This window comes from Pan paniscus, chromosome 6 (assembly GCF_029289425.2).
Source record: "Pan paniscus chromosome 6, NHGRI_mPanPan1-v2.0_pri, whole genome shotgun sequence".
Lineage (NCBI taxonomy): Eukaryota > Metazoa > Chordata > Mammalia > Primates > Hominidae > Pan > Pan paniscus.
The window spans coordinates 114,463,728-114,607,906 of NC_073255.2; the positions used below are offsets into that span (position 1 = coordinate 114,463,728).

The following is a 144,179-nucleotide window of genomic DNA, read 5'->3' on the forward strand; positions in this document are numbered from 1 at the left end:
GCCAGCAAGCTGTCCCAAACTCTCTCCTTACTTACTTCTGGTGCTTCCCATGTCTTCTCTGGTGAATTCTCTCCTCGATGATCTGTTTGGAGTATCTGCTTACTATTCTGGTTCCTCTCCATGGAGGGCGCATGTACTCCTTGCCTCTAATCAGCCTCTTTGATCCCTCTCCCCTCCCATTGTCTATTGTGCTCACTCTGTTATGTTTTTTTTAGTTTATATTTTTGCATACCTGTTTAGAGACCAATTTATTTACCTGTTTATATTTGTATGTTTTTATTTACCTGTTGAGTGATTTTGATAGTTTGGGGCTTTGTGTGTTTTGGGGCAGTTGGATTTGGTGGTGTCACTCCACATGTCATCATCTTCCAGGACGCCCTCTGAGGTCTGCCCCAGATTTGACCCATCTTACATGAACACACTATGTATGACCAGTATAAAATTTGTATTCATTATGTTCCCACCAATGAGAATCTACTGTACATAATTATGTATTGTTAAAATTAAGAAAATATGGAATAGAAGTAGATTGATTTTCCTGGAAGAGTTGTCCAGGAAAGCTTGAAATTTTGCTTTCTTTTTCTTTAATGATAATAAGCACAAGAAGCAAATAAGTAATAAATAAGTATAATTAAGCAATATCAAACACTCTTTTAAAATGGGTCTTTGCAGCATCCACATAATTGATGAGTTGAATTGTGAAGCTTTGGTAGGCTTCACAATTCCAAAAAGTTTCCATTTTGTTCTGTATAATTCAATACCTTTGTTCAATCTTTCCTCAATGTAAAATGTTACCTTAAAAGATATAAAAAAGGATCGTAGAGTAGCCTGGGGTTTGGGGAATGTAGAAGCAAAATGAAAGAGCAGCTGAGCTTTTTCCATTGGTGAGGACAGAAGTGTGTTCAGGCTGCTTGTGTGTCTCCAACTTCAGGGATTTTGTAATATCACCCTCTTTTCTATTCAGTGCTTCTCCAGTTCTCCCTCCATCCAAGACACTGCTGCAGAAGTTAATAAATGAGTGGACAACAAAAAATGAAGTGCAAGTATTTATCAGACATTACCGAATACATACATTATTGAAATAAAAAGCATGAGAAATTATATTAGCAAATGAATTTGCAGTTTAGGGACCTCTAATTAAGAGTACAATACATTTGGATTCTCTCTCTTTTAAAACTTATTCTCCATGTATTCCTAAATATGACCCATCTTCCCTGACAGCTAAATGTATTGCTGATGTCTTATTAAAGGCAACTCTATAGCTTCTTCTTCCCTATAGCTCAGGTAGACAGCCTGAGGTTTGAAGTTCTGCATAGAGCCAGCATAGCTGTTAGTGGCAAAATGACCCCCAGAATAAACAAAGAAACATGACCAGTTACCCTCAGAAGGGATTACTTGTCTCACTTGTAAACCAAGTATCAGGAGAAGTAAGCCAGTAAGTGTGAAGTCAACCTCACCAGGGAGTATGGCATGGAATCTTTTCCATAACTTAGGCTAGACATTCTGCTATGTTATGCCTGTTGATGTTTCCTTATCTTTATGAGAAAAGGAAACATGCCAGCCTTCTAGTAAAGGCCTTTGGATTAAATTCTCTGAAGGAAACTGGCCTCACCTAATAAACTCACCAGAACATAAAAGGACATGGAAAAAAAAATAAAACTAATGTGCTAATCAGTTCAATAAATGCTTGAAGCTGGCCTTAAATCAAATAAAAGACAGGAAAAGATGCCTTATTTCAGAGCTTTGAGACACAGAATGATGAGAAAAATTTCTCTTGTATTTGAATCACTGAGGGGAAAACAGTAGTCGATTCAGGAGAAGTCAAGAAATATCAGTGCAGTTTCTAAACAGTAGTAGTATTTTCCTTTCTATCTTCTGCCAAAGTTGATGGAAGCTCTCATATGGCAAGGGGCTTGGTACCTTTGCCTTCTTTCTTATTAGCTGCATGATCAATGTGAAGCCTGACTCCTGAGTATTGGCAATTCTCCCCGCTATTCCTCCAGTTCACTGTATCCAGCCCTGGAAAAATTAGAAAGTAGGTGAAGGTTTTCTTTTTCAAACACCTATTAGCCTCAAATTCTGTTTGACCATCTGATCAGTGGAAAAGCCATGTAGATCATAAAATCACTTAATACCACTGTGCTAGTCATGTAATGCATGCACCTGTCTAGAAATGTGGCATTTTCAAAGGAAGCAAGGAAAACTTACATAAATACAGACATTTCAAAAGGTGAAATTCTAGCCACAGTGAGCTCTGCATGGAATACAAATGCTTTGGGGTCAGTGCCAGTCTTGACATCTGTGATGGTTAATTTTATTTCAATTCACCTGAGTCACAGGGTGCCAGGCATTTGGCTAAACATCATTTCCAGGTATGTCTATGAGGGTGTTTCTGGACATTTGAATTGCTGGATTCAGTAAAGCAGACTGCCCTCCCCAATATGAGTAGGCATCATCAATCCACTGAGGGCCTGAATAAAACAAAAAGCAAAGGAAGGGAAAAATTTTCTCTTGTCCACCTGCTTGAGCTGGATCATCAGTCTTCTCCTGCCTTTGGACTAGGATTTATACCATCAACTTCTCTGGTTTTCAAGCCTTCAGATTCAGGCTGGAACTTTAACATTGACTCTCCTACTTCTCAGGCTTTCTGATTCAGGCTAAACCACACCACCAGCTTTCATGGGTTTCCAACTGTAGACAGCAGATTGTAGAACATCACCTTCATAATTGCATGACTGCATGAGCCAATTCTTTATAATAATGAATAGAATCTTCTTCTTTTTCTTCTTCTTCTCTCTCTCTATATTTAAATTATATTAATTTATATAATATTAAATATATAATTTATATATTTAAATAGATAAATTTGTATAAATATGTACATATAAAATATCTATATGTATATATTATATATAAATATATTCATATATACTTGTTTATATAAATATATTATTTTATATAAAATATGTACTTGTTTATTATATATAAATATATACTTGTTTATATAAATATATATGGAATTCATGTTAATTTTGTTAGATATGATCATTTTATTGTCTATATATGGAAGAATATCCTGATTTTGTTGGTGATGCATACTCAGTCATTGAAAGGTTGTACTTGTTCCCAGGTCTGCCATAACAAATCACTACAAACTTGGTGGCTTAAAATAACAGAAATTTATTATCTCAAAGTTCCAGAAACCAGAATTTTGACTGAAGTGATGTTGGCAGGACTGTGCTCCCTCTGATGGCTCTAGGGGAGAATCTATCTTTGCTTTTTCCAGCTTGTGTTAGCGCCTGGCATTCCTTGGCTTGCGGCTGCCAAGGAACTTGCATGTCAAATCTCCCTCTGGCTTTCTCTTACAAGGATGCTTATCCTTGGATTTAGGGCCCACTGGGATAAGGGCCCACCAGGATGATCTCCTCATCTAAAGATTCTTAAGTTAATTACATTTGCAAAGACCCCTTTTCCAAATAAGGTAACATTCCATCTTTTAACATATAAGGTAATATTGATAGGTTCTGAAGATTAGGGCATGGCTATATGTTTTTGGAACCACCATTCTATCTACTAAAGGGATGACATATAAGAAGATCTAAAATTTACTTTTACGTGACTCAATAAAAATAAATATGGATGAAATAAATAAGACAAAAAGTTAATGGTTGATAAATCTAGGTGGTAGATATATGGGAGTACATTGTATTAGTCTAAAATTTTGTGCTTAGGATTTTCATACTAAGCCAAGTTTAAGTTCCTCATTTTGTCAAGAGAGTCTCATTTAGGGAGCTCTTTTAGTGTAGTGGGTCAAGTGGGTCGGAGCATGGGCTCTGGGGACAGAATGCCTGAGTTTGCATCCCACCAGGCTTGACTTTGAATAGCTGTGGGATCTCAGGTCAGTTACTTATTTTTTTCCTCTACAAAATGGGGATAATAATAATACTAAATTCAGACAATTGTTATGAGAATGAAATGAAATAATGCTCATTAAGTGCTTGGCACATTGAAAGGACCTGATAAATATTAGCCACATTAATAATTATGCTGAGTCTTTCAGGATGTCCCCTTCCAACATTCCACTATTAGCTAGGAAAGACTCTCTTAGAAAGGGGGCACAGGGGATTCCCAGTTTGTGCATGTGTTTGGGAGTAGGGAGCAGGAAGGGATATAAGGTGTAAGGTATTTACATAGGTCACATGAGCACAGGACAAACCTGGGGCTGCAATGGGGTGATAGGGAGATTCTAAAAGCAAGGGGAAATCCTTGTAGACTTTTAGCCAATCTTCTACTAGCTATTGCTCAGCCCATTTCTTAGCCATAATGCTGATAGAATTAATGCAAATTCTAAAAATACCTATCATATCTAGAAAGCTGTTTCAATGCTAAGTGACTGACTCAACCTAAGTGAAAACGTTATTTATCAGGACTCTATGTTGCTTGAAAAACAACTCCCCCTGCTCATAAGGAGGTTGCTGCTTTTGGAGTGTTAAAGGAGGCTCAGGTGTGATTTTGCCATTAGGGAATCCCATTGTTCCAACAGGGAGCTGAGCCAGCCTGCTCAGGTGAGTACTGTGGCTACCGCCTCCTTCTCCTCCCACACCTCAGGGTGCCAGCGCATCTACAAGCAATTCACACTTTATATTTAGGGTGTCATTTCATTTTTACATTAAGTGCATGAAGGCTTTCACTTGCCTCACATCTCACTTAGCATCATATTTCCCCTCAACCTGTTACAGTCACCAAACATGTGCAAGACCAGGAACAAAATAAATGAAAGAACTACAACAAAAACTTAAAGATAAAGTTAACAAGAGCAAAAGGGATGAAATGACATCCCTGCAGGGACATGTGGCTTCCTGAAAAGTCCAGATGCTCTTTTGAAACAAATCTTTGGAATTACTCCCTAGTGTTGTCACTGCTCCCCACTGCATGAATTAAAATCATAAGCAAAATAATAAGTCTCAAAGTTTAGGGTCTAAGCTACAAGGCTGAAACCCCTTGTGGAAGCAGTGCTACTAAAACTTTAATGTAACAAAGTCATCTGCATATATGATAAATCTGAGATCAGTTGTTCTAACAAGCTTCCAGGTTATAACAATGCTGCTGAACCACAGACCATACTTTGATTTGCAGGAGTGTAGAACAGCAGTTCTTAAATTTGGCTACACTTTGGGTTTACATGTGGTGTGCAAAATAAAACTGATGCCACAGAGGTTCTTATTTGCCTTTAAGTGTGACCTGGTCATCATAATTTTTTTAACTTTTAATTTTAATTTTTATGGGTACATAATATGTGTATATGTTTATGGAGTACATGAGATGTTTTGATATAGGCATAAAATGTGTAATAATCACATGATGTAAAATGGGGTATCCATCCCCTCAAGCATTTATCCTTTGTGTTGCAAACAATCCAATTATACTCTTTCAGTTATTTTAAAATGTATGATTAAATTATTTTTGCCTATAGTCACCCTGTTATGTTATCAAATAATAGGTCTTATTCATTCTTTCTTTTTGTTGTTTTTGTACACATTAACCATCCCACCTCCCCTTCCAAACCCCCATTGACCTTCTCAGCCTCTGGTAACCATCCTTCTACTCTATATGTCCATAAGTGCAATTGCTTTGATTTTTAGATCCCACAAATAAATTAGAATATGAAAAGTTTGTTTTTTTGTGCTTGTTTTATTTCACTTAACATAATGACCTCCAGTTCCATCTATGTTGTTGCAAATGACAGAATCCCATTCTTTTTATGGCTGAATAGTAGTATTACATCGTATGTAAGTACTACATTTTCTTTATTGATTCATCTGTTAATGAACACTTAGGTTGCTTTTGCCATATATGGCTTTTATTATGTTAAGGTATGTTCCTTCTGTATCCAGTTTTTAAAATATTTTTTATAATGAAGGGATGTTGAAATGATCATATGGGTTTTTTAATCATTTATTCTGTTGATATGATGTTTCACATTGATTGGTTTGCATATGTTGAACCATCCTTGAATACTAAGGATAAATTCTACTCAGTCATGATGAATGATCTTTCCAATGTTTTGTTGAATTCAATTTGCTAGTATTTTGTTGAGGGTTTTTGCATCAATATTCATCAAAGATATTGGCCTGTAGTTAGTTTTCTTTTATCGATATATCTGTCTGATTTTGGTATCAGAGTAATACTGACCTCAGAATGAGTTTGGAAGTATTCCCTTCTCTTCTATTTTTCATAATAGTTTGAGTAGAATTGGTATTAGTTCTTCTTTAAATGTTTGATAGAATTCAGCAGTGAAGCCATTAGCTCCTGGGCTTTTCTTTACTGACAGAGTTTTAATTACAGCTTTGAATTCATTACTTGTTATTGGTCTGTTCCAGTTTTGGATTTCTTCATGGTTCAATCTTGGTAGGTTTTATGCATCTAGGAATTTAACCATTTCTTCTAGGTTTTCAACTTTATTGGCATCTAATGATCCTGTGAATTTCTGCAGTATCAGTTGTAATGTCTCCTCTTCATCTGCAATTTTATTTGTTTGGATCTTCTCTTTTTTCTCAGTTATTTTGGCAGAAGTTTTGTCATCTTTGTTTAACTTTTCAAAAAACCATCTTTGTTTCATTGATCTTTTGTATTGTTTCCTTCTTTTTTATTTCATTTATTTCTGCTCTGATCTTTATTATTCCTTTTCTTCTACTAATTTAGGGCTTGGTTTGCTTTTGTTTTTCAAATTCTTTAATTTAATTTAATTCATTAGGTTGTTTATTTGAAGTTTTTCTTCTTCTTTGATGCCAGCACGTATAGCTGTAATCTTCTCTCTTGGTACTGCTTTTGCTGTATCTCATAGGTTTTGGTATTTTGTGTTTCCTTTATCATTTGTTTCAAGAAGATTTTCAATTTCCTTCTTATAATTTCTTCATTGACCCACTGGTCATTCAGGAGCATGTTGTTTAGTTTCCACGTACTCGTATGGTTTCCAAAATTTCTGTTGTTATTGATTTTCAGTTTTATTCCATTGTGGTCATAGAAGATGCTTGATATGATTTCAACTTTTTAAAACATTTTAAGACTTGTTTTGTGACCCAACATATGGCCTATCCTTGAGAATGATCCATGTGCTGAGGAAAACAATGTTTATTCTGCAGCCACTGGATGAAATGTTCGTAAATATCTATTAGGTCCATTTGGTCTATAGTAAAAATTAAGTCCAATGTTTCTTTGTTGATTTTCTGTCTGGAAGATCTGTCCAATGCTGAAAGTGGAGTGTTGAAGTCTCTTAACTATGATTGTATTGGAGCCTATCTTTCTCTTTAGCTCTAATAATATTTGCTTTGTATCTCTGAGTGCTCCGGTGTTGGGTGCATATATATTTAAAATTTTATATCCTCTTGCTAAATTGACCCCTTTATCATTATACAGCGACCTTCTTTGTCTCTTCCTACAGTTTTTGTCTTGAAATCTGTTTTGTCTGATATAACTATTCTTACTCTTTTTTGGTTTCCATTTGCATGGAATATCTTTTTTCTTCCCTTTATTTTCAGTCTATGTGTGTCTTTATAGTTATCTTTATTTGTGTTTCTTGTAGGTGACAGATCAATGGATCTTTTCATTGGGTACATTTAGTCTATTTACATTCAATGTAATTATTGATAAAGAAGTACTTACTCCTGCCATTTTGTTATTTGTTTTCTGGTTGTTTTGTGGCCTTCTCTTCCTTTTTAATTTTCCTCCTGTCTTTCTTTTAGTGAAAGTTTTTTCCTCTGGTGATATAATTTAGTTTCTTGCTTTTTATTTTTTTGTAGCCATCGTATGTTATTATGTATGTTACCATGAGGCTTGCAAATAGTATTTTATAACCCATTATTTTAAACTGATGACAACTTAATACTCATTGCATAAACAAGCAAAGAGAAAATGAATAAAAGCTCTACACTTCAACTTTATCCTCCCACTTTTTAACTCTTTGTTGTTTGTATTTATATCTTACTATACTGCCTATGTCTTAAAAAGTTCTAGTTATTCTTTTCAATTGTTTCATCTTTTCATCTTTCTACTTAAGGCATGAGTAGTTTACACACCATAATTACAGTGTTACAATATTCTTTGTTTTTCTTTGTGCTTACTATTACCAGTGAGTTTTGTAGCTTCCGATGATTTTATATTGCTCATTAATGTTCTTTTCTTTCTGACTGAAGTACTCCCTTTAGCATTTGTAGTAGGATAGGTGTGGTGTTGATGAAATCTCTCCACTTTTGTTTGTCTGGGGAAGTCTTTAGTTTTCCTTCACGTTTGAAGAATATTTTCACCAGATACACTAATCTAGGTTAGTTTTCTTTTTCTTTTAGCACTTAATTACGTCATGCCCCTCTCTTCTGGCCTCTAAGGTTTGCACTGAAAAGTCTGCTGCCAGACATATGGGAGCTCCATTGTATGTTGTTTGTTTCTTTTCTCTTGCTGCTATTAGGGTCCTTTCTTTATCCTTGACCTTTGGGAGTTTGATTATTAAATGCCTTGAGGCAGTCTTTTGAGTTAAATCTGCTTGGTGTTCTATAACCTTCTTGTATTTGATATGGGTATCTTTCTCTAGGTTTGGGAAGTTCCCTGTTATTATCCCTTTGAATAAACTTTCTACCCCTGTCTTTTTCTCTACCTTCTCTTTAAGGCCAACAACTCTTAGATTTGCCCTTTTGCAGCTATTTTCTAGATCCCGCAGGTATGCTTCATTGCTTTTTTATTCTTTTTTGTGGTTGTTTCCTCTAACTTTGTATTTTCAAATATTCTATCTTCAAGCTCACTAATTCCTCTTCTGCTTGATCAATTCTCCTATTAAAAGACTCTGATGAATTCTTCAGTATGCCAAATTCCAGAATTTCTGCTTTATTCATTTTAGTTATTTCAATCTCTACTAAATTTGTGTGATAGAATTCTGAATTCCTTCTTTGTGTTATCTTGATTTTTCTTTGAGTCTCCTCAAAACAGCTATTTTGAATTCTCTGTCTGAAAAGTCACGTATCCATTTCTCCAGGATTGGTCCCTAGTGCCTTATTTAGTTCATTTGGTGAGGTCATGCTTTCCTGGATGGTCATGACACTTGTAGATATTTGTCTGTGTTTGGGCATTGAAGAGTTAGGTATTCATTGTAGTCTTCTCAGTCTGGGCTTGTTTGTACCCATCCTCCTTGGGAAGGCTTTCCATATATTCAGAAGGACTTGGGAGTTGTGATCTAAGCTGTATGTGCTTTAGGGGCCACCCCATGCCCAATAATGCAGTGGTTCCTCCAGACTCATAGAGGTACTGCCTTGATGGTCTTGGATAAGATTTAGAAGAATTCTGTGGATTACCAGACTAAGACTCTTGTTCTCTTTCCTTACTTTCTCCCAAACAGAGCCTCTCTCTCTGTTCTGAGCCACCTGGAGCTGGCAGTGGAGTGACCCAAGCACCCTTGTGGCCACCACCACTAGCACTGTGCTGGGTCAGACCCGAAGTCACCACAGCATTGGGTGTTGCCCAAGTCCTTGGCTGCAGCTTATGTTCGCTTAAGGCCCTAGGGCTCTACACTTAGCAGGTGGTAAAGCCAGCCAGGCCTGTGTTCTTCCTTTCAGGGTGGTGAGTTCCTCCACTCCCCACGCAGGTCCAGAAGTGCCATCTGGGAGCTAAGAACTAAAAGCAAAAACCTTAGAATTCTACGTGGTATTCTAGTGTGCTGCAGCTGAGCTGGCACTCAAGCCACAAGGCACAGTCCTTCCCACTCTTCCCACCCCTTTCCAAACAGAGAGGAGCCTCACCCTGTGGCCACACTACCATAGGCTCATGAGGAGTACTGCCAGACTACCTCTGATGTTCCTTGAGGGCCTAACAGCTCTTCAGTCAGCTTGTGGTGAATGCTGCCTGGTTTGGGACTCACTTTTCAGGGGAACAGGCTCCCCTCTGGCCCAGGGCAGGTCCAGAAATGCCATCCAAGAGCCAACTCCTGGAATTGGGGACCCTGAGAGTCCTCTTGGTGCTCTATCCCCCTGTAGCCAAGGTGGCACCTAAGGTGCAAGACAAAGTCCCCTTTACTTTTCCCTCCTCTGTTCTTCACGTGAAAGGCATCTTGCCACCTAGCCACCAGATTTGGGAATAGGCTGAGTCTCACCTGAAGGCAGCAAGTCTCAGAGGCTCACCCAAGGCCCTTGCCATGATACCTGGATATTACTGCTGGTTATTCAGGACCCAAGGACTCTTTAGTTAGGAGATAATTAATCCTGCCAGGAGTAGGTCCTTCCTTTCAAGGCAGTGGGTTCTCTTCTGGTCTCAGGTATGTATAGAAATGTTGTCCAGGAGCTACAGCCTGGAAAGGGGACCTCATGACTCTGACTGATGTCCTATCCTGCTGTGGCTGAGCTTATCCAAGATGCAAAACAAAGTTTTCCCTATTATTCCATCTCCTCTCCTCAAGTGAAGGGAAAGGGTCTCTTTTGGAGCCACAAGCTGTGCAGCCTGGGGTTAGGGGAAGGGTGATGCCAGCACTCCCTTAGCTTCCCCTGACTGATGTGTCATTAGGTCACATGCCCCACTTAGCCCACTATCACTGTCTCTGGGCCCAGTTCAGCATTAGGGCTTGCCTAGGAGTTGTAGTCCCAGTGGCCTAGACTGCCACTGTAGCCCATGGTGGCAAGGCTTGCGGGGAACTCAAGTTTAGACTGCTGGGGGTCAGTGATTCCCCTCTGTTTAGGGCTGGATTAAATGCTCCCTCCATGGGTGAGCATCAGCTAAGTTTCATCCAGTTTTTTTCTTTTATAATAGGACAGCACTGAGCTCAATGCCTCATAATTACTGCACTCTCTCTCTCCCCAGTGCACAGAAAAGCTCTCTGCACCATGCCACTGCTGTCACAGGATGAGGGAGGGGTGGTGTCAGTGATTCAAGACTGTTTTACCACCTCTTCAGTGCCTCTTTCAGTGATATAAAGTTAAAACCAGAGCGTAAGACCTAAAATCATAAAAACCCTAGAAGAAAACCTGGGCAATACCTTTCAGGACATAGGCATGGGCAAAAACTCCATGAATAAAACACCAAAAGCAATGGCAACAAAAGCCAAAATTGACAAATGGGATCTAATTAAACTAAAGAGCTTCTGCACAGCAAAAGAAACTATCATCAGAGTGAACAGGCAACCTACAGAATGGGAGAAAATTTTTGCAATGTATCCATCTGACAAAGGGCTAATATCCAGAATCTACAAAGAACTTAAACAAATTTACAAGAAAAAAACAAACAATGCCATCAAAAGTGGGTGAATGACATGAACAGACACTTCTCAAAAGAAGACATTTATACAGCCAACGAACATATGAAAAAATGCTCATCATCACTGGTCATAACAGAAATGCAAATCAAAACCACAAGGAAATACCATCTCATGCCAGTTAGAATGGTGATCATTAAAAAGTCAGGAAACAACAGATGCTGCAGAGGATGTGGAGAAATAGGAACACTTTTACACTGTTGGTGGGAGTGTAAATTAGTTCAACCATTGTGGAAGACAGTGTGGCAATTCCTCAAGGATCTAGAACCAGAAATACCATTTGACCCAGCAATCCCATTACTGGGTATATTCCCAAAGGATTGTAAGTCATTCTACTATAAAGACACATGCACATATATGTTTATTGTGGCACTGGTCACAATAGCAAAGACTTGGAACCAAGCAAAATACCCATCAGTGATAGCCTGGATAAAGAAAATGTGGCACATATACACCATGGAATACTATGTAGCCATAAAAAGAATGAGTTCATGTCCTTTGCAGGGACATGGATGAAGCTGGAAACCATCATTCTCAGCAAACTAACACAAGAACAGAAAAGCAAACACTGCATGTTCCCACTCATAAGTGGGAGCTGAACAATGAGAATGCATGGATACAGGGAGGGGAACATCACACACTGGGGCCTGTCAGGGGGTGGCGGACTAGGGGAGGGATAGCATTAGGAGAAATACCTAATGTAGATGACAGGTTGATGGGTGCAGCAAATCACCATGGCACGTGTATACCTATGTAACGAACCTGCACATTCTGCACATGTATCTCAGAATATAAAGTATAATAATAATTTTAAAAAAACAGGTACTGTGAATGCTCATCTGATTTTTTGTTCTTATGAAGGTGGTTTGTTTTTTTTTTTTTTTTTTTTTTGCAGACAGTTGTTAGATTAGTGTGTTTGCAGGGGTTGGGGGACAATCGGTGGAGACTTCTATTCTGCCTTCTTGCTCTGCCCCTTACCAATCCTGTACCTTGAATTTTTAAATGCACCCTGATATTTCTAATTGCCCCTTAATTTCTAAGCAAAGTTTGACAATAACTGGTGTAGAGTTTTTTTAATTTTCTTGAATTCTTGGAGGGCCAGACACAAAGTGCTTGGTTCAATACTGAGTGACTCTACTGGCTGAATGTTGCTTTTCAATAATAAAATTGCCTGGGACCCACTCCTGGTAGTTCAGATTCAATTAGTTTAGGGAAGGGCGCAAACATCAGAATATTTCAAACCTCAGCTAATTCTTATATGCATCCAGGTTAGGACTCATTATTTAAGATATTGCAAGAAGGAATTGGAAAAACACCTTTAATTGTCATAGGAAAAATAGACATAGCTTACAGGGAGAAAATATGATGGTTCTAAATATATATATATATATATATAGGGTAGCAACTGCTTGCCTTGGTATTTTGTAATAACAAATCTAACATTTTGGTAGATGATGGTGGGGACTGAAATAGCATTAAACATGGGGTTGGATTACCACATCCACATTTAAACCTTCTTTTAATCTACTTATTTTCAGAGTTTAAAAATAGCACAATGTTTTGAACATAGTGGATACACAGTCAATATTTAATGTCCTATCAGATAAAGGCAATATTATAACATTCCTGGGATAATTTCCATACTGAAATAATAAATGAGGATGTATTATAATATAAAGCATTATATATTATGCAACCAGAAACACTTATATTGCACTTTTAAACTAGGAGAGAAAGTTATGTCATTCTTAATATAGTAATCTATCTAAAACCAGCATTTAACAACATAGTTAATAGGGAGACTAGAGGCATTTATATAAAAGTCATTATGAGGCAGGGATACTCATCATTATTGAATATTGTTATGGTAGTTCTACTGAATGCAACCAGACTAGGGAGGAAAAGGAGTAAAGGGCTTAACTCTTGGGAAGGGAAAAAAGATTGTTATTTGCAGATGATATAATAGACTGCCTAGAAAATTAAAGAAAATTAGTTGAAGATCTGCTAAAACCAATGAAAAAGTCCACTGTGAATATTACATAGAAAATAAATATGGATGAGTATTAATTTTCCTATATATCAGGAAGTGCAAACTCAAATGTCTTTAAAAGATAGGTAGGTAACCTAAATGCATGACCTCTCCTTGTGTGGGCAATATGCTGTTCACAATAGCAAGAAAAATATAAACTAGCTGACTTAAAAGAAACACACAGAGTCTTTATGCTGAACCTATGAAAACTGAGCAAATAAAGAAATATATAGTGTGTTTTTAGATCACTTGGAGAACAAACAGGCGATACTAGCCAGGAATGTTTAGAATAATGAGTGTAAGAAGGGAGAACTTTGGCTATCCCTATCAAATATTAAAATGTATGTGATAACTATGGCAATTGAGATGGAGTCTTCTATTTCTGTTTTACTTGTTTACTTGTTTGATGAAAGAATAGGTAGATCATTAGAACAGAAAATAAGAAACAAAAACATAGGCAAGTGTAGATAAAATTCTAGCCTATGTCACATTCATTCATTTATTTAAAAATAATGCTCTAAGCACTATTCTAGTCACTGAGGATACAACAGTGAATATGGTAGACAAGAGTCTGTTTCTCTTTGTATTCTGATTGGAGAGACAGACAGTGCTCTTTTTCTCTCTCATATACATGCATATATATATTATATATAAGATATGTATATAATATATATAATAAATAAGAAAAATAAAGATAATTCATGTAGGGTGGTATAATTTTGACTTGAGGAGGTGACATTTAATCTGATAAGTGAATGGCTAGAAGAAGTGAGCCATGCAAATGCAGGGGAAAGAACCTTTCAAAGAAAGTATCAGGCTTGGTGTAGTCAAGAAACGGAAAGAAGTATGGTGGAGAAGAGTAGGCAAGGGGGCGAGAATATGTGAGGTTGACAGGAGTTAGATTTTGTAGGACTTTGTACCCAAGATAAAGAACTTGGATTTTATTTTTTAAGTATAATAAAGAAATATTGGAAGGTTTTAAAGCAGAGGAGTGACAGTCTGACTTGTCATTTATAAAGATCACTCTGGTTTCTATTTGTAGAATGAACTACAAAGAGCCAGTATGGAAATGGCCAACCCAGACAGGAGCCTATCAGAGTAGTCTGGGAAAGATGAAAGTGACCAGGATAAAGTAGGGGTAGTGAAGTTGGAAGGAAGTGAATTAATTTGGAGGAAAAGTCAAAAAGATTGAATTGGGACACTGAAGAAAATAAAGGAATCAAGGATAATTCCTAGTTATGGTCTAAAAGAACTGGGTGCATGATACTAAGAAGACTAGAGAAAGACCAGGATGGGGGTGGGTGTGGGGAATCAAAAGTTTCAAATATAGTAAGTTTTAGATGTCTATCAGAGATTTGAGGAAGTAACAAGCAGGCAGTAACCTATAGAAATCTGGTGTCCTGGCAAGTTGGGCTTGAGATATCCATGTTGGGCAATAATCGATGATTATATTTAAAGCCAAGGCACAAATGAGCATGTTAGGGAGGCAAAGGAGTCCTAAAAGTGTGCCTGGATGCTGGCATTTGGAGGACACACAGAAAAGGAGCAAGGCAGCAGGGGAAACAGGAAAAAGATAGCTGGGGTGGCTGGAGAAAAACCAGACAGGTATTGAAGCAGACAGAAGGAAGTAGTTCAGGGAAGGGGTAGTCAACTGTGCTAAATCCTGTGGATAGTTGAAGCAATATACAAACAAAATAGAGAGCACTACCTAGCTTGAAAAGAGCAATCTTGGTGAAGCTGATGGGTATGCGATACCTTTTAGAATGAGAGGCAAGGAGGTGGAGATAGCTACTTTTGACAACCTTTTTAGTGTCACTGAAGTGACATTTCAACCAATATTGTAATAGAAAAAAAATTACTTCAATTTGCTAAAATCAGTTCAAACCAGCAGGGAGAATGATCATTTTATAAATGACCTTGGTATAATGTATTATTTATTGGAAAAATTAAATAATTGATTAAAATTTTAGGAAAAAAAGAAAGTAATACTTCAAAAAGATAAGAAATCTGTCTCTAACTGGTAGTATAATGTGTATTTTCATTTTGTAGTTATACATTTTTCTAATTTTTCCATAATATACTCTTGTTTAATTAAAAGAATCAATGTCTTTTTTAAGAAAACCAAACAATTTTAGCAAACCTCTAGGCTCAAAACCAAATTAAATCAATTCAATGCAACAGACTATTGGCTTTGCATCAGGTTCCTACCATCTGGAAAGGTGTGCAATATAAGAATGTCAAGGAGGATATATAACACAAGGTGAAGCAAGGTGAGTCTTCCAATAAGAGCACAAGGCACCTATGAGAAGTCAAAAGAAGGGCTTATAACTCCTGGTTCCTGGTCAGAGTTTCAGAGTAAAACTCTGAAAAAAAGAAAATAACTTGACAAAGGGAAGGTCATGGTGACTGGGTCATCATGAGCAACGTTACTAGAGTGGTAAGGCAGAATCTGTACCTTCTTAAGTCACTCTGTGGGAGAAATCCACAGGACATGGTGAGCAACCCATGGTTACCACCAAGAGCTCTTCAGTGAAGTTAGAAATGGAGAAAAATCCAAGAAGCTCCCCTTCCTTTTCCCTCAGGAATGCCTACTCATCAATTAAATAAAGAATAGCTAAGTAACATGTATAACCAGGATCTCTAAAGTGTGTGTGTCTGCATGTGAATGTCTCAATCACCACAGGAAATTATAATCAGCTGTTCACAGCCCTGAATTCTTTCTGGGTCTTGTGTCCAGTGCTCAAGTAGCTTGTCTGAGTCCAATTAGGGAAGGGTTAGCTCTGATTAAGTTTAAAGAAATGTGGTTAGTGAAAGAAGCCACAAAATGAAGACTTCAGAATGGAGACACCACTCCTCTCTGTTTTACATGGTGCCTGTTATTGCTGTGGGTTTTGGAGATTCACTGGATTGGTCTGTTACTCATGGTAAAGTCCACCTGGTATAGCATGTTGCAAAGATGAGAAGGATCTGAATTTCTGCATCTGACTCAGTGGAAGATGGAGATACCTCCTTAAAATTGAGGCAAGTATTCTCTGAGTGGAAGGAGGAATAAAAGGAAAAAGAAAGTATTATTCAGAATTCTACTTGTATCTGACACAGAAACAGTGAGTTTAAGGCTATTGTTAGCCACTGTCTCTGGTTCCCCACATAGTCCTTAGGCTAGTGGTGTAGAGGAAGTGATCTGTTGTAGAGAGGGTATATATGACTGCGTTGCTTCTATCAGGAAGCCATGAAGTTGCCAGGGTATACTTAGACCCAGAAAAAGATTTTTAAATGTCAGTGGCATTACTCACATGTCTCTTCTGGCTGTCTCAGTGCGTTCTTCACCCTCACACAGAGATTGACACGTTTCCCATATCCCTGGTCAAAAATAGAATGTCCTTCTCATTTCAGCTCTGAAACACTCAAATGGTGTGTCCCAAGCTTTTGCAGTCTTCTTCAATTCATAACCCAAAGCCAATACAAGCAAGGTGTCTGAGTGCTTTTAATATGTGTATGTACTTACAACTCTCATTATATATATTGTTTTCCCTTGAGATGCTTCTCATTGCTAGAAAGTCCTGCTTTTATGCTTATATTTCTCTTTAAACTTTACTTTTATGCCAACAGATGATGTGCTTGACTCTATTTTCCATTTAATGTTAGGATATTGGACTCTTGGCAAAGCATAATGAGGGGCCCAGTTCACTCTCAGTTTAAATGCTAAGATAATGTACTTCTGCATAAGATGAAAGAGACACCTATCCAATGGCTGCCCTTTAGTCTGACTGTTCTGCTGCCTGTAAATCATTTGGGTATGGACAGATGGCCTCTGTTTGAACCAAGCACTCCCCTTCACTAGCTATCATCTTCTTCCCTCTTATTACCCTGGCTAATTCTTATTCTGATTCCTGTATGCACCTTAGGCTGTCTCTGTTTGTTGGACTTATTCAGAATTTTTTCACTGACTCAACAGCCTTCCTCTTCTCTACCCACCCTCACCTTCCCTGAGCTTCCAAGGAGAATGGCAAGCTCATTTGTGTACTTCTAGAGCAACCCTGTCACAGAGCTAATGGCTACCAATGAATAACAAATTAGCAGATGATGCCTGCACTTGATGGCTGGATTTGGTCAAGCCATTGTTTGCTACTTTTAAATAATGTTACATGGTATTGTTTTTATACTCAGTTATTAATGAGTCCTTCTTCACCTCATTCCTCCATTCTTCCAGTTTCAAGATGATTTGTGATGAAGACTTTTCTCAGCTCCTTTCGGAGAAGACCAAAGTTAAGAATTCAGACTTAATTGGTACTTGCCTTCATAGCTTCCACACTCGCTTTGCTCTGTCATTTTCATATGGTGCCACAAATTCCCTCCCACCTTCTAGGGCACAAAAGAATCTCTTATTGTTGGAGAAACTCAAAGGATACTCTATGAATGTCTATTTGGGATTTCTAATTCTTACTTTACATTTGATCTACCATATTTTTCTCTTTATTTGGGCAATCTTTGCTTTTTAAACAATATATATTTTTAAAATTACAAAATAAATGCATTTGTGATAAACTCAGAAAATATAGAAAAGGTCCGGTGAAGGGACATAGAATCATTTATAATCTCCCCATTTATTATTAACTTTGACTTATATCTTTCTAATATATTTTCTATCTAGTAACATAATTACAATCATATTTTATACACTGTATCTCTTTTTCACTCAACAATCCATTATTAATATTTCCCCATAGTAATAAATATTCTTTATAATATTAAGAATAACATAACCTTCTCTCCTAGTGTAAGCACTTTCTTTTTAATTCAGGAGTGGATTCTGAATGTTATCACACATCTTTTTCATTACTATTGAGATATGTGCTCTGGTTTCTTCCAGTAATCTATTGGCATAAAAAGCAATATCACTAGTGGTAAGAGTGTCACTCTATAGCCAGACTTCCTGGATTCAAGCCTGCCTCTGCCCTTACCAATTGTGTAACTTTGAACAACTTACTCAATATCCCAACACTTGAACTTTCTTATCTGTAAACGAGGCACAATAATGGGACCCATATAATTTATTCTTGTGAAAATTGAATGAATATATGAGCAGATCTTAGGATACCACCTGACAAAAAACCAAAACAATGTGTTTGTAATTGCTTCTCAATCCTGAAAGTAATTTCACTTTGTCACGTACTCTTAATATACTGCAGAGTTATCTCATGTTTATTTAGAACTGGGAATGATCTCCAGTTTTTTCATTATTCAACTTTCATTATTCAACCATATATATCAAAATATATGGTCTTTTAAAAATGAAGTTAAATTTTTCATTTTATTCCCTATGCTTTCGAACAATGAAAAAGAACTAGAGAAGAACAAAGTCAGAGGACAAACACTAGCCAGCTTCAAGACTTCCCGTAAAAATATAGTAATCAAAACAATGTGGTATTGGCAAAAGAATAGACAAAGAGATCAACGAAACAGAATAGATTACCCAGAAATAGACCCACATAAATATAGTCACCTGATATTTGACAAAGAAGCAAAGGCAATATAGTGGAGAAAAGATAATCTTTTCAATACACCATGCTGAAACAACAGGACATCCAAATGCAATGAACCTAGACACAAACCTTACAACCTTCACAAAACTCAACTTAAATGGATCACAGGCCTAAATGTAAAATGTAAAAGTATAAGTCCCCTAGAAATAACATAGGAGTAACTCTAGATGACTTTGGGTTTGGTAATGACTTTTTAGATGCAGCACCAAAGGCATGATCCATGAAAGAAATAACTGATAAGCTGAACTTCATTAAAATAAAAAAAAAATTCTGTTCTGTAAAATACTGTCAAGAAGATGAAAAGGCAAGCCACAGACTGGGAGAAAATATTTACAAAAGACGTATTTGATAAAGGACTGTTATCCTACAAGGCACCTATTCAACAATGAGAAAATAAAAAACCTGATTTGAAAATGAGCCAAAGACCTCAACAGACATCTCACTAAAGAAGATATACAGTGGGAAATAAGCATATGAAAAGATGTTCCACATCATATATCGTCAAATAAATGCAAATTAAAACAGCAATACAATATCGCTACACACCTATTATAATGGCCAAAATCCAGAACACTGACAATACTAAATGCTGGTGAGGATGTAGAGCAACAGGAATTATCATTCACTGCTGTAATGAATACAAATGCAAAATGGAACAGCCAGTTTGGGAGACAGTTTGGTGGATTCTTACAAAACTAAACATACTCTTACCATGGGATCCAGAAATTATATGCCTTGGTATTTACTCAAAGGAACTGAAAACTTATGTCCACACAAAAACTTGCACACACACGTTTATTGCAGGCTTATTCATAATTTTGCAAATATTTGGAAACAGCTAAGACATCCTTCCGTAGATGAATGAAAAATAAACTGTGGTACATAAAGACAATGGACTATTTTCCAGTGCTAAAAAGAAATGAGCTACCAAGCCATGAAAAGACAAAGAGAAAACTTAGGTGCATATTACCAAGTGAAGGAAGCTCATCTGAAAAGGCCACATACTGTATGATTCCAACTATATGACATTCTGGAAAAGCCAAAGCTATGGAGACAGTGAAAACTTTAGTGGTTGGCAGGGGGTAGTGGGAGGGAGAGATGAATAGGTGGAGAACAGAGGATTTTTAGGGAAGTGAAAATACTCTGTAAGATACTATAATGGTGGACACATGTCATTATACATCTCCAAACTCACGGAATGTAGGGCACCAAGAGTGAACCCTAATGGAAACTATGAGCTTTGGGTGATGATGTGTTACTGGAAGTTCATTAGCTGTAACAAATGTACCACTCTGTGGGGATGCTATAAATGAGGGAGGCTATGCATGTGTTGGGGGAGGAGGAGGAGAGACCCCTACCATGGGGTTTCTCTGTGTGTTCATTTCAGTTTTGCTGTTAACCTAACACTGCTCTAAAAAATATGGTTTCTTTACAAAAAACTTAGAGTAATCTCACACTTGAAGGTTTGAGAAGACTCACTCAGAACTTCTAAGACCAGCATTTCTTACCAGTAAACTTTTTTAAATATTATGTTTTTCTATGGTTATCAAGTGTTCTACTTCTTAAGAAGTTATTTTTGATAACATACTTTCCTAAAAATTTTTCAATATTTTTAGGTAGTATTTTTTCTTTCCTTAAAAATAGGGAGCCGAAAAAAAAATAAAAAATAAAAAATAAAAATAAATAAATCCACTTTATATCAAACACTATATTTACTTTCCCATTCATAGTTTTAGCTGTATTTATTCTCTCTTTTCTTTGAGAAGACTAGCTAGAGATTTATTTATTAGTTTTTTTCTTCAAACAATTTTCAGGCTTATTTTAATCCTACCATCTTTCTATTTTCTGATATAATTATTTTTGCTTTAATATTTGTGTATGCTTTTCTTAGAGTTACTTTATTTTACTTAACTTCTTGAGTTTAGTGCTTATTTAAATTATTTTAATTCTGTGTTTTTTAATAATGAAAGCATGGAAATGGAAATCTAGGAGCTTTTCCCTGAGCACAAGAATATACCCTTCTTTACACCTGTCTTCTCCAGTTTTTAGAGAAGGTACATTTTGTTTTAAATTCAACATGTACCTATGCAAACACATTGTATAGTTTTCTTCTTGTCTAACTAAAATGCAGATTGTCTCTTTAAACAAACAAACAATCAAATAATTTAGCATGCCTCCTACCCCACTTCCTAGCCATGCCTGTTTTGGTAACATAATTTGGAGATTTAGGCAGACTATTGTCTTTAACGTTTAAGTTTTACATTACACATTTCCTATTTTCAGTAGTCCCCATCAAGCCTATTATAAGAAAACTTCCCTATTCTTGTGCTTTTTTTTTATGTTTATTAAGGTTTGAACGATCTTTGAAGATTTTTTTTCCAAACAAAATTAATAGGTGGTATATTTTCTAAGCTCCTGAATACTCAAAAAAGTCCTATTTCCTTCACATGAGAAAGAAAGCATTGACGGAAATAATAATCTAAGTCACAATAGCTTAACCTCAAAATGCTGAATTTGCACTGTCCAATATGGGTGGCATTAACCACATGCAGCTATTTAAATTTAAATTACTAAAATTAAGTAAAATGAAAATTCAGTCCACTGGTCACATTTCAAGGGTTCCATAGCTCAACAGGAGTAGTGGCTACCATATGGTACAGCACACATCTAGAACATTTTCATCATTGCAGAAAGTTTTATTGAACAGCAGTTCCTAGTCTACACATTGATCCACTGACTTGTAGATTACAGAGAAGAAGGTTGAAGACACCTGTTTTAAATTCCTTTATAGAATAACCAGATATTCCACCTAGAGTTTATAGAATTTTAAATTTTCAGGTTGTAATTATGTAGATTTTAGTTTAGAATATCAGTCTGCATATGGGAAATATCCTGAGCTCAGGAGAACTTACTTCAATTACATCCTCAAAAATTGCTTTATTTTTCTCCAGGTACAGTAGCGTTTATCTTGGTTTGAGTTTCTGTTTTCTGTCTCCCTCTTTTTTTTTCTCATAGTTTCACCTTTGTTTCTTTTTTTAAACTCTCCAGGAAAAGTTATCAAATTAGTCCTTTGCATCTTTGAGTTTATTTCCTAGGCACCAAGCTATGATTTTTTTTCTGTAATAATAGTAGGATATTAATCCTACTAAATAATTATTTCTCATCAGATTCATCTACTTGTATATCTGATCCTGCTGTCACTTTTTTTCTTTCTCTCTTTTCTCCTTATTACTTTTAACTGTTTTGTAGAAGCCATTTTTTTTCATTTTTACTGGAAATTCTAAACAACTTTTTGAATTTTTTCCTCAGGATTCTACAATTGGTCATTTTCAGTTATAAGCAGTCTCCTTTCTTCCAAGTCCTCAGCATGACCACTTCTTGTCCCTAATTTTACATTATGTTTCTATGGGCCCTAATTTGGACTTTTAAATTTAGTTATCTTTTTTTCATTTTTTAAAATTTAACTTTTATTTTAAGTTCAGAGGTACAAGTGCAGGTTTGTTACATAGGTAAACTTGTGTCATAGGGGTTTATTGTCCAGCTTATTTCATCACCCATGGATTAAGCCTAGTACCCATTAGTTATTTTTCCTGATACTCTCTCTCCTCCCACCATCCAACCTCCAATAGGTCCCAGTGTGTGTTGTTCCCACATATGTGTCCATGTGTTCTCATCATTTCACTCCAGTTTATAAGTGAGAACGTGCAGTATTTGGTTTTCTGTTGCTGCTTTAGTTTGCTAAAGATAATGGCCTCCAGCTCCATCCATGTTCCTGCAAAGGGCATGATCTCATTCTTTTGTATGGCTGCATGGTATTCCACGGTGTATACGTACCATATTTTCTTTATTTTTATTTATTTTTAATTTTTTATTATACTTTAAGTTCTGGGGTACATGTACAGAACATGCAGTTTTGTTACATAGGTATACACATGCCATGGTGGTTTGCTACACCCATCAACCTGTCATCTACATTAGGTATTTCTCCTAATGCTATAAAGACACATGCACACGTATGTTTACTGCGGCACTATTCACAACAGAAAAGACTTGGAACCAACCCAAATGTCCATTAATGATAGACTGGCTAAAGAAAATGTGACACATATACACCATGGAAGACTATGCAGCCATAAAAAAGGACGAGTTCACATCCTTTGCAGGGACGTGGATGAAGCTGGAAACCATAATTCTCAGCAAACTAACACAAGAACAGAAAACCAAACACCGCATGTTCTCACTCATAAATGGGAGTTGAACAATGAGAACACATGGACACAGGGAGAGGAACATCACACACCAGGGCCTGTCAGGGGGTGGGGGGTTAGTGGAGGGATAGCATTAAATTTAGTTATCTTTAAGTAAGATAAGAATAATAAAGAGGTTGTGTTTGAAAATAAAGGATTTTGTTTTGCCCACTTTCTTCTCCTTATTAACTGCAAATATTTAAATCTCCATCTAGAAGCCTGAGTGGAGCCTGCCCCAAGCCCATTCCCAACTTTTCACAGTCTATGTCCCCACCATCACTTTGTAACAACTTTACCTCCAAGGATGTAACTTGCCATTAGGTGTAACCCTTTACTAGCTTGTTCTGGCTTGTTCTCTGGGGCTTGCTTTACTGGCTTGTTCTCTGGGGTTTGCTCCTCTAAATGACGTGGAAGGATGAAAGGCAGTTTAGACATGCTCAGAAAGCCTCCAAAAGCAGCAACTGTGTGGTGGAGGTGGGATTCCATAATTTTTTGTTGGAGCAAGTTCTGGTTCTCTGGGTTATGAGCTGTTTCATGAAGCAAAGTTTGGGAATGCAAACAATCAGAAGTTTGGATTATCTTGACCAAGTTCTATCAGCCTTGTAGATTCCAAAGAGTGCTCCCAGATTCTGGCAATAGATCTTCTGTAAGGTTTGGTTTCCTGTCTTGCTATTTTTATGTATTTTTCTGTCTTCATAGCATTAAAGGGGGAAGGTGGAAGAGGCTACCTCATGACAGTCAACTGCAAGAGGTCAGGTCTCCTCCTGCTCAGGATAACTGTAAAATGTGCTGGGAATATAACATTCTGAAATAAGGAGGGACTGTTCAGAACAGCCCGGGCTCTGTTCCCATCTATTCTAAACAGGATTTTCTGCAAAGCTTTAGCTCTGTGCACCCAGTTTCCCCCAAGGTATAAAACCCAGGGCAGAATGCTTTCAGGGTCCCTCAGTTGCAGTGTGACGTGGAGCACTCACAGACAAGACTCTCTTCATCCTGGACAGCTTTCCTGAAAGTTGGGCACCAGCCCACCTTAATGCTAGGTTTCTATTATCCATCTTCTCATCTGTGTGTAATAGATAAGAAGATCGATTAACTTGTGTGAGTATTCTGTCTCACCAGACTCATTCAAGTAGAGTGACAGGTGCATGGTGAACCTGCTTCACACCAGATTCCAAGAGTTTTTAAAATCAGATTCCAAGAGTTTTTATATACTATTTATCTTATATTGAGGTTTTTATTATAAAATGAGTACATTTATAACATAGAAAATATATTTTAAGAAATGTAATAACCACTATTAAGCCTTTCTGGTACATATTCTTTCTGTTTTTCTTAATGCCATCTTTATACTTTTTATCATACAAATGTTAGACTATATGAGAATTGTCCCTGTGTTTAAAAATAGACAACAGGATTTAGATATTCATTCATTCATTCAAAGATCAATAAGTTAATATTTAAGCATTTGTTCGTTCGTAAACTGCCAGGCCATGTTAGGTGGCAGAGATTGAGAATGGGAAGGTTTTTGCCCTCAGGGAGTTCAAGGTCTGGCAGGGAAGAGGGATGGGTCAATAAGTAAATACTGTATAATGGAATATGGTTGCTACTGTAGAGCTAGGTTCAGGGAACATTAGAAACAGGAAAGCGGGCACAAACCCCAGACAAAGTAGGTCAGGGAAGTATTTCCAAGGAGGAAAAACTTGGACTGGGTCTTTAACAATGACTAAGTGCTCCTCAGGTAGACAAGTTGGGTGTTCGGGGTAGGATGGGAAGGAAGTATGTTCCAATAAAAGAGGACAGCTTATATAAAGCATGAAAGAGAGACCGGAGCATGCTCAAAGAACTGCAAAGAGTGTTCCATGACTGGAGCACAGGGAGTGGGCACACTCTTGAGAGCTTAAGTTTATATACCATACACAGTAGTTTTATTTTCAATCTTGAAGCCACATGGAGCCCCGATGAGTTTAAGAGAGGGAGTACCTTCTCAGCTGTAACTTTACATGACCCATGCCGGATGGATGGATGGATGGATTAGAGGCAGTTGAGGAGGAGTGACTAATAGGAGAACTAGGGGGGGATGCTTCTGTAGTTCTCGTGTGAGTTAATGAAGGCCTGGACTCTGGGAATGGAGGTGGGCATCTTCTCAGTCTTGCAGAATGCCACCTTTTATGGGTAGAGATGATGCTGTGTCTACCTTCCACAAGAAGAAAATATATTCCATGAATATTTAGTCATGTATAGTTTCTTTCATACATTATGTTTCACTGATTCATCATGTCTTTCCCATTCTCCATTGTCCCAGATATATATCCCTCCCTATTCCTTTGAGAGTACCTCTTTCCTAAGATGTACTTCTCCATGGTCTATACCAGGGGTCAGCAAACTATAGCCTGCATGACAAATCCAGCCTGCAGCCTTTTTTCTTTTTTGTAAATAAAGTTTTATTAGAACATAACCCAGCCCATTCACTTACCTAATATGTCTATGGCTACTTTTTATTACAATGGTAGAGTTGAGTAGTTTCAAAAGAGATCATATGTGGCCCACAAAGCCTGAAATATTTACTATCTGGTCATTTACAGAACAACTTTGCTGACCTCTTAACTACTTAGTTTATCCAAATCTTGCTCATTCCTAAAAGTCCAGCTCAAAGTTTCTCTTATGTTCTGGGACCACAGTGATGTTTCTCTTTCCTCTGAATTGGTAGTTATTACTGTTTGGATCACATATTATTTTAGTTATCCTATATATTGTCTTGAGTTTTTTTCTCTTCCAAAAGCTTAGATTTTTAAATATACAAACTATACATGTAAGATTTTTTTGGAAACAGGGACCAGATATGCTGGCTGTCTATAATATGCGAGGCATAGTTCTCTGGATTCCTCAGTGAAGTTGTTTGCCCACTCCCCTCCCACTCCCACCCCCGACTGCCATCCTCTCCCCAGGTGATATGTGCAACACAACTTTAAGATACTTGCACACAATGGTGATATATACTTGAGAGATAGCTATGTGAGATTAAAGATACAATTGGATCCCCATGTAAGAGTCACAGAGTTTATTTCTTTCTTTGTTAATAGCTTCTGAGAGGGTGAATTAGCAGATATCTATAAAGGGCTAATGCTCACTAGTATCATTACTCTTCAAAAATCAATTGCCTAGGTCAATCCTCCAGCCTTCATTGGTTTTGAAGGAATGTTTGCTCCTTTCAAACTACAGTTAGATATTAAATATATCCACATATTAAGCATTGAGAAAAGCTGGAGAAGTGTGTAAATACTCTAAGCATATGTGTTTTATGGTGCAAATACTGAGAAGTTTACAAAGCAGTAATATGTTTCGCTCTCTGGTGTGCTCTGCAGCCACCTCCCTAACACTGTTTCCATGTTCTCTCAGTCAAGTTTACTTATGAACTAAACGGTATTCTACGAGGGAGGTGAGGTATAGCACTGCATGCTCTCTTTACGTGAGAGATGGTATTGCCAAGTGGTACAGGACTCAGGGTCTGGAGTCAAATCAAATAGATGCTAACTCAGAGGGCAGTTGTGACAATTCCATGAGATCATGCATGTCATATAGTGCTTGGAATATATAAGCAATCAATAAATCTTAGCTATAATTATTATTCTTATCATATTATGAGACAAGTACTTTTCTCTTAGAAAATATATCCAGCAAATAGTTACGTATGGTTTCTTTGAGACACGGATATAATGGGCTACTTGAAAGGATGCTAGCGATCCGGTATCCTAAATATCTCATCGGTGAGAACATGGCCATTTTCTTTTGGATGGTGCCCTAGAAGATAGCAAATAAGAGCTCTTACTCTGAAACCAGTTGAATACAAAAGCCTCTTGCAGGGACTCTAATCACTATTTTATCTTAAATAATAAAAACATTAAAGACAAGGAAAAATAACCTTCCAGAACTGATATTACATCCCATGAACACATTGTAATTGTATTTCTTTTCTTTTGCATAAAACAACAAGTCTTATGTTAATATAGCCAAAGACAACCTGAAATGTGCAATCTGTGCAGAGACAGAATTGCAAATGTTTGATCAGGAGAGCAGGAAGCTCACGTTCTGCTACTCCACTCCCAAAATAGAAAACCTATTTAGCACTTTGTAAAACACGCTAAATGAAGTTTGCTCTCTCCTGCAGATAGAGATTTTACTTCATTTTGTGCCAGTGAAATTTTTGAAAATTACATGAGGAGAGAGCAATTTTTGGCACTTTGGCTAGGAGTACAAAATGTTAGCAAATGGTGCTGAAAGGATCTTAAGTGTAATGTTGGAATAATATTCACACAACACTGGCTGCATCTTCGTTTTTAACCTATTTACATATTCACAGGGAAAAATGCTTAGCAGTTATTTGTCTAAAGGGGCCTATTTAAGGGGAAAATGGCATTCACAATTTTTGAATACATTAGTCAAGAAGGTTGCTGTGAATAACAATTCATAAAGAAAAATATCATTTCAACTATCATAGAAGGAGTAGCAGGATATAGGTGGAGAAATTTTGGACATCAATGTTAGTTCTGGACATAGAAAGAAAAGGAGGAAAAGAAGGGAGTGAGAACATAATACATACCAGAAATTTCCAGTGTAAGTGGACACAGAAAGAGCCACTAAACAAAGCTGAAAAAACTGACAGAATTTCCCGAGTTCTAACATGACTCTTTTAATTTCTGACCACTTGCTATGTACAGAAATGGAAGTATCCATCTTAAAAAAGGAATATCCGGCCGGGCGCGGTGGCTCACGCTTGTAATCCCAGCACTTTGGGAGGCCGAGGCGGGCGGATCACGAGGTCAGGAGATCGAGACCATCCTGGCTAACACGGTGAAACCCCGTCTCTACTAAAAATACAAAAAAATTAGCCGGGCGTGATGGCGGGCGCCTGTAGTCCCAGCTACTTGGGAGGCTGAGGCAGGAGAATGGCATGAACCCGGGAGGCGGAGCTTGCAGTGAGCCGAGATTGCGCCACTGCACTCCGGCCTGGGCCACAGAGTGAGACTCCGTCTCAAAAAAAAAAAAAAAAAAAAAAGGAATATCCTTTCATTCAAAATGTATTTAACAGCTATCTTCTGTATCTGTGGCACAACCATAGAAACTGTGGCATATAGAAATCGCTATATATTTTTTGCCCACAAGGAACTTGCAGTCAAGTTAGAGAGAGAATACTGTAGTCAAGAGACACCGAATAGGTATTTAGGAGGTATAGAGCCAAAGCACCAACCTCTGGGTATAGGTTGGCTTCTACAGAAGGAATTTTGGATGGATATTTGTGAAAATAAGTGAAAGAAGAAGGACTGAGCAGAAACCAAACTGCAATTTTTTGCAAGTCAGTTTTTTTTGCAGACGATTGCATATCAAACTGCAGTGCAGCCCTGACAAAGCCTCGGCCACTCACCTAGGGGTGGGGCGTGGTGCTGAAGCATATATCAGCTGTCTGAGCTTTCTCACATTGGGCCAAAACGGCCCAATGTTTTTTTCCCCTGCCTGGATCAGTCACTGGATGTGAACCACCCTGAGGAGGTGTGACGTCCAATAAGGTCGCTTTCTGCGACAGAGGTGGAGCCTCCCTGAGCTGAGGACTGGGGACTCTGTTGAAAGTCCCCCTCGCTATTGGGTGCAGCACATCACTGAAGATGCTCTGGGTGGCACAGCTTTGTGTCTACCCTAATTCATTTGCAAAGCTTTTTGAGAACTGCAAATTAAAGCATCCATTAATGAAGGTGAATGGAAATTCAGCAGATAGATCTAGCAATGAACTTTTATTAAACCAATATGTACAGATGGTTTAATACAGAGATCATTCATAAACCAATGTGTTTTACTACTGTGTTTTATCAGTACATCCTGTGTGTTTTCTATAGCCCACTAGTTCCATAAAATATTGATAATTTTTCTCCAAAAAAAGATTCTGTGGTGAAAAAATTTGGAGAGGGTAGAAAATTAAGGTAATTTTTCTGAGGTACAACAAAATATCTAGGAAATTGAGATAATTTTTCTGAGGTACAACAAAATATCTAGCCGGTCCAATCCTTTGGACTTTAAGACAGCTAATCTTGACCAACACTGAAGACAGCCAACTTGGTGCTATAGAAGGGCCCCTATCCTTTTCAACTATACCCCAAGCCATCAATGAGCTGCTACTTCCAACAATATATGAAGTCATGGAACACATATGTGTATGTAGACAGCAACAAGACTTCTGCAGATCACTTCTGTGCCAGTATCCCATTGTCATCTGGTCCCAGTGTTTACTTGTCAAGAAGAGTCTGATTTAATTGAAGTTGAACCAAGCCCTGCTCCCATGTTCTTCCACATTGTGTCCTTTCATCCCCACAAACACCCTGTGTAATAAATATTATTATTTCCCATTTTTAGATGAGGAAACCAAGAGTGAGAGAGGTTTAGAGATCTCCCTAAAAAATGTTGCATTTTTGGTAAACAGCCGATTAGACTTGAACATAGGTCTGTGACTTTAAATCCATTGTTCTTCCCACTCTCCATCTGATCCATCATCCTAACACCGTCCATCAGTATATCCCATGTGTTTTCTGTGGCCCACTAGTTCCATGAAATATTAGTAATGTTTCCCAAAAAAGGGTTCTGTGGTCAAACAAATTTGGAAATCACTAAGCTAAACAAAGTTAAACAGAGTTTCTTTTCAACACAGGAAGTCTCAGAACATGTTCATGCTAATATGCCTTAAGGAGCTATAAATAGCTCAAAGGCAGAGGTTTCCATAACTGACTTGACCACAAAAATATTTTTTCCTATGGGCATCTTGAAAAACTAAGGATCAACAGAACAAACTATGGGAAATTCCGCTGCATAAGACTTGAAACAATCCTCCTTCAGCTAGATGTCAGAAAAGTCCTCTTTGTCTTGTGAGCTGATGAGAAGACAGGATTTCATCTCTGAAAGGGAACAGGTTCCAGCCTCCTGGGCATGTTCTCCAGGCAGTAGATGGGCACCTCACCCAGTGTGTCCTTCATCTGACTTGATGGTACCAAGCCACTGCAGGAGACACAGCCATTTAGGGAGACAGCTCAGGGCTTTTTCTCACAGCTTTAGCATGAAAGGAGAGAAAGATAAGAAATTCTGAAGAAACACAGATTTGTAAATAACAACAACAACACTGTAGGTCCCTAAAAGACATTACTTAGAATTTAAATGAAAACTCCCAAGTTCCAAATTTAAACACAAACACACAGAAACACACACAGATGCACACACACACACACTCAGAGCTCCAAAACTCTCACCATGTAAAAGTGGCCCAACAGCAACAATCCTTTACAAAATATATAAATTTCTCTCTTTTTAAAATATCTTTAGACAGTGACCTTTTCATGTGTATCAGGTTAATTTCATCTGTGCAATTTGATAGCAATTGCTTCCCAGAGCTAGTCTGGTTTTCAGTTTGCCAATGGTGTTTTCAGGTGTGGAGATCTGTGATTTACATTTCCATCTGACTGTTGTCTTTGGACATCTGTGCCTCTGGGTTACTAGGACTAAGAGGAAAGCAGTTACTCATGGAGAAAAATGAAGGGTGGGTAGGATGAATAACAGCAAAGTCAGTAGTCTAAGACACCACAGACTCCATGTTCTCCAGAAGAACAGCTTTGAACTGCATGTGGGTGGCAAGTCAAGGATTGGTTCTTATTAGTATTGCCATAAATTCCCTAAACTTTGTAGGAAGTGTCACCTCTTGTGGCCAGTGGTAATAAATTAGGGATCAAGAGAGCTTAAAATTCCATGTTGGAAAAAGGTGTTAGGCTCTTCCTTCAAGATTCCAATTAAAAACACTCTTTTAAATCATGATTTCCCTTATCTTATTAAAATTGTAGAAGATATTTTTCAAAGATAACTATTAATACTTAAAATAAATTAGGAGACAATATGTGAGGAAGTTTTTCTGGAATATCCGAACTATCAAATGCAATTCACGTTAGGTAGACTCAAGAAAAAAAAAATCCAAAGGCAGAGTCAAGAACTAGGACAGAGTCAAAGGCAGCATCTCTATTCATAGGTAAAAGGCATGTGTGATCATCAGGACTGAAGAAGAAGCTTCAACCCACAGGGCTGATAAAGAGCAAGATGGCAAAAGGATTTTTTTTGTTTGTTTGTTTTGAGACAGAGTCTTGCTCTGTCACCCAGGCTGGAGTGCAGTGGCGTGATCTCAGCTTACTGCAACTTCCACCTCCTGGGTTCAAGCAATTCTCCTGCCTCAACTTCCCAAGTAGCTGGGATTACAGGCATGCACCACCACGCCCAGCTAATGTTTATATTTTTTAGTAGAGACGGGGATTCACCATGTTGGCCAGGCTGGTCTCGAACTCCTGACCTCAAATGATCCGCCTGCCTTGGCCTCCCAAAGTACTGGGATTACAGACATGAGTCACCACACCTGGCTGCAAAAGGGTTTTAAGATGCAAAAACATGGGTCAAAAATTGCACTGGCCTCAAGTCTGGAAATTACTTTATTCAGAGGCTTTAGAGCAGAGCAGATGGCCCTCAGTTTGAATATTTAACATGTTGCCACTTGTCATTTTAATTCATACCTCTTCCCATCTCTTTGAACTTTTATTTCCCATTGCTTTGGATAGCATGTAAAATTGAGGTAATAATGTTGTCTGAAAAGATAAAAATGTCTCTTCATTTGCAGGATTCATTTAAATGCAATTGAATCATGAAGAATTTAATAAAATTAAATGCACACTCAAGTCAAGTGAACACTTTATATTGAAATAATATTTATTGCTTTATTTTATTGTTTTATTTGTGTTTACTGGCTATTTGTATTTCTTCTGTTGTATATTGCCTGTTCATGTCTGTTGCCCATTTGTTAAATGAGAGTGTGTTTTTCCCACTGATTTTTATTAGCTAATTCTACATTAAGGATGCAAATTATTTGAATTCTATATATATTGTACATATTTTGGTAAACTAGTTTGGGCATATTTAGGATATGATAAAGTATCTTCTCTTCTTTGTAAAAAATTGAGGGAAATCATAGAAAAATAATCACCAACACAAAAAGAATAGAGAAAATTTATTTATCTAGTATCAAGATATATGCTACATAAATGATCCAATCCATTATTTAGATTATTTTAATTTTTATGGTCACCAAATATTAATTTTTAAAACTTTGAAGGCATAATAGATTTTAGGTATAATACTATTTAAAACCCCAAAGAAATCTAAGCTACTTTAGGAAAACTTTCTTTTTCATCAGTTATGTTTCCCAAAGAATGAAGTACAGTTTTTCCCAATTTGTACTCAAATTATTTGAATGTGAAATGAAAAGTTAATTGCGTGAATTAAAACACACACTCATACAGTTAATCACTCAAGCATGCATTGAAGAGTCTGTGAACGGAATAAAAATGATCCCCCTTTTCTTTCTGTTTCCACTCTTTTTGTAGTTTTGACAGAACCATTAATGTTGACACACTAGCACAATCTGTTGGATTTTCTAGTAGCTACAGCACCATGGTTTTGGAGATTCCTCAATTCTAATAACAATAATGGTGGACAGGGTTAATGTGCCAAGCACTAAGCTACATGCTTTTCATGCATGACCTAATACAACAATTCTATGGTGGCAGGTACTATGATCTCCATTTTACATATGTGCAAAATGTAGGCACCAGAGATGTAAATAGTCATTTGACCAAAGTCACACAATAGTAAATGGTAAGGCCATCATTCCCACCCAGGCCTCACTGTCTCCAGGAGCCGTGTGCAGACAACTGTGGTACACTGCCTGTCAAAACACAGAACAAAACAAAAAAAGGCAGATATCAGATTCAGCTTCTTAAAAAATGGAAGGTAGATTCCTAATAGGAAAAAATGGAGGAAATCTGACTGTTTTCTAGATCTGACTTATTTAACAAATTGCTCACCTACTTACTGGGATCTACAGAGATAATTGCCTAGCTCTTGAGTTCAGACTCTAACAGGGAACCAGACACATAAACAAATAAACATTATTTACTTTTCCAGGCAGGAGGCAATTAAGGTGATTTCAGCTAAGGGTGGTAAGAGAGGTGGGACAGAAGTAATTGTTGTAGCCAGGACCCAGCAATGGGAAGAGGAATGGCATCAGGAGGGCAAATGGACTTACTTTAGAGAAGAGTCATGGTAGTTGATAACAACCTGTACAGATTAAGTTCATTAAGTCCAATAATGCCACGTACTATGCTAAGAATCAACTTTCTCATTTATTCCTCCCAATAACTAATCTATATCATTATTACCTTTGCATTACAGATGAGGAAACTGAGATGAGTTACCTAATCTTCCCGAAGTCAGCTTGCTAGCAAGCGTTGGAACAAGGCAGGAATGCAAGCCATCCTCCACCTAACAACACAGTCCTCTCTTTTTCTTCTGAAAGAGGATAAAATGAAGTAGTGGCAAACGACAGAGAAATGTTTGTCTGTTGGGGGGCCAGGGAATTATACTTAATAGTGTCTATTTCTTTATGCAATTGGAAGCTAGGCCATCTGCCCCAAATGAGGGAATATGATTGAGGGGGAGACTTACAGAGAGTTGTAAACATTCATATCCAGCTAGAAGCTGAACAGAGAAGAGTATGTTTAAATGGTTTGCAGAGCAATGATGAGAGTGCACTTAAGGAAGGAAGCCCTATATTTGTAATGGAGGGCATATTCACAGTTATTCAATGTTGTGCAAACAATGACATTTGGGCAAGAAGTACTCATACTAGAGTTCACTAGGGAAAATTCATGGATACAGAAGACATAGGTCTCCACCTTTCACTTAATTCTACAACATGAGAGTCCAGGCCAAGTTTCAGATTTGAGTAGAAAGAGCTGAACTTAGGGCTGTGGAGTTGTGAAGCTTCCCCAGTAGAAAGTGTCATCCCTCTCCTAGTATAATCAAGGACCGGGATACAAATGTCATAAACAGATGGTCTCCAACTTATTATGGTTCAACTTATGGTTTTCCAGCATTATGATGGTGTGAAAGCTGTATGCATTCATAGAAACCATACTTTGAATTTTGAATTTTGATCTTTTCTAGAGCTAGCAAGGACTCTTTTACAATGCTGGGCAGCAGCAGTGAGCCACAGCACCCATCAGCCATGCCATCAGGAGGGTGAGCAAATGCTACTCTACCAGTGAGTTGCCAGATAATTTTTGCCCATCTGTAGGCTAATATAACTGTTCTGTGCACACTTAAGGTAGGGTAGGCTAAGCTTTGATGTTTGGTAGGTAAGTTGTATTAAATGCATTTTTTATTTGAGGTATTTTCAGCTTATTATATATTTGTAGGGACACAAGCCCATTGTAAATTGAGATCTGTAGTGTGATGGAACCTCGATGCAAGATTTCCCGCCAACTCAAGACTCATGACTGGGAGTCAGCAGCTTCTTTCCTGGTGTGATCTGGATTTGAGGTCCACAATTCGCAGTCACAGGTGTATGATGTCGCAAGCTCTCTGCAGCACTCACCACAGTAGTGTTCATTATTGTGAAGCACCGTCCCCTCCCTTGGCAGTATAGGGAGAGGCCAGGCTCCAGGCCAGTAGTTGACCAGAAATGATTGATTGCTCTAAGCACTTACAGCCTAGTCTGTTTCCATGAAGCTTTGCAGGAAGCCAACTTCTTTTTAGGGAGGCCAGCCAGCAGGGGGTTAATTTTGTACAAGTTAACCCTTACCACTTATTCAAGTTTCTGCCACAGTGAGAGCAGAGGTACCAGAGATTAAGGGTACCAGAGACTAAAATGTTTAAAATGTTTCGTCTCAGGGTCTGGGCCAGGTAGTGAAGGAAGCAGAAGTTAGAGGAGTCTTGACAGAGAAAATAGAAAGGCATCAAGTACCATAGACTTCCATTGCCATTGTTGTGTGGTTGTGCAAACTTTGCAACTTATTTCCACTTACATTGATCAGCTGTTGGAACCATCAGTTATTTCATTTTTTTGAACAGCTCTACTAAAGTATATTTGACATAAAATCAATGCAAATACCTTTTTTTTTTTTTTGTATTTTTAGTAGAGACGGGATTTTACCATGTTGGCCAGGTCTCAATCTCTTGACCTCGTATTCCGCCTGCCTAGGCCTCCCAAAGTCCTGGCATTACAGGTGCGAGCCACTGCACCCAGCCTCAATTGCAAATACTTAAATTGTACAGTCCAAAAAGTTTTGACATCTCTCCACACCCGTGAACTAACACCATTATCATGATAATGAACAAACCGATCGCTCCCAAAACTGTCCCCATACCCCTTTCATCACAGCAGGTGTTGAGGGTCCTGATTTGATTTTTCTCACCCTGTTTGTTTTATGACTAGTTGCCTGTGGCTTTGAACAAGTTATGTCTTTTCCATTTTGTCATTTCCATAATGAATATAAAGCTAACTTATAAACTAGAATATTTTGATAATTAGTGATTATAAAACAAAGGACTAGAGATACAACTTTTATTATAATAGTGAAAAGTGAAAATGGAACTGGCTATGTAGGAAGAAGCCATTAATCTTGATGACAGAAACTTTGGGTCAGATTCCCACAACAGATTCTTCACAGGATCTAACAGAATCATCCAGTAAGGAATGGGGAGCATGTCCTTTTGCTCCCATGCCTCCATAGGCTCAGTCCAGTCTGACCTCAGAAACAGGCTCTTGCCCTGGGCAGGAGGAATGTAAAGATTCCCTCCACCCAAATTCCGAGCTCAAAATTAAATTCCATTTTTTTGCTGTTGGTGACAGCATCTGCTGCACACCCAAGATGTTGCCTGATCTCTCTGGTGTCTGCTTCTGGCTTTTGGTTGGCCAAACCCACAAGTCTCCAAATTCTTAGTTGGAGTCCTCATGCCTACTGCCTGACCATTCTCTCCTCACTGCTTAACTTGTCTCCTTGAGCTTACTTCCTTGCCTGAACATCACTGTCTCAGCTGGCTTCCATCTTGCAGCCTCTGATATGCAGAAGACATTAACTCCCACCCTACCCCAGCCTCCTTGGCAGCCCACCTGGTTTGTCACTGACCTTCCAGATCCAAGCATGACAGTTTAATCTCCATATCCAATCCTCCCCTGACCTGATTAATTTTGCACTTAAGCAACTTCCATGATAAGTTATACTTTTTTTCTTTAGTCCCCAGAGTCAGTTGAGGACCTAGTTAAAAAAAAAAAAAATCAGGCTTCTTCCATCTAAATTCAAAATCAGTGTTTGGAAAACTGTCTTGGTACAACAAAATCATCTACATTTATTAATTTAGTGGTAAAAGATGAAGTGATAAAAATAATCTCTGAATCCCAAAATGTCCGCAAATGAGAATGAAGAAGAATGCCACGGGCTAGTAGTTTTAGCATATACACTCTCCAACTGTTGGGGCTGATATAGCCCAGTTGAAGAGTGCATGTTAAAAAATATAATGTTAAATATATATATATATACACACACACACACACACACATATGTATATAAAATAAGTTGGGCTTATTTATAAGTTGGGTCAATTTATACATCTGTCTGTAGCTGTGACTGTTAAAATGTGCAGTCTATAGTACAAAATTGTGATTATGTACCCTAAGAAATATTGTCGTAAGCCCTTTAAAATATGCAGCATCTATTATTCATTTCCACAGAGACATAAAATTTAAGTGGCAGTAAGAAAATTTAAGTTGGACACTTTGAAACAGTGAGAACAATTAAGCCAAGGAATAGGCAAAGGAATCTCCTACCTCATCAATAACAGTTTTTTGTTAGATGATTTTTGAGATGCTATCTGTAGACTTGAGACTATCTCAGGATTATGGAAATGATTCTAAATTGAGGGTGGCTTACACTTGTAGGAGGTGTATTTCAAGTGGCAGTTTCTATTGTAGACACAGATGCATGTTTAAGGATAAAGTGCTTTCAGGGATAAATGAATTTCACAAAATTAAACCTCAGACAGCTTTCCATTTGTGACCCTACACTTCAGCATCTTTATCCAGACTTGATATCACTCTTTCAGATTTGGGTTCAGGCTATTTCCATCCTAAGTAAAAGAGGGATTAAAATCAAGGGAAAAGAGAACCACCTCCTGTGACTACAAAGGTATTCTCAGCAGTGTGGCTATTCCCAGTTTCACCTCTCACTGGTGAAATCCAACAGAAGGAATTGCAAATTCCTTAGGGCCACCTCTAGTGGGTTTTCTCGGTTGGAAAACCTCAAAGGTAAGAGTTTAATTAGGAATTTAACATTGGCTTCGAAAAAGAAGTCACAATATCTAGGTATTTCATGCAGGGAAGTTGAGTCACTCACAAAAGAATTTCCTGCTAAAAATTCTTTAGTGGCACAGAGTGTGTCTTGCTAATTGGGGTGATGACCACAACGCCAGTGGCCAGCCCTTTGCCCAGGGTGGCTGCCTCCATTAGGAATGGCAGTATGCCCTTTTTGTGTACTCTGAAAGGCGCCTGGTGGGGAGGCCCGAGGAGCCACTAGCAACCTTTGTGCAGAGGGCAGGTCTGGGCAGGTCATGGACCGGCAGGACTGAGAAGCCACCTGCTGACAGGGTCTTTCTTCCTCATGAACGAGTCCAGGGGATTCCTTTAGAAAAAGTGCTATTTTAAGCATGCCGCAGCCACCTTTAATGATTTCCAGGGAAGGAAATGAGTCTCCCAAATCAATTATGACACTCAATTAGGTTACTTAGGCCGATGAATCCCAAGTGAAATTAGAGGATGGGATGTGTGATTCAGTGGCCTGCAACTCTCCAGGCTGCAGGGCCCTGGGACTGCCAGGGTGGTGTTTTGCTAATATTCCTCTTGTACCTTTGAAGTGTAGTGCTCAGTGCCAGCCCAGTCCTGAGCACAGTGTGAGTGCTCAGTTAAAACTAAATCTCAATGCTCTCTTTTTTCTGTGTTTGATCTATGCACTCACTTGGAAGATCAGAAATGCTTGGAAAATGCATTTTATATCATGAAAAAAGGCTGAACATCCCTGGCATATGGTCTTTTAATTTCTTTACTGATCTGAATTTTTGAAGTCACACTGGTGTTTTTCAATATTAAAAATGACCAATTAATTTGTTTTTCTATAAGCTTCTCTGAGAAAGAGTGCAAGTAGAAGGAAACAAATGTTAAATCTGTGCATAGGAGCCATGCAATTCCTAGGAGACAGTATCCATAACTTGTCTCAGTGTTGGAAGGTGCCCCAATAATGGGTAGAGTGTCTGTGCACAACTATTGTTGAAGAGACCAGCCTGTAATCAAGAGGTCTTTCCCTAATGCACAACGTGAAGACTTCTGCAATCTTTGGGGCTACTCCCTGTGCCTCTGATCTTAACACAGTGCTGAGTGTCCCACAGCCACCACAGGTTTTGTCATTTCAGAGGTGGGGCAAATGGTTGTGCTAGGTGTGCCCACCAAAAAGGAATCCAGTTAGTGGTGCAACAGGAGACTAAAACCCAACCCTGATCCCTGCTCTCTAAGCCATGCTTTCTGCCCACTGAACCAAATGTTCCCATCCTTGAAGGGGGCACCTTTTTTTCTAATGCACAAAGGTACCATATGATCTAGTAGAGGCCCTGCAGTTGTGATTAGTTGCATTATTGTGGATGTCTCAGAAAACTTGGCAGATGTCCATACCTGCAGAGGTGTACTGCAGCAAACCCCAGAAGTATGGGGAAAGCCAGCGTGCAAAATCAAGGCTCAGAATTTTCCAGAATTGAGAAAATATGAACTCACAAACACAGGAAGCACATTAAAATAAAAAGCAAAATAAAAAAGAAATCCACACCTGGATAGGTTTTAGTGAAACTGTAGGACACCAAAGACAAAGGGAAAATTTGAAAAGCAACAGGAAATAAAACGATCCATAAATCACAGGTAGGCTCCTTATAGCAATAAGGGAAACTAGAAAACAATGAAATAATATTGTCAAAGTGCTGACAGAAAATCACTGCCAACTTATACTCTCAGCATAATTGTATTTCAAGAACAAAGGCAATATAAACACATTTTTGGCAAACAAAAGTTGAGATCATAACTAAAAGATCTTTACTAAATGCACTTCCAGAGGAGATAGAGAAACCTGTTTCAGAAGGACAACCTGAGAGACACAAGAGGAAAAGTGAGCAAAGAAATGTCTAAACTGGAGGTAAATCTAAACAACACTATTTGCATAAAGTAGTGATAATCTCAAACCTGATGTCTTAGAAGAGACAAAATACTGAAGATGGAAGAAAGAGTGATTAGAATTAAAGCATATTAAGGGTCTGTGTGTTTTCCCAGTGAAAAACTATTGGTATTGCTTACTAATTTTGTTAAGCTTACTTGCAAAATTTCAAGGGTGATTACTAAAACAGAAATGAAATGAATACTTACAAACTAATAGAGGGAAAAATGGAATAAACAAAATATCCCACCAAGCCCCCCAAAAGGCAAGATGATACATAGAAGAATCAGAGGAAATGTGAATCAAATAGAAGAAAGAAAGTAAGATGGTAAAAAAAAAAAAAAAAAAAAACAAGCCCAAATATATCAGACATCACAGTAAGTGGGATTATATTAAACTTGCCAGTTAAAAAATAAGAGTTTCAGATTGGATGAAAAGTAAAACCTACTGTTGATTATAAGCAGTTCCTCTAAGACATAGCTAAGGACATGAGATAGTTGAGAATAAAAGGACAGAAAAAAACTAACCATGCAAATACTAATAAAAATAGAGCTGAGATGGCTATAATAACAGCAGATGAGATAGACCTTGAGACAAAATCCATTCTTGTGGCTAGAGTGTGTCCCAACATAATGACAAAGATTTCAACTCCCCAGGAAGATCCAACAATTCTAAAATTGCAGATAACTAATAAAATAGCTTCAAATGATATAAATCAAAAGTTGATAGAACTACAGATACAAGTGGACAAATCCTTTCTCATAGTGAGAGATTTCAACACATTTCTCTCAATTCTTGATAGGTCAAAGAGATTTTTTAAAAATTAGTACAAATATAGTGGCATTTTATTGTCCAATAATTTCATTTTAAAAATAAAAATGTATATAAGTACCACTCTGAACATAATAACTTAATCCAATCCCAGTAAAAAGCAAAAACCCCTTATGCTTTATTTAAACTGAGAAAACACATTGTTATTGTATATATATAATTTCCAATGTGCATTTAGAAATTTTAAAATTGTCTAGAGATTTCTATCTTACTATCTCAATTTCATCCAATGATCTAGTGAAACCCACACAGTTTAAATATAGTCCCACAGAAGAGTTGAACAACACAATTCATAAGCTCAATTTAATGAACATCTAAGGAAATCCATATTCAACACCTGAAGAATACACATTATTTAATAGAATTCATGGAATATTTATGAAAACTGACCAAATGCAGCAATTCTCAAGAAATTTCGAACAAATGGAATCTGACCACAACAGAATTAAGTTTAAAACCAATATATAAAAATTAGTTACATGTATGTATCAGAAATAGAAAAATGTAATTACAAAAAAAATCCTATCTTATTTGAAATAGAACAAGTGAAAGGAAGCTAGGAAGAAATAATACTAGCCGTAAACATTTACGTGATTCTTAACTATTTCTCAGACCTCTTTCAAAATATTTCATATATACTAATTTACTATTTATAGTAGCCCTTTAAAGTGGTATAATTATCTCCATTTTAAAGATGAAGAAATTGAGGCACAGAGAGGTTACATAAGTTTACACACCCAGTAAATAGCAGGATTCACACCCAGGTAGTCTGGTGCCAGATTCTGTACTCCTCATCACTATTCTTTGCTACTTCTCAAAAGACATGAAAGATCTCTGGGAAGTCCATAGAGGTTTATGGAAAGACATTTGCACCTAAGAGATGGCTATATCATATTTAGGATTGGAAAGACTCCAAATCGTTAAGATATCAATGCTTTCCCAAGTTGTTCTTAAATTCAGTGCAATTTCAATCAAAATATTAACAAATTGCTTCCAGGAATTCAACAAATTGATTTTAAGTTTTATATAAGACAACAAATATTCAATAAAAATAAGACAATAATTGAGAGAAAGAATAAGGTAAGATTTGCCCTACCAGATGTAAGGACTTGCTATACATTGTATTGACTAGGGTAGTGTGGTACTAACCAGAAATAAATTAGACCAAAGGAATAAAATAGAGAAGAGAGAAAGACCCACAAAACAATTGACTTTTATATGGCAAAAGTAACATTGTATATCTTGGGACTAGAACTGACTAGTCAAAGGCGATTATTAAAAAGTCAGGGGGCCGGGCGTGGTGCCTCATGCCTGTAATCCCAGCACTTTGGGAGGCCGAGGCGGGCAGATCACCTGAGGTCGGGAGTTCAAGACTACCCTGACCAACATGGAGAAACCCCATCTTTACTAAAAATACAAAAATTAGCTGGGCATGGTGGGGCATGCCTGTAATCCCAGCTACTCGGGAGGCTGAGGCAGGAGAATGGCTTGAACCCGGGAGGTAGAGGTTGTGGTGAGCCAAGATCATGCCATTGCACTCCAGCCTAGGCAACAAGAGCAAAACTCCGTCTCAAAAAAAAAAAAAAAAATAGTCAACAAACAACAGATGCTGGCGAGGCTGTGGAGCAATCACAATGCTTTTACGCTGTTGCTGGGAGTGTAAATTAGTTCAACCATTGTGGCAGACACTGTGGCGATTCCTCAAGGATCTAGAACCAGAAATGCCATTTGACCCAGCAATCCCATTACTGGGCATATACCCAAAGGATTATAAATCATTCTACTATAAACACACATATACACACATGTTCACTGCAGCACTATTTACAATAGCAAACACTTGGAACCAACCCAAATGACCATCAATGACAGACTGGATAAAGAAAACGTGGGACATATATACCATGGAATACTATGCAGCCAGAAAAAATGAGTTCATGTCTTTTGTAGGGACATGGATGAAGCTGGACGCCATCATTCTTAGCAAACTAACACAGGAACAGAAAACCAAACACCGCATGCTCTCACTCATAAGTGGGAGTTGAACAATGAGAACACATAGACACATGGAGGGGAACATCACACGCTGGGGCCTGTCAGGGGGTGGGAGGCAAGGGGAGGCAGAGCATTAGGAGAAATACCTAATGCATGCGGGTCTTAAAACCTAGATGACGGGTTGATAGGTGCAGCAAACCACCATGGCACATGTATATCTATGTAACAAACCTGCACGTTCTGCACATGTATCCCAGAACTTAAAGTGAAATAAAAATAATTTTTTTAAAAACTGACTATTCAATAAATGGTGTTTGGACAACTGGTGAAATTAGGCATATGGAGAAAGACTGAACCTTACTTCATATCATACACAAAAACTAACTCAATATGATTCAAGACTTAACTGTGCAAAAGCAAAAAAGTAAAAAAAATTAGAAGGCAATATAGGAGAATATTTTGTTGAACACATGTTCCTGAACAAAATGTAGAAAGTGTAAACCATAAAAGAAAAAGCTGATTTCCCAGCTGCATTAAAATATTTCTGTTCGACCACAAAAATTTGAACACATATTGAGTATTAGATGACATTAAGGAATCATTAATTTTATTAGATAAAATCATGGTATTATGTGATTTTGTTTTTTTTTTAAGAAAGACTCTATTAGAGATACATAGTGAAGTATGTCCTAGTGCAATAATATGACGCAGAACTTGCTTTAAGATATTCCAGGAAAAAAAAAAGTGGAGGGAAATACATGACATGAGATTGGAAAACATGTTGATAACTACTGAAACTGGGCAATGAGTATGTGGAAGTTATTTTACAACTCTCTTTACTTTTGTATATGTTTTAAAATTTCCATAAGAAGAAATAAAGAGAGAAAGAGGAGGTAAGAGAGGAGGAAGAGTAGAATTACATTTATCAAAAAATACTGTGCTAGTCTGGGTTCCCCAGGAGGTAGATGACAAGGTGGAATTAAAGGTGCAAGAGATTTGCTGGGGACAGCACCTGTGAAGAATAAAGGCAAGAAGGAGCAGCAGTGTGGGGGAGAGTCTGAGACTATGATTCGGGCCTGACACCTAGGAAAAGAGAGGGGCGAGAAGAAGGATTGGATAGGAAGAGCCTCTGCCTGCAGTGCCACACTGAGAAAGCCCTGGGCAGGCTTCAGTACCTCCACCATGCTCAGGTTTGACCAGTAGCATGTGACCCAAAGGTGTGGCTAATGAAGGATGTCAACTAATTACTTTCCTTACAGTAGGTTCTCTCTGAACAGTGCACTCCCATGGTTACCACACATGCCAGAAAGGAAGTGAAAAAACAACCACAGACTTGAAGGAGTAACAGAAGACTGGAACACTATAAACACTATAAAGAATTTCAAGAAAAAAATATAAAAGTCAAACAAATATAGAATTAAAAACAGGCAAAAGACAAAGCAGGCGTTTCACTGAAAACAAAATATATAGTCCAAAAGTATATGAAACGTTTCATCAGTAACAAGGAAGATAAAAATTAAAACCAGTTCATACCCACAAGATTGGCAAAAATGTTAGAGTTGAATATACCAAGTGTTTGTGAAGTTATGGAATAAAAGAAACACTCAATTGAATGCTTGTGGGAGCACTAATTGCCTTGGGAAATCAGTGTGTCATTAGCTCACAAAGCTGAAAACAAGAATTCACAACCCAGTAATTCCACTCTTAGTTATATATCTGTTTGCTTTCTATTGCTGCCATAACAAATTACCACAAACCTGCTGGCTTGAAACAACACAAATTTATTATCTTACAATTCTGCAGGCCATATGTCTATATGGGTCTCCCTGGAAGAACAGGAAGGTGTTAGCAGACTGCATTCCTTCCTGGAGGCTCTAGGAGAGAATCTGTTCCCTGTTCTTTTGCAATGTTGGCACAATTCCGTTCTTTGAGGTTGTAGGACTGAGTTCCCTGTTTATTCACTGTAACATGAGGGCTGTTCTTCATTTCAGAGGCCTCCAGATTCTTCTGCTTTTGGCTCCCCTCCTCCATCTTCAAAGACAGCAAGGACAGGTTGAGAAGTTCTCGAGTTGCATCTCTCTGATCAATTCTTTTGCCTCCATCTTCTGCTTTTAAGTACTTGGGTGATTAGTTTTGGCCCACCTGGGTAATCCAGGATAACCTCCTTCTCTTAAGATCCTTAACTTTAATCCCATCTGCACATTCATTTTTGGCCATGTAAAACAATATGTTCACAGACTCAGGGGGTTAGGACTTAAATGGTTTTAGAAGGATATTATTTGGCCTACCACATCATTGTAAAGATACACACACACCAGGATACATGGTTTGGAATGTTCATAGCCACATAGTGCATAGACAACAGAAACTGGAAACAAACCAAGTGTTCATTAATGGTAGGATGGTTGAATAAATTCTGGTATGTTTACAAAGTGAAAAACCATACAATAGTGAAATAATGAATAAACCACAGATACACGAAATAAAATGCTAACACCCACAAAGTTAAGTAGTGGACACACAGCAGTCTCTGAAACAATCATTCTGTGTCCTCTTTACTTGTTTTCAAGCTCCAGATTCAACCCACTTCCCCTTTAGTTCTCCCAGATTCACAATCCCACACGTGTTCAGTGGGCTCAGCATTGGCATCTGGGATCTCAGTTCTGAACTCTCAGGGCTCCCATAGGCACTGGTTTCTCATCTTCCCACTGGCTTTCCCCACAATCCTCTACCCCAGAAAGGCAGCTTGATCCTAGCCTCCCACTCCCAGCCAGCCCCTGACCCAGCTCTCTGGTTGGACATCCCTCTAGCTTTCCAAATCCCAGAGGTACTATCAGAAACCACTCAGTCACAGACCCCTCTGCAACACAGGAGCTCACCAAGGGGGGAAATGCCTATATGTTAGTGGGATTTCAGGGGAGGGAAGAGATAGAAGATGATCTATTTTGAAGGTATATTTCCCGCCTAAAAATATGGCCTTGGTTTCTCATTCCTGTTCATTGTTGAACTCAACAGCTAAGTTGAAAACTTAAAAAGCAAAGGAAATGTAGCAACTCTAAACTTCTGAGAGAGTAAATATGAAAAGTTAGTTCTCTATTTATAAATAGAAAAATACTCTTTTTATGGTTAAGGCTTGGCGATAGTTATTTTTACTCAGGAATTTCACCAATTCTTTGCTGGACTGAGGAAGAAAATTACCTTTCACCTAAACAAGAGAAAAATATTATTCATAGCACTTAAGTGTTGGTCTCCAGCCTTAACTGTACATCAAATGACAAAGGGAACTTTAAACAAATACTGAGGTCTGGGTCCCATTCCTAGTGATTCTGAATAAATTGATCTGGAATGTGCCTGGCAGCAAGGGTTTTTAAGGTCTCCAAGTGATTGCAATGTACAACTAAGGTTGAGCTGACAACCTGTCCCTAGGATAAACATGTCAACACAGGTCCTCACTGACTCTTCACAATCCTGTGAGATACCAGCCCTGCAGATGAGAAAGCTAGGGCTCAGAGAGGTTAAGTAACTTACCTATGACCACGCAGCTAGTAAGGGTATGAAACAGCATTTCCAACCAAGTTCATAAGACTTCAAGTCCATGCACTTAATCACTAGCAAGTGAGAAAAAAGCTGTCATTGTGAGGAAGGGTGAAATTAAATGTGGATAAGGACCTGCTTAGCAACTTTAATTTCCCACTCTAGAGCCATTACATTCTTACTCACAGACACAGCCAAGGCCGAATCTCTAGGACTCTTGTTCTTGAAAGAAATCTTAAAAGTTTTCCCAGTGTATGCATCATCCTTGTACCCCAGATCTGGAAACTGGGCTCTTGTCTTATGCCTATGAACCGAGGCCCTGTGGTCTCCTCTAGCCCAGGAAGGATGAGCATAAACCATGGACAACAGAACTAGAGTCCTGGGTTCAAATCCTGTCTGCATTTGATATATTACTGTGACTTTGGGTAAGTCAGCTAACCTCTCTCTCAATTTCCACATCTATAAAATGTGAAAATTAAAACCTACATTGTTGGATTGTAGTAAGGAGTAAATGAGATCTATATAAAGAGATAGTATAACATCCAGCTCATGGCAGGTACTCAATAAAGTGTAGCTGTAGTATGATATTATAATTAATATAATGATTATTACTTGGTACCCTTGTTTCAATGGAGTAAGGTTGTTGCTTTACCTTTCCAAGAATTGCTTGACTGCTGCTATTGAATCCAATTTTTTTTTTTTTTTGCCTCAACCATAAAGATGTACAGCTCAATCTCTGTGATGCCTGAGGCTTGCCCTCTAGGACTTCAACCTGGTACCCACAGTCAGACCCTACTTCTACCACTCTCTCTTACCATGCTTCTCCTGCCTGTGTCCTAGAGATACTGTAGATATTCTTGATGCAAGGCCTATGTTCGTCCGGATCCCTGCAGAGCACCCACCTCAGGGCTGTTGCAGAGCACCCACCTCAGGGCTGTTCCAGATCACCCATGTGACCCCAAAAAATATGCTCCCCTAGCTTCCAAGTCTCCAGTCCTCTCCTCTTTGGGCCAACTTGCTATATCCATGGCAATCCATGATATTACTTCTGCCAAGTAAAAGCACGATGTTAATGCATTGATTTGTGTATCAAAAATTCAACACCATTGGTTTTAAAGTTTGGGCTGAAGGATGAGACAAACCTTCCCAGTTTCCTCAGAGGGATTCCAGCCTAACCCAAAGCCACAAATGTGGTTGGGACGGAACTCTCATTTATTCCAATCGTTGCATAAACATAGATAAAGAGGCATAATTCTCTTGAGAGATTTTCAAGGTCCTCCTTAAAGTGTGTTTCCCTCACTATTGTGGTTCTAAACTATAGCCACAGCCTCAAGACCAAATTACAGCCTTTGGCGGCCGGTTTCAGTCTGGTGGTTACGGCAATGAATTTGGAGTCAAGAATCCTGGAGTCTCAGCCAACTATTCCCTGGGTAACCACAAGCAAGTTAGCTGCCCTTGTCTCAGTTTTTCTATCAGTCAAATGGGGTAATTTTTCCTTCCTTCCATTTACTTCAAAGGCGTAGGTTATGACAATTAATTACCTATTGGCCACGGTAAACTTGGAACTTTCTGTGCAGTAACAAAGCTATTGTCAACTTTTTCCTTCAAAGCATAATCCCTGAATCTTGGGATTATTTTAGCTTTTGGATATATGAATGTCACCGCTGGAGGTTCATTCAGGGATGTTTTTTCTCTAGGGTTACTGAGCCACATACTCAATTGCCTTAGTGCTGGCAGATGGAAGCAGAAGAATCTTCCAAAACATTAAACCAAAAAGCGTGGATTCAGCTGAAGAGAACCACATTGCTAAATCACATGGGTGGCTTTCTTTAGTCCCAACGGCCTGAGCTTCCCCACAATATACACACCTAATACCACTTGAAAAATATTGTAAAGAATATAGTTTGGTATTTACAGGTAAATATGACCTGGTTAAAATTTCCCATCTCCTCTTCCTGTTTGTGTAACACCAATATCGTTCTTTATCTGCCATGTCTCTATCACTTTTAGTTTTGAAGGGATCCTTTTTCACAATCCATATTTTAACACTGAAAAATTCTATTAGCTCCCTGTATACAACCAGTGACAGACCTGTGGAGGTGGAAACCCACCCACGAATACTACTTTTAGAGCAACTCTGAGAAAGAAACAACTTGAAAGTTGAATTCCTATAGCTGATAAAAGTGATAGCCATTGAGAAATGAAATTGTAGAGTTATCAGATATTTTAATTTTTGTGCATACATAGTAGGTGTATATCATATTATTTTTAAGTGCTTAAATTACTATTTATATTGCTGGGTTTTCCTCTTTAGTATTGTTTTGTACGGCTGTCACTTCTGAATAAGAGTATAAATTTTGACAATTTAGTAAAATATTACTGTTGCCACATAATGTAGATTATGAACACATTCCTGTTTTTTAGAATGGTTAGCTGACAATTGAAATAGAACAAATACACCTCATCACAATTATTCTTCTCTGCTATAAAATAAATAAAAATTATAGTACTGGGAATTTTAGCCAATTACAGTCCTCAACTTTAAATAGTGTGTTTCATTATTAATGCTTAAATAGATATATTCTAAAAAGGACTCAATGAAATTAAGTATTGCATATACATTAGATATAACAGATTAATTCACTTTGATTCATGTGGTGTAGTGTAAAGATTATTCATCAATCAGCTACAGATTCAGCTTCCCAGGTTTGTCTTGGTTCTTCCACTAACTCTCTTTGTGACTTTGAATAAGTTCCTTCATATGTCAGGGCTCCAATTTCCTGATTGTAACAGGTTCATTTGTGTTCCTTTCCCCTCTACCAAAAAAAGACATGTTGAAATCTTAACCCCTAGTACTTCAGAATGTGACCTTACCTGGAAAGGGGTTCTTGCAGATGTAATGAATAAGATGGTCCTACTGGAGTAGATGGGTCCATCAGACTAGTGTCCCTATAAGAAGATGGCCCCCTGAAGACAGAGGCACACAGGGAGAATGCCATGGGACAACAAAGGCAGGGACTGAAGTTATACAGCTGCAAGCCAGGGAACATGCAAACCACCAGAAATTAGGAAGAGACAAGGAAGGATTCTTTCTCACAGGTTTCAGAGGGAGCATGGCCCTGCTGACACCTTAATTTCAGACTTCTAGGATTTCAGACTTCTAGCCTCCAGAAGCATGCAGCAATAAATTTCTGTTGCTTTGAGTCACCCAGTCTGTGGTACTTTGTTATGGCAGCCCTAGGAAACTAAAATGCTGATCTTTAAATTGAGAGTGCTGAACTCCGAAAGCCTCATCCAGAAATATATTTTTATTTTTCTGAGTCAGGAGTCAATTTTTCTGTAAGCTTTTCCTGTAAAGGGACAGATGATAGGCTTTGCAAGTTACGTAGTCTCTGTCATAAATACTCAATTCTGCTGATTAAAAGCTGCCATAGATAATATGTAAATCAATGAGTGTGGTTATGTTCCATCAAACTTTATTTATAGACACTGAAATTTGAATTTCATATAATTTTCCTGAATCAGAAAATGGTATAGAAAAAATTTCCCCACTACTTAACAATATACACGTGATTATTAGCTCTTAGGCCACACAAAAACAGGCAGGGGGCTAGATTTTGTCTGCAGATGCAACTTGTTGAACCTTGTTCCAGGCTGATAACATAAAGTTGACCCACTTGGTCAAAAGCATGACAGAAAAGCAATATGCACTCTTCTATTTAGGATACATAAGATAAGTGGCCTGACTTGTGAATGAGAATTGTATTCATGGAGTGATATCTGTCTATAATAAAAATATTTTTATGAACCCACTTGAGAATCACATTTCAAAATGCATGATAGTGTAGTGGTTTTTTAAAACTCCATTTTATTACTTTATCTCTTTTCTTTAGTATTCAAAGATATTTTAATAGTAGCACAAATATTAATAATGAAAATGATCACTATTTGTTGACACAGGGCTTCATTTGGCACTGGGCTAAATGCTGTACAAAATTATCTCATTAATCCTACAATAATCCTGCAAGTTACATAGTCCTTTACCTCCTTTATAGATGAGGCTAAGTAACATGCCTGAGGCAACATGACTAGTACATAACTGAGCCAGGAGTAAATCAGGTGATTCTGACTTCAAGGTATATCATTGAAACCACTTTAAATACTATTGTTAATTTCTTGTTATGGTTGATTCTAAATTTCCAATGTTAATCAAGTAATAATAAAATCTACAATTTTATTACTAATAAATAACAAAATCTATAATTCATATTAACAGCAAATAATGGAAGAAAAACATACTTCATTCTAACTCATTAAATTAGATCAAATATAACATTTGATTTGTCTCAAATACTGGAGTTACATGAGCAAATGGCCCAGCCTTAATCTTAAGGCTTACTTAGCTTTGGGAAAAACATAAATTATGATGTAAAACTAGATACTGCTTTATAATATACTCTTTTTTAACCACCCAGTGACAGAGAAGGTAGAAAAAAAATCAAACTGACCTGTTGATAGCATATGTGATTAAGTTCTTCGTTCAGGTTTATTGACAGATGGCAGAAAATAGAAGAAAGGATATAGATGCCAGGGAGATGGAGGGTGGTGTAATCAAATACAAAACCATCTGGATCCTGTCCCTGTGTGACCTAGTGTTTGTGTTTCAGTTAAACTTTTTGTATCCTCATCTGACAGATCACAGACCAAATTTCTAAACTGAAGCATTCTTTTGGCAAACACAGAGGAGCAAAGCATTGTTTGAGGAAATTATATACTTCATTCATATAAAGATTAAGTCAGTGAAATTATTAAAATGGTAGAACAGGATTTGAGAGCTTAATCTGCAAGGATGCCATCATGCTTGATTTACAGAGAGCATGCAATGTGCCTGATATAAAAATGTCTGTAGAGTACAAACCCAGCAGTCTGCTTTGTGTTACTTTCTAATAAATGTCAATGGGGAAACTGTGTTTATAGCTTGAAATATAGGGAGGGAGAGAAATCCAGTAGCTTGCCTCATGGAGATATATCCTCTTTGTTGATTCCAGGAAATGTCAAATCAGTACAACTGCTCCAAGGCTCTTGGTCTTCACTTCTGCACTGATTAAGCTGCATGCACGACATTTTGGGAATAATAAACTGCATTCATAATATGCTGACTCAGTGAGAATAGCAAGCCCCACAGATTTCAATGAACACAATGTCCACAGCTATTTTGTAGCTAGACAAATTAAGACACCTTGAAAAAACAACCTGTTTCAAAACAAATTAGAATCAGAAATCAGCAATAAGACTTAAGTCTATCCCTTTTCTGGGACAGCTGCATTATGGGGTTTAATTTTGGTGACATTTTTTCAGTGATAGTTTAGTAGAAACAATTCTCACTTCCAAAGCTACAATAGATTTATGGAACTCTCACTACATCTTATTGAAAACCAGCTTTTACCCATTTAATTTGGTTTAACTGACATTTATGAAGAACTTTACTAGATCTAGAGGTAAAAATGCTGAGTAAAGACAATCCCCACCCATGAGGACTTTAGAATCTAATGAGGAGGAAAAACCCACAAAAGAAACTTCAAGGTAGATAATTTTACTTGAATGAGCCTAAAGAACAAGATAAAGATATTGAGCGTGATGGAAAACTGAAAGGGAGGCACAGAGCTCAACCTGGGAGTTCAAAAAAGTCTTCTGAAAGAGGATAATGCAAAAAAGGAATTCTTAAAGTTAATGAACATATAACCGATTGAAGAGAAGGGAGGAAAAAGCATCCTACCCTGGAGAAACTAAATAAGCAAAGTTGAGAGGTATAAGACATTGCGGAGCATGCCTGGAGAGGATGCTCCTCAGAGAGCAGAATGACTCATGTAAAAACTCCAATTTATGGCTATTCCTAAATGGAAAAACTAGGTATCTGGACAATATTATTAAGGGCTTTAGATTCACAGTGTAAACAGTAATTGGGGAAACCTGTTGTTATTACATAATGCCCATATCGGGATAGAAAATCTGATCCTAGAAATCTCTCTTATAAAAATAGGTTTAATTTTAGAAAACCAAATATAGTACTCCCTGGCTGATGACATGGCCTGTGCCTGCTCTTAGGTCAGTGTCCTCATTGGGTGAAAGTCTGTGGTAACTCCGAGTAAGACAAACAGAAGCTCAATGGCCTCTCATGTATAATCACCTGAAAATTATTTACTGAACATCCTGCACACCCAGTGATTCTTCTCAGGACTTCTGTGTAGTACTTTGCACTTCTATCCCTTTTCTTTTACAAGGAAAGAACGAACAGTAGTGGGCAGGAAACCAAGAGTTGTGCCTGTTCTGCCCCAAGGTCACTGCTGGCCACTGAGCTGTAGAAGGTTGCAGGTAGCTACCCAAAAGTTTGATGGAAAGAGCCTCCATTATTACGATAAATGCAGGCCCACCTAAGTATTAGCTTTGAGGGAAGACATTGTAGGTAGGAGAAGGCAGTCGTCCAACACCTCCAGCTTCATCCCTGCTGAGTTTTTCCTCAGTCTAGTTTTTTACACTTTGATTTTGAGTACCATCACTTCCTGGATGGTGTCTCTATGACTTGGGCACTGGAGAAGGGGTACCTTTTGTTCTCCAACTGAAATAGTCTGAAGTGTCCAAAAACACTTAGTACGAAAGAACAACAATAACACCACTGGAAGGACACTCTCTAGTTAAGCTAACAAAATAGTGGCTTCTCATCATCCCAAATCTGATTCTTAGGATAAACACTAACTCCAAAAGGAAATATAACCTCATTAGCATACTATATGCATACCTTTTCCCTGTCCTCTGTCCTGCCCCTGCAAGATGCAATAACACTTCCTCTTCTACAGGGTCAGGCACCTGGTCACCAGGGTCCTTCCTGGCCAACACAAAGAAAACATTTTTCAGCTGTATGAGAGTAGTATAGTGGCCAAAAACCACCTGAGTCAGACTGCCTGGGTATCACTTACCAGAGGTGTGACCTTAAGTAGATCACTTAGTCTGTTTTTCTCTAAAATCTGTAAAATGGGGATAATGATACTACTTAGAATTAAGTGAAAAAATGCACATATTTATCACACATAGTATATAAAATTAATTAATAGTTTCTGTCTTTTAGGAGGCAGATAATTAATAAACTAATAAAACATGGAAGTCATTTCTTCCAATTTTTATTTTTATTTTTTATTTTTATTCATTCTTTTTGAGACAGAGTCTTGCTCTGTCACCCAGGCTGGGATGCAGTGGTGCAATCTTGGCTCACGGCAACCTCCACCTCCCGGGTTCAAGCAATTGTCCTGCCTCAGCCTCCCAAGTAGCTGGGATTACAGGCATGCACCACCATGCCTGGCTAATTTTTATATTTTTAGTAGAGACAGGTTTCACCATGTTGGCCAGGCTGGTCTCGAACTCCTGACCTCAGGTGATCCACCTGCCTTGCCCTCCCAAAGTGCTGGGATTACAGGCATGAGCCACTGTGCCTGACCTCCTTTTTATATGAAAGACATGACTTTCCACTGAACACTGGTGACTGAAACAATAAATGGGGTCACCCTTCAAGTAAGCCCCTGTTGTGTAGCTACAGGAAGTATCATAATCTCTTACTACCCAACAATACTGCAGTATGCTAACCATAATCCTACCTTGCCCAGGCTGGACCTTCACCCAGGCTGCTCTCTCTGCCTGAAATGCTGTAGCACCACCCCACTCCCTCCTTACTGACTCCATGCACATATCCACATGACTAGTGCTCAATAATAGCTCTCCAATCCTGTGCATCCCAGCTCTTTACATTTAGGTGGGGCCATGAACACATACAGGTTGATGATCTGTTAACAGCAGAGGAGAGCACTGCACTTCCTTCCCTTTTGGTGGAGAACATAGCAGCCATACGGGGTTTCACAGACCAATATCATCAAGAGTACAGTTGCCCTGGAAAACAGACTTTGTGTAAGCAAACTTTTAAGTATCAAGCCACTGTGATCTGTGGGCTGCTTGACCACAGCATAAGCCTGGCCCATCCTGAAAAATGTACACCCCTTATGCCCCAGTCCCATCCCCATCTCTACCTCCCCTCTCCCTGACTCCCGCCAGCCAAATTTTTAGATCATGACTTATATATTCCTCAGATAAGCCTAATGGTCATTCTTTCTAGGTAGGTCTCACTCTTGCTATTCTCTATTACAGAGTCCTGTTCTTTCTTTAAAATTATTTTCCTCATTATTTGTAATTACATATTTACACATTTGTCCACTTCTGTCTTCCTTGTCTCCACCACTAGACTGTTAAGATCCACCACAGATCTACAATTATGGTCATCTAGGCTTTACTTACCAACAAAATAGGTAAATCAACCAGGGCTTAGAATATTACTAGGGCTTATAGAGCAGTGTTTATACATATATTTTAATGAATGAACATCAGTCTGTCAAAAGAAGTATACAGGCTGGGTGCGGTGGCTCACACCTGTAATCCCAGTGCTTTAAGAGGCCTAGGCAAGAGGGGGATCACTTGAACCTAGGAGTTAGAGACCAGACTGGGCAACATAAGGAGACTCTTTCTCTAAAAAAACAAACAAACAAAAAAATTAGCTGAGCGTGGTGGTGCATGCCTGTGGTCCCAGAAGATACTTGGGAAGCTGATATGGGAGGATGGTTTGGGCTCAGGAGGTCAAGACAGCCGTGAGCCATGATTGAGCCACTGTATTCCAGCCTGGGCAACAGAGCAAGACCCTGTCTCAAAATAAAAAATAATAAAAGTATACATACAATGCATACAATGGCAGGAAATTTGTGGTTTCATAATAGGAATGATGAATCAGGGGAAGGACAAATTCCACTGAACCCTGTGCTGGGCCAGAAATTTTGTGCACAGAGGAAACTCTTGGGCATTGAAAAATCACATCTAAGAGAAAAATCAGCAGACTCTTGACCAAGAGCCAACAAACGGAATCCCTGTTATGCTCTCTTCTGTCCTGGAAAGCTGTGCACAAGCACCAGGGTCCTCCATGGAGGAAGAAGGAGCAGGGGTGGGTGACATGGAAGGCTTTGGATCTTTTAGGAGCATGGGGACACAGTACCTCAGCCCACCCAACAGGCAGCATCGTTGATTGTCAGGACCACTTCTCTGTTATTCGTGGACATGGCCATCATCCTGAACCCCACCCCACCCCCCAAAAATAAAAAGCAAAAAAGGAAAAGGTGGAAAATATAGTTGCATTTCTATCTTGGAGAGAAGAGATGATAAAATTTGAGGCCTTTTCTCCTTTCTCTGGAGAAAACTGTCTTCTGCACACAGTATGGGGCAAACTACAGAGAATCAAGAGGAATAATGAATTCATAGAATTGCATCTTGAGTATTTCACTGTGAACTGTCACTTGATATTCCTTCCTTTTCAGGCCATCAGTTTCTGCCGTCACTTCTATGTATAGAGAAAAGGACATGCACTAAAACATTGGGTCAGGAAACTGGTCACTTAAATGCCGTTAGTTCTAACACTTAATGTCCCTATCTTTGGAGCAGTTTTGTATGGCAGCTACAACTAGATACCTTTAGGTGATATTAACAGCTAAGTATATAACAGACATTTACCATTTTATAGTTATCCAGCACCCAGTTCTCTCCACACATACACAGCTTCCTAATAACTCCCCAGTCTCTCCTTGGGGATAACTCAAATGGCGTGTGGTCTTAGTGGGAGGACACTAAGTGCCAGCTCTCACTGTCATTTCCTACTTCAGAAGCTGAGGAGCCTGCTCCTTCCTCCACCAGCTCCCTGTTATAGCCAGGGGGCCAGGCAATCAAATATCACTCTTGGGACTGTAAATCCTAAGTGAGTGATGCAAAGGAAGAGGACATGGACAGATGCCAAATCCTTTGCAGCAGCACCTGGGGTCCAGCTACTGAGTTAAAGCCTCAATAGACTTTAAGGTCCTGATGCCAGAGATGTCCTAGCTTCAGTTACTTTCTCAAGTTCCTCTTGATCTGTGAACTCCAATATTCTGCCAGTAACTTCTCATTTGGCATAACATATTTAGGGTTGGATTCTGTTGCAGGCAACCAAGAACTCACACCAGGGCTGTTATATACAGCTATGTAGGTTGTACTCTGTACAAGAGAATCCAGCAAAAGAAACCAGAGGCTGAAATCTAGCCTGAGCTCCATTTGCCAAATTCATGAGGCTAAATTATCCTGCAGTAAGGGGTGAAATTTTCCTGTTTAGGGGTGAAATTTTCCTGTTTACATAGAGGCATTGTTTAGGCTGGCAGTGGCCCTGCCCTTGACCCATACATCCCCATTTTCCAGTTGTGAAATAAAGACCTGGAGATTAAGTCATTGACAGTTTTATGATTACAGTAATGCAATGACATTGCACTGGGCTCTTCTGCTGCCTTTCTCTCTACCTATATATAGGTTGAATGATTGAACAACCTCTTTATTCCTGCCAGGAAAATGTGAAAGAAGGAATGTTCCTGCAACAATTCATCCTCCTATGATAAGGCTGACCACAGTCTGTTACCTATTATTTACCCACAATTATTAAAAGGGTTGAAATTTAAATGTAAAATATATGTATAAATACTTAATACTCCATGCTACACTACAGTTTTTAATAGTTAACCCTTTACATTCATTAACAATGGCAGAAAAACAAGTAAAGGACTCAAGAACTTTCCATTAATTTCCTACAAGCTACATTTCTGCCAATTTTATTGAGAGATATCATGGAACGGTAAAGATGACAAATTTTGCTGTACAATGCTCTATTCCAACCTCTTCAATTTTCCCATGACTGTTTTACATTTCCCATATCTTTTTCTCTCATTTTACATCACAAATTTATACAGAGGATCTATGGGCTAGTATATACCATGCCTAGCATGTGAACAGCATTATTGTTAAGAAGGAAATTAGAGAGTCACCACACCTTCCATTAGGAATCTAACAGTTATGCTTCTTTTCCTTTACAGAGTTTCCTTTTACCATATTAAATCTTCCAGTCTTCCTTTCATGTTACTTTAAGACACTGATCAAAATCTTTTGTTCCTACTTCCATTCCCCATAAAAGAAAATTAGATTTGTTTTCAGGCTTTAATCCTGCTAAGATAAAGCAAATCAGCCCTGTTTTTATTACTGTCCAGTCAGTTCCATCAATCACCGAAGGGAATCACTAAAAGCAATCAGCGAACAAGGTCAACAGCACTCAGCAGAGGGCCAGCGCAATGGTACTTTAGCAGATCAAAATGAAGACTGGGAAAAGGATGACAGTGCTTCACAGCCCTAAGAGGCCCAGGACAGCTTCTCAGGAGTCGTCTCTAAATGGGGAGAAGATAATCGAGAGAAGGGAATTATCTTTATTGTGTAACAGGTCTCCCGACATCAAGCTTGTTAAGGTAACAAAGAGCTAAAAGGTTCAGTTGGTGGTTATCGTCATCTTTTCTTGGTACAGTGACTTAGGTTTTGGACTTTGAGACAAAGGCCTTAATTTCATAGATCTTGTTCTTCTCTAGCAGTTTGTGTTGTCACATCTGATAAATAATTACAGAATCTCTCACAAAGAGATATAGATATCATTTAGGGTTAATTGGTTGCAAGCAACACAAGACAACTTTGATTAACTTAAGCAGAAAGGGGATTTATTGAAAGGAAGTGAGAGAGTTATTAGAATCCATCATGAGATTGAAGAGCTGTGCCTGGAGATAGGATCAAAGGTGCTCTGATGGGGAGAGGGTCTCAGAGCAGGAACTATTCAGTGGTCTGGGCTGAATGGACAGTTTTCCTCATCATTATTATCTCTTTTTAAGATAGAAAGTCCTCAATTGGCTTCACCAAGACGGCAGAAAAATGAAAGAGGGTGGGAAGGGGAGTAGGGAAAGGAGATGATGGTATTAATTATCCATAAAAAATCTAGATGTTATTAGCAACCTAAATGACAATGTTTTCCCAGTAGCCAAGATAAAACCAATGTCCACTATGGTATTTAAAAAGAAGTTTTCACCCTAAAGTCCAGGAGCAATCTACTTAACTTGCATTAACAATCATCACATAAAGCACACATACGTTTTTCATATGTGAACTAACAGACTACTTTCAGTGAATACAATGCCTGACGCTTGGTAGCTGCTCAATAAATATTTGTTGAATGAATAAATTTCTTTTGCAATGTTATTTGTTCTCATCCTTTCTTTATGCCATTTATGTTTCCTAATATCTAGCAAATATTCCATATTCAAAATTGGTGAAATAGAACCTCTAAAAGAGAAATCTCAGTGCAGTGAGAAGAGTACCGAATTTGATTCATTTCTCGATTCTGCCCAATGTGACCTTGGGGACGGGTCACAATGGCTTTGAGGTTATTTCTTCATCTGTAAAATGAAGTGGTAGAGGTAGATGCTTTTTAAGCATCCATCCAATTCTATAAGTCTAACATCATGGTCACAAATATATAGATGACAGAGACTCAGAAAACTTAGGAAAAATGTTTATAATTTTCACAGTATGAAGTGGTTGTACCCTGAATCTGGACAGAAAGTAAAACCTAACTTACTTGGTAGTATTTAGGAGAAATTGCCAATAATGTAGAACATCTAGATCACTGTTATCAAACTTTAAAAGAAAGGCAGCAAAATCAAGTTTTCAAATGAAATCGTATGCTGAATTCCAATGTCTAAAACAAATAAAAGTCAAACTATTCTGACTGAAACAAAAGAGGGGTGCCTAGAGCCTCATACTCACACCCTTTCCCACAGTTTCCTGGGAACACCATTTGACATCACTCATTTAATTCCTGATTGACTATCCCTAAATTTTTCTGTACCTTGAAATAGTTTTAAAATGAGATATCAAGTTTAACTTGGATAAGAAAAATTAAGAAAAAAGCTTTCCATGGAAAAATAAAAGTATATATGCTCTCTTTCAGAGTCAGTTGACTTAAAGACAATTTTATTAGTCTACAACAATAAATTTTAATTTGTAAAGCAAAATAAAATCAAGCAGCACTGTTTGATACAATAGTCTTGGTCTAGTCCCTACATTATGAACTAGTATTATATAGACTTGTATCAAATGGTGAAAACTTAGCTTCCAAAACGAGACTTATTTAACAATTATAAAATATGAAGAAACTTCTTCAATATATAAATCAATAGCTTTAATTTTTTTAACTGTCTTACTTAAGAGGAATGATGTATATGTCCCTGAAACCAAAGTAATTTTGCATATGCCTTTTTTAATCACCAAAGAAGTAATTGTTGAAAGATAGTAAAAGACATAAACACACATTGTCATCTCTGTGGCTCATTGTAGTGGCCTTATTAGCTTTAGCAAAAAGAAGCAATTGTTCTTCTCATAAAATCAGTATCCTGTCCATTCCACTACTTTGAAATATCATCATCAAAATCATTAAGACACATCCTATTAACTTGGACCATGGATTTCTATACATAAAATACCAACCGGGAGTCTTTGTTTTTGAGTACGAGTTTTGAAAAATTAAAACATCTTTGTTAAATCTTTATTTATGAACCCTAACATAGAAAAAAGCACATCATTTATACCTTAAATAAGGGATTAATCTTGGTGATTGATTTGTTGAACAGTTATTGAGCTTTAATGATGCCATTATTTTTAATCAAAGCAAAAAGCTATGAAGATTTTTCTGAAAGACATTTCACCATAGGCAGCAACAAAAAAGTATATTTCTTAGTCATTAGTGATCCGATTGACCTCTTTTGGCAGGACATAAGGTTTAAATTGTCTAGATACAACCAATTAGATATGAAATGGCTTATTACATGGATTTGTGACTCACAATCAAGAAGAAAGGCAAAGCCCATCTCCCATTGTTATAAAAGGTCTCTACTGTTTCCTAATCTATGCTGATTCTGCCAATCATTCTTCTGATCTCTTGATTCAATGGTTTTAAGATTCACTTTATAGCAAATATTTAAGACACATCAAGTGATGTAGCAGATGTGCTTGGTGCCCTGCCCTTATTTCTTCATCATTTACCACTTCCACGCAGGAAAGCTCCACTTTCAGCTGCCAGCGACTGTAATTCTGTCTGAACACTTTCTGTGGTAGCCAGAGCCTACTCTGCCTACACATGGGTCATACCAGAAGATACTGGGGGATTTTCCTGAGTAACTCTCAACCAATGACTGACGAGTTGATAAATACTCTGACTCCCCTCCCCTAGGACAGGATAACTCTAAGATATGTTGTATATAGCCTCCTAGAGTTCCCAGGTGGAACTGAAGTCGAATTCCCTATGGTGTAACTTGCTAGATATACACTGTTTTTTAGCTTCTCTCTCTTTCCTGACTTACTTCCCCACTCCCCTAGTACTTCTGTAATAAAATACTCACATTTGAATCCTTATCTCTCTATTCTAAGTTGCTTCTGAGACAACCCACAGTAAGACAAGGGGATATAAACATGAATACAATGGGAGTTCTACTTTTAAGGAATACAGTCTATAACAGAAAACCATTAATAAACACAACCAACAACAAAAAGAGTAACTAAGAGGAGAAATACACAATGTTACATTGTAAACAGGGGTGTGCCGGCCCAGGCAAAGATGATAATCTATAGAGTTTTAAATGTGTTGTGCACTACTGGAATGTTAGCTAATGGTTCTTCCTGTAACTCTAAATATTATCCTCATCAGTGAAAAGTGGCAAGACTTTCTCTAATAGTCACCTAGTCTAAGAAAGTCATCTTACAAGGGTAACAAAGAGGGTAGGAGTATAAGCTTTCTTCAATTTCATGACAGCTAAAGAGGAATCAGAATAACATTATAGCGATTCTACCTGACCAGTGAATTAAAACTACAGTTAATATAAAATGGAATTTATCCTTGTATCAACCTTTTTGACAACGAATCAACCCTCAAGGCAAATATGTGGAGAGCAAAATGAAATCAATATTCTGGCCATTGTTTGTCATTAGTTTCTGACACACAAGGAGTTGGCTATTGCAATGCAACAGCAGTGAACAAAAAATCAGGCAGTATTGGAGAGCAATTTTTAGGAGGTCGTGTTGTAGAATAATCAAGTAGATACCTTAGCTTAAATGATCAGGGAAGGCCTGACTTAAGAGGATGAGGAGGGCAAGCATCCCAGGGAACAACTCGTGCAAAATCACCTGGCCTTTGCATGTTCAAGCAACTGCATGTAGTTTAATCACTTTTTGCTTGGGTGATATATCTTTGACTTACTCTTCAGAAGTGATCAAAATATGACAATACTGAAAATCAAGTGGTGTGTGTCAATAAGATTGGCAGGAGCCAGACTACATTGGGCTTTACAAGTAGTTTAGATTTTATGCTGCTTTTAAGAAGCACTGACAGCATTTAAGGAAAATGGTGACATGATCTAAATTTCAACAATGCGGTGTTTTTTCTAGAATAGATCATAGGGCAGAAAGAGTAGAAGTAGGGAGACTGGCTAGGTAATAATTGCAGTAAATCCTAATAAGCAACAGTGATAGTACTAATACTAGTAGTGGGAGTAGATAGATTCTTAATTTATCAGTTAAGCTGTTTCTGGGTACAAGTAACAAAACACCCAACCTAAGATGTCTTAAATAAGGACATTTGGTTTTAGATCTCACGTTTAAGTCTTTAATCCACCTTGAGTTAATTTTTGTGTAAGGTGTAAGGAAGGGATCCAGTTTCAGCTTTCAGTGTATGGCTAGCCAGTTTTCCCAACACCATTTATTAAATAGGGAATCCTTTCCCCATTGCTTGTTTTTGTCAGGCTTGTCAAAGATCAGATGGTTGTAGATGTGTGGTGTTATTTCTGAGGCCTCTGTTCTGTTCCATTGGTTTACATATCTGTTTTGGTACCAGTACCATGCTGTTTTGGTTACTGTAGCCTTGTAGTATAGTTTGAAGCCAGGTAGTGTGATGCCTCCAGCTTTGTTCTTTTTGCTTAGGATTGTCTTGGCTATGCAGGCTCTTTTTTGGTTTCATATGAAATTTAAAGTAGGTTTTTCCAATTCTATGAAGAAAGTCAATGGTAGTTTGATGGGAACAGCATTGAATCTGTAAATTACTTTGGGCAGTATGGCCATTTTCACGATATTGATTCTTCCAATCTATGAGGATGGAATGTTTTTCCATTTGTTTGTGTCCTCTCTTATTTCCTTGAGCAGTGGTTTGTAGTTCTCCTTGAAGACGTCCTTCACACCCCTTGTAAATTGTAGTCCTAGGTATTTTATTCTCTTTGTAGCAATTGTGAATGGGAGTTCACTCATGATTTCGCTTTTTGTCTGTTCTTGGTGTATAGGAATGCTTGTGATTTTTGCACATTGATTATGTATCCTGATACTTTGCTTAAGTTGCTTATCAGCTTAAGGAGACTTTGGGTTGAGACAATGGGGTTTTCTAAATATACAACCATGTCATCTACAAACAGAGACAATTTGACTTCCTCTCTTCCTATCTGAATACCCTTTATTTCTTTCTCTTGCCTGATTGCCCTGGCCAGAACTTCCAATACTATGTTGAATAGGAGTGGTGAGAGAGGTCATCCTTGTCTTGTACCGGTTTTCAAAGGGGATGCTTCCAGTTTTTGCCCATTCAGTATGACATTGGCTGTGGGTTTGTCATAAGTAGCTCTTACTATTTTGAGACGTAAAACCATAAAAACCCTAAAAGAAAACCTAGGCAATAACATTCAGGACACAGGCATGAACAAAGGCTTCATGACTAAAACACCAAAGAAATGGCAACAAAAGCCAGAACTGACAAATGGGATCTAATCAAACCAAAGAGCTTCTGCACAGCAAAAGAAACTATCATCAGAGTGAACAGGTAACCTACAGAATGGGAGAAAATTTTTGCAATCTGTCCAAATGTATCCTTTGTCTATCTTTGGATAGCTAAAATATCCAGACTCGACAAAGAACTTAAACAAATTTACAAGAAAAAAACAAACAGCCCCATCAAGAAGTGGGCAAAGGATATGAACAAATACTTCTCAAAAGAAGACATTTATGCAGCCAACAAACATATGAAAAAGTGCTCTTTATCACTGGTCATTAGAGAAATGCAAATCAAAACCACAATGAGATACCACCTCATGCCAGTTAGAATGGCGATCATTAAAAAGTCAGGAAACAACAGATGCTGGGGAGGATGTGGAGAAATAGGAACGCTTTTACACTGTTGGTGGGAATGTAAATTAGTTCAAACATTGTGGAAGACAGTGTGGCGATTCCTCAAGGATATAGAACTAGAAATACTTGAAACAAGGATATAGAACTAGAAATACTAGAAAAGTGGGTGAATGATATGAACAGACACTTCTCAGAAGAAGACATTTATACAGCCAACAAACATATTTTTAAAAAGCTCATCATCACTAGTCATTAGAGAAATGTAAATCAAAACCACAGTGAGATACCATCTCATGCCAGTTTGAATGATGATCACTAAAAAGTCAGGAAACAACAGATGCCAGAGAGGATGTGGAGAAATAGGAACACTTTTACACTGTTGGTGGGACTGTAAATTAGTTCAACCACTGTGGAAGTCAGTGTGGCGATTCCTCAAGGATCTAGAACCAGAAATACCATTTGGCCCAGCAATCCCATTACTGGGTATATACCCAAAGGATTATAAATCATTCTATAAAGACACATGCACACGTATGTTTATTGCAGCACTGTTCACAACAGCAAAGACTTGGAACCAACCCAAATGGCCATCAATGATAGACTGGATAAAGAAAATGCGGCACATATACACCATGGAATACTATGCAGCCACAAAAAGGATGAGTTTATGTCCTCTACAGGGACGTGGAGGAAGCTGGAAACCATCATTCTCAGCAAACTAACACAAGAACAGAAAACCAAACACCGCATGTTTTCACTCATAAGTGGAAGTTGAACAGTGATAATACATGGACACAGGGAGGAGATCACACACTGGAGTCTGTCAGGGGGTGGCGGACTAGGGGAGGGATAGCATTAGGAGAAATACCTAATGTAGATGATGCATTGATGGGTCAGCAAACCACAATGGCACATGTATACCTATGTAACAAACTTGCACATTCTGCACATGTAACTCAGAACTTAAAGTATAATTTAAAAAAGTTAAAAATAAGAACGTTTGTAGGCTTGTTTTACAGGAAGCCTTGTCCTAGAGCAAGTTCAATGACATCATCAAAGAATCCTCTTCCAGACTTTCTAATCTTCACCCTCAAACTGCAATAGTTGTTATATGACTGTCACTAGCAATTGAGACTACATGCTCCCTTATTTATATTTGGAGGGAAAGGCTGGCTTTGTGTGCTATTTTATGAAGCAGGATTTTTCTTTGCCAGATGCTCCTAGCCCCACTTTTGATTCATTGCCCCAAATTTATTTAAAGCTGTCCATCCTTGTATCCAATCACTTGTACGGGGCACGGGATTACTAAGATTGGCTTAAGATGAAACAGACCCCACCCTGAGCTGGGAATGGTGTTGGCTTGCCTTGTGAAAGAAGGCTTGGCCCATGTGAAAGAAAGATGGATATCTAACCGTTTGGGGGGCGGGGGAGGCAGGGGAGATGAGGATTCATTAGGAAAGGGGAAGGGAAGAATGGAAAAGGCAAGCACTGTACTAACTACATGAAATATGCATTTGAGGCAGAGTTGATAGGGCTCACCAATGGACTGGATATTGGGAGAACAGAAGATTCAATAAGTTTCTATATTTTTGGCTTAAACAATTGGGTTGAATGTGGGTCTATTTACTGAGGTGGGGAAGACTGGAGGAAAGATCAGGTTTGAGAAGGATAATGAAGGGTTCTCTTCTCATCAAGTTAATTTTAACTCAGACATGGAGAGGTAATCAAGTTGTTAGTTGAATATATGAGATTAGAGTTTCAGGGACAGGTCAAAACAGGAGATTTGGAATCATACATGTGGAATTTGTTTAAAAGCAACTGACACTGGTGAGATTACTAAAGAGAACATATGGATACAGCAAGAAGTAAACTCAGGACACTTAAAGGCAGAGTGCAATAGGAGCCATTAAGGTAGCTGGAAAATCCAAGGCCAGTCCCCCAGCATCATGTGTATGGGTGGAATGAGGGTGGTGCTAATTGTCAGCTCTCTGCCAAGTGGGTGGGATGTGTTACCTCTCTCAAAATGGGAAGTGTGGAACAGGAAGGATATAAATGTTTAAAAATATACAGTGCAGACGACAACATGCTGTAGAAAGCATTATTAATATAACATTCAATCTTTCAAAAGGGACTTGGCTCATTATGATAGTCCTCTAAACTTTTAGTGGGAATAGGATGGACATGGCATCCCCTACAGCAATTCTATGCCAAGGCCTAATGAAAAATGCTGACCATTATTACATCTACAATTTCATTTCAAACAGAACTGAATTTTGGAAAATAATTATGAAAAATTATACGGGAAAAAAGGGAGTCATTGCTAACAGAAACATTTATGTCTGTATCAATAAAAACTTCTACCATGGAGTAAATTTGCAGCAAACTTCATTTTTTCTGTGTATCTACTCAACTAAAATTTAAGGAGCATTTATGTAAGACTATATTAAGTGCTGTTGAAAGAGAAACCCTAAGTTGTGCAGAATAGTCCCTTCCATTGAAGACATTTTTTGTTTTGTTTTGTTTGGAACCACTTCCTGAGTGACTATGGGCAAATTATTCAGCATCTTGGTGCTTTTCTTCATATATGAAATGTACATGATAACATTACCTATCTCAGGGTTGTTGTGGAGATTAACACATATAAATAGCTGAGAACAATGTCTGGTACATCAGTAAGCATCAGTTATTAAGGGGAGGTAAGGCAACTCCCATATAAGTGGTAGCATGGCTCAGTAAAAAAAAAAAAAAAAAATTGATTGATTACCACCACTATATTATCACATGCTAATCTTCAGCTCAGCCCTGCAGGGATTCTTTCCATTTTATAGAACAGGAAAACTGTTAACAGGCTGTTCTGAAACTTAACACACAACTAGTAAGTGGTCTAATTATGAGTCAAACCTTGAAGTAACATCAGAACTCATGCACTTTCCAAAATATCTGCAAGAAACCCAAGAGTCCGGAAACCTAGATTCTAGCTCTGTATATGCCACCTATTAGCTGTTGCAATCCTGGGCCCTTTTACTTCCTAACTTACTCTGAGACTATTTTCTATTTGACAAAATTGTTTACAATAAACAGGCCTCTCCTCCCTGCTTCACAGGGTGGGTCACTGTGAAGGTCAAATGAGAGAAATCTATAAATTGTAAAATTTCAAATAATAATTTTTTTCATCTGCCTGACTAATCTCCTTTCCTACTTCAGATGTGTTTTTATCATCCTGATGTCAAATACCAATTTTCGGGTACCCAATCCTTAACAACTACTACCTAAATTTTGATATTTAATTAAGGACAAAACACTGGATAACTACAAATAACCCATTAAAGCCTCTGCTCAACTCCTATGAGGTTTCAAAATTATACCTCAATAATTTAAAATCATCACATTAAGTGGCCATCATTCAGGCCATCACTTAATAGTGTCAGTAATCTGATACTGTTAGGGTGACCACATCCTGTAACCACAGACCAAAATATTGAGAAAATGCACATCAAAATACTTCTTAGCATGTTACAACATTAACATAGCTGCCTGTGCTTCATTATATTTATAAAAATATCACTTACCTTATACAAAAATTAATTCAAGATGGATTAAAGACTTAAATATTAGACCTAAAACCATAAAAACCCTAGAAGAAAACCTAGGCATTACCATTCAGGACATAGGCATGGGCAAGGACTTCATGTCTAAAACACCAAAAGCAATGGCAACAAAAGCCAAAATTGACAAATGGGATCTAATTAAACTAAAGAGCTTCTGCACAGCAAAAGAAACTACCAGCACAATGAACAGGCAACCTACAGAATGGGAGAAAATTTTTGCAACCTACTCATCTGACAAAGGGCTAATATCCAGAATCTACAATGAACTCAAACAAATTTACAAGAAAAAAACAAACCCCATCAAAAATTGGGTGAAGGATATGAACAGACACTTCTCAAAAGAAGACATTTATGCAGCCAAAAGACACATGAAAAAATGCTCATCATCACTAGCCATCAGAAAAATGCAAATCAAAACCACAATGAGATACCATCTCACACCAGTTAGAATGGCAATCATTAAAAAGTCAGGAAACAACAGGTGCTGGAGAGGATGTGGAGAAACAGGAACACTTTTACACTGTTGGTGGGACTGTAAACTAGTTCAACCATTGTGGAAGTCAGTGTGGCGATTCCTCAGGGATCTAGAACTGGAAATACCATTTGACCCAGCCATCCCATTACTGGGTATAGACCCAAAGGACTATAAATTATGCTGCTATAAAGACACATGCACACGTATGTTCATTGCGGCACTATTCACAATAGCAAAGACTTGGAACCAACCCAAATGTCCAACGATAGACTGGATTAAGAAAACGTGGCACATATACACCATGGAATACTATGCAGCCATAAAAAATGATGAGTTCATGTCCTTTGTAGGGACATGGATGAAATTGGAAATCATCATTCTCAGTAAACTATCGCAAGGACAAAAAACCAAACACCGCATGTTCTCACTCATAGATGGGAACTGAACAATGAGAACACATGGACACAGGAAGGGGAACATCACACTCTGGGGACTGTTGTGGGGTGGGGAGAGGGGGGAGGGATAGCATTAGGAGATATACCTAATGCTAAATGACGAGTTAATGGGTGCAGCACACCAGCATGATGTATACATATGTAACTAACCTGCACATTGTGCACACGTACCCTAAAACTTAAAGTATAATAATAATTAAAAAAAAAAAAGTATCACTTATCCATTCATAACTTTTATACTTTCCAAAGTTCTTTGGTGTTCCTTATTCCATTTGATCATCTAGCAGTTCTGTTAGGCAGGCAAGGTAGCTTTATGCTTGTCTTAAAAGCAGAAACATATTTATGCTCAAAATCATTTTGAAGTATAACTTGTATTTCAGGCCACCAACCCCTATTTTGGTATCTGCACTGCATTGTTACATAAATTTTACATTTGAAATTACTCAACACTACAGATTGATTGTAGTTCTTAGTAACAACATTTACATTTGAAAATATTCCTAAAAAATACCCCGTACATTTAAGTCATCACAAAGAATCCTTTACAAACCAAATTAAATCTCCCATTCACAAAAGTGATGTGGCAACAGCTATCACTCTGTGAAAACTCAGTTGTACTAAATGAGCCTGCTATGTAGTACCTGAAAATATGCACTTGTTGATAAAGTATCTTGAGCCCACTTCCTCAATTTTAATAGAAGACACCATTCTTACTGTGATTAAACTACTTTGGACTTTAAGTACCAATAATACGCTAACAACCATTAATAATATTATTAATGGCTCAGGAACTAAGTAAATTACAGCAATTTAAAATGATTAATATTTTTAAAACACAGGTTTTGAAAGGTCACCTTATAAATGTCAGCAAATGTTGCCTAAGCTATCAAAATACAGAAGAGATTAAGGTTCAACGTGATGTAAAAGAAATTCCTTATAAAATAGAAGTAACAATTAATTGATGTGGTTTAAGAAAAGTACTGAATTGGGAATCAGGTGAAATCTACTCCAGATCATTTAACCTGAGCCTCACTCAGTTAACATTAAAAAAAAAAAGAAAATTTCATAATATGCAATTTTACTATCTATATATAATAAGGTTTTGGAAAATCATGACAAGAAAATTGATTAGAGGCAAAAGATTAAGACTTCTGAACCAAACCAAGATTATATCGAAACATTTATTTTTTGTGTTACAAAAACACAAATAAATCCAAGCAGATAATGAAATAAACACATTTTTTTAGTGTCCCATCCTGGGTTCTCTGCCCTAGAATGTATTAAGCAGGTCAAGTTTAGGTTACTTCAACACTTCTTCTGGATGCTATGAAGTCTCCATCTTATAACCATGTTTCTCTAGTTCAGCTCTAAGATAAAACAGAAAGAACATCACTAGGTATTCTTTATAATAAACATTCTTTTAGAAACAATACAATAAATAAGCAAATAAATGAGCTATGCCTGAGACATCAATTTACAATACCACTGAATAGTTTTACTTTTGTCTCTGAAAAAAAAAATAAGAAAATTGGATATGAGTCAATATAATACTATAAAATTTTGCTTTTCCCATTATTTAACTTGTATTTTATCTTCCTTAATTTTCTTATAAGTCTATTTGTGGAAGAAATGTGAGGGACTTACTGCTATCCTTCAAATACTTTCCAAATGCTGTATGAATGTTCTGTTCCTAATAAATATTTAAACATAAGTTTTGAGACTCATTAACCTCAGGCAAAGTACACATCACTATCAAACCTTTAGGGATTTTATAATGATCATAACAGGTATTACTATATTACTGTTGTATATGCAGAAAGAATAAACAGATTGCTTTCCATATTGACATATATCTATTGCTCTAACCTTATTTGCCACAATTCAAAGTTTATGACAAAATTAGTAGATGGCTAATCCATGATAAAACACTGAGTAAATTTAAAGTATGATTAATATGCTTTACATCATTACATCCAATAAGATAGACATTTGTTCTCAAGTAAATTTGGCTTAGACACCACTACACTATTCCAATGCAAACACATGACCGGAATAATGTATAGTATTTAGCATTCATTTCTCAAAACTCCTTTGCTTTCCTAAAATTTTTAGTTATTTAGAATACAAATAGTGAACTAATTTCCATAAATTATATCAAGGCCACAGATTGTTCAAATGAATCATCCTTGTCTTCTGCTAGGGTATAGTATGGGGTGGTGGTATAAACCCTGGATTAGGAGTCAAGACTCCAGTGCAAGACTCTGACTCTGGCCCTTCCTTTGCTAACTAATTTGCTTCCTTTGGGCCCTTCCCCTGCCCCTCAGGAAACTGGAGATTATAGTATCTGCCCTTCATTTATAACAACTTATCTCCATTGTTTTGAGAGCTAAATGAGAGAAAGTTATACAAATGTAATGTAGTATACATTAAAATAAGAGTTAAGGCTGAAAGGAAAAGCTAAAAGATTCTGATGATCACAGAAAACTCAAATGTTTCATACAGAAACTCTTGCTGCCAATCTTTAGGGAATGTGGTAACTGTCTTTGAATTTTATCTCATGTTAAAATTTTATAATTTATTTAAAATAAAAGTAATTTTACAACTTTCTTAAACCTTAGTTTTCTACTCTGTAGAATATTCACTTTAACAGCAGCAACAATAACAATGAACAAAAAAACCCCAAAGTTCAACCTACAATTTAAGTAACAAGTATACCAAATCTGTCCTTCAGGTTTGTGTCTATTGGCCTTCCTAATGGGAGGTGGCTGGTCACTAACTGCATGTATAAATTGTTTACAAACACAAACAAGATGATGAAATGCTCTTCTATCAGCTAAATTCTTAGAGAAGATGAAAAATTCTTTGCTAGAATTTAAAAAAACCAAAAGAAAAAAATTGAGGCCACCAACTACAAAACAAAAACACTAATAATCATGAGGCTGCTGAATGGAAAAATCAACAAAGACAAAAATAGAAAACCTCAGCACAACTGTTAATATCATACGACATACACAGTGAACATACACTATCTGAAACGAAAACAGCAGCAGTCTTTGTGCAACAAAACAAGAAAAAAGACTAATGGCCACTAGTAGGTTTGAAAAGTCCTCTTACTATCCAAGAAACTACTCAGCTTTATGACAATGACTATATCTGATTTGGTAAATCAGGAACTATACTGGCTTTTTTGTTGTTGTTGCGATGGGGTCTTGCTCTGTCGCCCAGGCTGGAGTGCACTGGTGCCATCTCGGCTCACTGCAAGCTCCGCCTCCCAGGTTTATGCCATTGTCCTGCCTCAGCCTCCCTAGTAGCTGGGACTACAGGCGCCCACCACCAGGCCCAGCTAATTTTTTTGTATTTTTAGTAGAGACGGGGTTTCACCATGTTAGCCAGGATGGTCTCGATCTCCTGACCTCGTGATCCACCGGCCTCGGCCTCCCAAAGTGCTGGGGTTACAGGTGTGAGCCACCGCACCTGGCCTACACTGGCTTCTTAGAGTTTTTATGTAAGACGTGAAATAGGGTTGAGAAAAATCATACTACTACCTATTTCTCTTAATACATAAACAAATGATATCAGAAGCTGCAAAAACAGAATGACTTTGAGTTACCTGGAAGCACGAAGTGGCCTTATTCTTTCTACTTCTGTTAAAGGTAATTACACGGAAAGAGAAAGAGGAACGTGGAAAGTGGGTGGCCTGCTACATGGACAGTTTTTATTTAACACACACTTACCACAGTCTAAGCACTCTACACATGTTAAATCACTTAAACGTTATAATAACTCTAGCAGTAAAGCACTAATTATCATCTGAGTTTTATGTGTGACCAAAGTAGGTCACAGAAAGGCTAAGTGAGTTGCCCAAGGTTCATATGGCTAAATAGGAGGCAGATCTGGGGTTGGAACCCCAGCAATCTGATTCACACTAGAGTCTGAGATGCCTCTCCACTGTTAAATAGGATTAGGACCAAATAACATCAGACAACAGTAAACTCCATTCTTTACCATGACTTATGACACTATGTTAAGGGTTTCCATGTACTTTACAGAAAAGACTAGGAAGAATAACTTTGTGTGAGTCTTTTAATCAAGACAAATTTTTTAAAGCAAGGATTGTGCAAGGCAGTTTTATTCAATATGGTAGTCATATGTGGCTATTTTAATTGAATAAAACAAAAAATTCAGTCCCTTAGCTGTGCTAGCCACATTTCATGTGCTTAGTAGCCAAATGTAACTGATTGCTTCTATACAGCAGCTTCTCAAACATTTCCATCACTACAGCAAGTTCTATTTGACACCACTGGCAATGTGGCAACAATCTTAGTGAGGAAAAAACTCATGACTCAAATGGGGAAATAAAAAGAAAAATCTTATTCACTAATGGAGGCATCAAGATTTATATACCTCAGGCAAAAAACAACAACAGTGAAAAAACAACAAAAATAGATTTATATACCTATAGAAATCCACAAACCTAAAGGCAGAAACACAAGAGTACATAATGGCACTGTGGGGGTGTATTATAAAAACAGTAAGCCACAAATATATAATGTTCTATTTCTAAACCAATAAAAAGGCAACACGTAATGATGTGAAATCTAATTATCAATACATTTACTACTGAAAGTTTCTTGGTAAAAATTACAGTATTCAACAATGTATCAATCAGTTTTAAGAGAAAAGTGCTAATGAAAGACATAAAAGAAACAAAACTTCAAAGAAATTTGACTATTTTGAATGTCAAAGGAAGAAAACTTGTTTAGCCTCAATTTCAAAATGTCAAAAACATATCAGGAAAAAAACTCTGACACGTGATTAAGAACACAGAGTAGAGATCAACAGCATTTGGAAGACCTGAAAATAAATAGTCTAATGATATTTATTTTCATAATGATGAAATAAATGATGCCAAGGAGGAACAAAAGGGAATGTATATTTTTCAAAAGCTAGTAGGGTGTTCTCTAACGTGGCTCATTTTTTGAAGGACATAAAACAAAGACAGATATAAAAAGAAAGTGCATGAGCTTGTACACATAGAATTAATCTGATCCTCGAAATAAACTGAAATCTGTAAAAAGAACAGAAGGGGCTTCTAAGAGCCATATACTGATCATGAAGAATGAGAAAGAGCAGGTCCAATGCTTGGAACAGATGATGTAACATTAACAGATTTTAGAGAAAAAGCAGGATTATTGTTCAATAGCTATCATTTTTATCTTGTCCATAAAACTATAAAAGGAAAAACAACATAATTAAGACAAAATTGAAAACTAAGACAGGTAAGATAACTGCATTAAGGCAGTTTAAAATCTCAAGGCTCTGGATAATTACATCTCAGGGTACTAGAAGAACCAAAAGATGTAGTCAAAAATCAGTCAGCAATATTTGAGACACGGAAATGAAAAATTGTAGAAGTATCAGTATAACAGTGAAAGGTAAAGTATAATATTTCTAAAAATGAGAAAAAAGTAGATGGGTAAAATTATTATCAGTCTCCAGCAAAATTCTAAGTCTTTATAGAGCCAATAAAAAAAAATGCAGTGTAGGAGCTGGTGCTACTGCATCACTATTAGAAATCAAAGTTTAAAAATTTATTATAAACTATTTCACTTTCTGTTTGAACATGCTTACGAGACTAGTAAATTAGAAGACTGGAATACATATATCTTCTATATCTTTACTTGAGCAAAGTATATGACAGTCTATTTATTCTTGTAGCCAAGACAAATAAATACAGGCTGAATCAAAATAAAATTAGGAGGGAAAAAAAGTCTCTTCAACAAATGGTGCTGGAAAGACTAGACATCTATCTATATGCAGAAGAATGAGCTGAAGCCCTATTTCATAACATATACAAAAATTAACCCAAAGCAAAGACTGACATGTAAGAGCAAAAACTATAAAGCTCTTAGAAGAAAACAAAGATAAATCTTCATTACATTGAATTTGCCAATGAATTCTTAAATATGACACCAAAAGCACAAATAACAAAAGAAAAAATAGATTAAAATACGGCTATAATTTAAAACAAAAAAGAAAAATAAGTTTTGGCAAGGATGTGGAGAGACTGAAACCTTCACACCCTGCTAGTACGAATGCTAGTGAGAACATAAATTGTTCAACTGCTGTAGAAAACAGCTTGGCAGTTCCTCAAAAAGTTAAATATAGAATTAACGTATGACCCAACAATTCCACTTGTTTATATATATATATATATAAAATTTCTTTTCAAAAGAATTGAAAACAGGTACTCAAATATATGTACACGTACGTTCATAGCAGCACTATCCACAATAGCTAAAAGGTGGAAACAGTCTGAATGTCCATCAACTGATGAATGTATAAAACGTGGCATATCCATATAGTATTATTATAAATTGGAATATACAATATGGAACCTGTATATGAATATTATTCAGCCATAAAAAGGAATGAAGTACTGATGCATGGTACAACATGAATGAACCTTGAAAACATTGTGCTAAGTGAAAAAAGGTACGCACGCAAGGTCACAATATTGTATGATTTCATTTATATGAAGCTTCCAAAACAGGCAAATACTTAGAGATAGAAAGCAGATCAGCAGCGGCCAGGGATTAGGGCAAGAAAGAACGTGGAATGACTGCTTAACAAGTACTGTGTTTCCTTTTGGGATGCTGAAAATACTGGAACTAAATAGAGACAATGGTTGCACAATATTGAGGATGTACTAGAAGCCACTGAACTGTACACTTTCAAATGCTTAATTTTATGTTACATGAATTTTACCTCAATAAATAAATGAAATCAGGTAGATTTATACATGAATATGACACAGTACATTCTCACAACCCCAATCTCCATTCCAGTTTGAGAATCACCAATCTATTAGGTCCCAGCACTCTATGATTCTAATTTCTGCTGAGTTATTTGATATTGGTAGAAAATTAACATTGACAGAATTAAATTCCTAAGGATAAGAAATAGCAAATATGCTTCTATTTTCCTACCTTTGTAAAAAGACCAGAAAGAATAAAAGTTGTATGCAATTACACAAAGTGTTCATGTTTAGAATCACAGGAGATGAAGACAATATGTCTTACTTTACACAGTTCAAAAACCTATTTCAAAGATTAAGTAGCTTTTAAGAGGTTAATCATCTATGTAAATTACATATTCCATGCTTATAATTAATACTGAACTACAATAAAAATCTGGCTTAAAACTTACCGTAACTGATTAGAGAAGTCATCCTCTACATTGTCATCATCCCAATTATCCTCCCAGACATGTGCATCTTCATCTTCATCTAAGCCAGCCCAGTCTAAAAATAGAAACAGATGCTGTCTAAATATTTCTCATACATTATTTCCACAATTACAAAAACTTTGAAAAGCTTGCTACTGAACACTCACAATTCAAAAACAGCTAAAACCGTATCTATGAAAAATGGTATCTTCCTTAAATCTGAGCTTATGCTGTCTAGTTCTCTCAATTCTTGAGTTTGCAGATAACCTAAAACAGAAGTTAATACAAAAAATTCTACTTGCCAAGAAACTTACAATTTCAGGAGGATATTTACTTTACTGATTTTTCTTTGAACTCATTTTTAGAAGGTCGACTTCACAATCTTTCAAAACACAACACCAACAACCCTAAAGCAAGTTGAATGGCAGGAAGATACCAGTGTGAAATTCAAAACTGCAAAACATAAGGATAACTTATATACAAATATTTAAAAGTAGACCAAACTGTAAGCCACCACTAGTATCTGCCTAATACAACTGATACAAAATTTATATTTTTAAAGGAAGAATAAACATAAACATGCATAAAGAAGAATATTGTAGTTTTTAGTTTTCTAGATTTTCTTCCTCCCTTTGGTAGTGGTAGAGGGGAGGTTTAGATTGAGATTTCAGCTTTTGTTTAGAATGGTGAGAAAGTACGTATGTATTACCACTGTTCTCTAACCTCAAATCTCAAGCTTTAAATATGCTATGTGGGTTGAGCCTGGAAATAGAAATTATCTATTTGATAGTTATTTTAAGGAGTCTTTATAAAGATGTCTAATGGAGTTTTATGTTACAAAAAAATAATTTAAATAAAGACTAGATACTATGTTCTTGAGTAAAGGGGGTGACATAACTCAAAATCACAACAGAACTGTTTCAAGGTTCTAAGACAACAAGCAGATTCTACTCAGCTTGAACCACTTCCAAATAACCAGCTTCCTAAACTGTTAAGTAGGTCGCTTCCATCTGCATTGGTCCCTAAAAAGGAAATAATCATGTGTCAAAAGATTCAAGCCAGAAATATAAAATAATATTTTACACTTTTCTGCTAACCTTGTAAGTCTTTGAAAAATACTGTAGAGCCTTATCTTTTAAAGCAACTATCTTTTAAGAAGCAAAATTTTTCATCTAATTATGATTTGATTCAAAATGTTATTTCAATAGTTATTAAGTGGTGTCTTCAAGTTGACTTTACTTCTTTTAACTTAGGGGAAAAATATTTAAGAATGGTACAATTTTTTTAGTTTATAAAGTTAAACTCTGATGATCATTTACAACAAAGATAAAGCATCTCTCCCTCATCTAATAACCATCTCACCCTATTTTAATGGCAGGGAAAGGAAAGGAAAAAGTAGAGATAAAGTCCCAGGAAAAAGGAACTGGCTCATGAAGAGGGGGAAAAAGAATACTGTGAGCAATATTTTAGGTAGAACATATAAAAAAGATTCATAACAATACCTCTATAGTTCTTTGGTATTACTATACAGTACTTCATAGTTATGACACTACTGAGTAAACAAAGATGAAAGAGCTGGCCAAATTCTTCGTTAATTATCTGATAAATCTAGATAAACTTTGTAGCCTTAATATCATTATCTTAAGCAGTAAGAAGCACTAATGTCTATGTAATAGCATACCACCCTTCCAATTATCATAGATGAGGAATCTGAGAAATAACCTTTCTATTACAACTTATTAAGCAGTTAAAATTAATATGAGCACTGTTAAGAAAAATAGTGCTAACACTGACAAACCAGAATCTATTTTGGATGGATATTTTAAACAGTATATTAACCTGGATTATGTACTTAACTATATTACATAAAAAGCTTATGTGATAGGGTATAATGCCCCAAAATAGTATGTCCAACACTTACAAATTCTCTATACTATACATACATGTTACAATATATGTAAGTTACAATACATACAAACTCTACTCAATGTATAACATGAAAAAGCTGTAACTATTGTAATCTCTGGGTTTAGCTGACATCTTCTTGGATCTCTGAATTGTGTTTTAATTTTCAACTCTAACACTACACTGACAACCAAGCAATTTTAATCACTCAGTTTTAAAGGGTTAACTCCAGAAATAGTTTTGAAAAGGACAAAATATAACCAAACAATGATACCCATGATACCTGATATACCTCATGTCTAATGCCATCCTTCAATATGTAGATGGCCTTATAAAGCATACACTTTACCTTAAACACTAAATGCACTGCCAGAATTGTGATTAATCATGTAAATAACCACAGCTGTATTTGCTTCAATGTGTATGCCTCCAGATGTGTACTGGTTTAAAAAAAAAAACAAAAAAAAAAACCCTACATTTTAAAAAGTCAGAATTGGAAATAACCAGTAACAGATGCCTAATACATAAGTTTCTAGCAATTCTTATTTTAGACGTTGTCCCAAATTGGGCTTTCTTCACTTTGGCTAGTTGAGAATTACATCTGTGACTAGCTTTAAATTTAAAAAATCTGAGCTATCCAAGATCTCACACATACTTCACCTAAGTATCACCTTGACATTTAAGTACAAAAAGAATCTTCTTTCAACTTAGAAAATTCTTTTAATACTTACTTTCCCCTACTCTGCAACATACATTTCCAAATTTCTGAAAGGCATGAAATACAGCATTTTTGAAAAAAGTAAAAAGGAAATCCCACTCATACTAAATAGGGTTGCAAATGTTCTATTCTACACCAATTTTCAAGAGCATCTAATTCTTATTCCATAAAAATAAAGGTATTCTGAACATAAACAACCTAATCTCCAACTAAGTTTCTTCAAATACAAAACATGCAAGTATATACAGAACATTACATGAAAAGAAAAATACTAAATTGAACATTCACCATCTTAGGTGTGTGTAAAAGAGAAGAGCAATACTTACAAACAGCATCACTATACTCATGAGTATGATCATGAAGCCACACCATATCCAGTGATTCTGAGATAAATTTACAAGTGTTCCTGCTGAGGGTGTATGAAACAAATTATTTTTCTTTGAAAATTTCACTTCTGTAGGTTATCATAATGCAAACACCCATATACCCTGCAGATCTAATGTCTAGTCAGTGACTAAGAAATCAATACCTAGCACGGCACCACTTTACTACTATATTTTCTCTAACAAGGACCAAAACTGTTAGTGGAGAACTTCAAAAAAAAAAAGCAAGTCATAAACAATGTTTTTATTGGCAGGCTGTTGGTGAGCTTTCAGTTGTGGCAGAGTCTGAAACAAAGGATCAAAATAACTTTATAATCATTCATAACTATTCTTACATTTTTTAAAAAGGAAATCCAAACCCAATTATTTTCATCAACAATTAAAAAAAATATAAGTCTGGCAGAATGGTTCCACTTTGTTGGTTCTCTTTGTTGATTTGGGATTTTTTTTACTTTAAGTTCTGGGATAGATGTGCAGAATGTGCAGGTCCGTTACATAGGTATACATGTGCCACAGTGGTTTGCTGCACCCATCAACCCATCACCTAGGTTTTAAGTCCCACACAAATTAGGTATTTCTCCTAATGCCATCCCTCCCCTTGCTCCCCACCCCCTGACAGGCCCAGGTGTGTGATGTTCCCCTTCCTGTGTCTACTATGTGTTCTCACTGTTCAACTTCCACTTATGAGTGAGAACATGCGGTGTTAGGTTTTCTGTTCTTGTGTTAGTTTGTTGACAATGATGGTTTCCAGCTTCATCCATGTCCCTGCAAAGGACAAGAACCCATCCTTCTTTATGGCTGTATAGTATTGCACAGTGTATACGTGCCACCTTTTCTTTAACCAGTCCGTCATTGATGGCCATTGGGATTGGTTCCAAGTCTTTGCTATTGTGAATAGTGCTTCAATAAACATTCATGTGCATGCGTCTTTATAGTAGAATGATTTATAATCCTTTGGGTATAACCCAGTAATGGGATTGCTGGGTCAAATGGTTATTTCTAGTTCTAGATCCTTGCAGAATCACCACACTGTCTTCCACAATGGTTGAACTAATTTACACTCCCACCAACAGTGTAAAAGCGTTCCTACTTCTCCACATCCTCTCCAGCATAAATTTTTAAAAATGTATTTGTTTTTTCTTTCGCTTCCTGAACCTGGTAGATTTGTGGTTTTATTTTTAATTCCATAAAATTTACAAAAACCATTACTCTCATCTTTTCCAAGCCCTTATGCCCTAGATTCATCTCATCTTGGTACCCTCATTCTGATCTACCCTTCACATTACTGAGTCAAGGGTATCCAATCTCAACTTCACCATGCATATTCTTAAGACACGCATGGGCGAAATCACAACCCCAGATTTCTTGTTATTCTCAACACCCCATATCAAACTAGTTGCTAATGCTTCATCACTTCTACCTCCCTTACTGTTGTGGCATCATTCTCTTCACTTCATTTCTAATAATAATTTATTTCGCCCTTAGTCCTCACCTGAGTTATTTCGACAATCTGCTAATTAACCTCCCTGACTCTAGTCTTTCTATCTTTTCAAATTAATTCTGCTGGGTTAATGTTTCAGCATATTGCCTAAAGGAAACTTACACATATCACTGTCATAAGCAAAACAAACAAAACATTTTAAAAACCACTTCTCATCTAGTTAATTAAGGATTAAGTCCAAACTGGTCAGAGGCTTAAAGCTTTCCATGCTTAGGCCGCAAACCACCTGCATTTGCAACTACTATTTCATAAGCAAATACAATATACATACACATTTATTTTTCACTTCAAAGCACCTACACCTTTTCCCTTCTTTTGAAAACCCCTTTCCTACGTTTCTTTTGAAAGCCCTGTTCAAAGGTTGCTACCTCGCACTGTACATAACTGGAAGTAATCTGTTTCTTTTGAACTGCTGTTGCACTTTACTATCAGTTGAAGGAAACCAAATTACATCTTACTCAGAAGCCCAACAGGTAAGAGAAACAAAGGCAATGTTGCTCTGGTTTAATTGGGGGTAGGGAGAAAAGGGCTTTGAGTCCCACCCCAGGATAAGCACTTCCAAAATACTAAAGCACTCTAGCTTGGTGTTAAAACCACTGATTCTTCTCTCCCTTGACAACTACTACTTACTAAGTTCAAAGACAAATATCTATAGAAGTCAAATTTGCTTCAAGACAGCCTCTAATTAACAGTGACCTTGGGTAAATTAAATTTTTCTGATCCCTAGGTATAAAACTTATACCTCAAAGAGCTATGAAGACTCAATGACACTGTGTATGTAAAGCACTTAGTACTGATAAATGGCAGCTAATACCATTCTCTCTGTACTTTTCAGTACCAGATTTATAAGAAACACTCAACAAATACATGTCAAATGAATAAATCCTTTATTACATGCTAATCACTGGAAAGGCAATTTGTGGGATGAGAGAGGTGAGTAGAGAAACATGTCCTAGAATATAAACAATACAATTTCCACCAAACATTACATGTACACCGGAGTACACAACCAGACAAAGGATTAAGGACATTTGGTAAATTCTAAATACTTATGAAGAAGAGTACACTCATCCCTCGGTATACTCGGGGTACTTGTTCCAGGACAGCCCAAGTATACCCAAATCTGTGTATACTCAGGTCCCATGGTTAGCCAAGTGGTAGTCAGCCCTCTCTACAGGTGGGTTCCATATCCTGTGAATATCGTACTTCCTTTTCCCATTTAGTTGAAAAAAATCTGTGTATAAATGGACCCTCACACTTCAAACCATGTTGTTAAAGGGTCAACTGTATACAGTTTTTGAAACTTATTTTCCTCTCAATGTTTTCGCAGTTCATCACATCTTTCAATGAGTAATGTTTAACAAACAAGTAGTAACATTAGACACTACTTAAACCACAATTGCTTACTGCTTGCTCATTCCATAGAACCAATGAAATAGCTAACCAAATAGTTTTTCAAAGAGTTTTTCAGTGTTTAATATCCTGGTTGACACCTCTCACTATCCCTTCCCAAGCACCAGTATCTTGATTTGGGGGTTTTTCATTCCAATCTGTATGTACCCCTAAATAATGTATGTTACTATTTTATGTGTCTATGAATAACCACATTATTGTTTAAGTACTTGTGGAAAAACACTTAATGGCAATTTTTTTTAATTTACAAGTTTCTAATACTGCAAAATAAATCAATTATCAATTCACAAATTTAACAAGCTTAATTTTGAATATATTCAAAATTACTAAATACATGTCAGACACAGCTCAAATTCTAAATAAATATTAAACATCATCCAAAATCCAAACTCCTAAGTACATTAGAGGGGAGAGAAAAAAGGAGACTAATGTTTACTGAATACCAACTTTGTGCCAGACTCTGTTTACATATGTATCATTGTTCTGGACTAAATCTTTGTACCCTGGCCCCCCCAAACCCCCCAAAAAATTCTTATGTTGAAGCCCTCATCCTCAATATGATGGTATTCGGGAGGTAATCAGGATTGAATGAGGTCTTGCGGGTAGGGCTCCCATGATGGGATTAGTGCCTTAAGAGATACCAGAGAGCATGCACTCTTTCATTCTGCCACAAGAGAACACAGCACAAAGGCAGCCTTGTGCAAGGCAGGAAGAGTGGCCTCACCAAGAACTGTATCGACCTACACTTTAATCTCAGACTCCACGGCCTCCAGAATGGGTGAGAAAATAAATCTCTGATGTTTAAGCCACCCAGTCTATGCTATTTTGTTATGGTAGCCCAGGCCAACCATTACAATAATGTAATTCTTTCATGACTCTAATAAATATTATTAGCCATATATTACGGATAATGAAATTGAGGATTAAGATGGTAACAGCTCAGAGAAAAACATAATGGTTAATCTTACTTAAAAAAATCAATCCAAATCAAAATGATACAATTTTATTTTTCATTCATGAGGTCAGTAATGACTAACATGTTTACTATCTAGTGTAGCAAGCTTATGAGGGAAAAGGTGAACTGTAGATGGAAACATAAATTGGCATAACCCTTCTCAAAGGCAATTTGAGAGTATCTGTCAAAATTTAAGATATGCCAGGTCTAAGATGAGGTGTCTAAGCCCAAGTAGAGCAAGTAGGGCATTCCTGGAGAGGGGCAGCGTGGTGTGGCTGGTGTGTCAGAGCCTGGACAGAACGAAGTCACCCACACTAGAGGATGGGAGGGTGGCCTGGCATAAAATGTGGAGCCCAAGTGGGGCAAGAAGGGCACCTGTTGGGGGCAGCAAAGATTGGTTAGGAAGGGGGATGACCAAATAGACAATACATTGAAGATAATGGAAGCCAGGTTTCTCACTATTGGAGAAGGGAATAACAAATGTAGAAAGGGAAAAAACTAGAATGAATCCAGTGGTGTTGAACTGCAATTGGAGACATCTGTGTGAACCCATGGTTTTATACATACACACACACACTCCTGTACATCCCTAGTTCCTTCCACTTAGAGGGTCTGGGAGCAGGAATATCCCAAATGCAATAAACATAAGCAAAGTGAAGACCCTGCATTCTAAATACCATTCTCCACTAAAAAGAAATCACATTGGAGCAACGGCTGATTTCACATATAAAATTAGTTTGGAATACACCTTGTGCCAGAATGCTAGGAAATGCACAAAGAATAATGGAGACATGGCAAAAGGACACAGAAGACAGCCTGAAGGAGTTCTGCATGTTCAAATATGGGACAATCTGAGAATCCAAATAATAGTTACAAATTATAACCTACTGAGTCAGAATCCACTAGTCCACACTGCTATACATTTTTTAAAAGATGAACAAGTTACAAGTTTGATGATCACTGGAATACTGTATTTACATAGTTTCAAAGTCCCTCCCCCAAAACTGCCTATTAGGAAGGGAAAATTAGTAACCTAACAATGGAAAGGCCTAACAAACACCACCTTAATAGTGATTGAAGTGAACATCCCCAGTAATGGAACAAATGAGAATAATGTTCCACCTAAAAAGATGTCATAAGAACAGAGCACCAGGACTACAATGTAGAACTTCTATCATGAGGAAATAGGCACAGTTGAGGAACATTCTACAAAATATCTGGCCTGTAGTCTTCTAAAGTGTGAAAATCATTAAAGTTAAAGACAAACAGGAAATGCTCTAGACTAAGGAAGACTAAAGAGACATGACAAGATAATGTAATCCAGGACTCTATAGTAAGACATTATTGAGACAATGGGAGAAAGCTGAAAGTGATCTGTGGGTTAGATCATACAGGTTGAGTATCCCTTATTCAAAATGCTTGAGACCAGAAGTGTTTCAAATTTTGTATTTTTTTGAATTTTGAAATACTTGCATTATATATTTACAACTGGGCATCCCAAATCCCCTAATCTGAAATTTCATGTTGGTACTCAGAAAGTTTGAGATTCTGGAGGATTTCAGATTTGGGATGCTCAACTACAGTAATGCATCAGTGCATTAATTTCCTGATTTTGATGGTTGTCTTGTGACTATGTCCTTGTAGGAAATACACATTAAAATACTCAGGAGTGATGGCCATCAGGTTGGCAACTTATTCACAAATGGTTTAGAGAAAAATGTTTGTACTGTACTTTCAACTATTCTGTAAGTTTGAGATTATTTCAAAATAAAAATTATATTATAAAAAAATGAGTCTGCCAATTCAATTTGGCAATTTCTTCTCTAGGAGTTTATCTTATAGATTAGCACACACACAAAAAGATATAAACATATTCATTATCTGTAACAGAAAAAAACAAAACAAAACCCAAGCGACAAAAACCCTAAAGCTATAAGGTTATTCACTGCAGCATATTCCATTTATTTTTTTCTTTTAAAGGCCAGGTGCAGTGGCTCACCTGTAATCCCAGCACCTGGGAAGACTGATGGGAAGACTGCTGAGGCCATTAGTTCAGTACCAGCCTGGGCAACATAATGAGACCAAATCTCCACAAAAAATTTGAAAAAACAAATTAGGTGAGGTGGCACATGCCTGTACTCCCAGCTACTAGGGAGGCTGATAGGGAGGCTGAGACAGAGGATCACTCAATCCCAGGAGTTCAAGGCCGTAATAATCTGTGACAGCGCCACTGTACTCCAGCCTGGGTGACAGAGCACCAGAGCAAGACCTTGTCTCTTAAAAAAAAAAAAACAAAAACACACACACACATATATATATAAAAGAACCAAAGAAAAAACCCTAATATCTATCAAGAAGGGACTAAATAGACTATTTAAGATGAACACAATGAGGGCATGAGGTAGACTTTTATATTGATGCAAAAATGTACCTGAGATACATTAAATAATAAAAATCAAGTAGGAGGAAATAGTATATATCGTATGTCTTCTGCGTATGTATTTAAAGGATACATACAAACAAGTACAATTTATAAATACATTCTGGAAGGATACTAAAGAAAAAAACATTTAACGTTGGTTATCACTGGGACATAAATAACTTTTTTGGGGAATGGTAGAGGGAAACTGTGTTTTTACTTTTTAATTTATACTCTCATTAAGTTTAAATTTTTACCATAAGCGGTTACTTATACAATTATCCTATATAATATACTACAAAAATATTTTAAAGAGGAAGTTAAGTAACTAGCATGAGGTGACTAGCTGAAAGTTTATGAATGGTAGATTTGAACCTAGGCCTAATCCTAGATTCATCATGCTTATTCTATCCTGGGGTTCAAAAACTTTCTTCTTGCACACAATTATCAAAAATGGACATTCAACAGGTACTCTTCAAATCATTATACAGATTACACATTTTTTCTTAAAAATTTTTAGTAACATGAGTTCTCCATTTCTTGCTACCACCATGTAACTAATTCAAATGTTTAATGGTTATGTCCACTATATTACATTTAATAATGCAAAAACAGCAAAAGCCCTTTTTGGCACTAGGTAAACTGACTAGCATGGTGTGTGACATTATCAATACTGGTCACATCTATCTTCTACATTTAAGATTCTAAGGAATCCTCCTATTGAATGTTTAGTCCTGTTGGTATATGCTGTTCACATAAATATTTCTCAATAGCATTTTTCACAGGGCAGTTCTTCCTCGTGCAGGCACAAATATAAAATCCTTGACCTCTACCCACTAAATGCTGGCAGTTTTTCTACACTCCTACCTGTCAAGTCAATGTGACATCCAAAAACACTCCCTTGGTTAAGAACCACTGTAAGATGTCATACTTTTTAAGGCACAGGTGATAGTGCCTCATTTATTCCAGAATGCTGGCAGCATTAGGGGATCACTAGTCTGTCGTCTGCCTCAACAGACAGATTCCCATCATAACACTGTCTTATCCAGAAATTTCTCCAGGGGCCAGAGGGTGGGAAGGTGGGTAGTATTCTGCTCCTGATTTCTTCAGACTATATAGAAATTTCACCTAATACAGAAAAAGTATAGAATACTTAGTATAATATCACTATTGTAAACGCTATTGCTGCTGCAGGCAAACTCAATTTCATTCTAAATATTCTAAAAAAGCTTCTCTCTCAAAAAAAAAAAAAACTCTTTCAATTCTGGCACAGGAAGAGAATAAAAGAATCTAAAGGAGCACTTGTTCTCTTCCCTCTTTTACTCGAATCCACATCTAATTGTCAGAGAAACTAATAAAAATATTTTTTAAAACTCTTTCAATAATTTGATATGGAAAAGTAGTCAACATTTTAAATAAATTAGGCTGGGCGTGGTGGCTCACGCCTGTAATCCCAGCACTTTGGGAGGCCGAGGCGGGCGGATCACGAGGTCAAGAGATCGAGACCATCCTGGCTAACACCGTGAAACCCCATCTCTACAAAAAAAATTAGCCGGGCGTGGTGACGGGCGCCTGTAATCCCAGCTACTAGGGAGGCTGAGGCAGGAGAATGGTGTGAACCCAGGAGGTGGAGCTTGCAGTGAGCCGAGATCGCGCCACTGCACTCCAGCCTGGGTGACAGAGCGAGACTCTGTCTCAAAAAAAAAAAAAGTTTTAAATAAATTATAGACTACTTCAGTTTTTGACTCTATCACCACCAACCTGACCGTATGATTTGAAAAATGAAATCTTCTCTAGACTTTTAGGTTGCCCTCCGGTCCTAGAATTCTAACCATTTCAAAGCTTCCAAAATCATATCAAAATCAATCACACCCAGGACCTTGAATGTCTTCCTAATAAAGGCTGTTCTAAATCAGTTTAAGTAGTCAAGAAGTTGGAGGCTGTATATCACAAAGATCCTAAATATGATTTTTTACAGCTCCTGCTTAATGACCAGAAGATTACACACCCACCAATTAGAATAATTGTGAGGAAATGCCAATGTAGCACCAATTCACAGGCTATAGAATGGGGGAAAAAATAAAAGCAGCATTTGTACCTTCAGAGACTCCTTCCAGATGTTGCACTTTACATTGAAGGGCTATTGAGAAGAAACTATGCTGGACATGATGCCTCACACCTGTAATCCCAGCACTTTGGGAGGCAGAGGCGGGCGGATCACCTGAGGTTGGGAGTTCAAGACCAGCTTGACCAACATGGAGAAACCCTGTCTCTACCAAAAATACAAAATTAGCCAGGCATGGTGGCACATGCCTGTAATCCCAGCTACACGGGAGGCTGAGGCAGGAGAATCGCTTGAACCCAGGAGGTGGAGGTTGCAGTCAGCCGAGATCGCGCCACTGCACTCCAGCCTGGGCAACAAGAGTGAAACTCCATCTCAAACAAACAAACAAAAAAAAAAAAAAAAGAGAGAGAGAAGAAACAATAAAAATTCCCTTTCCTTAAAATGATTAAATGAACATCCTACCAAACACATTCTTATGCAAGATGGGATGTAGCAACGCCACTCCCAAAAGAAAGACCCACTCCCAAAAGAAAATCTATTAGTCGAACCACCAGTAACGACTTTCATGTGGCAACCTCTATACTCCAAGTTACCCGAGAGTGGATAAAATCCACTTTCTGGAGCACTGACACTCAACAAAGCCTTTGAAAGTAAGATCTGTTATAGACTGCAGAGATGTTCATAGGCTGCCTTAACAACACCAATTTTAATTTGTATCTGTTAGTGAATTTGTCAATGGCATACTTACAAGAAAAATAATTTTCCAAAGTACAGAAAGAACTTGAAAGTAAATCAGGGCATTAATACTTGAAGTGAAAACTCAAATACCAAAAGATTGAAAATAGGTCACTGTTTTAAAGTAATACTTTTCAAACTTTAATGTTTTTTCAAACATCTCTCTTAGGAATCCTGGTAAAGCCCACACTGATTAAGTAGGTCTAGGTTTGAGGAATGATGAGATGCTGCAATTTTAACAGGCTCCCAGGCAATGCCAAGTCTGCTGTTTCATGGATCACATTTTGAATAGTAACAGACTCTAAACCTTGACTAGACCAAAACATGTCGGAAATGTAGATTCTCAGAAAAGAAATAATTCTTTGGTGATATTTTCTGAAGTGTTTTTCTTTTGCTTTTGTTATTCATCAGAACAATTTTCATGAGTAAATATTGAGTGGTTTCACCTTGTGGGATGATTTTCTCACAAATTCAAATTAAGAAAAACCTCTCCAAATCATAAACCAGAGAAGAGAAACTTGAACAAAATAAAGGCATTAAAAATGTTTCTCACTCTAAAATGGAAAGTTTCCTGAATGAATTAATTCTACACATTTATACCTGAAGACAACAAACATTCTGTAAGGAGACCCATAAATGGTCAATTACTTAATGTTAATAAACAAGTCTGTTGTGAGTCTTTTGTCCTTAGAAAGAATAATTTTTTTTGCTTTTCCTTTTACCTTTTTGTTTTGTTTTACTATATAACTACTGACACTTTGAAAAATTGCTGCTCACATATAAACTTAGAACAAGCACAAACTACACTCGCAAAAGCTGATGAAAGTTGCTGAAAAAAATCTACCATCAGGTACATAGTTATCTCCAGATCGTTTTTAAGCAGTCAATTATCAACTAACTACTCATTTTAAATGCGGGTTCATTCATCATTCATTCAACATGCATTTATTGACCACCTACTATGTATCAGGCACTTTGCTAAATGTTACAGATAAAGTTTGGATCAGGGAGTTAGACCTTTCAGATCCTGGCTTGGACATAATGGCAAGTTTTGTTGGTTTGTTTTTCTTTTTGTCTCTAAGCCTCCATATTCTCAAGGTGATAGTGATAATTAGATTATGTAATGCAAATAAAGTGCCTAACATTCCACCCTGTATATGATAATGAAGAATGCTATTTGAAGTATGAAGTTTGAGTAAGAAGTAGATCCTACCTTCAAGAGGCCAGCTTTCTACGACACAGCTCTATGCTGGCGGATTATGAAGCAACTTGAAAGCGAGCTAAAGAAAACATGACTGAATAGATAAATCCATTACCAAAACAAAAAACTAAGAATGCCTACAACACATAATTAATTCCAGAACTGAAAAGAAATGTGCTTTGGGTTAGTTTACCAGTTTCTGTAGCATGTACACTAATGTTCTCTTCCACTAAACAAAGTAACAGTACATTATAAATAGAACAAATGTTCCAGCTATGTGGTTTTATGCACAATAGGATCATGATAGGGTATACAACTTGGGACAATTTTAGTGAAGTAGTAATTGCTTGATGCAACAGGATGTGTACCCCATTAACCACAATTCTCTTTCTACCACCTTCAGAAAGTAATCTCCTTTTCTTATAAGGTAAATATTTAAAAATCCTACTCATCAACCATCAGCCAATAAAGCAGCCTATTTTGAAAACCTAACTGGCAACAGCAATCTCACAAACAGAAGCAGTACAGCTGAAGTTAAGAGCTTTGGTGTCAATCAGGCCAGGTTTCCCAGTTCCAGTTCTATTATTTCTAACTAGTTATGAGACATCAGAACGTTTCTTAACCATTCCGAGCTTCAGTTTATCTGAAGAATGGCAATACTGAGGCCTACTTCTTATATTTATGAAAGTGGAATATGCTATTACAAGTAAAGCACTTAGACAAGTTCCTGAAAACAACAGCCACTCAATAAATGTTAGCAATTTGCTATTACCTACAATGAAAAAACCAGGTCTTTAGTTTTGAAGCTAAAAAAAAAAAATGTGTAAGGTTTAGGTTCTTTTAAAAAAAATTTTATTTTTGTAGGGACAGGGTCTCGCTATGTTGCCCAGGCTGGTCTTGAACTCCTGAGCTTATGTGATCCTCCTGCCTCTGCCTCCCAAACTGCTGCGATTACAGGCGTGAGCCACCACACCCGGCAAGTTTTAGGATCTTATAAAGCATTAAGTTAGGTCACAGTTAAGTGATCAAAATGGTGAGGAACAGGAATAAGGCAATAATGTGTATTAAGCACCCCGTATCTTACCCTCCTATCCTACTTAATGAGGCTTCATTTGTAACATCCTAAAAGTTAAGCAGCATTGGCGTAACTACAGACAATTCAATTCTGGAAAGGTTTAAAGACAAACAAAGACTGCTAAAACAAAAAGAAAAGGAGGTTATGTAGACTTGAACTAAGTTTAAGTGGTGAGTAACTCAGGTGAACAGTAAACGGACCAACCATCACAGACGCGGGGCTATGGGTCCAGCCTCACGGTGGCTCCTCCCAGTGAGGAAGCCGAAGCCATTGGGCCTCGCCAGTGAGTCCCAGCGCAACACCCCAAACCCGAATCTGGGGCGCCACTGAGGGGTGAGCGTTAGCGCCTCGAGTGCCGGCCCCGGGAGTCCAAACTTCCCGCCGGTGCCCCCAGCTGGGTCCGAGCGCCCAAGCTACCTCCACACGGAGGCCTGAGTCACCGTTCGCGCGACACAGAAAGCGGGGCCCAGCGGTTACCTTCGGCAGGGAACTCTTCAAACTCGTCGTCTTCCTCTAACAGACCTAAGTCTACCGGCTGCTTTTTCTCTGACATCTCGACTGTCCGCGCCCAACACCTCCCAGATAAGCAGAAAAGTTGGAACCCTCACTCTTCCTCAAGGAAACGCCACCGTCACTGCCGCCTCCGACGCTGACGCTACCATAGAGACTTGGGGAAAGAATACCGGAGCAGCGCGAGGAATGCTGGGATACTGGAGGTCGGCCCAGCGCTTCCTGCGGGTTTAGCGCTTTTTCCGAGTTGTAGAGGTGATTTTTTTTTTTTTTTTTTTTTTTTTTTTGGTCTCTACCTTGTTATTCGGACTCTCTGAATTGCCAAAGTTGAGATCCGTGTAGTTTTCCTGACTATAAGAGACTCATAATGTGTAAAACAAACAAACAAAAAAACCCTTAGTTTGCAACCGAGGAAGGAACTCTAGAGAGACTACAGTGTAACTGCAAACATTCATCAGCCCTTCACATACGTTATTACCTCCAGTCCTTAAGCCAGTTCCCTAAAGGTGGTATTAAATGTCTCCACATCACAGAAAATTCAGGTTCGGTAGGAAGCAGCCGAAGTCACTCAGGTAGTGCTAGACAACCGAAATGCAGATTTTTTTGCCTGGCTCCAATCTCCAGACTTTTCCATTAGGCAGTGTTTATAAGGTCTTAGAATTACTTTGTGGTAAATAGCTTTTTAAATAGAATTTGTGTGGTGTGTATGTGTGTGTAGTAACTCTGGTTTACAGGTTATTATACAGTAATGCTATTTCTGGATTTGTGTAACATTTTATGGTGTTCAAAATATATCATTTAGAATTGTTTGAATAGCATTTGAATATCATTTTGAATACAGCAGTGAACTTCATGGAACTCTATATATAATATATGGATGTATATGGATGAATATTATGGAATATACGTACACAAATTGAGTATTATTGTAAATGTTGATACATGTTCCAGATTATATCTATAAATGCCATTCCTTTATTCAACAATGTAAGGTCATACCGCTTACCAGGAGCTGTGCATCAAACATGTATAGACAAGGTCCCTTTCTTCAAGGAGCTCATATGCTGCTCAGAGACATGTAAACAGATAAATCACAATGAAACACAGTAATCCACTTGAATCTGCATCTTAATATTAGTGAGAAATGAACAGAGTGTTTGGGAATACAGAAAATTGAATAATTAAATGTAGAACAAACTTGGCCAAGAACTACAATTAGATGAAATTTTTTAAAAATGTATCTCTTATACTATTTGATTTGTATAGATTACTGAAAATAATGGTATCTCACTACCAAAAAAATTATGTCAGGTAATGCATATCTTATTTAGTGTGATTTAGTCATTATACAATGTATTTGTATTTTAAAACATGTGCTCCAAAATATAGGCAATTTTTATTTGTCAATTAAAATAATTTTTTAAAGAAGGTAAAAAAAAAAAAAAGATTTTGCCAAGGAATCAGGAAACCCAAATTTTAGTTCCTGGACCTATTATTTATTTCATTTGATATATGATGAAGTTTGTATCAATCCTTAGCAAAAGAAAAAAATCAACAGCAATATGGTGATTTTTTCCCCCTAAAACTATATTCAATTTAAAGAGAGATTGTTGATTTAAAAATCAACAATCTTACGTCAAGTTCCACCACCCCTGCCCTTTCTTCCACTGTACTGGTTTGTGAAATCCAGAATGCTGAAACTTAAATAACTTCTTATTTCAGATGAGATGGGGCATGTTCAGGGTGGTACGGCCATAAATGTCATGGCACATGGCACAATGAGCAACTTTGCATTTCAAGGGTCATGGCACGTGGAATAATTTTGGAAAATGATATTAAGAATACATATTTGCAGACCAGTTTGTATTATAAATCTAGGCTCAGTTCCTTCTAAAGGGGAGTTTAGACAAATTACTTAATTTCTCTGTAATACATTTTGGTTATTCGCAGTCACAGTTAAGATTAAAGGAGATTATGTATATAATGTGCATAGTTCAATGCCTGGCACATAATAAGTGATCAATACATGTTAGCTATTATTAACTAAGGAACTTATATTTTTAAATATTTCATATTCTCCTTGTCAACGCTTAAAGTCTCTAAGTGTGTGTTTTGTTTCCTTGATGATATCTTTTTAATACTTTATGAGGAAGTCAGTCTCTCTAATAATGTATATTAAGTGTTTACTTTGTATCGGGCACTGGGCTAAACCCATTTTGTGTATTTTCTTATTTAATCCTCCTCACAACAGCCCTATTTATATGGTTTGCTTCTGTCCTCACCCAAATCCCATCTTGAATTATAGCTCCCATAATTCCCACATGTTGTGGGAGGGACTCAGTGGGAGGTAATTGAATCATGGGGGCGGGTCTTTCCCATGCTGTTCTCCTGATAGTGAATAAGTCTCACAAGATCTGATGGTTTTATAAAGGAGAGTTTCCCTATACAAGCTCTCTTGTCTGCCACCAAGTATGACATGACTTTGCTCCTCATTCACCTTCAGCCATGATTGTGAGGCCTCCCTGGCCATGTGGAACAGTGAGTCAATTAAACCTCTTTCCTTTATAAATTACCTAGTCCCAGGTATGTCTTTATTAGCAGCGTGAGAACAAACTAATACAGTCAGTTGGTACAGGGTAGTAGGGCCCTGCCGTAAAGATACCTGAAAATATGGAAGCGACTTTAGAACTGGGTAACAGGCAGAGGTTGGAACAGTTTGGAGGGCTCAGAAGAAGATAGAAAAATATGGGAAAGTTTGGAACTTCTTAGAGATTTGGAGGGCTCAGAAGACAGGAAGACGTGAAAGTTCAGAACTTCCTAGAGACTTGTTGAATGGCTTTGACCAAAATGCTGATAGTGAAATGGACTATAAAATAAAGTCCAGGCTGAGGTGGTCTCTGATGGAGATGCGGAACTTGTTGGAAACTGGAGTAAATTTCACTCTTGCTATGCAGAGAGACTGGTCATATTTTATGCCTGCCTTAGAGAACTGTGGCACTTTGAACTTGAGAGAGGTGATTTAGGCTTATCTGGCAGAAGAAATTTCTAAGCAGCAAAGCATTCAAGAGGTGACAAAGCATAAAAGTATGGAAAATTTGCAGCCTGATGATGCAGTAGAAAAGAAAAACCCATTTTCTGGGGAGATATTCAAGCTGGCTGCAGAAATTTGCATAAGTAAAAAGGAGCAAAGTGTTAATTGCCAAGACATGGGAAAATCTCTCCAGGACATGTCAGAGACCTTCATGGCAGCCACACCCATCACAGACCCAGAGGCCTAGGAGGGAAAAGTGGTTTCATGGTCTGGGCCCAGAGCCCCCCTGCTGTATGCAGCCTCAGGACTTGGTGCCCTGTGTCACCAAGGTACAGTTCAGGCCATGGCTTCAGAGGGCACAAGCCCCAAGCCTTGGCAGCTTCCACACGGTATTGGGCCTGCAGATGCACAGAAGTCAAGAATTGAGGTTTGGGAACCTCCACCTAGATTTCAGAGGAAGTATGAAAATGCCTGGATATCCAGGCAAAAGTTCACTACAGGAGTGTAGCCCTCATGGAGAACATCTGCTGGGGTAGTGCAGAAGGGAAATGTGGGGTTAGAACCCCCACACAGAGTTCCCACTGGGGCACTGCCTTGTGGAGCTGAGAAGACAGCCACCTTCCTCCAGACCTCAGAATGGTAGATTGACCAACAGCTTGCATCGTATGCGTGGAAAAGCTACAGACACTCAACACCACCTTTTGAAAGCAGCCAGGAGAGAGGCTGTACCCTGCAAAGCTACAGAGGCAGAGCTGCCCAAGACCACTGGAACTCACCTCTTGCATCAGTGTGAACTGGATGTGAGACAAGGAGTCAAAGGAGATCATTTTGGAGCTTTAAGATTTGACTGCCTCACAGGATTTTGGACTTGCATGGGGCCTGTAGCTGCTTCATTTTGGCCAATTTCTCCCATTTAGAATGAGTATATTTACCCAATGCCTGTACCTCCATTGTAGCTAGGAAGTAATTAACTTGCTTTTGATTTTACAGGCTCATAGGCAGAAGGGACTTGCCTTTTCTCAGATGAGACTTTGGACTGTCGACTTTTGAGTTAATGCTGAAATGAGTTAAGACTTTGGGGGACTGTTGGGAGGCATGATTTGTTTTAAAATGGGAGGACATGAGATTTGGGAAGGGCCAGGGGCAGAATGATATGGTTTTACTGTGTCCCTACCACATCTTGAATTGTAGCTCCCATAATTCCCACATATTGTGGGAGGGACCCAGTGGGAGGTAATTAAATCATGGATGCGGGTCTTTCCTATGCTGTTCTTGTGATAGTGACTATGTCTCACAAGATCTGATAGTTTTATGAAGAGGAGTTCCCCTGCACCTGCTCTCTTGTCTGCTGCAATAGAAAAGACATGACTTTCCTCCTTATTTGCCTTCAGCCATTATTGTGAGGCCTCCCCAGCTATGTGGAACTGTGAGTCAATTAAATCTCTTTCCTTTATAAATTATTCAGTATCAGGTATGTCTTTATTAGCAGCATGAGAATAGACTAGTACACCTACTGAGTACAATTTAAATCCATTTTATACTTGAGGAACTGAGACTCAGAGAGGTTGGTAATGTGGCCAAGGTCATAGCGCTAAGAAGTGGTGAAGCTATTATATTCTAAGGACTTTCTTAAATGATAGGAAACAAACCATCCTGATGTGCAGAGGCAGACAGTTAACACCAGAACCCCCAGAATCATTTTTTTTCTGACACATGAATGTAGACGGAAGTGCAGAAGGCAAGGAGGTAGAATGAAAAAGAAAATCGAACTCTAGGATTAACGCTCAATGACTCAGAAACTCTCAACAATCTTATGAAAAGCATTTGTAGTCAAAACTATGCCTTCACTTACATATTATATCATATCTGTAATTGATTGAATAGTTTTAACTTTATAGGTAGGAAAACAAGTTAGCAGTATATTTTGTAGTAGATGATTCTGTTTGTCTCAAGTAAATTTTTTTTTTTTTTTTTGAGACATTGTCTCACTCTGTTGCACAGGCTGGAGTGCAGTGGCACGATCATGGCTCACTGGAGCCTCAACCACCAGGTCTCAGGTAAGTCTCCCACCTCAGCCTCCCTGGTAGCTGTGACTACAGGTTCAGGTCAGCATGCCCAGCTAATGTTTTGTAAAGATGAGGTCTCGCCATTTTGCCCAGTCTGGTCTTGAACTCCCAGGCTCAAGCGATCCTACTGCTGTGGCCTCCCAAAGTACTGGGATTACAAGCATATGCCACCATGCCCAGCCTCAAGTAAATTTTTTTCCCTAAAAATTTCATTAGGGATTCTTATGATATTAGTTTTATGACAAATACCTGAATTCTTAAGCAGGCTATGGAGGGACCATTTAGTGACTAGACAGAATGGACTATAACAGGTTGGACTATAACTATAATGGACTATAACAGGTCTGTACAGAAAGGTCAACCTGTTATAGTCCATTCTGTCTAGTTACTAATTGGTCAGTCCATAGCCCACTTAAGAGTTCAGGTATTTGTTATATAACTAATATCATAAGAATCCCTAATGAAACTTTCAGAGAAAAAAAATTTACTTGAGGCTGGGCATGGTGGCATATGCTTGTAATGCCTATCCAAGGAGAAACAGTGAGAGGATATTTAATGGTTGATGTCTAGAGGAAGGACTGATTTCAAAGGCAACTTCAATTTGACTTTGGGAGAGCAGAGCTAACTAGCCATGAAGGGTTGAGGAAGCTGACCTACACCTCAATTTCTAAGACATTCTTTCAGCGTATGTAAAAAGCTTGGTCTCCAAATTCATCCTTCCTGAATTTGAATCAGGCTCTACTATTTGCTGGCTGTATCTCTAGGAAATTTCCCTTGTGTGCCTCATTTTTCCAATCTTTGAAATGGAAGTAGTAAAATTACTTTCCTCATAATGTTATTAGGATTAAGTTACTGCATATAAAACTCTCTGGTGCCCAGCATATAGCAAATACACGGTAAGTAATGGTTGTTTGTTTGATGTAGAAAGGAGGATGATAATGCTGGTTCCTATCCTCTAGCAATGCATAAGCTTCTTCACAGAAGGGAAGTCGACTATTTCCAACCACTTCTATGCTTGTCATCAAGATATACTGAACATTTGCTGTGCTGAGTAATGGAGCTATCTTTTTATCTGCTTTCTTTAACCTCTAGAACACAACCATTTGCTGTAGCTTCTTGTGAGTCTCTAAAGGGCCGGTCCTAGATAATATTATAATAAATCCATAAAGCTGGTCTGCAGCACACTTTCAGGAACTTCCTTTCTCCACCAGGTCACAGCTTTTAGGCAGCTATCAACACCATCATTAAAATTCCACATATATTTGTAATAAATGTAAGTGTAATTCTATTCAGAGAAAAATGAAATTCTAAAAGGGTTGGACAAACCAAGCCATATCAATTTGTAGCACTGGAAATGAATAAGGAAGTGTATAAAGGATGGGACATTAGAAAGTTGTGATTAGGATATCTTTTATAGGAGATTTCTTATTTCATGTAAATGTATAGCTGTCTGTTCAAATTTTCATTCTTTCTGGACCTTTAAAATATACTCACTTTCTCCTGAAACAGATCTTAAAATTAAGGATCTTTAAGAAAAGTGGACTCTTAACAATGCAGGCAGATTCTGGATACTTGCAGCCAGCTCTAAAGCCCATTGTGATACACATTTGGGTTTATTATTATCATTGTGGTAAGAAGACTTAACATAAGATCTACCCTCTTCCATTTTTGAGTGCACAATACAGTACTGTTAACTGTAGGCACTATATTGTACAGCATATCTCTAGAACTTATTCATTTTGTATAACTGTAGCTTTATAACCATTGAATAGCAAATCCCCATTTCCCTGTCCCCTAGTCCCTGGCAACTACCATTCTGTTCTCTGTTTCTATTACTTGAACTATTTTGGATCCTGCATTTAAGTGAGATCATGCATTATTTGTCTCTTCTGACTGGCTTATTTCACTTAGCATAATGTCCTCCAGATTCATTCATGTTGTTGTGTTTTACTTTTTTATACAGTTGTATATAGCAGGATTTCCTTTTTTGAGGCTAAATAATATTCCATTGTGTATATATACCACATTTTCTTAATCCATTCATTAGTTGATGGGCATTCAGATTATTTCTATATGTTGGCTATTGCAAATAATACTACATATTCATGGAAGTACAGATATCTCTTTGAGAGCCTGATTTCAATTTCTTTAGATATATACCCAGAAGTGGAATAATTCAATCATATGGTTGTTGTGTTTTTAATTTTCTAAGGAAACTCCATACTGTTTTCCATAGAGGCTGCACCATTTTTAGACTTCCATCAACATCACACAAGGGTTCCAGTTTCTCTACAACCTCACCAACACTTACCTTATTTTTTTTTATAATAGCCATTCTAACAGGTATGACATAATATCTCATTGTTGTTTTGATTTACATTTTCCTGATGAGTAGTGAGGTAGAGAATCTTTTCATATACCTTTTTGTCATTTGTATGTCTTCTTTGGATGAATGTTTATTCCAATCATTTGCCAGTTATTTAATTGGGATATTTGGGTTTTTGTTTTGCTTTGTTTTGTTTGCTGTTGTGGTATAGAAGTTCCTTATGTGTGTTTGATATTAACCCCTTATCAGATAAATAGTTTGCAAATATTTTTTCCCATTCCATAGATTGGCCTTTCATTCGTTTCCTTGGCTGTCGAGAAGCTTTTGAGTTTGATATAGTCCCACTTGTCTATTTTTGCTTTTGGGATATTCAAAAAATAGTTTTTAGACCAATATAAGGAAGCTTTCCTCCTGTTTTCTTTTAGGAGTTTTACAGTGTCCGGTCTTATATTTAAGCCTTTAATCCACTTTGAGTTGATTTTTGTGTGTGATATGTTTAATGGCTTGGTTTATGGGGGAGGAGCTTAGCTCTTCTTGGAAGGTGTATATATACCTGGGAACAACTCACACTCACATCTTTATTAGTATTATGAGTACTTTGTACCCAGTGATTGATTCTGGACTTTGGGAAGAATTACAATCCCACATAGACGGAGCTTTTTTGGCTCTTTTGTCATAACAAAATGCCTGGACAAATGAAAATATGAAAAATTATCATTGTAAGCTCTCTAAAATATTTAGATCTCATTGTAGAACAATTAGTAATGAATAAAGATACAGTTATTGAAAATGTAAATGCTAATAATGAGAAGTACTTAATCTACCACAACATAAGAGCCCAGCCCAAAAAGACCCTATTTTGGACCAAACTACCTGTTCAAAAATCGGTATTTGCATGCCCAAGACTTGTTTGAAAAGGTGATTATGGTCTCACAGGTAAATCATAAGAATTTTTAAAATTTTGTAAATGCTGTATTTATATGACAGACAGAAACCACTCTGAAGGAATCATTATGGTTTGGGAAATGATATGCAATTTCAAAATCATCTAAATCATTTCAATTGCCTGTATTTACATTTATATAATGGGTATTTATAATGGTGATTATTTTAGAACTTACCTTGTTTTCCAGGATCTCACATTGGTTTCTATGGGAACGAGAATGGCTCTGAAGAGGAGCATTTTAAGAACTCTTTTCACATTCAGTGACTGCTAACTGAACTGTAAATTCTGTTTGTCTGTTAATGGTTTTCAACATTTAGATTTTAACACAGAAATAAAAGTTGGGCATTCTAGCCTCATAAATCATTTTAAATAATAAAAACTATTTTTATGAAACATCTGGCACATTTGAAACATTTGAAAAACAAAATAACTAGCTTTAGGAGCTAATAATCTGTTCACTTTATTAAATTCATTAATGATTAATCCACATTGGCCATGTGCTTGCTCTTAGAAAATTGTGTAAAGAAGAACTTCATCAGAAATATATTGTTTTAATACACTTTCTCTGCTATTTATACATATGTGTGTGTGTGTGTATATATACATGTTTTCTTAGTTGTATAAAATCCCTTAAAGTAGTATAAAATGTTCTGCATTTAAAGTTTCTTCTCTGCTAATACCTCACTCATCCTGTGCTATTATTTGCCCTGGTATCATGTTGTACCTTGACCATGAGTTGATACTTTATCCATGTTCTTACACCAGTTGGAACTTATTTTTACTATTTTTTGAAACAAGCTCATAAGTCTTTGAATTTCAATTTTTCTTTTTCTTGGAAGAAATTTTTAGATCATAAAAAGCCCAATGTGTAACTTATGGATTACGTCTGTTCAGTTTAAAACTGTATTTAATATTTCCTCACGTTTCATGTTTTCCAATTAACTTTATTTTTTTTAATTCCCTGGAAAAATGAAATTTCAATATATCATTATTTAATTCCTTCTCAACATAATTAAAACCCACTAAAAATAAGAGAAGCCTATTCCAGAAAAGAGTGCTAAAACTCAAAATTTTTCTTGTACCCAAACTATAAAAGATGCTAGCTGAAAGCATATGCATCCCATAACCAACTTATGTAATAGCTACTCCAGTTATTTCTGATATACGATCTATGTCTTAAATCCGAAGAGTAAAGGTTGGTGGCAGACTGCCAGGTGGGGTAGAATTAGCACTGGGTGATTTTGCCTTCCTTTTGATTGGAATGTGTTTGCTTGCTGTCAGCCTATCCCTGACAGTAGGCTGCCAGAGACTAGTGTCAGTTTGAGAAGTGGAGCTGCTAGCATCGCTGTGACTAAGGGATCATTCTGTAACTCAGGGGTCTGGTGTAAGCTCCATGGAATTATTTTTTTCTTCTTTCTTAAAAGTATTTTTCATTCAGATTTGATTTTATGATATGAATTAAGGATTGCCACACTTTGAAAAAAGGTGACGATAAATAAATGAGAAATATGTAATCAAATGTTTTGAGAGGAATGATTAATTGATTTGCTATTCTATTTTTTTAAGGTTGATTTTGAATTGAAGTACAAAAATTGAAAAGTAAAATCAAGTCTAATGTTAATCATTAGAAGAGAAAGAGTTATCTTGAAAAGTATCTGTCAGGCCTCTGAGCCTATATCTGAATCTGAAGGTGAGGCATATAATTGTCTAGCACAGCGCTACTCAAAGTGGGGTCCCTGGACCAGCGCCTATAAAAGACAACTATAGAAAGTGAGCATAAACATGTAGAAACTCTTAGAGCAGTTTGACACTGCCACTTCATCCAACCCTGTGATTTAGTATTTTATAAAAATCAGCCCATGGCATTTTTGAATTTTAAAAATTTGCCCTTTACTACAAATGGAGATGGATTGATTTAGCATAAATTACTGTAAGCAGAAAAGAGTGTCATTTGAACTTCATATATTGAGAATAATTTATCCTGTGTGATTCTGTCTGAAAGCTGGGAAGTGAGGTGTTTTTCTCTCTGAAAAATCTCTTTCTAGCCCTAGAATAGCATATTTATTTTCATAAGATTACAGCAAAGGAGGCTGAAGCTGATGTTGTGCTCTCCTTTTGCAGATATAAAAACAAAAGTACAAAGGGCTTAAGTGAGATGTCTGATATTACACAATTAACATCAGAATTTAAAATCAAGTTAAGTAAACAGCATTGCACAGAACTTATGTAATATTCTGATGAGTAAAATAAAAACACCCTAGGTTGATTATGGCATCAAATTGGATATATTTGTAATTATATATGGCAGATGTCAGTGCTTTGTCTTAAGGTTTCTGATGGAAAAGCATTGTGATAGTCGTTCAATGGGTGAACAGTGAAACTATACATACTGCAAACCAAGGTGATGAGTTGGAAGGAATTCAATAACCAAAACCAAAATTAAACAAAGAGAATGAAGAAAGATTAAGGTAGGAACACATAGTTTGGTTAAAGAACTAATAGAGCAGAAATGTAAGTCCACAACTCTCTGAAAGGTATAAAATTCCAAAAGAAAAAGGGTTCACCTTGGACTGTAAATAGGAGAAATAAAATGAAAATAAGAAAGGGAAAGTTTAGACAAAACATTGGGAATTCTTGTTAATTTTCAGGAGTATTAGGTTAGTTGAGTGGGTGCCCAAAAGAATCTCTAAGGACATTTAAAACTTCATTGAACAAAGCCATGGACAGTGTATTGTGGTGAGCAAGAAGACTTAATGGCAGGGGGATGGTCTGGATCAACCATGAGGTGTTTTTCAGCTCTAATTTCTAGTATTCCATAGCTCTGTGAAGAATAGTTGCTAAATTGCTTGATCAACCCAGACAAATAAAACTCAACACAGGAATAAATTCCCAGACAAAACAATAAAGTCAGCCAAAATTGAAACACACCCCTCAGAATAACAAAGAACCCTAAATCTTGCATCATACCCCAAAGACGACAAATTCAGTTTCTGGCAGCCTGCCCAGAAGAATAAATTCCAGAGACTAGATCCTTCACTGAGTAAGCCCAACCAACAGGTTGGGAGAGTTCAACTTCTCAGACACGCAAAACCTCCCAGCAGATATTAATATTAGAGCAGACTAAAACTGAAAGGGAAAAGTGATATATTAAACAGCTTGATCTATGAGTGAACTAATTCCTGTATTCATTCTTCAAGGAGTTATTATGGAGTACCTACTATCTGCCAGCTACTATTCTGGGGTAGGGTACCTCAGTGAACCAAACACTGAAGAGATCTGCCCTTGTGGAGTTTACGTTCTAGTGTGAGGAACAGTAAAGAACACGGTATGCCATATCTTCAATAGGTGGGAAGTGCTAAGGGGAGTAGATAGCAGGCTAAGGAATATGGCGGGCAGGGGTGGGGGTGTGACAGAATGGGGGCAGATGGCTGCGTTTAATAATGCAATCAGGGTAGAACTCCTGAAGAAGGAGAGACATTTGAGCAAGACAAAGGCAGTGAGAGTAGTTAGCCAAGTGGGTACTGGGGAAAGAATATCCCAGGCAGTGAGAACTTACAGAGCACAGCAGGAATGGTGGAGCAAACCTGGTGTGTTTGAGGAATATGAAGGAATATTCTTCCCCACACTCACTCCCCTCCAGTAGAATGAAGTCAGAGAGACCTTGTAGGCCTTTACTAAGACCTTGTCTTTTATTCTGAGTAAACTACTCACATCTTGCTGTGAGAATCTTAGGACCTCAGTGAAGAAATTAATGCACTTCAGGTGCCAGCCTCCTTGGGCAACCATTCACCCACACATCAGTGGTGTTTCTTTGTGCTCCTTCAGATTGTTCAGGTTATAAGTTATAAGAATGTCAGCATCTTCCGGCAGCATGGGCCTTTAACATAAAAGTATGTCCTGTAGGTACTGCTACTGAGAATGCAGGGAAAATCGCGAATCTTATAACTCTGGGTGTTTGCTTTCATTTTTTTCTTAGACCAGCAATAAAAAAATTTTAAAATTATATTTATGATCTTTGTATGATGTTTGTACATATATGAAATATGTACTCTGTCACAGAAAATAAAACCCTAAATATCAGCAATTGTATTGTGGGTTTATATTCTATGAAACCTGATCTTTACTAAGGGCTTGATAAATGTTTAAAGGTAACTAGGAGCTTAAAGTTAGAAGACAAAAATGGATCTGCTTGTGAGAAGGAATGACAATATTAAAAGAATATTTTGATGTTTTTGGATATTTGAAAATATTCAAAAATTAAAGGCTAAGTTAGAAAAACACTGTTAATGTTTATTCATGATTTGAAAAAAAGTGTGTTGAGTACCTGCTGTGTGCCAGGCACATTTTCTAGACCCTATGGATACAACAGTGAGCAACACATAAGAGCCTGAAATCTAATACGTTCCTCTATGAAGATTCTCTTCAGGCAGTTTACCAGTTCTATTATAACAATGTGTAGCTGAGGTGGTAGGTCAATAGGAGACTCGTCTGCAAGCCAGCATCACCTGTTATGATGGGACATGGCTAGGAAATGATACTTCATGACCTGTCCCCATCTGGTGATCTACTCTTTGGAAATCCTCAGGCAGAGACTACATCTCTGAATGTTCAGGAACTTGGGACTTGGCTCCAAGTCTTTGCTATTGTGAGTAGTGCTGCAATAAACATACGTGTGCATGTGTCTTTATAGTAGAATGATTTATAATCCTTTGGGTATATACCCAGTAATGCGATTGCTGGGTCAAATGATATTTGTAGTTCTAGATCCCTGAGGAATCGCCACACTCTCTTCCACAATGGTTGAACTAATTTACACTCCCACCAACAGTGTAAAAGTGTTTCTATTTCTCCACATACTCTCCAGCATCTGTTGTTTCCTGACTTTTAAATGATCACCATTCTAACTGGAGTGAGATGGTATCTCACTGTGGTTTTGATTTGCATTTCACTAATGACCAGAGATGATGAGCTGGATAAAGAAAATGTGGCACATACACACTATGGAATACTATGCAGCCATAAAAAAGAATGAGTTCATGTCCTTTGCAGGGACATGGATGAAGCTGGAAAACATCATTCTCAGCAAACTAACACAGGAACAGAAAACCAAACACCACATGTTCTCACTCATAAGTGGAAGTTGAACAATGAGAACATATGGGCACAGGGAGGGGAACATCACACACTGGGACCTGTCGGGGGGTGGGGAGCAAAGAGAGGGATAGCATTAGGAGAAATACCTAATGTAGATGATGGGTTGATGGGTGCAGCAAACCACCATGGCACATGTATACCTATGTAATAAACCTGAACATTCTGCACATGTATCCCAAAACTTAAAGTATAAAAAATAATAATAAAAAAAGAAAGGGAAGAGAGCATGGTATTTGAGTTACAGTTGTGTAGTCTAATATAGAAGCCACTAGCTACATATGGCTGTTAAGCTAGTGAAATGTGGCTATTCCAAATAGAGAAGTACTCTAAGTATAAAATACACTGGATTTTGATGACTTGGTGTGAAAAAGAGAATATAATTTTTTTTAGATATTTTACATTGATTGCATGTTGAAATTATACTTTTGATGTATTGGGTTAAATAAAGTATACTATTAGATGAATTTCTCTTTGTTAAACTTTAAAAAAATATGCCTACTAGAAAAAATATACCTACATTTATGTGGTTGACATTCTGCTGAGTCAGACATCTGCCTTTGATTCCCAGATCAGCTCAGTACTGTTGCATAATAATGGCTAACACTTGGAGTACTCATTAAGTGGCAAGTCCTCTCCTAAGCACGTTACCTATGCTAAAACATTTCATCCTTACAAACAACCCTGTGAGGAATCATTTTTCCAGATGAATAATTTGAGACACAGAACGGTCAAGAAACTTGCCAAAGGCTACAGATCTGGTGAGTAGAAGAGCAATTAGGCTTTTAAAGCTGTAACTAATCCAGTGGCTCTCAAACCTACATGTACATCACAGTCACCTGCAGGGCTCTTTAAAACACAAATCTCTGAGCCCCCAGGGGTTTTGACTCGGTAGATGGGGCATAACCTGAGACTGTGCATCTCTACCAAATTGTCAGGTGATGTTGATGCTGCTGACTGGAGGACCACATTTTGAGAACTGTTGGCCTAATCAGTTTACTACACCACCCCTCTCCAACCTTAATAAAGTCCTCAGCCTTTCTGAATCATAACTGTAGTTCTTACATTTACCTCATATGCTGTAAAATTCACCATTTTAAGGTGCACAACTCAGTGTTTTTTACTATCTTCACAGCTCTGCAACTACCATCATTAATTCCAGAACATTTCCATCACTCCAAAAAGAAACTCAATACCCATTAGCAATCACTGCTGACTCCTGTCTCCCCCAACCCAGGAAACAACTAATCTATTTTCTTTCTCTATTGATTTGCCTATTTTGGACTTTTCATATAGATGGAGTCATATAACGTGGCTTTTTGTGTCTGACTTCTTTTCCTAGCATCATGTGTTCAAGGTTCATCCATACTGTAGTGTATATCAATACTTCATTTTTTGACTGAATAATATACACTTGCATGGGCATACCTTATCAGTTGATGCACATTTTGGGTAGCGTACATTTTTGGCTATTATGAATTTCTATGAACATATATAGGTTATAAGTATGATAGGGTCCAGTAGGAGTGGAAATGCTGGCTTTTATGGTAACTATGTTTAACTTTTTGAGGAACTGCCAAACTGTTATCAAAGTGCTGCTCCATTGTATATCCCCATCAGAAATGTATGAGAGTTCCAGTTTTTCCACAACCTTAGCAATACTTGCCATTGCTCATCTTTTTATCATAGCTATCCTAGTGGGTGTGAAGTAGTATTTTACTGTGGTTTTGATTTGCATTTTCCTAATTTCTAATTGTGCATTGTTTTATGTGCTTATTGGACATTTGTGTATCTTGTTTGAAAAGATGTCTATTGAAAGCCTTTGCTCTTTTTTTTTTTCAAGAGACAAGATCTCACTCAGTCACCCAGGCTGGAGTGCAGTGGCACAATCACGGGTCACTGCAGCCTTGATCTGGGCTCAAGCCATCCTCCTGCCTCAGCTGAGTGGCTGGGACTACAAGGATGTGCCATCATATCCTAATTTTTAAATTTTTTTGTAGAGACTGGGTCTTGCTATATTTCCCAGAATGGTCTCAAGCTCCTGGCCTCAAGGGATCCTCCCATTTTGGCCTCCCAAAGTGCTGGGATTACAGGTGTGATCTACCACACCTAGCTTCATTTTTAAATTGGGTTATTTATCTTTTTATTGTTGAGTTATAAGAGTTCTTTATATATGCATACAGGTCCTTTACCAGATGTATGATTTGTAAATCATTTCTTCTATTCTGTGGGTTGCCTTTTTGCTGTCTTGATGGTGTCCATTGAGGCAGAATGTTTTTAATGTTTATGAAGTCCAATTTATCTAATTTTTCTTTTATGACTTGTGTTCTTGGGTCATATCTAGAAACCAATGACTAATCCAACGTCATGAAGATTTACTCCTATGCTTTCTTCTGTGAAATCGTAATCCTTACATCTAAGTCTGTGATCTATTTTGAATTAATTTTTCTGTGTGGTGTGAGATATGAATCCAACTCCATTCTTTTTCATGTGGCTATCCACTTATCTCAGCACTATTTGTTGATCACAGGTTCCTTTTATAATTTAAGAATGTTTTATAGTCTGCATTAATTATAATATTTTTATTAATATTAATTACAATAAGTTTTTTTCCTCTCTAGGTGCTTGCCTGCTATGCTGTCAAAGCTTTGTGAGCACTGTAATGAGAACAAAATGGATGTCCTCGGAATTAAAACCCCAAGTCAGTAATGATTGACCACAAAGTAGACTTGTTCAATTGCACCCCATCATTCACCGTTGTATAATACCAAGTACCAAGATTCTTACCATTATTATGTCATCCTATATTAATTCTTTCATTCACACATATAGGATGAAAAACAAAGGAATGTTTATCCTATATAATGTTCCTTTATGATTTTTGTAATACCATTTTACTGTTGTTTATGCCTATAGCACCCATTCGACTGATGTTATAAATACAAATTTGAAATGTGGTGAGTTGCTTCCATATACTGTTGTAGTAATTGAATATAGAGAACAGACCAAAATCAGATGAATGCTAGAAAATAAACAAAAATGGGGGAAAAGAGGCAAGCTCTACCTAATTGGGACTGATAGCAATTAATACATTATATATACACGGATGCTTCCTTTTCATAAGTCAGATAAATGGAATGTAAAACACAATGCAGATGCTGTCCAAATATTGTGAGAGGGTTGCAATGAAAGGTGAAAATGTAGAATCTGAAAGGCATCAGTGCATATGGCATCCAGAAAAATGAGAATAACGTAAGATTTTTTTGGTATTTCTCCAAACTAATAGTGCCCAGACTTGTGACAGGAATATTTAGGTTCTTGGTTAGGTATAACTCTGAGGTGCCATAATTTTATAAAAGGAAATTTCAGCAAGCTGTCAACCTAAAAACATTCTCTTTCCTTTATTTCCTGGCTCAATTGTCATTTAACCCACTGCTGTCCTTAGCTCATTTCTGAAGTAGATATCTAGAGAAAAAAAATTAACTCTCCATGTGTAAATACTTTGCATTGTAAATTAATAAACTTTTCCGGTGACTTTATGGAACATAGGCCTAAATTCAGTTAGATGAGCTTCTGGATCTGAGGACTGAGTGAGGAAGGAAATCCTGGACTAGGGTTGAGTCCAAGCAACATTGCTGAGTAAAGTGATAATGACATTAGAAACCAAGCCACAGGGCCTTGTAAACGTGTTTCAGACTCACATTTATATTCAATGAAATTATGGTTATTCTCATGAGTCAAATGATAGAAAGAAAATGTGAAGTCAGATTCTCCTTTTTCAGTATATTGATTGAAGAACTCCTTGATACTCACATAATTCTGGATAGGGATATAATTATTCCAACAATATGTTTATGGGGACTGACTTCTGTATTGTGAAAATGCCCACCAAATTTGGTAACACATACCTGAAAGTTCCTGAAACACAAATATTATTCACAAATAGGAACTCAATATTTCATCTTATTATTTATTCTGAACTTCACTCTTATAAAAAAGCCAAAGGGTGTCATCCCTTTTCAGGCTAGGGACTAAGGAGTTTTATTTTACATAATTTAGTAGGCTTTTACAATTCTCCCCATGCTTCTTATATCCTTTTCTGGTGTCAGCATTCTTATAGTACTTAGTCTAAACTTCTAAAGCAGAAATGGTGTGCGTGTCAATATAGTTAGCAAGAAATTAGGGAGTATATTATCCACTCAAAGCAAGTCTTGGAGATGAGGAGAGAAAGAAATCTCTAGAGATATATGCAGTAGGGGCAGTCTTGAAGAGAAAAGGAATTCAGACTATGGAATTTGTCTTACAACTTTCAAGTCACATAGTATTAGAAATTAAGCCACAGAGCCTGGTGATACTATGTTTCATAAAATTCTTACCAGTAGTTACCACGTGTCCTAAGTCTTCATCACCGTGAGTTCCTGGGGCCTACATGAAGGAAGAACAAAAGCCCTTATAAATTACCTTGGGCCAGAGACTAGACCCAGCAGGTTCCATAGAAGAATAGCCTGCCCATTTCCTGTTGCTCTCATTGGGTGAGATTCTCTTGAATTAAGCACCAATAGCAGAAACCAAAAGAAAAACAACATCACAGATGTGATGACCATACTGCACCCAGCCTGCCTAGTTTCTGGCATAGACCCCACCAGCTCTCCTTTCAGAACCTGCAGTCACCCTCACTGTCTTATGCCTCCTTCTGATTATATGTGGGGTAGCTTCTGCACATAAACCTCTGACTGATTAAACTCTACCCCGCATCACCTGAAGAGATCAAGCAATGCTGTGTTAATGCTAAGGGCTCAGGGATGGTGAGCAGAGGCAAAGCATGCACAAGTAGGAAAGCCACCACCTAGGTTCTTATGAAAAGCATGCATTTTTAGGATATTAGAAAAGCAAGCTGTAGTTAGCTTAATTCTGAATTCTGGGGCTAATTCCAAGCAAACGGAAACTCCCCATGTCCTGGGCAAAGCAAGTCTGTGCGTGTGGTGGCCTTTACGTCTTCTTCCTAGGTAATCACTTCTCTCACCTTAGAATAGTGTGGCCAGGTTGCCAAGCACATTTTCCCTTGCATGGAGGGGGCTGATTCACGAAACAGTGACCTGCACAGGTGGGTCACAGTGTGTCCTGGATTACATGAACTAGCCAAGAGCCAGGGTGTGGGCTGTCTATGCGATTCTGCCCCCAACTTGTGTCAGCATGTCCTGGCATTTAAGTAAAGTTTAAGTGTGTGCTCATTTGTGTGAAGAAAAATTCAACAAAGGAATACAATCATTATAGGCCTCTGTATTGACAGGAAAGTCAAACCTGGTCAGCATTTGAAATGACTTAAAATTGATTATTTTAAAAAACTCTGTGATTAGAATGTTAGCCCAAAAGTAATCCTTTTTATGTACTATTTATCTGTTTCATTTCATTAAACTTTATAAGCCTCCCACAAGGTAGAGTTTTATCTGTTTTACAGATGTAATCCGACTTGAAAAATACCATAATTAATCAATAACAACGCTAAAGAAAAACAGCCCCAAGTTTCTTAATCTTTATTTATGAGGGCAAGATGGGACAAGGCTAAATTGCTACACTTTACCCTGATAAACACATTTCATGTGACTTTTTTCTTTTCTTTTCTTTCTTTTCTTTCTTCTTCTTCTTTTTTTTTGAGACAAAGTCTCACTCTGTCGCCCAGGCTGGAGTGCAGTGATGCAATTTTGGCTCACTGCAACCTCCGCCTCCCGGGTTCAAGCGATTCTTGTGCCTCAGCCTCCTGAGTAGCTAGGATTACAGGTGCCTGTCACCATGCCCAGCTAATTTTTGTATTTTTAGTAGAGATGGGGTTTCACCATGTTGGCCCAGCTGGTCTCAAACTCCTAACCTCAGGTGATCCACCTGCCTTGGCCTCCCAAAGTGCTGGGATTACAGGCGTGAGCCACCACACCTGGCCTTATGTGAATTTTTAAAAATGCGATCTTGCTCGGTCCTTCAGATCTTTGAAGAAGCATGAGAACACAGAAAGGAGAATACATATTTTAGAATTTTTTTGAAGCAAAATCCTATCTATGTGCTCTTTTGTTTTATTCTTAAACTTACAGCAGTTTTAAATTTTTTTTTAAAATTATGAAGATAGTATGGAGACTCCCATATACTACATATCTAGTCTTCCACAATTAGTGAAACAATATTATGATATATATTATTATTAAAGTTGATATTTTATTCAAATTTTCTTAATTTTTACCTAACATTTTTACCTTTTTCTGTTCCAGCTTCCCATCCAGGATAGCACATCACATATAGTCATCATGTCTCCTTAGGCTTCCCTTGACTATTGCAATTTCTCAGATTCTCTTGGTTTTTGATGACTGGTTTTGAGGAATACTTGGATTTTGCAGAATATCCCTCTATTGATATCTTTCTGATGTTTTTCTCATAGTTATACTGGGTTTATGTGTTTGGGGAGTAGGACCACTGAGGTCAAGTGCCATTTTCATCACATTATATCAAGGGTACTTTCAACATGACTTATTACTTTTGATGTTGACCTTGATCATCTGACTATGGTAGTTTGTTTGTCAGTTACATGCTCTTTTGAAATTTTATTTAATTACGTAGAATGATCTCTTCACTAAAAGATTTATTAAGTTTAATTTTAAATATGATGTAACCAAGCAGTAGTAGCATTAGAATTAGCTATCAGTTGCACAGGTTACAATACATAGGAGATGACATTGCATATTTAGAGAGTGACAGGAAAAGGAATTACACACCAGGAAAACTGGTTTCGTGAGTCTTAAAGTGCATCATCTGTACAAGTCCTATGGAGAAGGTTAATACTACAAGCTCTTCCTTAGCATATTTTACTTTGCAAAACATGTTGCAATATCACTCTAGTTATTTTTTTTCAACATCCCTATGAAGAAGCAAAGCAGAGCTGCCTTCCTTTACTTTCAGTGGCAGGCTTTGTAGTCAGAGATACTTGTGTTTGGTTTTGAGCTTAGCCCCACTTTCTATCTGAATCACCCTTGGAAAAAATTTCTGGGAGCACCTAGTCTATAAAATAGGCATAATAATACAAACCTTGTAGGAAAAGAATACATAGACTGTTTCAACCAAGCATCTCAGATACATACGAGACATTCAACAAATCTTCGTTCCATTTCTCTCCCTTCTTTCTCATCCTCACTTCCCTTTGTCCAAATCTCCAAACTTATAAATAAACACTTCAGGATCTGGGCATTATAAGGATGCATATTAGTATTAAAACTGACCATCAATTTTAATCAATCATGTAAATTTCAGCAAATGTAAAACAGCTTCAGACTAATGCTATGGAAATCTTATGGGAGTGGACTAACACAGTTGCTACCCAGATGTCAGTAGAATCCCAGCATCATAGTCCTGAGAACCATGATTTCCAGTAGTACATTTAATCATAATTCTAGATCTCCCATGTTCTACTTACAGTTTCTCACTTCCTTAAGAATCCAATAAAAAATGAAATTATAAGGCTTCAATCACAATATTTGAATATTGATTGTTAACATTGTGACATTGTTAGGGCTACCCTAATGTGATATCTTGGTGATCCTCAATAATGTGAACTTATATGTAGAGAGGTTGCATCATGTGTACATGTAACTGATAAAAAGGCACCGAAAATAAGGCAACTATACATACTCAGGACAAAAATAAATATACCGAGAGAAAGGGATGGAGAAACAGTGGTTGTATCTGTCATTGTCTTCACTGAGTGTAAGCCTTAGAGTAAGCATGAGATGGAACCATGAACACATTCTTCCCTTAGGCTGCCTCATTTCTTTTATACCTCTCATAATTCTGGAGTCTTGGCATACCTAGTGTGATTCTAGTTTTTAAAGGTATGTATTTTTCACATAACAAGGTCCCTAGATGTAAGCCAACTCCTTCATCTGGCTACTAGATTAAAGAAATCGAAATAGGATCCAAAGATGAAGGGAAAGTCTGTGTTGGAACTGTTGTCTCCAGTGTGGGGCCCCTGAAGGTATTAATATTTTAATGGCCAATTTTGACACAGTAGTCCCCTCTTATCCATGGGAATATGTTCCAAGACCCCCAGTACATGCCTGAAACCACAGATAGTACTGAACCCTAGATTACTATGACTTCTCCTGTGTATACATGCCTATGATAAAGTTTAATTTATAAATTAGGCAGAGTAAGAGATTAACAACAATAACTAATAATAAGATAGAACAATTTTAACAACAGACTGTAACAAAAGTAAAATAAGCACTAGCACTGTGATACCACCACAGTCAGTCTCATCACCAAGACTGTTACTAAGCGACTGACATGTGGGTAGTGTAGACAGCGTGGATAAATCGAGGTGGGACGGAGCATGAGAGAGAGAGATTTCATCAAACTATTCAGAACAATGTTTAATTTAAAGCATAAGAATTGTTTATTTCTGGGATATTCCATTTAATACTGCAGGTAATTGAAGCCATGAAAAGCAAAAACTGAGAATAAGAGGTCACTACTGTAATTGTACTTTTTACCTTAGAAACTAGTCCCTGTATAACTCCATTATTTCTTAAACTAATTTATATTTGAATACAAAATTATTCATAATATGATTTTTCAGGGGAGGTGTTGTTCGATAAGAAAATATCTAGCTGAATTGAAGCAGACCCTGTAGCCCATTTGGTTACAAGTACCCAGGTAGCAAACACGGATTTGCCCTGCCTGGACATGCTCCATTCCCTCCCCACTTGTCATGGGGCACACAGCTTAGTGCATTAGACTTGTGCCCCCCTAGATCTGGTTCTAAGCGCTTTACTGACAAGGCTAAGGGGGAAGTAGCAGCACCATCCTGATTCTAAGCCTTCACCCCAGACCCAAAATGAGCTCCAAGAGAGCTCTCGGGACCCTACCTTTATTTGTTTCTTTTCTTTTCTTTTTTTTTTTTTTGAGACGGAGTCTCACTCTATCGCCCAGGCTGGAGTGCAGCGGTGCAATCTCGGCTCACTGCAACCTCCGCAGCTGGGACTACAGGTGTATGCCACCATGCCCGGCTAATTTTTGTATTTTTAGTAGAGATGGGGTTTCGCCACGTTGGCCAGGCTGGTCTTGAACTCCCGACATCAGGTGATCCACCCACCTTGGCCTCCCAAAGTGCTGGGATTACAGGCATGAGCCACTGCACCCAGCCCCCTACCTTTCTTTTCTTCCTGCATTAATGTGAGGAAGGTTGATGTGAACAGATCTTCGCTCTACTTGGAGTCTGAGAATGATAGATAATTCTCTGGAAGTTATGTGGGATGGGTAGAGAAGAATTATTCTCTTCTGCCATGCATGAATAAGTGGTTGTGTTCTCCCTCTTCTTGACCCCAGGAAAGGCTGAACCCAGAAATGGTGATGGAGAAAGAGCTCAGAGCTCATTCCTACCTTGTCTTAATTCATATCTTCTTGTCCCAGGCTATTACATAAATGGGATACCCAGTTAGGTGTTTGTGATAGGACCAGAGGAGGAAATGGCCACATGTACAACAGCATACAAAGGGGTAATATGAAGTAAACTGAGTGAGGAGGCATTGGCTACTTCCCATTCATAAGAGCCAGGAATTCCATGGCTTTTCTACATCCATGAGCATGCTTGTTCTCATGCCCATGTTCTTTTTTTTTTTTTAAAGAAAAATTTATTTCTTAACATAAGCTCCATCCATTTGAAAAGGCTGTGTTTCTGCTCATTTCTCTTATCAAACAATAAATTTTGTGACCATTTTGATGGGAAATCATCAGGCATCCACCCTAGAATCCTGACTTGGCTCCCTCAACTTCCCCTTAACCTCCAATCTTAAAAAATCCCCCAAAAGGCCATCAATTTCAAGACACCATTGTAAATGTTGATACTGGTCATTCAGTCCAATCCTAAATACCAAGGGTCCTGGAAATGGATCTATGTGAATGCAGTCTCTTTTACATTATTAACTAAAGATAAAAAGACCCCATTTAAAGATTTTTTAAAAATTAGAAAACAAAAAGAAGCCAAAATGAACCAAATCGAGGCTTTTAGGTGGATGCCCAACAATTTTCCATCCAAATGCCCACAAAATTGCTTGTCCAATGAGAGGAATTAGCAGGAATATCATGCCTATATTCTTTATGGTACAAGAGAAAATACAAAACAGATATTCTCCTAGGGTCTTGTGGTGTGGTAGAGATACTCAAGCCCCAAAAGTAACCATCTTACTGTCTCCAGTCAGGTGAATGACATTTCAAGAGCTCAGGATTAGGAGTCAGAAGACTCAGGTGCATATTCTGCATCTGTCACTTTCCGCTGTGTGGTGCTGAGCAGGTTTCTAACTTCTCTTTGCCTTGGTGTAGCCATCTACAAAATGACTATAATGCGGCAGATTAAATGAAAGCATCTAGCATATTGGCGATTTTAGTTAAATCTGATTTTTTTTTTTTTTTTTGAGACAGGATCTCACTCTGTCACTCAGGCTGAGTGTAGTGGTGCAATCACAGCTCACTGCAGCCTCAAATTCCTGAGCTGAAGAGATCTTCCCACCTTAGCCTCCTGAGTAGCTAGGTCTACAGACTCACACCACATTCCCCCACTATAAATCTGAATTTTAATCAACTTTGTGGAAGCTAATAATCTACTTGCCTCTGGAATAACTGACAGAAAGCTACGGAGCATTCTTAGCTCTACACTTTTGTTGAAGGAACTGGGCTCATAATGTCATAGAAGGCAATTATTTTCACATTTTGTTCAAGGCTAGTTCCCAATTCAATTCAGTTATTTTAGGCAAGAATGTTTTCAAAAGGCCTAAGTGATATTATTAACAAATGGGTTATACCTTCTCTTCACAGAGTTAAGCCTCTAATTATACGTTAAGCTGATTTATTAGTACTGCAGGCTTAAACATTTCCTAACTATTAGGACTGACTAGAGACACAGGTTAACTGTCCACATGTAATGAATCTGAATGGCAAAAACACTGCAGAGGAAGACGTGATGCATGGTGGATGAGTCACAAGGAAAGGCTCAGAGAAGGTATTAATTAGGCTAATAGGACATTATAACAGGTAAAATATGGGTTAAGTGTCAGTGAATTTCCCCTAAGGACATACTTCCTATGATAGTAGGGAAGAGTCTTCTAAAGGAGGTGATTAAAGCCTCCAAGCTTAAGACCTTTAAAACTAGACTGAACAGAGTCCTTATGAACATACTAGAAAGAAGAATTCTACCCTGGTTGGGGTAGTGGTAGGTAATCTAATAGCCTTTTGCACTGCTAAGGGCCTTGATTGCTGAGCTACCCAGTAATTGCATACATTGCAAACCATCAAGTAAGTACACAGTTCTCTCACTTGAGAATGTAGCTCTTATTTCTCTGGGCACTGCTTTCTTTGGGGGCAAACTTCCAGTATCACTGATACTAATATAAAAACCCTGTAAGTCTGCTTTCATTTTCAAGATCCAATATATATCCAGATTGTTTTCCCAGCAAATAAAATTTTATTTCTCAAGATATAAAAAATAAATATTTAATTTCAGTTTCCTCAAAAGGAATATGAAATTTGTTAAAATGCAAATCCAGCTGTAACTTTTTTGGACTTGTCTTTTATTTCTTGCTTAGTAAAAGCACTATTCGTTTGGCATCATCAAATGAGTAGGGATGAGCTGCATCTCTCAGGAACCCCACCAATGGATGTGGTGGAATGAGGAATTGTTGCAACCATCACTATTCTAAATCCAGTAAAGGGAGTTCAGAGACCCATGATCTTATCTTCAGTGACTTTGTGACCCACCTGTAAGAACTACAACCTGGCTGATGTGGATCTCAGATAACACTGGACCATAGCACTCCTCCTAGGCCCATTCTGATTTGAGCCTACTTCCACTCACAGGCAGGATAGGTGGCCACCAATGTAGAGTGATTTCAGGGGTGCCAGAAGATCCTCCTTACTTGCCTGCTTGGTGATATCAGAAAGCAGTCTCATCCTTTAAGGAGTGTTAACGTGTGACACGCCCCCATCCCCCATCATCTACCTGTTCATCCTGTCCTGCCCTCCTCTTCACTTCTCCCCACCTTCCTTTAGGCTCCCTGAATTAGTTGCACCACTATTTACTTTGCCTCTACCACAAACTTGGCAAAACCTTGACACTTTTCTCTCTCATAGCCTTATTTCATTTAATAGCCAAGTCCTGTTAAATCCACTTCCAATGCCTCTGAAATCTGCTTTTCTCCACTACCTTAGTATGATCCACATTTATATTTCTCCTGGATTATTACAACAGCCTTCTGAACTGGTCTTCTTGCTTCTCCTCTTGACTCCCTTCAATCTATTGTTTAAAAGTGATCTTTTAAAACACTATCGGATCATGTCACACCCATGCTTAAACATACTAATTTACTACGCTCCTGCCCTCAATGTGAGTTTCAGATTCCTTAGAAAAGGCTTTCTTCTCCAGCCTTATATCCCCATCTCTGTCTCACACTGAATTCTCCAGCCATTCTGAATTATGGGCAGCTCTCCAAACATGCTGCCTCTTTCTTGCCTTAGTTCCTTCTACCCGAATGGTTCTCACTAATCCCTTCTCACCTGATCAGCTCTTCTTCATCACACAGGTTTTGGCATAGACAACTTATGCTTCAAATATCTTTTCATAGTCCACTAAGGATTAAACCACTCCTGTGTACTTTATGTTCATCCCTATGCAGCATGACCATGCCATAATTTCTCCCAAGAGATTGTCAGCTAGCACATGGACACAGACTGGGGTCCTTTTCACTGTGTTACCTCCAACATTTAGTACAATGCTGGCACCTAGTAAGTACTAAATAAAACTTTGTTGAATGAATAAACAAACACAAGTCTTCTCTGGGAGAAGTAACATGTTGATTCACTAGCATAAAAAAGACATAAGTTAGGAAAAATTACCTAGGGAAATTCTGTGGAGGAGATGTAATTAGGCTAGGGAGAGAAGGGAGTATGTGGTGCAAGAGGAACTGTCTGAACAACACTACCAAGATGAGAATTGATAAAGAATGTTCATGAAACACTGAAGAGTCTGGCTTGATTAGAAAGGAGGATGTATGTTTAGGAAATGGAGAAAGGTCAAATGATGAAGGGTTTTAAAAGACAGAAAAAATACTTTAGATATAGTGTAGTTAGAAATAGCGACCCATACATGATTTTAGAACAGATGTGTGACATGATAAAAGTGGTGTTTACAGAAGATTAATCTGGGAATTGTATAAAGGAAACATTGGACAAGGATGCTATTATAGTCATCACAAGCAGCTAAAAGATTGTTGTGCTGTAATACATGAATAAGAGGATGTAATAGGTTAAATTACTTTTCCAAATATTCACTCCCTTTTTCTCTCACCCTGTGCCTTCCACATCTTTGCTCTGAACTTGACCATGTGACTTGCTTTGGCTATTAGAATGGTAGTGGACATAATGTGAACAAAACTTGAGAAGCATTTGTGTGATTGAGCTTGCTTCTGTGATCACCAAGAAGAGAACATGCCTTGGCTACCCGGCAAAGAGAACTGAGGAGCAGATGAGCACCAGCTAAGCCCAACCTATATCAGCTAACCCCCAGCCAGCCACAAACACATGATTAATACTAAATCATTGTTTTATGATTGAGCTTTGGGTATTTTATTATACAGCAATAGTAACTCATACAGGGGATAAGGATGTGATCCTGGCATAGAAACCAAAGAGAGAATGAATCTGAGACATTGTTTGAAGGACAAATTCACAGTTCTTTGGTAATAACAGACACTGAGATTGAAAGAGAGAGATAGTTCAAAATTTAGTTCCAAGTTTTTAAACCTGAAGTGAGCGAAGAGTGGTGACATTTCCATGACAGTGAAAATGAGAAACTGAATTTTGGACTTGCTAAATTTGAAGTGCTGGTGGAAGATACGACAGAAAGGCATAGTATGAAATTAGAGCTAAGGAGAGGGAACATGAATTAGAGGACAGGAGAGGATGTTTTAAGTCATGATTTGTTGTGGATTGAATTGTGTTTCTCCCAAATTCATATGTTGGGTTCTAACCTTCAATGTGACTGTATTTGGAAATAGAACATTTAGGAGGTAAAGTTAAATGGGGTAACAAAGGTGGGGTCTTAATCTGACAGGGTTGGTGGCCTTCTAAGATGAGGAAGAGACACCAGAGTGCGCACTCTGTCCACACACATACACACCCTGAGGAAAAGGCCACGTGAGGACACAGTGAGATGGTGATGGTTTGCAAGCCAGGAAGCCCTCTCCTCGACCCTGCTGGCACCCTGATTTCAGACTTCCAAACTTCAGAGCTGTGAGAAAATAATCACGTGTTGGTTATACCACTCAGTCTATGGTATTTTGTTGTGGCAGCTTGAGATGACTAGTAGCACTCTAGGGAAATCCTGAAGCACAGTAGACAGGAAGAAGAGCAGAAAGCCAAGGATGGGGCCAGAAAATGCCTAAAAGTAAGGGGGTCAGGGAAGAGGATCCAGAGGAAAATGGGGTTATAAATGTAAAGGGGTAAAAGCACATTGTGAGAAGTGGTATCAATGAGGTAAGCAGAGCATGGGCTTAGAGTCAGTAGGACCTAGGATTGAATCTTCCTCTACTACTTGGGAACCTTGAGCAATTACTTAACCTCTCTCGACCCCACTACTTTATTTTTTAAATGGAGATAATAATGGTCCTTACTTTAGGTGGGCATTTGAAAAATACAAAGATTAATGCATGTAAAGTGCTTAATATTGTGCATGACACAATATTAACTATAGTGAACTCTTACTAAATGGCAGTTATCTTTTCCGGAAGTACAGTGTGTGGTCAATAGTATCAAATATTACAGATAGATAAGTGTAAAAGAGGACGACATACTTGCCATTAGATTCTATCACAGAGGAATCTTTAGTGACCTTTGAGTGTTTCAGTACTGTGGGCTTAAGACTGCCCGTGTATGTGAAGGTGAAGGTGTGGGAAAGGAGGAGGAAAGGAAACTAGTTTGCAGAAAATAAGGAGGTTGTAGGCAAAATAGAAATGAAAGTGATGTAAGTGCACCAGTTAGAGTTTAGAAATGAGGCTGCATTCCAATAAAAATGCAGTGGAATAAAAGCCAGAAGGGACAACTGAGTTAACTAAATTTGGGGTAGGGCTGTTTTGTCGAGAAGGGGAAGACATAGGTATATATGATGGCAAAAAAGAAAGATCGATCAATATATCGTTATTACCAAGCTGCTCATAAATCTTTGGATTCTAATTCTGGGTAACTCTAGGAAAAATTGCTACCATTAGCATTAACAATTCCTAGTGTTTATTCCATCTTGACAGACAATTCCTTGATCTACTGTCTGCCTCCTGGAGCTGTCCCTGCTATTTGGTACATTTTGAAGCACAGGGAGAGTTGCATTATGTGTTGTAGATGGATGATTCTGTTTTCCCTTCTGACCATGGAAGAATCTAGATGGAGGGTGCAGAGTGATACCAGACAGAGGTCTTATAAGAAACCAGGATTATTGGCCCCTCTTTATTCCCATTTTAAATTTATTTGTTGGACCAGAGGTTCTAAACCATTTTCTTTATTGAATACATTGGGAATATCTGAACAAGAAAATTTGAAGTAAATGAATAACAGTAGTATTCCTAAGAAGCACTTACTTAGATATACTCTTTCCCTTTTGGGGTAAATTTATTTTTCTATTCATTGTGCACGCTGCTTTGAGCATTTGCATTCGCAAAGCCCCTTATTTGGTGAAATCCTCCTCTTGGAAAGTGTACCGTCAGTTATTATCTACTCACAAAGGAGGGAGGATGATGTCATTGAAAACCATTTATACTTGTGGATTTACATAAATGCAGAATGCAAATAAAATAACATTTTCTGAATAGTTCCCTGTACATTTTCACTTAGGAAGAAAATAAAAATTGACTGTAGATTTCTGGTATTTTTTTCTTCTGTAGACTAGAGATAATTTGGAGTAACTAATCTGAGTGTCTTTACTCAATTATTTGGCTTGCTTCTTGCAAGAGGCACATTAGTGATAGAAATTGGAGGGGTCATTATAATTAGAAGAGCAAAGAAGAACCATAGAGTGCTTTGCTTGTAAGAATCACCTTTTGTTGTTGGAAAAATTGCATTGTAACATTTTAATTTCAGAGTCAAATCAGTCATCCCTGTTTAGATATAATCCTCTGACCATGTTGGATAGTGTTTCTCTCTGCCCTTCCACCAAACTTCCTGCTGCAAATCTGCTTTCACTTACACCCCACTGTGTGGATTCACAGTGCTGTGAGCAAACAGCTTCTGATTATTTTACATGCAGAGAGTGAGGGAGAGAGTCAAAGAGGGAGAGAGAGAAGAAAAGAAGGAAAGAAAGAAGGAATGAATGAAAAATTCTTTATAGGGTTACTATAGGCCCACAAATATGTCTGAGGTATATGATTTGGTCAAGGCCCATCAGGCTGTTTTGCCCTAGCTATGCTCCTTCTAAAAGATACATATCTTGGCACAAAATTGCCACCTTAAGATTGTGAAATACTGCTTCTGCCATTGTAGGACTAAACTTTCTGGATGAAACACTCAGCCTGAGCATATTTCTGCGCAAACATGTTTTCTTAGGCACATTTTATAAGTGAGGACTGGGGTGCAGTTAGGAGTTCTCAGAAAGTACATCACTGGCCCTGTCAAGAACTAGCTCTACATCCTGACTTCCCCCTAATCAGCTCCCGAAAATGCCAAAAGGGAGGGGGAAAGGTGGATGAATGTGAGAACCTGATATGAAAACTGTGAGAAGCTCCTGGGGTGACAGAGGGGGTTAGGCTGGATGTGAGAGTGCAGCCCAGAGCAGAGGGCCCTCCTGTGTTCTGCATCAGAGCCACCTGGGAAGAGCTTGCTAGCTTCGGTGGAAAGCAATAGAAACATACATGCAAGACCAGCCCTCAAACCTTCTTTCCTCCTTCTCCCCTTCTGTTTTCAATATGCCATGGGATAGGTGATTACAATTCAGAGAGGTAGCTTTTGACAAAGAGCAGTTTCATTGGCCAAGCTATTGGAAGATTTTGTGTTAGGCTCTCTAGTTGGTGGTAGGGAGAACAAGCAGAGTGAGTGATAGAGTATGAATTATAACACTAGAGATATTCTTTGAAGAGAGTCTTCTCCCCAAGGCCAAATATACTCTGATGGGTACAGATAGGATCTAGGTGTTTGCTGCTTCCACTTGGAAATGTTACCAGCCAATGTAGCAATTCTTTTAGGCACAAGCACCATGAAGGAAGATAAACTGAACAATCTGTACTAAATGAAGCACTGTTAATGTATCAGATAGAACAAGCATGTTTAATCATAATAAAAATTTTCAAGGAAATAGGGAAGATTATTGGGAATAAGAAAGAGACACAAATCATTATAAGAATGAGTCAGTGAAAAACACTAGGCATAAAATATGAGAGTTGAAATAAAAACTGATTATATCTGAAGATGAATTAGTGAACTAACAGATCAGTTAGGGAACTCTGTCGGGAAGCAGTAGGCAGGAAAATGCAAAAGGAAAGGTAAGAAATACAGAGGATAGAAGTTTTTAAAAAGCTGGGATTTGTGTAAGAGTCTTGAGAAGAGGTAATGAATAAATAGAGGAAAAGAAATATTTCAGGAGATAGTGAACAAGATAATGATAGTAAGAGGGAGGAATGCATCAAGGAACAATAATTTTTCAGACTTAAATATAAAAAACCTTAGAGTAAAAAGACTCAGGAACTGGTAAAATAGAATGATGAAAAAATGAAATCACACCTATGCTCAATATACTAACATATAAGATCATCAAGGAGGAAAGAAAAGGTCTACACGCTTTCAAAATGGGGGTGGGGGGACAACGGAATGGGGGATTCTAACTACAAAGGAAGAAGAATGAAATTACCATCATGGACATTAAATGACTTAATACATGTAAATTATTTGAACACTCCCTTGTATATACTAAGCATTCTGTTAAGTGTTAACTATTATTATCAAACTTCTCAACAGCAACCCTAGGTGGAAGAAGGCAATAGAGTAGTATTTGTATTACTGGTTAACACAAAGTGTTAAAGGAAAAAGTCTTTGAAGTTAGTGTTTTATGTTCTCAGTGATACATGGCTGAGACAATCTATAACATAAGACTATCTTTAAGACACCCTTGGACAAATATTTTCAGTAGAAAGAGAAATTGCTCTTGGAGGATGCTAAGAGATATATAAGGAGTAAAGTTTGATTTCCTACTGAAATTCAAGGATCAGGAAGAGAAAGGAGATACATCTAATTAATATAATTCCAAACTAAAATTCTATGTGATATTAAAATGACCAGAAACAGGGTGACCAGAGAATAGTGAGGACATGTTAAGTCACCTATTTTCTTGGAAGGGAGAGAATGGCAGTTATAGATATACGAATTTATGACAAAAGCATCAGTTTTAATAAATCGTTAATGAAAAATAAAAGTATATAACTTTCAAACCAGCTGAAGAAAATCTTGTATTTCTGAGGAACTTGGGAGCCTTAGCCTGGAAATCTCTTTAAAAGAAGAATATGAGACAAGGGCTTTTATATAGATAGTTTATTTTGGAAAGCGATCCCAGTGAACAGGAGTGGAGAAGAGAGTGAATGAAACAGGGAAGGAAAGGAGGAAAAACTAACACAAGGATGCATTAAGGAACTGTGGAAAATGTTTCTCACAATTTTCTTCCCAAGGGTTGGATAAAGGGAGGCGTATTGAATAAAAAGCAAGAAGCAAGAGCTGTAAGATGCAGGTGAGGCAGTGCTGTCAGGTTATACCAATGAAAAGTTGATCACCCCAGGAAGGCCTGGAGTAAGAGGAAGGAAGAGTGTGTGCAGGGCACAAGAGATAGCTGATACAATAGAGAAAAAAGAAGAAAGAAAATGCAGAAAGAATGATAAGAGAACACATAAAATTATATAGTAGAAATTTGTCCTAACAGAATAATAATTATAATAAATATTCACAAATCAAAAGACATAAATATTCAGGCTGGGTAACAGAACACAATTGAGCAATGTGTCTTTTAAAAAGATAGATTTAAAATAAAAAGATTCAAAAAAAATTAAAAATAAAAGATAAGACGTATCAGGCAAATAAGAAAGCATTGAAAGTTGGGCGAGGAAGTCAGAGTTTCTAAGATGATTCTCAGTAATTGACCCACAAAGAGTCTGAAGTAAGCAATGATTTAAAAGATTTAAGCAACATAATAAATTTGAACTAATATTTATAGATTTGTATACCCATCAAACAAACAAAAATTCGTATTCTTTTAAAGTACAAATGGAACACACAAAAATTGATTATGCCACAAAGGAAGAAAATTCTTCAACAAATTCCAAAAATTCAGCATTACACAGACTACATTTGCTGCACATAATGAAATGAATTTAGGTGGTAAAAATGCAAAACAATCACTCTAGCAATGACTTATGTGAGGAAACCAAACCTATATATAATTAAATAACTACATACATACATGCATATATATAACTAAATACATACATATATTACATACATGCATAAATGCATATATATCTACATAAATACATATAACTAACTCTTAGGTTAAAGATTTAATCATAACAGAATTTATAAAATACATAGAAAGCACCACATATCAAAATTTCTGGGATACAGCTTATGGTGTGAGGCCTGAAATTAATATTCAATAATATATGCTGCCTTGACATCTGAAACGAGAGGACCTCAAAAGCCTAACCATGAGTTTTCCTGCTCTCACCAGATATGCTGTACCACCCAGTGGGAAAGACTCCCCACCTAGCCAGTTCATCAGTCAGCTAGACCAGCAGATAGATGCTGCACCCCACCTAGTCTTTAACCAAATGGGTTTCACTCCCCTACCAGCCCATGAAGTTATTCCAACAAGCCAATCACATCCTCCTGTGGGAACCAGGGGTCACCTCACCCTCTCGCTGCTATAAGCCTGCCTCCCACGTCCCTGCTTGTTCACTCTGTCCCCTAGGGTAACTCTCTGTGGCTCAGCATGATGTGTGGTGTGCTCTCCAAGGCTGTGATGACATGTGACTGACATACTGCTGTCAATCTCATCTCTCCAGTGTCAGTCTTCCTGTGTTTGGCTATCTCACGCTATTTAGGGCAGAGGAATCCTTCCCTCACCAACAAGATGAGTCGGAGACCATCAAAGTATAGCTAATGTGGAATATAGAAGAAATTTAAAAGATTTAAATACATTTATTATGAACACCAAGAAAGTCTGAAAACAAATGAGCTGAGAATTCAACTGAGAAAGCTAGAAAAGGGGCAAGAGAATAAACTGAAAGGAAAGGGGAGAAAAAATAGTGGATAAAGAGGGAAAAAAACCTAATGAAATAGAGAGTAACAATGATAAAACCTAGGTAAAATATATAAATTTTGAGAAAAAACATAAAATGTATAATTGGCACAAGAAGAAATAGAAAAGTTTAATGGACCAATGCAATGAAATATTTTATGGTAATCAAAGCATTTTTACAATTTTGGAGTTGAGTTTTACCAAATTGTTACAGAACTGTTAAATTTTATATGAGTTATTCCAGAAAATAGAAAAAGAGGAAAAGCTGCCTAAGTAATTTTGTAAAGCCAGTAAAACCTTGATTTCAAATCCAGATGAAAAGAGTGCAAGAAAAAAAAAGTAGGTCTATTTCACTTATGAACATAGATGAGAAAATTATAAATAAAACTATTAGCTAATGGAATCAAACAGTGTATATTAAAAAACAATATCATAATCAAGCATAATCTTGGGAACGCAATGATGATTTAACATGAAAATATGTACTAAGAGACTAAAAGAGAAAAGGTCTATATTATTCAAATACCTATGGAAAAAGAATTTGATAAAAACTACTGAAAAGACCTATTATTTGAAATAAGCTCTTTTCCCTAGGTGAAGCCTATCTGTTAAAAATTTCTCGTCAGCATTATACTTAATAAAGAAACTTTGAAGGTTGGCTGCTATAATCACCATTGTTTGATATGATATCAAAAGTCCTGGCCAAACAACATTAAAAAACAAAATAAGAGACGTGGGATTAGAAAGAATCAAACAACTACCATTTCTTATATCTACATGAAAAACTCAAAGAGATTAGTAGACAAAATATTAGGAGGATTAAGAGAGTTTAGCAAGTTTGCCAAACAAAATCAGTTTAAAAAATTCAACCACCAATAATTAGCGAAAAACATTACTACAAAGAAGACACCATGTATAGTAACAACAAAACTATGGTGCCTAGGAGGTAACTTGTGTGTAATGCACAAACCTTCATGGAAAATTTTTAAACTCTATTAAAAAAGAAGAAAAAAAATCTGAGTAAATAGAAAGATGAAATGTTTGTTGCACGACAATGTAACATTTTTTCTCCTACTATTGATTTGAAATGTTAACAAGATTCTAGCAGGATGTTTTTAGAAATTTAACCAACTTAATATAAGATGTACATAGAAGAATAAAAGTTCCCAAATGCTAGGACAATTTTGAAAAAATAAGAGCAAAGCAGGTTGATTAATCTTAGACTTTGACACACCATTGACTCTTAGTAATGGAGACAACATGGTATTTGCACAGAGATAGACGAATAGACCAGTATAATTGGACAGAGTGTTTGTAAACAGACTCCTGTACATATCAAACCTGGTGTATGATTGCAAAGCATCACAAATTGGTGGATAAAAATGGATTTTTAATATATGATGCTGGCTAAGCTGGTTTACTATATAGAGAAAAATAAAGTGACTGTATTTTACATCATATGTAAAAGGTGAACTCCAAATGAATTAAAGATGAAAAAGTACAAGGCAAAACTAAAAAGCTAATAAAATAAAATTTAAAAGACTATTTTCTAATTTAGTATTGAGGAACAACTTCTTGGATCAAAGAAGCACAAAAAATACTGACCCAAACTGATGGCTACAACTATGTAAAATTTAAGAGTTTATCTTCATTGAAGGGCACCATACACAAGGCTAACAGAGAGGTCATTGGAAGAAAATATTTGCTAGCCCCAGAACTGGAATAAACAAACACTTCCTAGAAATTACAAAAATGAAAACACAGAGGAAAAATAAAACATGGCTACAGAAGTGATGCACGAAATGGAAAATCCAAATAGTTAATGGGTATGTGAAGAGATGTCAACCTCACTAGTAATCAGGGTGGTGGGGAGGGAGTGAAGAAGCAAATTGTATCATGTTTTACTAATGAGAGAGGTACAAATTAGACGGGATAATACCAAGTGTTGGTGAAATCTGGGAGGAAACAGGAATCCTAGTGCTGCTGGTAGGGATGGAAACAGGAATAGCCATTTGGGAGAGTAATCTGTCATTACTTATGTTAGAGAAAACTATGTATTTGTACACATCTACATGCATATGTATATAAACATATAAATTATATGCATTTATTTTCTCTATTTGGTGACCTATCAGTCACACTCCTGAGCTTATACCCTAGAAAATATTTTCACAGACCCATAAATAGTCACATATGAGGATATTCATGTGAGGTGGTATGTGTAAAAGTGACTTAGAGGCAACCTAGATCCAATCAATAGGAAATGTATAAATAAAACGTAGCAGATGCATATTATTTGGAATTTCATACAGTAGTTAGAAGCAATACAGTAGATGTACATACAGCAACTGGATAGATTTTTAAAAATTGTGTTAGGTTACCAAAGCAGTGGACATATTAATACAGTTTTCAAAGATATATGCATATCAAAGGATATAATTACACAAATTAAGAGTGACTATTAGAGTGGCTGTCTGTTGGTGGAGTGGGCATTGGGGTTGAAAGGGGGAGAATTAGAAGTAAATCAAGACAGAAGAGCTGCCTAGATCCAAGGACCCAAAAGTGTCATGCATACAACTATGTTTCGGGAGTCCAGGAGGAAAAAAAGAATCCCCAATGCCTAGTTGTCTAATTGTTCATACAAATTATCCCATAATCCCCGAGTACAGGACGTACACACACACACACACACACACACACACACACACACACACACACACACACTGAAAGAGCCAAACCAGGCAAAACTGTTTTTAAAGCCTTACTTGGAAGTGTTTATTTTTATATATAACCACTAGTCAAATCAATTAAAGCAGTTGAAAACTGGCTTGTGCTTTTATTTGCTTCTTCTCCTTGGAATTCTCTGCACAGTAAGCACCCCACTCCATCACTTTACTCCCCAACAACTTTAGAGAATCAATAACATCAAATGCTGAAAAGTAACTTGCAAAACCCAGATATAATTCAAATTAATTTAGTCAAAATGTATCCACTTTTTGTATCAAACCTTTTTTGCACAGGTTAATTGAAGAATCTAATTAAGCAGCAATTTTGACTACCGGATTGCCAACATGAAATTAAACTCAAAACTTCTCCTCTTGCTCAATGTTTAAATTCTCATATGAAACGTCAAGAAGATGTTTCATCTACATTATTGAAAGAGAAAGCTCAGTTTCCAAGCAGAATTTAACTTCCCAAGAAATTGAAAAAATATAATGTTTAGCTGGAGTACTGCTACGCTCCAAACAATCCCACTAAAAGTATTCAAATGTTAATAGTTAATATTTATTCAGAATTTACTAAATTCCATGCAGTAGCTAAGCATCTCACATATACCTCATGAAGTGGTATTATTTCCTTGGTTTCCTTTTTTCAAGTGAGGAAACCAAGTTTTAAAGATGGACAGTATTTAGTTGAAAATTACATAGCAACTAAATTGCCAAAATGATAAAAGAAAAACAGGTTTAAGAGATATTTCCTCTTTCTCATAGGAAATGCTTTGTATATATCTGTAATGGGGCAGATAAGTAGATTCTGAATTTCAAGGGTTAATACTAGGTAGAAAGTGGGTGATGTGATGAGACATGCCTTTTCCTGGTAACAGGCAAGGTGCTACTCTCCTTCTGATGAACTTGCTTACCTGCCCGATATTTTTGGCCTACATAGTATATGCTTTTTCTGTTCTCTGGAACTCACAGTATAATACCTCAGTTCATTTGCTGTCCAAATCAAACATCAATGCACAGTCAGCCTGGAGGACCTGCTGTGGTTCTGTTACTAAGTTCTGTTTTCACTTAAGAGAAAAGAACATCTTCAGTGACCCTTATTTTCCAAGAAGTATTTGTCAAAACTCATTGTGCAAGAAACTCTTTGGCATCTGTTTCCAAGGTCAGTAACTCTTACTCAGTCATGACAGTCCATCATTCTCTTTTTTTTTATTCTTTTATTGTCCTTCCTACCTTTTTTCTTTCCTTCTTTTCTCCCTTCCTTCATTCCTTCCTTCCTTCCTTCCTATCTCAAGACAGGGCAGGCAGTTTCTATTATATATACGAACTAAACTTTCTTAAGAAGCAAGATTGCCTATGAAAAATTAGCAAGAAGTCATGATAGTTAAAACATTAGTGTATATACTAAAAAACAACAACAACAAAATACTAAAGCAGGAAATAAGAGACCGGTTCCTCACCCTCTTGCAGTTTCTCTGATATTCAGCAATTGACCCTTTTGAGCCTCTGTTTTGTCATCTGTAAGACGACTGTATTGGACAAATGATTTCTAATGTCCCTATTAAAATTTAATGTGGTCCTGGCCAATTGAATGCGTAATTTGAAACAAAATGGAATGAGACTGGCTAAGAAAATGCTGAGGATACAATATATGAAGGCTAACTATGTGTCAGCACAGCAAATGTGACCTAAGCGTCATGAAGGATAACACGATAATGAGAAAGTTAAAGGTAGGAGGCTCTGGGCATAATAATAAGCACTTGTGATTCTTAAATTTGGGTTAATTAGTTTGCATCACAATGTAATCCTTTCATGATGGATGGTTGTAGCCAGCGCTCCTCTAGAAAGAGGAGCTGATGCTCTAATTCTCAAAAATTTTTACCTTGTGTCTTAAATGTGATTTTTAGCATTATTGGAGTGACAGACTTCTTGGAGAATCTGTTAAAACCTAGGCCCTCTACTCAGAAAAAATGCAAATACGCACATACATTATTTTACATGAAAGTTTAGTAGTTTGTAGATTTCAAAACTTCAGCCTCCAAGTTAGCAGCCTTAGGTTTTAAAGGTCTCTATGTCATCCGGAGGGTTGGTTAACTGTTTACGCTGTAGTTTAAATATTTATGAGCCAACTCATTCATTCATTCATTCATTCATTCAATCTTTCAATAAATGTGTATTGACTGTAGGTACTGGAAATCCAAAATTGAAATACACAATCCCTGTCTTGGGACTTTGAGGGGGTAAGGGTGGGAGAGTATCAATTGGAGCAGTATATACCTAGGGCAAGATTTCTCAGCCTTGGCACTAGCCTTGGCACGAGCCAGATGATTCCTTATTGTGGGGTCTGTCCTGTGCATTGAGGGAGGTTTAGCAGCATCCCTGGCCTCCACCCACTAGATGCCAGCATTACCCCCTGTATTAATCTGTTCTCACACTGCTATAAATAAATACCTGGGACTGGGTGATTTATAAAGGAAAGAGATTTAATTGACTCACAGTTCCACATGGCTGGGAGGCCTCAGGAAACTTACACTCATGGCAGAAGGCAAAGAAGAAGCAAAGGCACAGTCTTACATGGCAGCAGGTGAGAGTAAGTGTGTGTCAGCACAGGAAAAACTACCACTTATAAAACCATCAGATCTCATGAGAATTCACTCACTATCATGAGAACAGCATAAGGGAAACTGCCCCCATAAGTCAATCACCTCCCACCAGGTCTCTCTCTAAACACTTGGGGATTAAAATTCAAGATGAGATTTGGGTGGGGACACAAAGCCAAACCATGTCATTCCACCCCAGCCCCTCCCATGTCTCATGTCCTTACATTTCAAAACCAATCATGCCTTCCCAACATTCCCCCAAAGTCTGAACTCATTTCAGCATTAACTCAAAAGTTCAAGTCCAAAGTCTCATCTAAAACAAGGCAAGTCCCTTCCACCAATGAACTTGTAAAATCAAAAGCAAATTAGTCACTTCCAAGATACACTGGGGGTACAGGCATTGGGTAAATACACACATTCCAAATGGGAGAAATTGGCCAAAACAAAGGGGGCTACAGGCCCCATGCAAGTCTGAAACCCAGCAGAGTAGCCATTAAATCTTAAAGGGCTGAAATGACCTCCTTTGACTCTGTGTCTCACATCTGGATCATGCTGATGCAAAAGATGGGCTCCCATGGTCTTGGGCAGTTCTGCCCCTGTGGCTTTGCAGGGTACAGCCCCCCTCTTGGCTGCTTTCACAGGCTGGTGTTGAGTGTCTGCAGCTTTTCCAGGCACACAGTGCAAATTGTTGGTGGATCTACCATTCTGGGGTCTGGAGGATGATGGCCTCCTTCTCACAGCTCCACTAGGCAGTGCCCCAGTGGGGACTCTGTTTGGGGGCTCCAACCCCACATTTCCCTTCTGCACTGCCCTAGCAGAGGTTCTCCATGAGGGCTCCACTCCTGTAGCAAGCATCTTTCTGCATATCCAGGCATTTTTATACATCTGCTGAAATCGAGGTAGAGGTACCCAAACCTCAATTCTTGACTTCTGTGAACCCACAGGCCCAACACCATGTGTAAGTTGCCAAGGCTTGGGGCTTGCACCCTCTGAAGCCATGGCCCAAGCTGTACCTTGGTCCCTTTTAGCCACAACTGGAGCTGAAACAGCTGAGACACAGGGTGCCATGTCCTGAGGCTGCACAGAGCAGTAGGGGTCCTGGAACATGAAACCATTTTTCCTCCTAGGCCTTTGGGCCTGTGATGGGAGGGGCTGCTGCCAAGATCTCCAACATGCCCTAGAGACATTTTTCCCATTGTCTTGGTGATTAACATTCAGCCCCTCATTACTTATGCAAATTTCTGCAGCCAGCTTGAATTTATCCCCAGAAAATGGGTTTTTCTTTCCTATCGCATCATCAGGCTGCAAATTTTCCAAACTTTTATGCTTTGCTTCCCTTGTAAACATAAGCTCCAATATCAAACCATCTCTTTGTGAATGCATAAAGCTGAATGCTTTTAAAAGCACCCAGGTCACCTCTTGAATGCTTTGCTGCTTAGAAATTTCTTCCACTAGATACCCTAAATCATCTCTCTCAAGTTCAAAGTTCCACAGATCACTAGAACAGGAGGAAAATGCCACCAATCTCTTTGCTAAAGCATAGCAAGAGTGACCTTTACTCCAGTTTCCAATAGTTTCCTCATCTCCATCTGAGACCACTTCAGCCTGGGCTTCATTGTCCATATCACTATCAGCATTTTGGCTTGAACCATTCAGTGAGTCTCCAGGAAGTCCCAAATTTTCCCACATCTTCCTGACTTCTTCTGAAGCCGCCAAACTGTTCCATCCTCTGCCTGTTACACAGTTCCAAAGCTGCTGCCACATTTTCAGGTATCTTTGTAGCAGTATCCTACTCTTTGTGGTATGAATTTACTGTATTAGTCTGTTCTCACACTGCTACAAAGAAATACCTGAGACTGGGTAATTTATAAAGGAAAAAAGTTTAATTGACTCACGTTTCTGTGTGGCTGGGGAGGCCTCAGGAAACTTACAATCATGGCTGAAGGCGAAAGAGAAGCAAAGGCATGGTTTTACATGGCAGCAGGCGAGAGTGAGCGTGTGTCAGCACAGGAAAAACTACCATTTATAAAACCAAAAGATCTCGTGATAATTCACTCACTATGATGAGAACAGCATGAAGGAACCACCCCCATAATCCAATCACCTCCTACCAGATCTCTCCCTAAACATCTAGGGGATTAAAATTCAAGATGAGATTTAGGTGAGGGCACAAAGCCAAACTGTATCACCCCCTTTCACAGCTGAGACACCCAAAATATCACCAGACATTGCCAAATGTTCTCTGAGGGAAAATCACCCCTGCATGAGGACCACTGACCAGGGGAAAGAGCCTCTAAATCTCTCAGCATAAGGTAGGGGAGGATACATAAAGCAGCAAGCAATGGAAAGAGGCCTGAAGAAGGCTGGACTTCCTTACTCCCACTTCTGGAAGGATTTTTAAAAGCACATTCCTGGCTTCTCTCTGCCCTTTTACTTGCTCTGGCCCAGTGAAAATAAAATGATTTGCCTAATTGGTAAGTTTGCAAAGAGCATTTACTAAGAAAATGCTCAAGATACAATATATGAAGACTAACTATGTGTTGGCACAGCAAATGTGACCAAAGAGTCATGAAAGATCAAAGGACAATGAGAAAGTCAAAGGTAGGAGGCTCTGGGTATAATAACAAGCACTTGCAGTTCTTGAATTTGGGTTAATGAGTTTGAATCACAGGTAATCCTTTCAGGATGGAAAGTTGTTCCATCATGAAACATCATGAAAGAGTTTTCCAGGCTCAGTTTCTCTCTCACTTCTCTTGGGATCTGCTGCTTGCAGGGACCACAGGCAGCAGGGCTTCTTCAGGTTCTGCTTGGCCATCGGGGAAGGCTAAATCCCACCCACTGCTGCTGCAGTTGGCAGGTGAGCTACCCAACTCGGGATCTTTATTAGCATCCACTCTGTGTTCACAGACCTAAAGACATGACCTCATATCTGGGCTCCAGCCATGATCTAAGTGCTATTTTGATATCCTAGCCCCATCATTCCTTATTTTTCAATTTATTGAGAATTGAGACAGGGAAGAGGATATTATATAATGAGTCCCTTCAAAGACAGCCCCTCCAAGAGATGATTAAAAGTTAGGTAGATAAGTTGAGAGAGGATAGTCTAGGCAAAGGAAACATTGTAAACAAAAACAGTGAATTATGAGGTTGTGGTATACTCAGGAAACTCAAATTAGTTCAGTGAGTAGAGTCTCAATCAGGGGTGTCCAATTTTTTTAGTGTCCCTAGGCCACATTGGAAGGAGAAGAATGGTCTTGGGCTACACATAAAATAAATTAACACTAACAATAACTGATGAGCTAAAAACAATCACAAAAAATTCTCATAATGTTTGAAGAGTTTACAAATTTGTGTTGGGCCACATTCAAAGCCATCCTGGTCTGCATGTGGCCTGTGGGCCACAGGTTGGACAAGCTCAGTCTAAATTAAAAGCCTGGGAGTAGTAGGTGTTCAATTAGGCTGGATAGGGAGGCAGCAGTTAGATCCAAAAAAGCCTCTTATGCTCTTATGCCACATGGAGGTATCTAGTTTTGTTGTTGTTGTTTTGTTTGTTTGTTTTGTCTTGTTTTTCAGAGGCAATTGTGGGTCAGTATGGAGAATTTGAAAGGATTGCAGTGAGACAAGGAGACTACTAGAGTAGGTGCTGCAGAAGTCAGGTCAAGAGAGGTCGGGGGCCTTGGCCAGATTAGAGGGTGATGGTATATGTGGAGCTGTTTATATGATACTTATGCATGTACTTTTAACATGGCTTCAATTTTGTTCCTAATTCATATAAAGCAAACTTCATTCATTGTGCTGATTATTAGGCAACTTTGTGGTGGCAAATAAGAATGGAGGGGGTAGGAATCTTCTTTGGTGTTTTTCTCCATTTGTCTCCCTGAAGTGGTCTTTGAGTTATCAAAGATTGCACCCAAAAGATACTCATTCATTTAAAAGGATACAGACTTTGAGCATGATTGGCAGAAGAGTCCCAGAGTTGCTGATTGAAAAGTTGGCAAACTTTACCTTGGAGGAAGAATTAGGGAATCTGGAATGATCTAATTTGGAGGACAGAATAGTTCACAAAGGTATGATACCAACTATACCCATTTTCACTGAAGATAGACACAGGAAATAGCTTTAAACAAAGGCCTAAAGGTCTTACATGGGCTGAAATTTTAAAAGTTTTGTTGATTAGAATTGAATATTGGAGTTACTGACAGAATTGTGGAATATCTTCCTGCAGAGATGTTTAAAAGTAGAACTTGTAACTATAATTGAAGTAAGACCCTTTAAAAGATGGAGATATAAATTAAGGGACTATGCATATAAGCTAAAGCATTGCTTTTGATTTTGCTTAAAAACAAAAACAAAAAGATAGTTTTGTGTTTGAGGTACGGCAAAAACAAAAAGCAAAATATACACTACTCTGGAGTTTTGCTAATATTATCTTAGATTCATTTAATCAATAAATATTTTTATCTAAAACTGTTTTAGGTACCAGGCTTAATAGGACTGAACCAAGATAAAAATCACTGCTAAAAGGAAGAATTAAAATTAAAAAAAAAACAAAGGATGTATATATTTAGGGGTGAGGGCAGGCATGAAGATGTGTGCAAGTTTAGACATGTGGCTAAGGAAGGCCTCATTGAAAAGGAAAAATTTGAGTAAATCCTGAAAGTTAAGGGAGAAAGCTATGGGGATCTCTGTGGGAGGGGGACTATTCTAGGCAGAGAAATTAGCAGGTGCAAAGGCCCTGAGGCAGGTATATGCTGGTCAGTATGGCAGAGGGAAGAGAATGAGTAGAAGAGTAGCAGAAGACCAGAGATAGTAAGGGCAGATCATGTAGAGCTTTCAATGTCACTGGAAGGGCTTTGATGCTGGTTTTTAGTCAGAGATGGGAGACAATGGATTTTAAGCAGAAGAGTGGCCCTGGAGCCCTCTGGATACTCCTGAGAAGAGACTGTAGGGCAGGAGCTGGAGCAGGAAACGCATTTAGATGATGTGATAGTTAATTTTCCATCAACTTGACAGAATTAAAGGACACCTAAATAGCTGGTACTGCATTATTTTTTGTGTGTCTGTGAGGGTGTTCCTGGAAGAAACTGGCATGTGAGTCAGTGAACTGAGTGGGGAACATCTGTCCTCAATGTAGGCGGGCACCATTAAATGGTTGGGGCCTGGATAGAACAAAAAAGTAGAGGAAAGGCAAATGCTCGGACTCTATCCTGGAACTGCGACACCCTCTCCTTCTCTTGGACGTCAGAAGTCCAGATTCTCTGGCCATTGGAGTTCATGACTTGCACTGGGGTCCCCCTACCCCCACCCCAGGCTCTCAGGCCTTTGGTCTTGGACTGAGGGCTATAACATGGGCTTCCCTGGTTCTGAAGCCTTTGGACTTGGACTGAGACATGATACCAGCTTCCTGGATTCTCCCACTGGAAGATGTCTTATTGTGGGACTTCTCAGCCTCCATAATGACATTAGCCAGTTCCCCTAATAATTCCTCTCTCGTATATCTATATGTGTATCCCGATGGTTCTGTGTTAGAATCCTGACTAATAGAGAAGAGTATTGCAGTAACCCAGGTGAGAAATGGCGGTGGTTTGGACTAGAGTGTTGGAAATATGTTGAGCACTGGTTGGATTCTGGATAGTTTTTTAAAAGGGAGTCAATAGAATTTCCTGAAGGATTGAATATGAATGTAAAAAAAGAAGAGTTGAGGGAAACTCCAAGAATTTTTACCCTAGCAACTGAAATAATGGGATTGAAATTGACTAAAATGGGGGATTTTTGTGAAGAGGGAGGCTTGGGAGGTACACAGCAAAAGCTCGCTTTGGACAGGTGAAGTTTGAGATGCAACTTGGTGCAGATGCCTCTACTACATGACAAAGCTATATGAGAACAACAGATTATCTAATCAACTACTCCCTTTCCCTACCACCCACTTTATACAACCTCCCATTGACCTATTGCTGTAAAATAAAACAAAAATCTCTTATATTCAAAGCTTTAAAATTCACATGATGATTCTGCTTTGCTTTAATTTTGCTCTTTAGTTTTATTTTGTCTAATAAAATGAAATATACATTGAAATGCCTGGCACATGGTAGGTGTTGAATAAATATTTGTTGGATGAATGAATGGTAGTGGGGAAGCCACAGGGCAATTACCCTTTCCTGAAAAGACCACACAGAAATGGAAGGAGAACTTGGCAATGTTGTTAGAGTCTAAATAAGAACCACTATATGTCTCCACATTTTCAGAAAACCAATGAGAGATGAAAAATCAAGAAATGCTTTTCTACTATAGACCCCAAAGACTTGGACAAAAGCCTTTAAACAACATATTCCATTAAAAAAAGAACTCCTGAAGAGAAAAATAGTATGTTTTTTTCTTTCCTAATATCAGCCTTGCAACTCAAACCAAGCATGAAGAATTGGCAGGTTATTTTGTTTTGTGTGTGTGTGTGCTTTTTTTTTTTTTAATAAAGCCGTCCTACAATGAAAGATTAAGAACTCAACAGTGTTCCCAGCCAACAAGAGAGTGGTTTGCAGCATAATGAGCAGATATATTAATTTGGAGGCTATGCAGTGGTAAACTGACTCATGGATAAAATACAATGTGGTCTTTGGGAAGAGGATTCATGTGCAAGAGAAGACATTGGATGAGATTTGTAATCTCAGCATAAGAACCCTTCAGAACACCCCTCTGTAAAAAGAGGCAGAGTCTCACACAGAAGCCCCCAGAATAGAGGTAGGATGTGCTGTGGCTGGATACAAATACTTAAGAAGGGGAGAGCTTTCACTTTCCAAAGAAGAGAAATTTCACTTCTGACTATGAGAGGAATGTTAAGATTTGGTGGGAATGACAGCAAGGGTCACCGAGGAAAAGATTCTAATTTCTTCAAACATATTGTGAAGTTTTCAGTTGTGTCCTCCAAGAAGCAGATGCTGAGGTCGACTGGAGCATGCGTGGCTAATTGGGGCCAGGGATGGAGAAGGTGTGCCTGTGAAAGGTAAAGGAGGGAAGAAGCAGAATTGCACAGGGAAAGCTTGCAGACAGAATTGTGGTTCTGACCTCTGCGAAAGAAAGTACCCTGGGGAAGCAGAATTCAGCAGGAAGTGCTGCAGACCATGATCACTATCCAACAAACTCTTGGCTGACTCAACAGGGAGCTCCAGAGCAGGGATAATTGGTTAAAGGAGTCCCTACTTGGCAGAAGTGGCCATACCTTAGTACCCTGCCATACTTAGTCATTGGCTGAGGATTTCCTGGGGAGGCAGTGGCATCAGCTCAAAAACTGAGGAGGGTATTCCATTGTTTCTGTGTGTATGTATGTGTGTGTGTGTATATATATATATATATATATATATATATATATATATATATACACATACATACATACCACAGTTTCTTTATCCACTCATTGATTGATGGACATTTGGGTTGGTTCCATCATTTTGCAATTATGAATTGTGCTGCTATAAACATGCATGTGCAAGTATCTTTTTCATATAATGACTTCTTTTCCTCTGGTAAATACCCAGTAGTGGGATTGCTGAATCAACTGGTAGTTCTACTTTCAGTTCTTTAAGGAATCTCCACACTGCTTTCCATAAGGGCTGTACTAGTTTACATTCCCTCCCACAATGTAGAAGTGTTCCCTGATCATCACATCCATGCCAACATCTACTGTTTTTTGATTTTTTAATTATGACCATTCTTGCAGGAGTAAGGTGGTTATCACATTGTGGTTTTGATTTGCTGTTCCCTGATCATTAGTGATGTTGAACATTTTTTCATGTTTGTTGGCCATTTGTATATCTTCCTTTGAGATTGTCTGTTCATGTCCTTAGCCCACTTTTTGATGGGATTGTTTGTTTTTTTCTAATTGATTTGTTTGAGTTAGTTGTAGATTCTGGTTATTGGTCCTTTGTCAGATGTATAGATTGTGAAGATTTTTTCCCACTCTGGGTTGTCTGTTTACTCTGCTGAGTGCTTTTTTTCCCATGCAAAAGCTCTTTAGCTTAATTAAGCCCCAGCTATTTATCTTTGTTTTTATTGCATTTGCTTTTGGGTTATTGTTCATGAAATCCTTGCTTAAACCAATGTCTAGAAGAGTTTTTCCAATGTTATCTTCTAGAATTTTTATAGTTTCAGGTCTTAAATTTAAGTCCTTAATCCATCGTTGATTTTTGTATAAGGTGAGAGATAAGGATCCAGTTTCATTCTCCTACATGTGGCTAGCCCATTATCTCAGCACCATTTGTTGAAAAGGGTGTCCTTTCCCTACTTTATGTTTTTGTTTGCTTTGTCAAAGATCAGTTGGCTGTAAGTAAGTGGGTTTACTTCTTTGTTCTCTATTTTTTTTCCATTGGTCTATGTGCCCATTTTTATACCAATACCATGCTGTTTTGGTGACTATGACCTTATAATATAGTTTGAAATCAGGTAATGTGATGCCTCCAGATTTGTTCTTTTGGCGCAGTCTTGCTTTGGCTATGTAGGCTCTTTTTTGGCTCCATATGAAGTATAGAATTGTTATTTCTAATTCTGTGAAGAATGATGGTGGTATTTGATAGGGATTGCATTGAATTTGTAGATTGCTTTTGGCAGTGTGGTCATTTTGACAATATTGATTCTACCCATCCACGAGCATGGGATGTGTTTCCATTTGTTTGTGTCATCTATGATTTCTTTCGGCAGTGTTTCGTAGTTTTCCTTGTAGAGGTCTTTCACCACCTTGGTTAGGTATATTGCTAAGAATTTTGCTTTTTGCAGCTATTGTAAAAGGGGTTGAGTTCTTGATTTGATTCTCCACTCCGTCACTGTGGTGTATGGAAAAGCTACTGATTTGTGTACATTAATCTTGTATCTGGAAACTTTGCTGGATTCTTTTATCAGTTCTAGGAGCATTCTGGGGGAGTCTTTAGTGTTTTCTAGGTAAACAATCTTATCATCAGCAAACAGTGACAGTTTGACTTCCTCTTTACTGATTTGGATGCCCTTTATTTCTTTCTCTTGTCTGATTGCTCTGTCTAGGACTTCCAGTACTATGTCAAAGAGGAGTGGTGAGAGTGGGCGTCTTTGTCTTGTTCCAATTCTCAGAGGGAATGCTTTCAACTTTTCCCCATTCGGTATTATGTTGGCTGTGGGTTTGTCATAGATGGCTTTTATTACATTGAGGTATTATGTTCCTTGTATGCCAATTTTGCTGAGAGTTTTAATCATAAAGTATGCTGGATTTTGTCAAATGCTTTTTCTGCATCTACTGAGATGATCATGTGATTTTGGTTTTTAATTCTGTTTATGTGGTGTATCACATTTTTTGACTTGCGTATGTTAAACCATCCCTGCATCCCTGGTATTAAACTCACTTGATCGTGGTGGATTATCTTTTTGATATGTTGTTGGATTCGGTTAGCTAGTATTTTGTTAAGGATTTTAGCGTCTATGTTCATCAGGGATATCAGTCTGTAGTTTCCTTGATTGGTTATGTCCTTTCCTGATTTGGGTATTAGGGTGATGCTGGCTTCATAGAATGAATTAGAGAGGGTTCCCTCTTTCTCTATCTTGTGGAATAGTGTCAACAGCATTGGTACCAATTCTTCTTTGAATGTCTGGTAGAATTCTGCTGTGAATCTGCCTGGTCCTGGACTTTCTTTTGGTTGGCAATTTTTTAGTTACAATTTCAATCTCACTGCTTGTTATTGGTCTGTTCAGGGCATCTAATTCTTCCTGATTTAAGTTAGGAGGGTTGTATTTTCCAGGAATTTATCCATCTTTCCTAGATTTTCTAGTTTATTTGCGTAAAGGTGTTCATAGTAGCCTTGAATGATCTTTTGTATTTCAGTGGTGTCAGTTGTAATATCTCCTGATTCATTTCTTAGTGAGCTTATTTGGATGTTCTTCCTTCTTTTCTTGGTTAATCTTGCTAATGGCCTATCAATTTTATTTATCTTTTCAAATAACCACCTTTTTGTTTCATTTATCTTTTCTATTTTTGTTTGTTTGTTTGTTTCAATATCATTTAGTTCTGCCCAGATCTTGGTTATTTCCTTTCTTCTGCTGGGTTTGGGTTTGGTTTGTTATTGTTTCTCTAGTTCCTTGAGGTATGACCTTAGAATCTCAGTTTGTGCTCTTTCAGTATTTTTGATGTAGGCATTTAGGACTATGAACTTTCCTCTTAGCACTGACTTTGCTATATCCCAGAATTTCTGATAGGTTGTGTCATTGTCATTTAGTTTGAAGCATTTTTAAATTTCCATCTTGATTTCATTTTTGACCCAATGCTCATTTAGGAGCAGGTTATTTAATTTCCATGTATTTGTATGGTTTTGAAGATTCCTTTTGGAGTTGATTTCCAGTTTTATTCCACTGTGGTCTGAGAGAGTGCTTGATATAATTTCAATTTTCTTAAATTTATTGAGGCTCATTTTGTGGCCTATTTTATGCTCTATCTTGGAGAAAGTTTCATGTGCTGTTGAATAGAGTGTGTATGCTGCAGTTACTGGATGAAATGTTCTGTATATATCTGTTAAGCCCATTTGTTCCAAGGTATAGTTTAAATCCATTGTTTCTTTGTTGACTTTCTGTCTTGATGACCTGTCTAGTGCTTAGTGCTGTCAGTGGAGTGTTGAAGTCCCCCACTATTATTGGGGGACTCATTTCTTAGGTCTAGTAGTAATTGTTTTATAAATTTGAAGGCTCCCAGTATTAGGTGCATATATGTTTAGGATTGTGATATTTTCCTATTGGACAAGGCCTTTTACCATTATATAATGTCCCTCTTTGTCTCTTTTAACTGCTATTGCTTTAAAGTTTGCTTTGTCTGATATAAGAATAGCTACCCCTGCTCGCTTTTGGCGTCCATTTGCACGAAATACCTTTTTCCACCCCTTTAAGTTTATGTGAGTCTCCTGAAGGCAGCAAATGGTTGGTGAGTTCTTATCCATTCTCCAGTTCTATATCTTTTAAGTGAAGCATTTAGGCCATTTACATTCAATGTTAGTATTGAGATGTGAGGTACCATTCCATTCATTTTGCTATTTTTTGCCTGTGTATGTTGTTTTTTTGTTTTGTTTTTACTTTTTAACTTGTATTTTTGTTTTGTAGGTCCTGTGTGATTTATGCTTTAAAGAGGTTCTGTTTTGATGTGTTTCCAGGATTTGTTGCAAAATTTAGAGCTCCTTTTAGCAGTTCTTGTAGTAGTGGCTTGTTAGTGGTCAATGCTCTAAGATTTGTTTGTCTGAAAAAGACTTTACCTTTCCTTCATATATGATGATGCTGAGTTTCACTGGATACAAAATTCTTGGCTGATAATTGTTGTGTTTAAGGAGGATGAAGATAGGGCCCCAATCCCTTCTGGCTTGTAGGGTTTCTGCTGAGAAAGCTGCTGTTAACCTGAAAGGTTTTCCTTTACAGGTTACCTGGTGCTTTTGTCTCACAACTCTTAAGATTCTTGCCTCCATCTTAACTTTAGATAACCTGCTGACAATGAACCTTGGTGATGATCTTTTTGCAATGAATTTCCCAGATGTTCTTTGTGCTTCTTGTATTTGGATGTCTCAGTCTCTTGCAAGGCTGGCGAAGTTTTCCTCAATTCTTTTCCCAAATATGTTTTCCAAACTTTTAGATTTCTCTTCTTCCTCAGGAACACCAATTATTCTTAGGTTTGGTCATATAACGTAATCCCAGACTTCTTGGAGGCTTTGTTCATATTTTCTTATTCTTTTTTGTTTGTCTTTGTTGTATTGGGTTAATTCGAAGACCTTGTCTTTGAGCTCTGAATTTTTTCTTCTACTTGTTGAATTCTATTGCTGAGACTTTCCAGAGAATTTTCCATTTCTCTAAGCATGTCCAATGTTGCGTGAAGTTTTGATTGTTTCTTCTTTATGCTATCCATTTCCTGAATACTTCTCCCTTCACTTCTTGTATTGTTTTTTGGATTTCCTTGCATTGGGCTTCACCTTTCTCTGGTGCCTCTCTGATTAGCTTAATGACTAGCCTCCTGAATTCTTTTTCAGGTAAACTAGGGATTTCTTCTTGGTTTGGATCCATTGCTGGTGAGCTAGTGTGATTTTGGGGGGGGGGTGTTAAGGAGCTTTGTTTTGTCATATTACCAGAGTTAGTTTTCTGGTTCCTTCCCATTTGGGTAGGCTCTGTCAGAGGGAAGATCTAGGGCTAAAGACTGTTGTTCAGATTCTTTTGTCCTATGGGATGTTCTCTTGATGTAGTACTCTCCCCCTTTTCCTATGGATGTGGCTTCCTGAGAGCCGAGCCGCAGTGATTGTTATCTCTCTTCTGGGTCTGGCCACCCAGCAAGTCTACCAGGCTCCAGTCTGGTACTAGGGGTTGGCTGCACAGAGTCCTATGATGTGAACCATCTGTGGGTCTCTCAGCCATGGATACCAGCACCTGTTCCAGTGGAGGTAGGAGAATGGTGAAATGGACTCTGTGAGGGTTCTTAGCTTTGGTGGTTTAATGTTCTATTTTTGTACTGGTTGGCCTCCTGCTAGGAGGTGGCACTTTCCAGAGAGCATCAACTGTGGTAGTACGGAGAGGAAATGGCAGTGGGCGGAGCCCTAGAACCAGCAAGAGTATATGCCCCTTGTCTCCAGCTATGAGGGTGGGTAGGAAAGGCCCATCAGGTGGGAGCAGGGCAAGGCATGTCTGAGCTCAGACTCTCTTTGGGTGGGTCTTGCTGCGGTTGCTGTGGGGGATGGGTCTGAGGTCCCAGGTCATTGGAGTTGTGTACCTAGGAGGATTATGGCTGCCTCTGCTGAGTCATGCAGGTTGTCAGGGAAGTGGGGAGAAAGCTGGCAGTCACAGACCTCACTCAGCTCCCATGCAATCCAAATGGCCGGTCTCACTCCTACCATTCCCCACAACAGCACTGAGTCTGTTTCCAGGCAGTGGGCCAGCAGGGCTTGAGAATTTGCTCCAGGCTACCCACCTCCCAGAGTATTTGGGGTGTCTCCTGGGTCCTGCAGGAGCAGTCTGCTTCCTTCAGAAGGTCTGTGGGTACTGTCTGGATTCTTGGTTTGTTCTTGCAGTCGTTTTGGGGCTAAAATTCACTATGTGATCCTCCGCACACTGCTCTGTCTGCCTGAGTCAGAGTTGCAATCTAGTGCTGCCTCCTGTCCGCCACAATAATCTCTCCTCCCAAATAGTTAGTACTTTTGAGTTCTAAAAAAAAAATCTTTGTTTTTATCTTCCCAAGCTTGTGAAGATATTCTCCGGCATTATCCTAGGGAAGCTTTGGGAGGGGTTTCATATTTTGAACTATGATCCATTGTGAGTATATTTTTGTGAGTGGAGCAAGATAGATGTTGAGGTTTATTTTCTTCCTTTTGAATATCAAGTTGTTATATCATTATTTGTTAAAAATATTTTCCTCATAGTTGTTTTGACAAAACTCAATTGACTGCTATGTGTGAGTCTATTTCTAGACTCTTTGTTCTGTTCCATTTATCTAACTGCCTATTCTAGTATATCTCAACTTCTCTTATTATCACTCTCCTGAGGAGCTTTTCTAGACATTTTTATTCCTAATTGCCCCCTCCTCCATTAACTTTTTTTCCAATGTTTTTTATTGTGGTAAAATACACATAACATAAAATTTATTATCTTAACCATAATTAAATATATTAATATTGTATAACCTATAATACCATCACTACCACCCATCTCCAGAAATATTTTAATCTTGCAAAACTAAAACTCTATATCCATTAAACAAAACTACCCATTTTCCCCTCTCACTATCCCCCAGCAACCACCATCCTAATTTCTGCCTCTATGATTTTCACTACTCCAACTACCTCATACAAGTGGAATCACATAGTGATTGTCTTTTTGTGACTGGCTTATTTCTCTTAGCATAATGCCCTTGAGGTTTACCCATGTTGTAGCATATTTCCTTCCTTTTTGAGTTGGGACTATATTCCATTGTATGTTTAAACCACATTTTGCTTATCCATCATCTGTTGCTTCCACATTTTAGCTACTGTGAATAATGCTGCTATGCATATGCATGTACAAGTATCTCTTCAAGACTCCACTTTAAGTTCTTTTGAGTATATACACAGAAGTTGAATTGCTAGATCTATTTTTTTAATGTTTTTTATTTTTTAGAGACTCAGTCTATGTTGCCCAGGCTGGAGTGCAGTGACTAATCACAGGTGTGATCACAGAGCACTACAGCCTGGAACTCCTGACCTCAAGATATCCTCTCACCTCAGACTGCTGAGTATTTGGGACTACAGGTACACACTACCGCACTTAGCTGATAATTCTATTTTTATTTTTTTTGAGGAGCTGCTAGCCGCTATATTGTTTTCCACAGTGGCTGTACCATTTTACATTCCCATCAATAATGCATTCCAGTTTCTCCACATGCTTGCTTACACTTGTTATCTTCTGTTTTTTTTTAATCATAGCCATCCTAATGGATGTGAGATGATATCTCATTGTAGTTTTGATTTGCATTTCCCTTATGATTAGTGATGTTGAATATCTCTTCATGTGATTTTGGCTCATTTGTATATCCTCTTTGGAGAAACATCTATTTATGTACTTTGTCCATTTTTGAATTGAGTTGCTTATTTTTTATTGTTGAGATTTAATAGTCTCTGTGTTCTGGCTATTTATCTTTTATCAGACACATAATTTGAAAATATTTTTTCCCATCCTGTAGGTTGTTTTTTTAGTCAATTGTTAATGTCTTTGATGTACAAATTTTTTAAGTTTTCATGAAGTCCAATTTGTCTATTTTTACTTTTGTTGCCTGTGCCTTTGGTGTCACATCCAAGAAATCGTTGCCAAATTCAGGGTTACAAAATTTTGTCCTACATTTTTGTCTAAGAGTTTTAGAGTTTGAGATCTTATATTTAGGTCACAGATCCATTTTGAGTTAATTTTTGTGTGTGGTGTTACATAAGGACCCAGTTTCATTCTTTTGCATGTGGATATCCAGTTTTCCCAGCAACAGTTGTTGATATGACTGTCTTTTCGCCATCCCTCCATGAATTTTGATATTAGAGATATATATCTGTTTATGTGCTATATGTATATATGTGCTTCATACATGAAAAGAATAAGTGTTTTCCCCTCCAAGAACCAGTTTCCATCCCCTTGGGAGTGCTACCACTTCTACTGAGAACACAGAATCTATTCTTAGGCTAATACCATATTGTAGCTTTATAGTACATTTTGAAATGAGGTAGAGGAAATCCTCCAACTTTGTTGTTCTTTTTTGACATTCTGTTTATTAATCTACATTTTTTGCTTTTACAATAAGTTTTAGAATCAGCTTGTCAATTAAAAAAATGTGATGAAATTTTACTACTGCTCACGATGGAGTAACAGGAGCTAGATTTCCTAAAGCACATGGAAATCTAGACACAATACATTTTTTTTCAGGCACTGGACAACAGGCAGTGCAGATCTGTGGTCCCCAAGAGAAGGAAAATAAACTGGTCACCTCAACTGACTGCTTTGAGGCCCATTCTAAATTGCAGAACAGGAGGAAAGATGTCAGAAAGAACACAGCAGCTTTGCTGAGGAGACAGAGATGAGAGTTCAGGGAATCTGAGGTGGTGGGATGTTACTTGGAACAGT

The 144,179-nt window shown here is 37.7% G+C and overlaps 1 protein-coding gene across 3 annotated transcripts; it reads right to left on the reverse strand.

Annotated features, from left to right (window-relative positions):
• Positions 1-1,033: 1,033 nt before the first annotated feature.
• SEM1 (SEM1, 26S proteasome complex subunit) lies at positions 1,034-89,560 on the reverse strand. 3 transcript variants are annotated; one of them, XM_055114725.2, is made up of 3 exons: positions 89,354-89,545; positions 74,489-74,582; positions 1,034-2,019 (listed from the first exon to the last, which is right to left on the reverse strand). In XM_055114725.2, the coding sequence occupies exons 1-3, from the start codon at positions 89,427-89,429 to the stop codon at positions 1,992-1,994; spliced, it is 198 nt and encodes a 65-aa protein (XP_054970700.1). In that variant the 5' UTR covers positions 89,430-89,545; the 3' UTR covers positions 1,034-1,991. The 3 variants fall into 3 exon arrangements, with proteins under 3 accessions (XP_054970700.1, XP_054970701.1, XP_003809743.1); XM_055114726.2 differs by lacking the exon at positions 1,034-2,019 and adding an exon at positions 28,868-30,189; XM_003809695.5 differs by lacking the exon at positions 1,034-2,019 and adding an exon at positions 68,442-68,646 and having other exon boundaries at positions 89,354-89,560.
• Positions 89,561-144,179: the final 54,619 nt, after the last annotated feature.

What these genes read in the sequence shown, in the direction of transcription:
- SEM1 (XM_003809695.5), bottom strand. Translation starts at nt 89,429, where the DNA reads ATGTCAGAGAAAAAGCAGCCGGTAGACTTAGGTCTGTTAGAGGAAGAC. An exon ending in TGAAGAGTTCCCTGCCGAAG is followed by an intron (nt 74,583 to 89,353) that starts GTAACCGCTGGG and finishes TTCTATTTTTAG; the next exon opens with ACTGGGCTGGCTTAGATGAA. An exon ending in GACTTCTCTAATCAGTTACG is followed by an intron (nt 68,647 to 74,488) that starts GTAAGTTTTAAG and finishes GTTTTATCTTAG; the next exon opens with AGCTGAACTAGAGAAACATG.